The sequence below is a fragment of the Oncorhynchus tshawytscha genome, linkage group LG14 (genome assembly GCF_018296145.1).
Source record: "Oncorhynchus tshawytscha isolate Ot180627B linkage group LG14, Otsh_v2.0, whole genome shotgun sequence".
Taxonomy (NCBI): Eukaryota; Metazoa; Chordata; class Actinopteri; order Salmoniformes; family Salmonidae; genus Oncorhynchus; species Oncorhynchus tshawytscha.
In genome coordinates, this window is record NC_056442.1 from 37005874 (window position 1) to 37150052 (window position 144179).

General features: G+C 43.2%; 5 protein-coding genes and 1 pseudogene across 9 annotated transcripts in view; 1 reads left to right on the forward strand and 5 right to left on the reverse strand.

Moving 5' to 3' along the window:
* The first annotated feature begins 7602 nt into the window (after window positions 1–7602).
* Window positions 7603–20531, forward strand: LOC112267434 (annotated as a pseudogene).
* LOC112267148 (autism susceptibility gene 2 protein homolog) lies at window positions 19161–49662 on the reverse strand. Its single transcript, XM_024445280.2, has 8 exons — window positions 49495–49662; window positions 31738–31904; window positions 31512–31628; window positions 23342–23413; window positions 23150–23221; window positions 22883–23021; window positions 22685–22768; window positions 19161–22548 (listed from the first exon to the last, which is right to left on the reverse strand). Exons 2-8 carry the CDS (start codon window positions 31759–31761, stop codon window positions 21425–21427), a joined length of 1632 nt encoding a protein of 543 aa, XP_024301048.1. The 5' UTR covers window positions 31762–31904; window positions 49495–49662; the 3' UTR covers window positions 19161–21424.
* A 2696-nt stretch (window positions 49663–52358) lies between these two features.
* LOC112267149 (mediator of RNA polymerase II transcription subunit 13-like) lies at window positions 52359–85155 on the reverse strand. 2 transcript variants are annotated; one of them, XM_024445282.2, is made up of 30 exons: window positions 84443–85155; window positions 82836–83070; window positions 81928–82096; window positions 75978–76123; window positions 75513–75710; window positions 75189–75374; window positions 73010–73169; window positions 72800–72910; window positions 67457–68155; window positions 67053–67269; window positions 66658–66688; window positions 66370–66491; window positions 64588–64675; window positions 64265–64473; window positions 61215–61414; window positions 60226–61118; window positions 59900–60067; window positions 58802–59025; window positions 58507–58702; window positions 57928–58306; window positions 57444–57660; window positions 57104–57295; window positions 56608–56831; window positions 56358–56500; window positions 54594–54752; window positions 54275–54460; window positions 53959–54104; window positions 53687–53851; window positions 53382–53482; window positions 52359–53248 (listed from the first exon to the last, which is right to left on the reverse strand). In XM_024445282.2, exons 1-30 carry the CDS (start codon window positions 84506–84508, stop codon window positions 53116–53118), a joined length of 6363 nt encoding a protein of 2120 aa, XP_024301050.2. In that variant the 5' UTR covers window positions 84509–85155; the 3' UTR covers window positions 52359–53115. The 2 variants fall into 2 exon arrangements, with proteins under 2 accessions (XP_024301050.2, XP_024301049.2); XM_024445281.2 differs by having other exon boundaries at window positions 64588–64678.
* Window positions 85156–88557: 3402 nt separating this feature from the next.
* LOC112267151 (ribosomal protein S6 kinase beta-1) lies at window positions 88558–100955 on the reverse strand. The gene is made up of 15 exons (XM_024445283.2): window positions 100735–100955; window positions 99636–99679; window positions 99396–99516; window positions 99187–99255; window positions 98499–98646; window positions 97910–97967; window positions 97563–97663; window positions 96691–96781; window positions 96471–96561; window positions 90812–90919; window positions 90666–90728; window positions 90341–90418; window positions 90141–90248; window positions 89585–89697; window positions 88558–89480 (listed from the first exon to the last, which is right to left on the reverse strand). Exons 1-15 carry the CDS (start codon window positions 100801–100803, stop codon window positions 89225–89227), a joined length of 1518 nt encoding a protein of 505 aa, XP_024301051.1. The 5' UTR covers window positions 100804–100955; the 3' UTR covers window positions 88558–89224.
* An 8059-nt stretch (window positions 100956–109014) lies between these two features.
* On the reverse strand, window positions 109015–132236 carry LOC112267154 (vacuole membrane protein 1). Of its 3 annotated transcripts, none has more exons than XM_024445288.2 (12): window positions 132137–132236; window positions 131449–131532; window positions 130883–131015; window positions 130648–130738; window positions 129062–129172; window positions 119223–119390; window positions 118757–118888; window positions 114331–114411; window positions 112861–112977; window positions 112232–112293; window positions 109970–110072; window positions 109015–109833 (listed from the first exon to the last, which is right to left on the reverse strand). In XM_024445288.2, exons 2-12 carry the CDS (start codon window positions 131522–131524, stop codon window positions 109681–109683), a joined length of 1227 nt encoding a protein of 408 aa, XP_024301056.1. In that variant the 5' UTR covers window positions 131525–131532; window positions 132137–132236; the 3' UTR covers window positions 109015–109680. The 3 variants fall into 3 exon arrangements, with proteins under 3 accessions (XP_024301056.1, XP_024301055.1, XP_024301057.1); XM_024445287.2 differs by having other exon boundaries at window positions 131449–131602; window positions 132137–132229; XM_024445289.2 differs by lacking the exons at window positions 109015–109833; window positions 109970–110072 and adding an exon at window positions 111876–112004 and having other exon boundaries at window positions 131449–131602; window positions 132137–132230.
* Window positions 132237–132966: 730 nt separating this feature from the next.
* The window catches only part of LOC112267153 (zinc finger protein 2), a 13945-nt gene continuing 2732 nt past the window's right edge, over window positions 132967–144179 (reverse strand). For both annotated transcript variants that reach the window (XM_024445285.2, XM_042297453.1), the window contains exons 4-12: window positions 144059–144179; window positions 137876–138232; window positions 137435–137639; window positions 135126–135230; window positions 134927–135022; window positions 134725–134835; window positions 134441–134561; window positions 133992–134294; window positions 132967–133896 (exon numbers count right to left, since the gene is read on the reverse strand). The exon at window positions 144059–144179 is cut by the window's right edge and continues 17 nt beyond it. In XM_024445285.2, coding sequence (XP_024301053.2) covers window positions 133037–133896; window positions 133992–134294; window positions 134441–134561; window positions 134725–134835; window positions 134927–135022; window positions 135126–135230; window positions 137435–137584 — 1746 coding nt within the window. In that variant the 5' untranslated portion in view covers window positions 137585–137639; window positions 137876–138232; window positions 144059–144179 and the 3' untranslated portion in view covers window positions 132967–133036. The remainder of the gene's footprint in view (window positions 133897–133991; window positions 134295–134440; window positions 134562–134724; window positions 134836–134926; window positions 135023–135125; window positions 135231–137434; window positions 137640–137875; window positions 138233–144058) is intronic.

The following is a 144179-nucleotide window of genomic DNA, read 5'->3' on the forward strand; positions in this document are numbered from 1 at the left end:
GTGTGTTGAGGATGTGTATTCTGCTGTCTCTGAAGGCTCAGAAATTGAACCTGAATTATTTGAGGTGGGTGGCAGGTGTGGTGAAGAGCATCATTCAAAGGATTATTCAGGCCCATTGGGAGTTGAGGTGGAGCAACTAAAATGTTTAATTCCCTGTGTGTGTGACGCCGCCCGTTTGGTGCAACACAGACCCAGTGGCAACCATGGTGAAACTGAGAAGACACTGTCTGTCCTTTTGAATTTAGAGTCTTTACCTGATAAAGTCATATTAGAATATGTCAGTTATCCAGTGAGAGCTTTTGTGCCGAACCCACTAAGGTGTTTCAGATGCCAAGCTTATGGTCATGTTGCAGCAGTGTGTTGTAGGGAGGTTCTGAGATGTGAGAAGTGTGCAGGAAGGCATGGGACAAAGGAATGTGTAATATGGAAAAAACAGTGTGCGTCAATTTCGCTGGGGATCAGAAGTGTCCGGTGCGAGAGAGACCGGTTGAGGTTGCCAGGGTCAGAGTAGAACAGAATGTGTCGTATGCTGAGGCAGTGAAGAGAGTAGAGGATGATGTGGGTGGCCAAGGGTGAGTAGTAGGCCTAGGCCAATACAGAGTTATACGAGTTTGTGCATCAGTAAGGTTGGCTTCTTAGAAGCACACAAGATCTCCCTCTTGTAGGATGCGATGATCTTCAGTCCTCTTTTGTCGGCTCAGCAAGGTAGGTTGGTACTCACAGCTCCAGCTAGACCAGAACTTGCTGGTGAGACTCTGCACTTGTCTTCACTGGCTCTTGAAGATATCTGTCAGTATAAATCTCCAGGAGGAGTGGGTGAATCAACCTTTAGGGTAAGTAGCATAGCAGGAGTCAGGATGAATGGGGAGTCTGGATTGGTGAAGACAGGAACGAGAGGTCTGGCGTTGATTACAGCTGTGACCTCAGCCATAGGGATGCACAGGACTTTGTGTGAGAAGTGAAACAACTTGTTTTGTAGCAGCATGGAGTTGAGGATTCTGTGTGCCACCCCAATCATGTGGTCCCAGGCACCTACAATGTGTGAAGAGTTGACTTCCCATGTACAGCCTTGTTCACTGAGGTAGTTCTGGACACCAGGCCTCTGATGTTTCTCCTTTCCGAGTTCCAACTTCTTACAGTCCCCTATGAAGTTTGTTCCACAATCTAATCTTTGCTTTTTTCTGGTCTACAGATGGCAAAGAACTCCTATTGTTCATTTTCCAACAGAGCTTCCACTATGTGACACACTTGTGTAGTGCAGAGCTGATGAGCCTCTTACCCCCAACGATCCACAGGCCTGCTGCTTGGACTGCTGCTCCTGTGAAGTGGCGGCCCTGATGTTTCACCTGTTCATGGTAGTGCCGTACCAGCAGTGTAGATATGTGGGTGTGTCTTGATAGGATGAAGGGACTTTTTCTCACTACTGTCCAGCTGTGCATGTTTCAGACGGCCTCCTATTCTGATGAGACCTTCGTCCAGGATGAGATTCAGCTTTGTGAGTCAACTGCTCTTAAGAAGGTCTCTTTTCTCTTCAAATGCAGTGAACTCCTCAGAGTAGATTTATTTTTGAACTGACCTGATGATGACTTTCTTGGCTTGAGACAGCTCTTCTGGAGTCCGAGTTTGTTGCGCTGATGCCAGCCTATCCATTTGGTCAGTTGGCCCATCGAGTCGGACTTGTGTGAGCGAGCAATGTAGATGAGGAATGAAACAGCTCTCAGTTGTGAATTCCATGTGGAGAAGTGCTCAAAGCGTTCTGATGTAAGTTTTCTGTATCTGGTTTGCGTGATGAGGCTTGTTACCAGGGGCGGAATTCGACATCCAAGCCTGGACTGACCAGCTCGAACACTTGTGTCTTTGGCTGAGCATGATCAGGTTTGTACAGGAATACTGGTCCTGTGAACCATGATGTACTGGTGAGATGGGAAGTGGGAACTGACCTTGAGGTGTGGTCAATGGAATTTTGTTCTGTAGGTACGTAGTACCACTGCTCCGGCCATGTTGATGGTCAGATGTGTTGAACTCTGTTGTGCACATAGAGATAGCATTTAGTCTCATTGTATATGTACCTGAGGATTACTTTGCTGTCACAGTATAAATTGATGGTGTCTGGTTTGAGGTCTATTTCATCTAGCATGAGCTCTGCCATTTCTACTACCAACACTGCTCCACATAGTTTGAGCCGGGGTATAGTAGGATCAGACTGAGGGATTAGCCAGGCTTTCCCTAGAATGAAGCCCACATCTTGGAAGTATCTAAAAACACTCATGTGTTTCTATTTGAGAGGGAGTTTGTGGTGTAGGTGTGTGGGATATGAAGCTGCTTCAGATCCTGTAGTGAGTCCCTCCATGCTTCCCATTCTTTAAGATTTTCTTCAGAGAGTGGTGAATCCCAATCGCAAGTGTCTGAGGAGAGTTCCCTTTATGGTTCCCGGAGCTACCAGGCTGAGAGGGTCGAAGAGGCTATTTACTGTTGACAGGCCTCAGCGACGCGTGAATGCTATGTCATTGACTGATGCTCTGAAGGTAAAGGGGTCCTTGGTTATTTTCCAGCATAATTCAAGACTGTGTTGCATGGGCGTGGTTTCTCCTCCGAGCTCTAGGTCTTTAATGCCCTCGGCATGATCTTCTGGGGGGGAATGCTTCCATCATGGTTGCACTGTTCAATGCGAACTTGCGCAGTCATATGTTTAACACTGCTAGTTATGTTTGTGTTCTCTGTAGCAAGCCGATGGCCTCTGTATCTGTGGGCAGAGACTTGAGCCCATCATCGACATAGAAGACCCTCAACAAATTGTCGGGTGCCTGCCCCATGGTCCTGTTCACCTTCTTGTGTAGCTCGCCTGAGCCTGTATATGGCGACGGCAGTAGATGGGCTTTTGCCGAAGACGTGGAATCTTCATCCTGTACTCGATGATGTCTTTTTGTGACATTGTTTTCTCAGTACCAGAGGAATCTCAGGTAGTTTCTGTTATCTTCTCTCACAATGAAAAAATGTAACATCTGCTGGATGTGTGCTGTTATTGCTACAGGTTCTTTCCTGAAGCGGTTTAGAACTCCCAGGAGGCTGTTGTTTAGGTCTGGGCCTGTGAGCAGCACATTGTTGAGGGAAAAGACTGTACTGCTGTGTACTGCAGTCAAAAACCACCCTGATCTGGCTTGGCTTTTGTGGATGGTAGACTCCAAAGTTTGGCAGGAACCAACACTCATCTCCATCATTCAGTCAGATAGCTAAGTGATCATTTTCCGGTTCGATGTAAGTTCAATACGGATATGTGCATGCAGAATAGAGGCAATAACATGAGGTGGCGCTTTGAGAAAGCTAACTGGAAGATGGGCGGGACAAAAGTTATCAATGGAGGGGTCTGTGAATGAGTGCGCTGAGGCAGTAACTTCTGTAATTATAACAGCTGCAGATGTGATTGTTCCAGTGGGTTCAGGGGGAAGAAGGTGGTGGGTGGTGCCATGGTGGACAGATGAGTGCTCAAAGGTGGTGCAGGAAAGGGATATAACTCCACGGGCACTTAAGAATGGATTGACAGAAACAGAGTATCAAAGAAAGAGAGCAATGGCGAGAAGAACGATTAACAAAAATAAAAGGGAGAAATTGGGGGACGTCTGAATAACTGGATTATGGACTTCCTGTTTGATCGGGTCATACAGTTGAGGGTGTTGTCAGAATAGTCAATGTGGTGTTGTGGAAATTCTTACACAGAGACACTCAAAGTCAATCTTAATATGAATAATTGTTTTTGTCAGCGTGCTAGAGAGGTTCCAACCAACTCAATGCACCTGTGACAAGGTTGAAATAGACAATTAAGCAGTCGGGTTACGTATGTATAGTTGTGAAGCCACCTGCTGTATTATTTGAGTAACTGCATTCCCGTGAGTATCTATATACAGCACTGGAAAAAAATAGGAGACCACTGCAAAATGATCAGTTTCTCTGGTTTTACTATTTATGGGTATGTGTTTGGGTAAAATTAAACATTTCGTTTAATACTATAAACTTCTGACAACATTTCTCCGAAAAAAAAACATTGTCATTTAGAGCATTTATTTGCAGAAAATTAAAACGGGGTCAAAATAACAAAAAATATCCAGTGTTGTCAGAAAATAATCTCAAATAATGCAAAGAAAATAAGTTCATATACATTTATAAACCGAATACTAATCTTTTAACTTAGGAAGAGTTCAGAAATTTTCAATCACAGCTTTCATGCGTCTTAGCATGCTCTCCACCAGTCTTTCACATTGATGTTGGGTGACTTTATGCCACTCCTGGCACACAAATTCAAGCAGATCTGCTTTGTTTCATGGCTTGTGACCATCCATCTTCCTCTTGATCACATTCCAGAGGTTTTCAATCGGGTTCAGGTCTGGAGATTGGGCTGGCTGAAGCATCCACAGATCATCACCGATCCTCCACCAAATTTCACAGTAGGTGCGAGACATGGAGAGGCCTAAAAGCCACAGTGTCTCGCACCCACTGTGAAATTTGGTGGAGGATCGGTGATGATCTGGAGGTGCGTCAGCAAGGCTGGAATCAGGCAGATTTGTCTTTGTGAAAGACGCATGAATCAAGCCACGTACAAGGTTCAATACCTAATCTGTGGTAATGACAGATTGGTATTTCAATGCATTAGTCTAAATTACTATACATTTTGCAGTGTGCAGACTTCCACAATCTACCTGTTACCCCAAATAAAAATGTTTGGATAAGCCTAAATCAATTACGGACATGGTTGAGCCCCCCCCCGGCACTCATCCTTCCTAGCATTAATGGCACATATTCTAAATGTATCGCCACTGTACTTTACAGTCCATTATGTCTTGTCCATTTTCCTACCAGTACACCAGCAGCATGAGAGAGGTTTGGACTGGATCTCTCTCCGTGCTCACTCCACATGGAACCATGTCTCACTACTGAGAGAAAAAGCATGAGAGAAAAGGCAGTTGAAAGTTTCAATTGGATGCTGTGTACAGTTTTCTGGCTTGGACTCAGGTCTCACGATAGAAGTTGTGAAGGACCGTGTTGATTTCCATTTTCGCCATTACTTCAGCCGGTTAGAGGGAGTGAGGATCACACTGTTGTCGACCAAATTCTCTTCTATGCATCTAGATATCATCTGTGGTCACCTTCACCATAACCTTGAGAGAGGACAGACCAGAACAGTAGTTTAGGGCATTTCTAATTTACTATATGACAAATTAGTATTACTACCTGGTTCAGGAAATCCAGACTTCTAAAACAAATGTCAAAGAACACAGTTGAAACAATTTTTTCCCCCCAAAATGTCAAGTTGTATAATGACAGGAGACAGGCGCAGGAACACGAAATAGGGGGGTTTATTTCTCTACACAAAATAGCGTATGTCCTGAGCATGGGGACAAAGCCCAAACAAACACGTCTATAACACAGAGCTGTAACCCAAAAAAAGAGTGAGGTATAAACCTCTAATAAATACACTGGCGAGGCCCGTACTAACAAGTGCACACACAAGCCGATACAACAGAGCACACGTACTCACAAGACCAACGGACATGGAACAATAATCAACAAGGACAATGGGGAACAGAGGGCACATACAGTGGGGAGAACAAGTATTTGATATACTGCCGATTTTGCAGGTTTTCCGAGTTACAAAGCACGTTGAGCTCTGTAATTTTTATCATAGGTACACTTCAACTGTGAGAGACAGAATCTAAAACAAAAATCCATAAAAATCACATTGTATGATTTTTAAGTAATTCATTTGCATTTTATTGCATGACATAAGTATTTGATACATCAGAAAAGCAGAACTTAATATTTGGTACAGAAACCTTTGTTTGCAATTACAAAGATCATACGTTTCCTGTAGTTCTTGACCAGGTTTGCACACACTACAGCAGGGATTTTGGCCCACTCCTCCATACAGACCTTCTCCAGATCCTTCAGGTTTCAGGGCTGTCGCTGGGCAATGCGAACTTTCAGCTCCCTCCAAAGATGTTCTATTGGGTTCAGGTCTGGAGACTGGCTAGGCCACTCCAGGACCTTGAGATGCTTCTTATGGACCCACTCCTTAGTTGCCCTGGCTGTGTGTTTCGGGTCATTGTCATGCTGGAAGACCCAGTTGACTTCTTCGTTAGAAAAAAGGACAGTCTTGATTACCGTTCCCTGAATGACGTCACAGTCAAGAACCGTTTCCCTCTTCCTCTGATCCCAGCGACCCTTGAACAAGTGGGCCGCGGCAACATTTATACAAAACTTTACCTGCGAAGTGCATATAACCTTGTCCGTATACGTGAGGGAGACGAATGGAAGACGGCCTTTAACACCGCATGCTGGCACTACAAATACCTGGTCATGGCCTTACTAACATGTCCGCCGTCTTCCAATCATTTATGAAAGAGGTTTTTCCAGGATATGATCAACTGCTTCCTCATGGTCTACATTGACATTGACATTCCTCAGTTTCGCACTGACACGGACACCTGGCATGGACACCTGATCAGCATGGATGAGCACAAAGTCATCGCCGTCAGTAACTGGCCCAAACGCACCACGGTTAAGAAACCCCAACGTTTCATTGGGTTCTCCAACTACTATCGCCGGTTCATTCGGAACTTCAGTTCTACTGCCGCTCCCGTCACTGCCCTTACCAGCCAAAAGACCCGGACCCTTCAATGGACTGATACCGCCCTGACTGCTTTCAACAACTTGAAACGCCTCTTCGCCTCAGGTCCTGTCCTTCACCAACCTGATCCAACCCTTCCTTTTACCCTGGAGGTGGATGCCTCCGAAGTAAGAGTAGGCGCCATACTCTCTCAGTTGGTGGGAACACCTCCAAAGTCACACCCCTATGCCTTCTTTTCCAGGAAGTTATCCTCTGCTGAGAGGAATTACGATGTGGGGAACAGAACTCCTCGACATCAAGCTGGACCTCTGAGTGGCGCCACTGGTTGGAGGGCGCCCAACAACCCTTTCTCGTCCAAATAGATCATCGTAATCTGGAATATCAGAGGGGCCAAGAGGTTAAACTCCAGACAAGCCCACTGGGCTCTTCACATACTTCCATTTTCATGTTCCTTACATCCCTGGAAAGGAAAACGTAAAAGCTGATGCTCTCTCTTGCCTGTTTGACCTTCCGACCAGTAACTCAGACCCTACACCCATTCTTCCTTCCTCTTGCATTAGGGGACCAGTACAGTGGGAAGTTCACTCTGCCATACAAGAAGCCCTAACCTCAGACCTGGCTCCTCCTGAGACACCAGCTGGGAGGAGTTGCATACCAGCAGCTGTTAGACCCCTAACTGATGCAATGGTGTCACACGTCCTTGGGGTCAGGACATCCGGGCATTACACAAACAACCGAACTTCTAGCCCGTAAATTCTGGTGGTCCTCACTGGCATCCGACGTAAGGGATTACGTACTCTCCTGGCCAGTCTGCGCCCAAACCAAAAGCCCAACCTTTGCCAGTCCCTCACAGACCCTGGGCCCACATAGCTGTTGATTTTGTCACAGACCTTCCTGAATCCTCTGGTAACACCACCATCCTTGCCATAGTAGACCATTTTTCAAAAATGTGTCTGGTTCTGCTTCCTCATTTACCTAACGCCATGGAATTGGCTGAGTGTATGTTCCAGCAGGTGTTCCGGCTGTATGGGATTCCGGAGGATGTCGTCTCTGACCGTGGGCCCCAGTTTGTCTCTCGGGTGTGGCGAGCCTTCTGTGACCAACTAGGGGTCGCCCTCAGCCTCTCCTCCCGGGTACCATCGCCAGACCAACGGACAGACAGAACGCCTGAACCAAGAAATGGGGGAAGTACCTCCGCCAACAATATTCTGCCTCTCCACATAACTGGAGTTGGTATATGGCCTGGGCCGAATACGCCCAGAACTCACTCATGCATTCATCCCTCCGCCTTACTTCATTTCAGTGTGTACTTGGTTACCAACACACACCACCCCCCCTGTTTCCCTCGGAGGTGGAGCCTGATACTGTTCCAGCTGTTGACGACTCTCCCAGGTCACCTGCCTCAGGAAGCCTTTCAAAGGGATAGTCATTGATAAACATTAAGAGAAACATGGTGGGTGACATTCCATCAGTCCTGGAAGAAAGAAAATAAACATGTACTTAGTTTTCACTATCCTTCATTTTAATCAGTCATAAAAATTCTTAATCATTAATCGAGTTTACAGCATCTTGGGCAGGAAGTCTTAATAAACCCATACGTATACAGAATTATACTTCAAACAAATCAGATGATACAGTGTCCTGTGACGCTGAATTGGATACCTAAAGTAAACAATTCACTTGTAATCTTTTAGACCTGTTGCATTGACATACTCTTCTGTACTAGTACTATTCTGTACTAACCCGGCAGTTGAGAGGGGATGGTATCGAGACCCGTAACATAACTCATGCAAAATATAACAGTGAAAAAGTAACAGTGAGAACAAAAACCACAGACAACTAATTTACTGTCAAACTCGCATGGTTTATTTCTAAACACACGGTAAAAGGGGGGGGCAGGAAAAGGGGCTGAGCTGGACCCAAGGAAAGAAACAAATATCAAAAAACACCCCTAAGCTAGACTAGCCTACTTCAATACAGCTAACTAACTAACCAAAAATACAGCGGGTGGTCCGCCCAGTTCTAACTAGGGTATTTAGACAAAGTATTCCTACGGGTAATGTATGCCATTGGGCAACTTGTCTTGGTACCCCCTTTTCCCACCATCAAACAAACAGTCAAACACCATAACCAAAACAATACTCACAGGTGGGGACAAAGTGACATGTAGTTGCAAAAACAAAAGAGCTCAATCCAGAGAGAGAGAGATATAGAGAGAGATATAGAGCAAGATATTGAGAGAGAGAGATATTGAGAGAGATTAAGAGAGACACAGAGAGAATGAAACACAAAGAGATCAAGCTCCAGAGGAAACAACTGAATGGGTTTTTAAACTAAGGGAAAGGGGATGTGATAGGGTAATGGAAAAGGAGCAGGTGTCTTCTGAATAATGACTGATTGGGGAATGATGATTGCCACCTGTGAGGGGAGAAGGAGAGAAAAGAAAAACACATAGGATACACACACACACAGGATACCTGTATCCGTAACAGTTTGGGTGTGCAAATTGTATATTTTTCTATTCATACTTCATCAGATCATCATATTAACTCATTATACTCAATATTATGTTAGTTTAACTATAGTAACCCATTATACATTTGTTACATTACAAATTCCTCCTTTAGACTAGTGTTCTATTCATACAGGGGTGAAAATATTTACACTAGCTCTATTTAACAGAATATTAAGAAATAGCTCTCCATAATGTAATACCATCAAATTTCCCTGATGAGACATGTTATCCTCATATAATCTAGTCATCTTAACCTCAGACATGTAATCCTCGTTACTAACAAGACATGTTATGTATGAGATTTCTGATACCTGATACCTGTTGGACAGACCCCTAGATAACATTACAGATCAGCTCACACAGAACTTGTTGTGGCATTCATTCACCTATTTCACATGTAAGCTAGTCCCCTGACAGCTCTCATTCACTCAATACTTAACTTCTTGGTGACCAGGGGCAGTATTTTCACGTCCGGATGAAATGCATGCCGAAATTCACTTGCCTGCTACTCATCCCCAGAAGATAAGATATGCATATTATTAGTATATTTGGATAGAAAACACTCTGAAGTTTCTAAAACTGTTTGAATCATGTCTGTGAGTATAACAGAACTTATTTAGCAGGCGAAATCCCGAGGACAAACCATTCATATATTTTTTTTTGAGGTCACTCTCTTTTCAATGAGGTTTCATTGGGGATCCAGATTTCTAAGGGACCTTCTTGCAGTTCCTATCGCTTCACTGGATGTCAAAAGTCTTTAGAAATTGGTTGAGGTTATTCCTTTGTGTAATGAAGAAGTACGGCCATCTTGAACGAGGGTCACTTGAAGTGTACTGTTAGATAGAAGCGCATGACCAGAAAGCTAGCTACTGTTTGTTTTCTTCCTGTATTGAACACAGATCATCCCGTCTTCAATGTTATTGATTATTTACGTTAAAAAATACCTAGTTGTATTACAAAAGTAGTTTGAAATGTTTTGGCAAAGTTTACAGGTAACTTTTGAGATATTTTGTAGTCACGTTGCATAAGTTGGAACCGGTGTTTTTCTGGATCAAACGCGCCAAATGAATGGACATTTTGGATATATCGATGGAATTAATCGAACAAAAGGACCATTTGTGATGTTTATGGGACATATTGGAGTGCCAACAAAAGAAGCTCGTCAAAGGTAAGGCATGAATTATATTTTTATTTCTGCATTTTGTGTCGCGCCTGCGGGGTTTAAATATGGTTTCTCTCTTTGTTTATGGAGGTGCTATCCTCAGATAATAGCATTGTTTGCTTTCGCCGAAAAGCCTTTTTGAAATCTGACATGTTGGCTGGATTCACAACAAGTATAGCTTTAATTTGCTATCTTGCATGTGTGATTTATTGAAAGTTTTGATAATTATAGTAATTTATTTGAATTTGGCTCTCTGCATTTTCCCTGGCTTTTGGCCAGGTGGGACGCTAGCACATATCCCAGAGGTTAAAACCTGTCTAGGACACACGTTCCGCTAACGGAACCCTCCCCCAACATTCCGCTGAAAAGGCAGCACGTGAAATTCAAAAATATTTTTTAGAAATATTTAACTTTCACCCATTAACAAGTCAAATACAGCAAATGAAAGATAAACATCTTGTTAATCTACCCATTGTGTCCGATTTTTAAAATGTTTTACAGCGAAAACACAACATATATTTATGTTAGATCACCACCAAATCCAAACAAACACACAGCAATTTTTCCCAACCAAAGATAGTCACAAAAGCAGAATTAGAGATACAATTAATCACTAACCTTTGATAATCTTCATCAGATGACACTCATACATTTATGTTTTGTTCGATAATATGCATATTTATATCCACAAATCTCGGTTTACATTGACGCCATGTTCAGAAATGCCTCCAAAATATCCGGAGTGACTGGCCTCACACTCTAGTACAGTAGGTGGCTGTGTATGCATCTTAAATGTTGGATGCGATCCACCAACCTAATCTTCAAGAAGAAGAAGACAAAGACGGAAGTGGATCAAAACATTGGAGGGAAAATGACAACATAGTAAGTAAGTTCAAATGTGATAATTAGTTAACAATGTTTATTACAGTAATGTTTAGAGAGCATTCCAATTGTATCAGTATTTGTACAACGATAAAGGGCTAGCATTTACTAACTACAGTAACTTAATGTTAACGTTACTCGCTAGCTAACGTTTACGTCTCTTTCCAAGGTTGGAAATCCCAGCTAGCTAGCTAGCTAACGTTATAAAAAATGGCCAGCTAGTTGGCTTTGTACGGCCATGCTAGGTGGCACAGGCACACTGTAACTACATTTGAAGTCGGAAGTTTACAAACCCCTTAGCTAAATACATTTAAACTCAGTTTTTCATCATTCCTGACATTTAATCCAAGTAAAAATGTTATGTTTTAGGTAAGTTAGGATCACCACTTTAAGAATGTGAAATGGCAGAATAATAATAAAGGGAATTATTATTTATTTCAGCTTTTATTTCTTTCATCACATTCCCAGTTGGTCAGAAGTTTACATACACTCAATTAGTATTTGGTAGCATTGCCTTTAAATTGTTTAACTTGGGTCAAATGTTTCAAGTAGCCTTCCACAAGCTTCTCACAATAAGTTGGGTGAATTTTGTCCCTTTCCTCCTGACACAGCTGGTGTAACTGAGTCAGGATTGTAGGCCTCCTTGTTCGCACACACTTTTTCAGTTCTGCCCACACATTTTCTATAGGATTGAGGTCGATAAAGGGCTTGGTGATGGCCACTCCAATACCTTGACTTTGTTGACCTTAATCCATTTTGCCACAACTTTGGAAGTATGCTTGGGGTCATTGTCTATTTGGAAAACTCATTTGCGACCAAGATTTAACTTCCTGACTGATGTCTTGAGATGTTGCTTCAATATATCCACATAATTTTCCTGTCTCGTGATGCCATCTATTTCATGAAGTGCACTAGTCCCTCCTGCAGCAAAGCACCCCCATAACATGATGCTGCCAGTCCTGTGCTTCATTGTTGGAATGGTGTTCTTCGGCTTGCAAGCCTCCCCCTTTTTCCTCCAAACATAACGATGGTCATTACGGCCAAACAGTTCTATTTTTGTTTCATCAGACCAAAAGATATTTCTCCAAAAAGTACGAATTTGTCCCCATGTGCAGTTGCAAACCGTAGTCTGGCTATTTTATGGCGGTTTTGGAGCAGTGGCTTCTTCCTTGCCGAGCAGCCTTTCAGGTTATGTCGATATAGGTCTCGTTTCACTGTGGATATAGATCATTTTGTACCTGTTTCCTCCAGCATTTTCACAAGGTCCTTTGCTGTTGTTCTGGGACTGATTTGCACTTTAAACACCAAAGTACGTTCATCTCTAGGAGACAGAACGCGCCTCCTTCCTGAGCGGTATGGCGGCTGCGTGGTTCCATGGTGTTTATACTTGCGTACTATTGTTTGTACAGATGAACGTGGTACCTTCAGGCGTTTAGAAATTGCTCCCAAGGATGAACCAGTCTCCAATTTTTTTTCTGAGGTCTTGGCTGATTTCTTTTGATTTTCCTATGATGGCAGCCTAGTGGTTAGAGCGTTGGACTAGTAACCGCAAGGTTGCAAGTTCAAATCCCCAAGCTGACAAGGTACAAATCTGTCGTTCTACCCCTGAACAGGCAGTTAACCCACTGTTCCTAGGCTGTCATTGAAAATAAGAATTTGTTCTTAACTGACTTGCCTGGTTAAATAAAGGTTAAAAAAACAGGCACTGAGTTTGAAGGTAGACCTTGAAATGCATCCACAGGTACACCTCCAATTCACTCAAATGATGTCAATTTATTTTTTATTTATTTCACCTTTATTTAACCAGGTAGGCAAGTTGAGAACAAGTTCTCATTTACAACTGTGACCTGGCCAAGATAAAGCAAAGCAGTGCGGCACAAACAACAACAGAGTTGTCAATAACACACTAGGAAAAAGTCTATATACAGTGTGTGCAAATGATGTAGGATAAATAGGCCATAATGGCAAATGAATTACAATTTAGCAATTAAACACAAGTGATAGATGTGCAATCAGATGAATGTGCAAGTAGAGATACTGGGGTGCAAAGGAGCAAAAAAATAATAACAGTATGGGGATGAGGTATTTGGATGGGCTATTTACAGATGGGCTATGTACAGGTGCAATGATCTGTAAGCTGCTCTGACAGCTGGTGCTTAAAGTTAGTGAGGGAGATATGAGTCTCCAGCTTCAGTAATTTTTGAAATTCGTTCCAGTCATTGGCAGCAGAGAACTGGAAGGAAAGGCGGCCAAAGGAGGAATTGGATTTGGGGGTGACCAGTGAAATATACCTGCTGTAACGCGTGCTATAGATGAGTGCTGCTATGGTGACCAGTGAGCTGAGATAAGGCAGGGCTTTACCTAGCAAAGACTTATAGATGACCTGGAGCCAGTGGGTTTGGCGACGAATATGAAGCGCGCGCCATCCAACGAGAGCATACAGGTCGCAGTGGTGGGTAGTAAATGGGGTTTTGGTGACAAAATAGATGGCACTGTGATAGACTGCATCCAATTTGCTGAGTAGAGTGTTGGAGCCTATTTTGTAAATGACATTGCCGAAGTCAAGGATCGGCAGGATAGTCAGTTTTACGAGGGCATGTTTGGCAGCATGAGTGAAGGATGCTTTGTTGAGAAATTGGAAGCCAATTCTAGATTTAATTTTGGATTGGAGATGCTTTATTTGAGTCTGGAGGGAGAGTTTACAGTCTTACCAGACACCTAGATATTTGTAGTTGTCCACATATTCTAAGTCAGAACCGTCCAGAGTATGGATGCTGGAGTGGCGTGCAGGTGCGGGCAGAGATCGGTTGAAGAGCATGCATTTAGTTTTACTTGCATTTAAGAGCAGTTGGAGGCCAGGGAAGGAGAGTTGTATGGCATTGAAGCTTTTCTGGAGATTAATTGACACAGTGTCCAAAGAAGGGCCAGAGGTATACAGAATGGTGTCGTCTGCATAGAGGTGGATCAGAGAATCACCAGCAGCAAGAGCGACATCATTGATGTATACAGAGAAAAGAGTCCGCCCGAGAATTGAACCCTGTGGCACCCCCATAAAGACTGCCAGAGGTCCGGACAACAGGCCCTCCAATTTGACACACTGAACTCTATCTGAGAAGTAGTTGGTGAAGCAGGCGAGGCAGTCATTTAAAAAACCAAGGCTGTTGAGTCTGCGATAAGAATGTGGTGATTGACAGAGTCGAAAGCCTTGGCCAGGTCGATAAATACAGCCGCACAGTATTGCCTCTTATCGATGGTGGTTATGATATCGTTTAGGACCTTGAGTGTGGCTGAGGTGCACCCATGACCAGCTCGGAAACCAGATTGCATAGCGGAGAAGGTACGGTGGGATTCAAAATGGTCGGTGATCTGTTTGTTAACTTGTCTTTCGAAGACCTTAGAAAAGCAGGGTAGGATAGATATAGGTCTGTAGCAGTTTGGGTCTAGGGTGTCTCCCCTTTGAAGAGGGGGATGACCGCAGTAGCTTTCCAATCTTTGGGAATCTCAGATGACACGAAAGAGAGGTTGAACAGGCTAGTAATAGGGGTTGCAACAAGCCCCGCAGCTAATTTTAGAAAGAGAAGGTCCAGATGGTCTAGCCCGGCTGATTTGTAGGGGTCCAGATTTTGGAGCTCTTTTAGAACATCAGCTATCTGGATTTGGGTGAAGGAGAAATGGGGAGGCTTGGGCAAGTTGCTGTGGGGGGTGCAGGGCTGTTGACCAGGGTAGGGGTAGCCAGGTGGAAAGCATGGCCAGCCGTGCTAGAAAAATGCTTTTTGAAATTCTCAATTATCGTTGATTTATCGGTGGTGACAGTGTTTCCTAGCCTCAGTTCGGTGGGCGGCTGGCAGGAGGTGCTCTTACTCTCCATGGACTTTACAGTGTCCTAGAACTTTTTGGAATTTGTGCTACAGGATGCAAATTTCTGTTTGAAAAAGCTAGCCTTTGCTTTCCTAACTGCCTGTGTATATTGGTTCCCAACTTCTCTGAAAAGTTGCATATCACGGGGGCTATTCGATGCTAATGCAGTTCACCAGATGATGTTTTTGTGCTGGTCAAGGGCAGTCAGGTCTGGAGTGAACCAAAGTCTATATCTGTTCCTGGTTCTAATTTTTTTGAATGGGCCATGCTTATTTAAGATGGTGAGGAATGCACACTTTTTAAAGAATACCCAGGCATCCTCTACTGACGGAATGTCAATATCCTTCCAGGACACCCGGGCCAGGTCGAGTTAGAAAGGCCTGCTCGCTGACCACCTCGTTTGACCACAGACCCATTACGAACGCAGGCAATGAGGCAGTGATCGCTGAGATCCTGGTTGAAGACAACAGAAGTGTATTTGGAGGACAGGTTGGTTCGGATGATATCTATGAGGGTGCCTGTGTTTACGGATTTGGGGTTGTACCTGGTGGGTTCATTGATAATTTATGTGAGATTGAGGGCATCAAGCTTAGATTGTAGGATGGCTGGGGTGTTAAGCATGTCACAGTTTAGGTCACCAAACAGCACGAGCTCTGAAGATAGATGGGGGGGCCAATCAGTTCACATATGGTGTCCAGAGCACAGCTGGTGGAAGAGGGTGGTCTATAGCAAGCGGCAACAGTGAGACTTGTTTCTGGTGAAAGGTGGATTTTTAAAAGTAGAAGCTCAAATTGTTTGGGCACAGACCTGGATAGTAAGACAGAACTCTGCAGGCTATCTCTGCAGTAGGTTACAACTCTGCCCCCTTTGGCAGTTCTATCTTGTTGGAAAATGTTATAGTTAGGGATGGTAATTTCAGGGTTTTTGGTGGCCTTCGTAAGCAAGGATTCAGACACGGCTAGGACATACGGTTTGGCAGAGTGTGCTAAAGCAGTGAATACAACAAACTTAGGGAGGAGTTTTATAATGTTAACATGCATGAAACCGGTTACAGAAGTCATCAAAAGAGAGCGCCTGGGGAATAGGAGTGGAGCTAGGCACTTCAGGGCCTGGATTCACCTCTACATCGCCAGAGGAACAGAGGAGTGGGATAAGGGTACTGCTAAAAGCTATGAGAATTGGACGTCTATGACGTCCGGAACAAAGAGTAAAAGGAGCAGGTTTCTGGGGGCGATAAAATAGATTCAAGGTATAGTGTACAGACAAAGGAATGGTAGGATGTGAATACAGTGAAGGTAAACTTAGGCATTGAGTGATGATGAAAGAGATATTGTCTCTAGAAATATAATTGAAACCAGGTGATGTCATCGCATGAGTGGGTGGTGGAACTGAAGGGTTGGATAAGGTATAATGAGCAAGGCTAGAGGCTCTACAGTGAAATAAGCCAATAAACACTAACCAGAACAGCAATGGACAAGGCATATTGACATTAAGGAGAGGCATGCTTAACCGAGTCATCATAAGGGTCCAGTGAGTAGTGAGGTTAGTTGGGGTCACGGCAATTCAGATAGCTAGCCGAGCCATGGGTAGCAACCTAGCAGAAGATGGAGGTCTGTTTTTAGCCACCCTGTGCATTTCCGTCGGTAGATTAGTGGGTTCCGTGTGGTAGAGGGGACCAATCCAATTGTCAAAATAGTTATAGTTATAGTGGCCCAAGAAGATTGTTCAATAGACCTGTTCAGATAGCAGCCGATATGCTCAAGACAGCTAACGATTAGCAGGATGCAGTTCTCAGATGGGCGTTCAGGTTACGTCTCGATGGAGGTTCCAGTTGAATAACTCCCTCGGGCAGATAACATCGGTATTCCAGTCGTGAAGGCCCAGTAGGGCTCCGCATCGGCAGTAAAACGGGTCCGGATAGGTGATTGTAGCCCAGGAGTGGCTGATGGAACTCTTCAGCTGGCTAGCTCCGAGATAATTGGTGTTTGCTACGGAATCGACGTTAGCCACTAGTCACTCGGATAGTTGCTAGTTAGCTGCAAGATCCAGTTGTAAATGTCCAGAGCTTGCGGTATAAATCCGGGGATATGGAGAGAAAATGGGTCCGGTATGCTCTGGTCTGAGTCGCGTTGTAAAAAAACTGCCGATAGCTTTCCGAGCTAAAGGATAGCTGATGACCGTTAGCCGTGGTTAGCTGAATACTAACGTTAGCTAGTGAGCTGGCTAACTCCTGGCTAGCTTCTGTTGTGGATTTCAGATACGAGGTGAATAATACTTTTGGGTAAAAAACAGATCCTTACCACATTTGGTGAGGCGGGTTGCAGGAGAGTGTTTTGAAGTTGAGTTTTTAGAAAAAAATATATAAAACGATATGTGAAGAAAAAAAACAGAAAGATACAAAACATATATACCCGGGACAAGACGAGGACAAAGGACGTCTGGCTACGCCATCTTGGAAACCTTGAAGAAGCTATAAAAATAGAATATAAACGCAATAGAAGCGTTGTTTCTTGTACGATTGTCTCTTGTGTCCTCCATTGACCCCACCATATACATTCCTCATACATGTAACTATTAACTTCTAGTCTAGTAAGTATTTCAAACTAGAACCTAACATTATGTAAATATGATATTTCAATTAGCAACAATTTCTAAAAACCTGTTTATGCTTTTTCATTATGGGGAATTGTGTGTAGATTGATGAGGGGGATAAAAAAAAAACAATTCAATCCATTTTCAAACAAGGCTAATGTAACAAAATTTGGAAAAGGTCAAGGGGTCTGAATACTTTCCTGTGACACTGTATCAGCACAGCCTTTCCTGCTGTAGTGCTGTATTGAATATACTGATGTTTTGTTGGTCTGCTTCAGCTGATACCCTCTTTATATTTCCTCAGGTTGTGATGCATTCTTTAAGATCAAGTACCGTCTGCGGGAGCATCTGTGCAGCCACACTCAGGAGCCCCTGGTGGCCTGCCCCACCTGCGGCTGCATGTTCTCCAGCAACACCAAGTTCTTAGACCACATCCAAAGACAGGCTGAGCCAGAGGGTGAATGGGCTCAGCTCTGCCTGGCCAGAAGTCACTGTTTTACAGCACAGGCAGATATGTTATTGGTTTAGACATGTACATTATATTTTGATTATTGATTTTGATTATATTTTGATTGAATGCCCTCTGATTCTTACAGAATCCCTGGTGTGTGAGCATTTTGACAAAGGCTTTGCCAATGAGAGACTGTTGAGAGACCACGTACGACAGCATGGTGAGTGTGCTGTTTTCCACCACTTCTCTGTTCAGTATTATTCAAATCAAATGATCAAATCAAATTTTATTAGTCACATGCGCTGAATACAACAGTTGGAGACCTTATAGTGAAATGCTTACTTACAGTTTCAGTTACTTAGCTTACTTACAGTTACAGTTCCAACAATACAGTTTCAAAAAATACAGATAAGAGATAAAAGCAAGAAGTCATTATTAAAGAGCAGCAGTAAAAAATAGCAATATATACAGGGGGGTGCCAGTACAGAGTCAATGTGCGGGGGGCTCCGGTTAGTTGAGGTAGTGTGTACATGTAGGTAGAGTTAATTAAAGTGACTGCATAGATGACAACAGAGAGTGGCAGTGGTGAGTGGAGGGGGGGCAATGTGAAGCGTCTGGGTAGCCATTTGACTAGGTGTTCAGGAGTCTTATGGCTTGGGGGTAGAAGCTGTTTAGAAGCCTATTGGACCTAGACTCCGGTACCACTTGCCGTGTGGTAGCAGAGAGAACAGTCTATGACTAGGGTGGCTGGAGTCTTTGACAATTTTTAGGGCCTTCCTCTGACACCGCCTGGTATAGAGGTCCTGGATGGCAGGAAGCTTGGCCCTAGTGATGTACTGGGCCGTTCGCACTATCCTCTGTAGTGCCTTGTGGTCAGAGGCCGAGCAGTTGCAATACCAGGCAGTGATGCAACCAGTCATGATGCTCTCGATGGTGCAGCTGTAGAACCTTTTGAGGATCTGAGGACCCATGCCAAATCTTCAGGGGGAACAGGTTTTGTCGTGCCCTCTTCATGACTGTCTTGGTGTGATGGACCATGTTAGTTTGTTGGTGATGTGGACGCTCTCAACCTGCTCCACTGCAGCCCCATCGATGAGAATGGGGGCGTGCTCTGTACTCTTTTTCCTGTAGTCCACAATCATCTCCTTTTGTCTTGATTTAGCTCATATTTAGCTCATTTTCCATGTCTGGCTTCGACATGTACCTCTATTAGTCAAGCAGATTTATTTTAGTTGTATTGCTATCAATAAGATATTTTGATTAGCTGATGATGGCTGTTGTCTGTGTACAGTTTCTTTCACTGTAAACCTTATGAGTGATCTATCCTGCCTTTCAGTGAACCATATCAAGTGTCCTGTGTGACATGACCTGCACCTCTCTCGCCACTCTGAAGATCCACATCAAGTTCCGCCACTGTGACGAGCGACCCTTTCCCTGTGACTTCTGTGAGAGCAGGTTGTTGTCCCACAGACTCATCAGAGTCCCCACAACTTGCTGACCCTTATGGACTGTACATATTGTGCACATATTATTTTGCTTACACTCTGTTGTTTATGATGTATGTCTCCTAGCTTTAAGAACCAGCACGACCTGTGGAAGCACATGGAGAACCATAATGAGGGGGCGGCCTACCACTGCTCTGTAGAGGGCTGTGACTACTACTACCACATGGCACACACCATGAACCAACACTACAAGAGAGTACACTAGGTACTTCAGACTGGCTGCAGGAGGCGCCAAACAGTCACTCTGTGCTCAATAGAACTACAGAATCAATATCCGTGTCAAAGCTAGACTTTTTAATTTGCAAAAATGTTTTGGGAATTTTGATCAGGTGTGCTCTACTTGACACTTGCATAATTCTCCTCTGTAGGGTGGAATGGTCACGAAATACAAGTGTCATCTCTGTGACAACTTTACACACTCACTCTTCACCTGCGCAAGAAACACCACCTGAAATGGCCCTCTGGACACTCACGCTTCAGGTATGAACAACACTTTATCTTTCCCTTATGTGATGAGTTAACATGAGTTAGTTAGTTTTACCATAAGGAGGTGGTTGTAGATGGCTACCTGAGGCTGAACATGGTGCGTTACGAGACAGTAGAGGTGACTCAGGAGATCATGAAGAACGTGGCTCAGAAGAGGACGCTCCATCAGGGCCCCGGGTCCAGCAGCCGAGCCAAGAGAGCTGCCAACAGGGCAGCCAGGAGTCACGGCTCTCTCCCTTCCTCCTCTTGCTCCACCTCTTCCTCAGAGCTCTCTGCAGGGGAGGAGATGCCAGCCCAGCCCCAGGGGCAGTGACTCACCTGTGTACTGCATCCTGAGTAATGTGTCTGATATGGGGGATGACCCCGACGCCACCCGGGACGGCTCTGACTCCTGCGGGCCCTCAGGTGCTGTGAGGGCCCTGACTGAGTTGGCCAGGGGTCTGGGGATGGATGTGGTGTAATCACACACACTGACCCTCCTTATTCTAGTAGTCCAAGTTAATTCTTAACGCTGCCACCATTGTTGTCTCCAACCTTGATTCTGTAGACTAAAGTAATGATACCAACTTGAATTGTATCTTAATGAATAGGAATATTTCAGCCAATCAATGCAGCCGTTAATATCTAACGCACCATGTCATTAATTTATGAAATGAGCGCTTAGCTTTAAAAAATTAAAAAATCAGATCCAGCATCTTCTCCGTACCAGTGTTGGAGACCACTAATGTGACAGTACTGAATCTCTCTGTTACAGCTGTGCTGAATATATGATGGCTGGGCTTAACCTGGGATGGACTGTTTATTAAAGTTGACTAAACGTTAGTATCTCCGGTTGAGATGTGACAAGATTGTATTATTTTCATAAAGTGTGTTTTTGTTTGTTAGTGTTTTACAGTATGCGCTTTAATACAGTCTGCGCTTTTAGTTCAGCCTCAGAATGTGACCCCATTGACAGCAGTTTTGAAATAACTTTTGTGGTGTCAGGTCATATTTCTGATGTTTTTGAAACTCTTTTCCATTAAGTCATAGATCTTAGATTTTCCTTTATTCTGATTTAATTAATGCTATAGCTTTTTATTTGACCTAGTTCTTTTTCTTTTTACATTTGTTAAGTTTTGTCAGTTATTTGTATTTTTTGTCTTTCTATTTTATGAACTCATATGTTGGATCGCACTTTGTTGTTGAGCAATGTCATTGTTCATCAATTTACAGGTGTTTTTAAGGGATGTAATTCAACATAGTAGTTTGTCTTTTATCTGTGTCATACAGGCAGAATTTGTCTTGAAGCAGTACTGAGTTATAGTTCTAAGGCAAGCAAGCAAGCACACAGAGTAGGGTCTTCTAATTTCTGTCATTACGAGGTAGTTCTGTGGGGAGCACCAGACAAGGGGTGAGAGAAGGGGACCAAAGGCGGCAGTGTGCTTAAAAACCCAGGGGTAAGAGTTCTGTTCGGGAGGCTACTCTGGGTGAGACCCACCCTGGAGATATGTGACCTGGAATAGGTGGAGGTCAGGAGGCTGGGATGGGGGAGATGGTCGCCCATGGTGGCAGAATAGAGGCTGTGCTCGTAGTATTCCTCTCTGCGCAGGTGCAGACGCTCTCTTTCCATGAGGTAAGCCCTCTCCTGCTGCTTCAGGACCAGTGAGGAGTGATGGGGTGGGTGTGGAAAGCTGTGATGAGGGTCTCTATATGAACAGTCTGCTGCCTCCAACATCCTGGCCCCCACCACACCATGCAGAGGATCAGCCCTCATGACCAGCTCTTGACAGGAGGAAGCAGGGAGGTCCATACCCCTGTATTCATCCCACAGTGGGTCTCTTGGGGTGTCCCAGGGAAGTGCATGGTAGGGGATGAGCCCCATATTAGGAGTGCCAACCTGAGTCCGGGCCAGATTACATACACTATTTACTGGGTAGAGCCTTGGAATAATGTTCCCTATGGTCATGTGCTGCATCGACATGGAGGATGGCGTGAGTGTTGTCGTGAGTGGGACCAGGGATGGTTTCTCTGTGGGTTGAGGACCTTCATTGAAATCCTCCTGGTCATCCTCTCTTTGCCACTTAATCTTCTTGACCTTTATGTAGTTCTTACACTCAAGCCTTCTCTTCCTGTCACCTGACTCCCAGCTACAGCTGCCATTGGACCGCTGACCATGTTCCAAGGTTATTGTCTGAGGAACAGACTTGTCTTCAGCAGGTGAACTGTCATGAGTCCCTGCAGCATTGTGGCCTTGGTGTTTCTCCACTATGTACTGTTTCTCCTCCATCTTCTCTCTGGGTAGGTGTAGCTGCTGTCCCCATTCTCTGTCCTGAGGTTCCCTGATTGAATCTCTTCCTGGTTGTTCAGGTTCTGTAGAGCGTTCAGGTTGACATACAGAGGATGGGGGTGTCTTCTGCTGCCTGCTCCACCACTCAGGAGTTCCTCCTTCTTCTCCACTTGGTGCATTTAGATTGTCTTTGTGATAGATCATGGGATAGTCTGTTTTTAAGAGGACGAAGAATAAGCAAGTCAAAGAAATGTGTGAGCTTGAAAACGCAATTCCCTCATTTATGATTATATTGTCTTTAACATAATACTGAACCAACACTGAAGGGAGACTGAAGGTGCTACTCACTGAGTGCTAGGTTTGGTAGTCCACCAAAGGTTGTGACCCTCAGTGATCCCAAACCTCCAAATAAAGGATGTGTACTGTGTGACTCTGGAGCAGGAGAATAATGGAAAAATGCTATGTTGAGTAATTTCTCTCTGTTAGACAGTACAATAGTAAGACGAGTCATATTTTTAAGGTTTAGTCTTTGGTCCCTTTCCTCACCTGGGTTAGAGAGTGGGGTGGAGTACTGAATAAGGTCCCGCTGATGGGGGATGGCTTGAATCTGGTCAGAACCAGGAGGCTGAGTCAGAAATTCCGGTTTGACACCGAAGTTGATTGCATTTGCGTCCACTTGCATCTTCTGCTGAGAAATGGAAGGACGGACAGACAGAAAAATAGCTTCAGTTATAATGTTTGGTTTGGATACAAATAATATTTATTGGGTTTCATACACATTTTAGTTAGTGGATGTTCAACATGTTTTCATACCTTCACTCTCAGCTTATGGTGGTGGATCTGCCATGCAATGCGGACATGCATTGTATTCCACCTTCCTGGTCTCTGAGAGAACAACGAATTCAATAGGTCAGAATAGAAACAGAACTCAAAACACTTTCCAAATGAGAACATTTTGGCAATATATGTAGATATTAAATTGCAAATAATCAAAAGGATACTCACTCTTGGATCCTTCTGGAGCAGCTTGTGTGACCCAGTCCTAGGTCTAGGTGCCATGTCTAGAATGTTTGATGTCTGACAAATACAAGGAAATATAGACTGTTGATTACACACTAGTAACTCATGACACACAGTGGAGGCTCCTCAGAGGAGGAAGGGGAGGATCATCCTCAGTGAATTTCAGAATTAAAATAAAATAAAAAGTGAAACATTAAAAAAGTTATCCCCTTTAGATTTACAAAATATATTCAAGTCACCAAATAATTTATTAAAACACAATGAAGGTCTACAGTAGCCTCAGCAGCACTCTGTAGTGGTGTAGCCGGAGGACAGCCAGCTTCTGTCTTCCTCTGGGTATATTGACTACAATACCAAACCTAGGAGTCTCATGGTTCTCACCCCCTTCCACACACTTACACCACAGGAGGCTGCTGAGGGGAGAACGGCTCGTAATAATGGCTGGAATGGAGCAAATGGAATGGCATCAAACACCTGCAAACCATGTGTTTGATTTATTTGATACCATTCCACTTACTCCGCTCCAGTTATTACCACAAGCCCGTTCTCCCTAATTACGGTGCCATCAACCTGTGACTTACAGTAATTATGACAACTTCCGGAATACGTCCTCCAACCTATCAGAGCTCTTGCAGCATGAACTGACATGTTGTCCACCCAACATGCAACAATTTCTATGATTTTACTGAGCTACAGTTCATATAAGGAAATCAGTCAATTTAAATTAATTAATTAGGCCCTAAACTGTGCATTTCACATGATTGGGCAGCCATGGGCAGGTGGTGGGCGGGGGCATAGGCCCACCCACTTAGGAGCCAGGCCCACCCACTGGGGAGCCAAGCCCAGCCAATCCAGAATTTGTTTTTCCCCACTAAAGGGCTTATTACAGACATAGGTACTCATCATTTTCATCAGTTGTCAGGGTGTCTGGTCTCAAACAATCCTGTAGGTGAAGTAGCTGGATGCGGAGGTCCTGGGCTGGCGTGGTTACACGTGGTCTGTGGTTGGGAGACCAGTTTAAGGTTTTGTTCAATTCCTCTAAAATGACGTTGATGGTGGCTTATGGTAGAGAAATTAACATTAAATTCTCTGGTGGCAGTCATCATGCCAATTGCACATTTTAGAGTGGCCTTTAACTGTCCCCAGCACAAGGTGCAGGGATATTTGACCAAGAAGGAGAGTGATGGAGTGCTGCATCAGATGACCTGGCCTCCAAAATCACCCGACCTAATTTTAAAATGAATCTCTCCAGAAATAAGTCTCTCACTGTTGCCGCCTGTTATCGACCCCCCTCCGCTTCCAGCTGTGCCCTGGACACCATACGTGAATTGATCGCCCCCCATCTAGCTTCAGAGATAGTTCTGTTAGGTGACCTAAACTGGGATATGCTTAACACCCCGGCAGTCCTACAATCTAAGCTAGATGCCCTCAATCTCACACAAATCATCAAGGAACCCACCAGGTACAACCCTAAATCCGTAAACATGGGCACCCTCATAGACATTATCCTGACTAACTTGCCCTCCAAATACACCTCTGCTGTTTTCAATCAGGATCTCAGCGATCACTGCCTCATTGCCTGTATCCGCTATGGGTCCGCGGTCAAACGACCACCCCTCATCACTGTCAAACGCTCCCTAAAACACTTCTGCGAGCAGGCCTTTCTAATCAGCCTAGACTGGGTATCCTGGAAGGATATTGACCTCATCCCGTCAGTCGAGGATGCCTGGTTGTTCTTTAAAACTAATTTCCTCACCATCTTAGATAAGCATGCCCCTTTCAAAAAAACTCTGTGTTGTTGTCTGTATCACACTGCTTTGCTTTATCTTGGCCAGGTCGCAGTTGTAAATGAGAACTTGTTCTCAACTAGCCTACCTGGTTAAATAAATACATAAAAAATGTGAATCCCACTACTGCTCTCTCATTTAGCTATTTGCACCTTACAGATTGTAATTTTTGTAGATGGCTTTTCACAAATCTAAATGTGTATTTGAACCCAATACTGGTTGAATTTAAGAAGTTTAAGCTGCCTATCAAACATTGTTTTTGAAACCAGTAGACAGCGAGTGGAAAATGTGCTCTTGCAACAGCTGCATAGTGCAGATCCCAGCCTATGGAATAAAAGTGGGGCTTTTATTACTCAATCTAATTCATGCTGATTATTATTATTATTATTTTTTAAATCTATAGGCCTGATGGACACATGCTTAAACTCACAAACTTTTGATAGACTTAAAGGCGGAATATGTAGTTGCTGCATCCATTTTTGGACTTATGAATTATATATATACAGTGAAGTCGGAAGTTTACATACACCTTGGCCAAATACATTTAAACTCAGTACTTCACAATTCCTGACATTTTATCCAAGTAAAAATTCCCTGTTTTAGGTCACTTAGGATCACCACTTTACTTTAAGAATGTGAAATGTCAGAATAATAGTAGATAGAATGATTATCTGTCGTGGTAATTTCCTGTATTACTAAATGATCAGAGTTACAAACCACACACCAGTCAGAGTTATACTTAAACTTCATCTTTTAATAACATGAGCTTCACCATAGCCCTGTGACTCTCAGATCAATTCAGTGTCTATAAATGGATTCTCTCAGAGTCCTTACAAAATAATACTTAGTATCTTTTATAGCCAAGATACACCCCTCTCAACTCACATGATGAACCAAAGATCTTAGGAACTTCACAAAGGGCCTTTTACTTGAAAGAGGAGTATCCCATAGCCAGATAGCATTAGCTATAAATTATCGTTCAGTTTGGTCTCTTAGACGAGGTTCTACTTCTCGTTCTTTGTACTTCATAGTACCAAAACATTACCTCATCCAATGGCATATATCAATTGTCAATTCTAGATACTACCATCTCAAATACACCCCCTCCTGGACAAACTCACGGAGGGGAGTGAGCCTCTAGGTCATATACTAGGTCAAGATTCATGCAACATCAGAGGGGTACTACAATGGTTCCAGACACTGCCATACTCCTCCTCCCAATGGGAAAAGGAGGGAGTGACTGGAGTACAGACACGGTGGAGCCCTTCACATGGTTTAGGAATAGTTACAGACACATTCAAATATGAAGACAATCCTGACCTCTCCCCTCTCTGGGCCCCAAGTGACTATCTCACATAAGCATATTATGAAAGTAAATAAAACATCTTATTTATCAATGTTACCTAACTAACTCTGATTCAGCTATGACATATCTCAGCTTTTATTTCTTTCATCACATTCCCAGTGGGTCAGAAGTTTACATAAACTAAACGACTTACCAAAACTATAGTTTGTTAACAAGAAATGTGTGGAGTGGTTGAAAAACGAGTTTTAATGACTCCAACCTAAGTGTATGTAAACTTCCGACTTCAACTGTATATTACACAATACCAGTCTCATCGTCAACATTGAAGAGGCGACTGCAGGATGCTGGCCTTCTAGGCAGAGTTCCTCTGTCCAGTGTCTGTGTTCTTTTGCCCATCTTAATCTTTTCTTTTTATTGGACAGTCTGAGATATGGCTTTTTCTTTGCAACTCTGCCTAGAAGGCCAGCATCCCGGAGTTGCCTCTTCACTGTTGACGTTGAGACTGGTGTTCTGCGGGTGCTATTTTATGAAGCTGCCAGTTGAGGACTTGTGAGGCGTCTGTTTCTCAAACTAGACATGTACTTGTCCTCTTGCTCAATTCTGCACCGAGGCCTCCCACTCATCTTTTTGTTTTGGTTAGTGCCAGTTTGCACTGTTCTGTGAACGGAGTAGTACACAGCGTTGTACGAGATCTTCAGTTTCTTGGCAATTTCTAGCATGGAATAGCCTTCATTTCTCAGAACAAGAATAGACTGACGAGTTTCAGAAGAAAGGTATTTGTTTCTGACCATTTTGAGCCTGAAATTGAAACCACAAATGCTAATGCTCCAGATACTCAACTGGTCTACAGAAGGCCAGTTTTATTGCTTCTTTAATCAGAACTACAGTTTTCAGCTGTGCTAACATAATTGCAAAAGGGTTTTCTAATGATCAATTAGCCTTTTAAAATTATAATCTTGGATTAGCTAACACAACGTGCCATTGGAACATAGGAGTGATGGTTGCTGATAATGGGCCTTTGGTGTCATATGTAAATATTCCATTAAAAATCACCCGTTTCCAGCTACAATAGTTATTTACAACATTAACTATGTTTACACTGTATTTCTGATCATTTTGATGTTATTTTAATGGACAAACATTTTGCTTTTCTTTCAAAAACAAGGAAATTTCTAAGTGACCCCAAACTTTTGAACGGTAGTGTGTATATATATATATATATATATATATATATATATATATAAATATATATCCATTGATTCTTGAAGAATATATAAATGCCTCATGAGCTTAGTTCAACTGTCAAACTCCATGAGAACCCAAAATATGAGCTTGTTTTTCTCTGTATAGCCTCATAACATGGTTAAAACAATCATTTTGATATCATGGATGGTCAGTCCTCTATTAATCTGAGAGTGGTTACATTTCTCCATGTCACCCTGATCTGTTTCACCTGTCTTTGTGCTTGTCTCCACCCCAAACCAGGTGTCTCTCATCTTCCCCCATTATCCCTTGACTATTTATACCTACATTTTCTGTTTGTCTGTTGCCAGTTCGTCTCATCAAGCCTACCAGCTTGTTTTTCCTTACGCCTGTTTTCTCTAGTCCCTGTTTTCTAGTCCTCCCGGTTCTGACCTTTTCTGCCTGCCCTGACCCTGAGCCCGCCTGCCATACCATTCGGCCTGCCCTGACCCCAAGCTGCCTGCCGTCCTGTACCTTTCTGACTCTGGCCTGGTTACGAACCTCTGCCTGTCCTCGACCTACCAATTGCCTACCATCCCATACCTGCCTGACTCAGATTTGGATTACGACTCTTTGCCTGCTTTGAGTTCCCACGAGAATCACCAAGGGCGGTCGACTCACCTCCTCCTGAGCCCAAGCTACTAGGAAGTGCTAGATTGCCTCCGGATGAACATTCACGCAGATTGTCTGTCTGTATTTCGGGACTACAGGACATTATATTTCTACCTGTCCAATAAAAAGACCAGGCGCATCAGTAGGTACGAGGACTCTGAGCAGTACGGGATTTTCCAATCTTCCATTACTCGTACCCCTCTTCATGTCAACCTGTTGTGGGGTGACCAGGGCAAATCTCTTCGGGTGCTCATTGACTCTGGGGCCGACGAGAGCTTTATCGATGCTACCTTGGTGTCGGAGCTCGTTATCTCCACTCAACCCTTCTCCATTCCCATGGACGTCAGAGTGCTGGATGGGCGCTCTATTGGTCGAGTCACCCGCAATACAGTTCCTATCAACCTACGAGTATCAGGAAATCACAGTGAGTGTATGCAGTTCCTGCTCATAGAATCTCCCCATGTACCCGTGGTTTTTGTGTATTCATGGCTCCAGAAGCAGATCCCCTGATCAACGGGGCTACTGGTTCTATCTTTGGTTGGATCCCGTTTTTCCATGTGCATTGTCTTAAGTTGGCACAGCCTGACCCTGGACGTCTTCCTGCAGGCTTGGGAGAAGCCTCAGATCTCCCCGCCATTCCCGCGGAGTACACAGACCTTGACGAGGTCTTCAATAAGGCCTGTTGCTAGAAACAAGCTTTTCGCTGCACCTACAATAGCATCTGCAAATCTGTGTACACGACCAATAAACTTTGATTTGATATATAGCTCCATAGTAAAACTTTGCACTTGTGCTAGTATCAGGCAAGTTGGCTATGTAACTGTTGGGATTTCCTAAATGACTGGGGCTTTTCCTAGAGGGAGGTGGCACATTGTGTAAGTGTAAATGTCACAATGTCTGACATCATTGGGAAGAGATTATCAATTGTAATTCCAATGTCAAGAGTCTGTTTATTTGTCTACACTCTTAGAAAATAAATGGTGCTATCTAGAACCTAAAAGGGTTCTTCAGCTGTCGCCATAGGAGAATCTGTTGAAGAACCCTTTCCACAGAGGGTTCTAAATGAAACCTAAATGGTTCTACCATGAACCAAAACAGTTAAAAATGTATAGGGACTGCCAAATAAACCGTTTGGAACCTTTTTTTATAAGAGTGTATAAATAAACCTATTACACTTCTGCTCCTACCCCACTGCTCTCAGTGAGCGCTTTGCCATCTGCTGCCCAGCAACCGGCGGGTAGTTCCTACTCAGGTACATCTTCACCTGCTTAACTGCTATTCTCCTTATAGAGCCTTTTGATGTGGTCCTGTTATACAAGGTAATATCTTCAGACACAATATAGCAGTAATTATTATAGTTACATGGAATGTGTTTGTTATGTCTGCTCTTCCTCTTCAGAGCCCTGTGTGCTGCATCAAGAGGTGAGTTCAGGCTTCTGGCAGGCCGCCCTCTACCTGTCCACGGAGGTCCACCAACACCAGCACACCTCTACCCTCTTCCAACATCAGCCCCCTGGCATCTCTCCCTCCGCATCGACACTACGACTGTGCCATTGACTGTCTCCTGGGCCCTACACCACATCGGGGGCTTTTTTTCTTCATCTTCTCAAAGTTGGACCTTCGGAACGCCTACAATCTGCTTCGGATACGGGAAGGAGACGAGTAGAAGACAGCCTTTAACTCGGCTAGCGGGCACCATGAGTACTTGGTTATGCCATTTGGACTGACTAACGCTCCCGCTGTGTTCCAGGCCCTGGTCAACTTTGCTAGCTTCTACCACTGCTTCATCCGGGGTTACAGCACCCTGGCTTCCCCCTCTCAGCACTCACCTCTAACAGGGTTCCATTCATGTGGTCTCCAGCAGCTGACCAGGTGTTCTCACATCTCAAACATCGATTCACTACAGCCCCCATCTTAATCCATCCGAACCGTCCTGTCAGTTTATGGTAGAGCCTCGGATGTCAGAGTGGGGGCTGCCCTGTCCCAGTGTTCTGCCCAGGACAAAAAGCTTCACCCCTGAGCTTTTCTCTCCCATCGTCTTACCCCTGCTGAGAGGAACTATGATGTGGGAAATTGAGAACTCCTCGCCATCAAAGATGGCATTGGAGGAGTGAAGGCACTGGTTGGAGGAGGTGGAACACCCACTCTTTGTGTGGACTGACCATAAGAACCTGGAATATCTCTGCACCGCCAAGCGCCTCAACTCTAGGCAGGCTCGTCAGGCCCTATTATTCACCCATTTCACCTTTCCCTGCTCGGCCACTGGTCTCTAGCCCTTCGAGTGTTCCTTGGGATATCAGTCCGCGCTCTTCCCTGAGCAAGAAGTCAGCATACCCTCTGCCAGATGTTCGTCCGCCGCTGTCGCCATACCTGGAAGAGAGCCCGGGCAGAGGGTATGGCTTTCCACTCAGGACCTGCCCCTCCGGGTGGAGTCCCGTAAACTTTCTCCCGTTTCATCGTCCCTTTCCCCATCTAAAAAATCCTTAGCCCCTCTGCTGTTCGTCTTCTGCTGCCCCACACACTCCGCGTACATCCCACTTTTTATGTGTCTGGGATTTAACCTGTCTCACAGCTCTTTGTCTCCTGATTCTCCTGTAATCATATTATTATACGTAGTAGAAAGCGATGGGTAAGAAGAAGCCTACATAACCAACCCATAAAGAACATTTAACATCCATATATGGCCAGCTATGTAAACTTTAACATTGATTTATCCTGCAATAGATATGGTTCAATTGGTAACATACATTTTTGTCTTCTTCTTCTTCTTGGGGAAAGTAATTTCAAAGTAACTGAATGTAATCAGATTACGTTACGGAGTCATCCAAATTTCATGTTACTGATTACAATTTTGGACAGGTAACTATAATGGATTCAAATTAGAAAGTAACCTACCCAACCCTGGCTGTAAACTTTCCTTCTTAGGCTAGGTTGTAGCAACCTCATGATGGGTATAGGGCAAATTCGATCATCATGTAGTTGCCTAAACCTATCGACGTTACATTGAGCCAGGTGAATGTAATATGAATGACAGTCATCCAATATGCTGTAATATAAATAAGGCCATGCTGGTAAAACAATGTGTCATCCCTCATCTTAAACAGCACCAACCACCACTGATTATACCATAATGTGATGATACATAAATACTATGTATTTTTCCTCAGCCCCAACTTCCTAGTCCCATCACTCCCTTTTCCCCTGGTACCTGGGGAGGGCATGTCTTTGGCTGGAAGGCCCCATGGAGGGAGCCGAAGGGTCCTAGGAGGGGGACAACGGTGGCTGCCATAGGGGCCAACCTCAGCATCATATGGGGATGGGGAAGCTGAAGAGTAAAAAACAAATGTGTTCATTAAATTTGTATCTTGGCTTAAACAGGCATCATTGATATAGTTGATATAAAACAGTGATAAAACAGTAGTACTTCTCCATACATTTCTGTCTGGTGTCGCCAGCATTGGTGGAACAGGTGTGGGTAGTATGCCAGGGGGCTGATGTTGGAAGAGGGTAGAGGTGTGCTGGTGTTGGTGGACCTCCGTAGACAGGTAGAGGGCGGCCTGCCAGAAGCCTGAACTCACCTCTTGATGCAGCACACAGGGCTCTGAAGAGGAAGAGCAGACATAACAAACACATTCTATGTAACTGTAATAATTTCTGCTATATTGTGTCTGAAGATATTACCTTATAAAACAGGACCACATCAAAAGGCTCTATAAGGAGAATAGCAGTTAAGCAGGTGAAGATGTACCTGAGTAGGAACTACCCGCCGGTTGCTGGGCAGCAGATGGCAAAGCGCTCACTGAGAGCAGTGGGGTAGGAGCAGAAGTGTAATAGGTTTATTTATACACTCTTATAAAAAAGGGTTCCAAAAGGTTTCTTTGGCAGTCCTTATACATTTTAAATTGTTTTGGTTCATGGTAGAACCATTTAGGTTTCATTTAGAACCCTCTGTGGAAAGGGTTCTTCAACAGATTCTCCTATGGTGACAGCTGAAGAACCCTTTTAGGTTCTAGATAGCACCATTTATTTTCTAAGAGTGTAGACAAATAAACAGACTCATGACATTGTAATTGTAATTCTCTTCCCAATGATGTCAGACATTGTGACATTTACACTTACACAATGTGCCACCTCCCTCTAGGAAAAGCCCCAGTCATTTAGGAAATCCCAACAGTTACATAGCCAACTTGCCTGATACTAGCACAAGTGCAAAGTTTTACTATGGAGCTATATATCAAATCAAAGTTTATTGGTCGTGTACACAGATTTGCAGATGCTATTGTAGGTGCAGCGAAAAGCTTGTTTCTAGCAACAATGCAGAAACATAAGCATTTTGCTGCACCTGCAAATCTGTGTACTCGACCAATAAACTGATTTGATATATAGCTCCATAGTAACATATCAAATCTGTGTACTCGACCAATAAACTGATTTGATATATAGCTCCATAGTAACATATCAAATCTGTGTACTCGACCAATAAACAGATTTGATATATAGCTCCATAGTAACATATCAAATCTGTGTACTCGACCAATAAACTGATTTGATATATAGCTCCATAGTAACATATCAAATCTGTGTACTCGACCAATAAACTGATTTGATATATAGCTCCATAGTAACATATCAAATCTGTGTACTCGACCAATAAACAGATTTGATATATAGCTCCATAGTAACATATCAAATCTGTGTACTCGACCAATAAACTGATTTGATATATAGCTCCATAGTAACATATCAAATCTGTGTACTCGATCAATAAACTGATTTGATATACAGCTCCATAGTAACATATCAAATCATCCAAAGAGAACTTGATGACAGCTTGAAAACCAGGGGCTCTATTCAATCACATCCGCTTGAACCGACATCCGCATAGCAGTTGTTTTGGTTGTATCGGAGGTAGAACTATGCGCTGTCAAATATACCAGTGACTCCTGGTATTGTACCACCTGCTCTTCATTAGCATAGTGGTGAGTATCCCCGCTTGTCACGCGGGAGACGGGTTCAATTCCCCGACCAGGAGGGAGGACTGCTTTCGGGCGGCAGGTAGCAGAGTGGTTAGAGTTGGTCCAGTAACCGAAAGGTTGCTCGATCAAATCCCCGAGCTGACAAGGTAAAAATATGTCCTTCTGCCCCTGAACAAGGCATTTAACCGACTGTTCCTAGATCGTCTTTGTAAATAAGAATGTGTTCTTAACTGGCATGCCTAGTTAAATAAAGGTAATTGTAATATATGGAGCTCTACACTTTTAATGATAGTCCCTGATAACTCCCTTGTGTTTAACAGCCAATCAGTATCACTCGAGGTTGAAGGTCAAGGGGATATGTAAATGAGCTGTCTTGCAGTTTGAAGTGTGCCTATGTAACAGTGTAATTAAGTTGTTCAAATGGGTATGCCATAAAATGGGTATTATGCCACCTCCTGGTAGATTAGTGTGTTTACATTGTCTAATACAATCAGTGATATAAATATGGGATTCTGGGTAATCCACAGCAGATTTATGTAGAATTGCTGTGGGTGAGTTGAAAATTTAGTGGTCCCAGGATATAAATGTATAAAATCCACCTTTTGCATCGTACATTAGCAATTATGTTATTAGTAACTATTGTTCTTGGTTTGGCGTCAAATAAGCCACTTTTATATGTTATTTGCCGAATCTCAGTTTTCCATGTGGGTTTCATGCTACTAGCTAAAGTTCCCTCTTTGAAGTTAGTAGCCCTAGTATTATCGGCATATTCAACAGCGTTTAAGAAATATATTACCTTCAACAGTGTTCTCTTGTGATCAAGCCATCAATATTTTGTGATTATTGGTGTTGTAAAAATATTAGCTAACAAGTTAGCAATTAGCATGTTTGACATTTCAGTGGAAATATTACTACTGTCATCTTTTCAACAAACGGTTTAGCAAAAAAAATATGTCCCGTATTATCTGCATACGGTCCCCAGTTACTGGCCACCTTACTATTTTTTTCAATTACAAGATAGATATCTGTTTAATTTTGTTCAAAAAAGAGACATCAACCTCGAATCTGAGGTGTTTACTAGATAGTTGACTAGTTGGCTAGCCTTCCGGTTAAAAAAAAGAAGACTAGCCTGTCAACTTTTCATTGCATAGCCCAATGCGCCCCCCTAAAGACCTGGTAATATTTTACATCAATAGCAGTCAATATTAATCGTCACCTTATTTCAGTCTCATCTGAAAGTTGTGAATTCTTGGTTATCTTCACGAACCCTGGCTAACAAGTTGAATCAGCAATACAAAATTGGGTTTAATTATTTATTTACTAAATACCTAACTAATCACACAGAATTACATATACACAGAATGAATCATACCTTGATTACAAATTATATCATGAAGGAAAACGTCCCTAGCGGAGGGAACAGATATGACAGCTGGTTACACAAAGAAAAGGGGCTGGGTTTGAGTGAAAGCGTGGGAAGACTGAGGAACAAAGGGAGAAGCGATGTCTCTATCGTAAATACAGTATCTTATGCATTCTAAATTACAGCCCATTTGGAAAAGGAAAATGCAATACATATTTACTCTGAGCTGCGCTTCGGTAGGTTGGTGGGAGATGGAAGGCCGTGTTGCCCAACCGAGTCCTTTGTCTTTGAAGAATGTCTCTGGTGGTAAATTAGTTACGTTGTAGTAACGTCGTTGTTTGGTAGACGGGATACTCTGTCTGTTCTTTCCTAGCCCACACGTTTGTAGCTGCTGTTGCTAACTCAACAGCTAGGAGGTATCACTTCTGTAGTGAATAAGAGTTCAAAGTTCATACCATTCGCAACCAAAGCTCACGCTGAGGTTGGCTTAGTTCTGTAGTTGACATGTTAGTCCTTTTAATGTATGGACCGTCGTCCTCACATCCTCGGAACAGCAGATTACATTTTCGTCAAGGCTTTATACAGTGGAGCGAGAAGGGTGTGTTTGAAACGTTTTATAACCCGTGTCTCTTCACAGGGGCGGGCCACTGATTGAACAGAGCCCTAACCTTATGAAAACCCAAATCTCTCATTTGGAAGCTAAAATTACATTTCATCTCTTCACCAATAATTTTATATTCCAACATTTAAATTGAACAACAATTCCATGTGAATCCGATAACTACTATGTGCAGACTTTCCACTGTAGAGTTTATGTCATCCTTTTATTGATGAGAATATCTCAGATGACAACTGAACTGACATCATATTCATTAAGTACCACTGCATATGTTCAATTGGTCGGATTACCAGAATATAGTTCATTTCCCCCCACCTTCTGATGTTCCCAGAATCTCTGTTAACCAAAGGATTTTCAAATGTCACATCAGTAGGGTAGAGAGAGGAAAAGGGGGGAGAGGTATTTATGACGGTCATAAACCTACCCCCAGGCCAACGTTATGACAATACTAATATATAAACTCAACAAAAAAAGAAATGTCCTCTCACTGTCAACTGCGTTTATTTTCAGCAAACAACTGAGACATAAACTGGACAAGTTCCACAGACATGTGACTAACAGAAATGGAATAATGTGTCCCTGAACAAAGAGGAGGTCAAAATCAGAAATAACAGTCAGTATATGGTTTGGCCACCAGCTGCATTAAGTACTGCAGTGCATCTCCTCCTCATGGACTGCACCAGATTTGCCAGTTCTTGCAGTGAGATGTTTTCCCACTCTTCCACCAAGGCACCTGCAAGTTCCCGGACATTTCTGGGGGGAATGGCCCTAGACATCACCCTCCGATCCAACAGGTCCCAGACGTGTTCAATGAGATTGAGATCCGGGCTCTTCGCTGGCCATGGCAGAACACTGACATTCCTGTAATGCAGCAAATCACACACAGAATGAGCAGTATGGCTGGTGGCATTGTCATGCTGGAGGGTCGTGTCAGGATGAGCCTGCAGGAAGGGGACCACATGAGGGAGGAGGAAGTCTTCCCTGTAACACACAGCTTTGAGATGGCCTGCAATGACAACAAGCTCATACTGATGATGCTGTGACACACTGCCCCAGACCATGACGGACCCTCCACCTGCAAATCGATCCCGCTCCAGAGTACAGGCCTCGGTGTAACGCTCATTCCTTAGACGATTAACGCAAATCCGGCCATCCACCCCTGGTGAGAAAAAAACGTGACTCGTCAGTTCTTGCCAGTTCTTTCTGGTCCAGCGACGGTGGGTTTGTGCCCGTAGGCCACGTTGTTGACGGTGATGTCTGGTGAAGACCTGACTTACAACAGGCCTACAAGCCCTCAGTCCAGCCGTTCTCAGCCTATTGTGGACAGTCTGAGCACTGATGGAGGGATTGTGCGTTCCTGGTGTAACTCAGGCAGTTGTGGTTGCCATCCTGTACCTGTCCCGCAGGTGTGATGTTCGGATGTACCGATCCTGTGTAGGTGTTGTTACACGTAGTCTGCCACTGCGAGGATGATCAATTGTCCGTCCAGTCTCCCTCTAGCGCTGTCTTAGACGTCTCACAGTACAGACATTGCAATTTATTGCCCTGACCACATCTGCAGTCCTCATGCCTCCTTGCAGCATGCCTAAGGCAGGTTCACACAGATGAGCAGGGACCATGGGCATCTTTCCTTTGGTGTTTTTCAGAGTCAGTAGAAAGGCCTCTTTTGAGTCCTACATTTTCATAACTATGACCTTAATTGCCTCTGTCTGTAAGCTGTTCCACGGGTGCATGTTCATTAATTATTCATGATTCATTGAACATGCATGGGAAACAGTGTTTAAACCCTTTACAATGAAAATCTGTGAAGTTATTTGGATTTTTACAAATTATCTTTGAAAGACAGGGTCCTGAAAAAGGAAGTTTCTTTTTTTTGCTGAGTTTATATATATACACTGATCAAAAAAATAAAGGGAACACTAAAATAACACATCCTAGATCTGAATGAATGAAATATTCTTATTAAATACTTTTTTCTTTACATAGTTGAATGTGCTGACAACAAAATCACACAAAAATTATCAATGGAAATCAAATGTATCAACCCATGGAGGTCTGGATTTGGAGTCACACTCAAAATTAAAGTGGAAAACCACATTACAGGCTGATCCAACTTTGATGTAATGTCCTTAAAACAAGTCAAAATGAGGCTCAGTAGTGTGTGTGGCCTCCACGTGCCTGTATGACCTCCCTACAACACCTGGGCATGCTCCTGATGAGGTGGCGGATGGTCTCCTGAGGGATCTCCTCCCAGACCTGGACTAAAGCATCCGCCAACTCTTGGACAGTCTGTGGTGCAACGTGGCGTTGGTGGATGGAGCGAGACATGATGTCCCAGATGTGCTCAATTGGATTCAGGTCTGGGGAACGGGCGGGCCAGTCCATAGCATCAATGCCTTCCTCTTGCAGGAACTGCTGACACACTCCAGCCACATGAGGTCTAGCATTGTCTTGCATTAGGAGGAACCCAGGGACAACCGCACCAGCATATGGTCTCACAAGGGGTCTGAGGATCTCATCTCGGTACCTAATGGCAGTCAGGCTACCTCTGGCGAGCACATGGAGGGCTGTGCGGCCCCCCCCAAGGAAATGCCACCCCACACCATGACTGACCCACCACCAAACCGGTCATGCTGGAGGATGTTGCAGGCAGCAGAACGTTCTCCTCGGCGTCTCCAGACTGTCACGTCTGTCACATGTGCTCAGTGTGAACCTGATTTCATCTGTGAAGAGCACAGGGCGCCAGTGGCGAATTTGCCAATCTTGGTGTTCTCTGGCAAATGCTAAACGTCCTGCACGGTGTTGGGCTGTAAGCACAACCCCCACCTGTGGACGTCGGGCCCTCATACCACCCTCATGGAGTCTGTTTCTGATCATTTGAGCAGGCACGTGCACATTTGTGGCCTGCTGGAGGTCATTTTGCAGGGCTCTGGCATTGCTCCTCCTGTTCCTCCTTGCACAAAGGCGGAAGTAGCGGTCCTGCTGCTGGGTTGTTGCCCTCCTACGGCTTCCTCCACATCTCCTGATGTACTGGCCTGTCTCCTGGTAGTGGCTCTCTGCTCTGGACACTACGCTGACAGACACAATACTTTGAGATCTGGAGACTGGCTAGGCCACTCCAGGACCTTGAAATGCTTCTTACGAAGCCACTCCTTCATTGCCCGGGAGGTGTGTTTGGGATCATTGTCATGCTGAAAGACCCAGCCACGTTTCATCTTCAATGCCCTTGCTGATGGAAGGAGGTTTTCACTCAAAATCTCCCGATACATGGCCCCATTCATTCTTTCCTTTACACGGATCAGTCGTCCTGGTCCCTTTGCAGAAAAACAGCCCCAAAGCATGATGTTTCCATCCCCATGCTTCACAGTAGGTATGGTGTTCTTTGGATGCAACTCAGCATTCTTTGTCCTCCAAACACGACGAGTTTTTACCAAAAAGTTATATTTTGGTTTCATCTGACCATATGACTTTCTTCCAATCTTCTTCTGGATCATCCAAATGCTCTCTAGCAAACTTCAGACGGGCCTGGACATGTACTGGCTTAAGCAGGGGGACACGTCTGGCACTGCAGGATTTGAGTTCCTGGTGGTGTAGTGTGTTACTGATGGTAGGCTTTGTTACTTTGGTCCCAGCTCTCTGCAGGTCATTCACTAGGTCCCCCCATGTGGTTCTGGGATTTTTGCTCATCGTTCTTGTGATCATTTTGACCCCACGGGGTGAGATCTTGCGTGGAGCCCCAGATCGAGGGAGATTATCAGTTGTCTTGTATGTCTTCCATTTCCTAATAATTGCTCCCACAGTTGATTTCTTCAAACCAACCTGCTTATCTATTGCAGATTCAGTCTACAATGCAGGTCTACAATTTTGTCTCTGGTGTCCTTTGACAGCTCTTTGGTCTTGGCCATAGTGGAGTTTGGAGTGTGACTGTTTGAGGTTGTGGACAGGTGTCTTTTATACTGATAACAAGTTCAAACAGGTGCCATTAATACAGGTAACGAGTGGAGGACAGAGGAGCCTCTTAAAGAAGAAGTTACAGGTCTGTGAGAGACATAAATCTTGCTTGTTTGTAGGTGACCAAATACTTATTTTCCACCATAATTTGCAAATAAATTCATTAAAAATCCTACAATGTGATTTTCTGGATTTTTTTCCCTCATTTTGTCTGTCATAGTTGAAGTGTACCAATGATGAAAATTACAGGCCTCTCATCTTTTTAAGTGGGAGAACTTGCACAATTGGTGACTGACTAAATACTTTTTTGCCCCATTGTATGTTGAGCAGGCGTTTCATGACAGGGTATCACGTCTGATGCAGATACAGTTGAGCTTATTTCTCAAGTCAGTTGTTCGAATGGAGCTAGGAGTGTTCATGTTTCCAAGTTTCAAACATGTTCTCAAATGCCATTGAAATGGCAGCAATGGTATGAGAACCAGCACATTCTTGAGCATGAAATATGGCTTTCCTCAGTACAAAATCCTCATTGACCCACTGTGCTGTCAGACTCGTAATGCTCATGAGGCTGATATCGCTGGTCCAATTGTCTGTGGTGAAGCTAATGGCAGTGACACCCATAGCAAGTAGCTCATGGATGTGAGTTTCAACAATGCTGTGTAACTCCGGTAGGGCAACATCTGAAAAATAGCGCCTACTTGGTCGTGAGTACCGGTGCTCGATCAGTCGGCGAAAGCCAACATCATCCACGACGGAGAACGGTTGATTGTCAAGGGCCATGAATTCCATTATCTTGGCATTAATGGATTTCACCTTTGAGTTGTCTCTCTGAAATGTTCTTACTCTTTCAAATGACTGCTCGATCCACACAGCAGACATTGTGGGCTAGGTTAGGAATGCTGTGTTGCACGTGTAGCGCTATATATATTCGTCATTACGTCATGTACCTACCTTATATAGGTATGCACGGTAGCTTTGACATTGGTTTTGCACATCGCCGTTAAACTAGACATCGGGCCGATGCAAAATAAGTTGCATCAGCTCAGGCTAAAGCTATGTCAGCTAGCAATAGCATAGAACAGTTTGTGCATGCTATGGAAAAAAAGGGCCCCCATGTTAAGCAATCACGAGCACAGTCAGAACAAAGACAGGCCGCTCGCTCAACCAGCAGCAGACAAAGACTTGTGGAAAAACACACAAACCAAAGAGGTGCCCTGCATTTAGTGTTGAGTGTAAAAGGTGTGGAAAGAGAAATCACTTTGCAGCTGTGTGTAGGTCAGGGACAGATGTTGCTCTTGTTGAAACAGAGGTTAGGGAAGTGGACATGTTGTTCATAGGTGCAGTGACACAAGCACACGAGATGCTGGCTGGCACACAAACTGCGTATAGGGGGACAGACGGTCAACTTTAAGTTAGACATAGAAGCTGAAGCTAATGTGTTCGCACAAGCAATAGCAGACAAATTGTCCAATCAATTCAAAGTTTTTTAATTTTTTTAATTTTTAATTTTACCTTTATTTAACCAGGTAGGCAAGTTGAGAACAAGTTCTCATTTACAATTGCGACCTGGCCAAGATAAAGCAAAGCAGTTCGACAGATACAACGACACAGAGTTACACATGGAGTAAAACAAACATACAGTCAATAATACAGTGTAAACAAGTCTATATACAATGTGAGCAAATGAGGTGAGAAAGGAGGTAAAGGCAAAAAAGGCCATGGTGGCAAAGTAAATACAATATAGCAAGTAAAACACTGGAATGGTAGTTTTGCAATGGAAGAATGTGCAAAGTAGAAATAAAAATAATGGGGTGCAAAGGAGCAAAATAAATAAAAAAATAAAAATTAAATACAGTTGGGAAAGAGGTATAGTTGTTTGGGCTAAATTATAGGTGGGCTATGTACAGGTGCAGTAATCTGTGAGCTGCTCTGACAGTTGGTGCTTAAAGCTGGTGAGGGAGATAAGTGTTTCCAGTTTCAGAGATTTTTGTAGTTCGTTCCAGTCATTGGCAGCAGAGAACTGGAAGGAGAGGCGGCCAAAGAAAGAATTGGTTTTGGGGGTGACTAGAGAGATATACCTGCTGGAGCGTGTGCTACAGGTGGGAGATGCTATGGTGACCAGCGAGCTGAGATAAGGGGGACTTTACCTAGCAGGGTCTTGTAGATGACATGGAGCCAGTGGGTTTGGCGACGAGTATGAAGCGAGGGCCAGCCAACGAGAGCGTACAGGTCGCAATGGTGGGTAGTATATGGGGCTTTGGTGACAAAACGGATTGCACTGTGATAGACTGCATCCAATTTGTTGAGTAGGGTATTGGAGGCTATTTTGTAAATGACATCGCCAAAGTCGAGGATTGGTAGGATGGTCAGTTTTACAAGGGTATGTTTGGCTGCATGAGTGAAGGATGCTTTGTTGCGAAATAGGAAGCCAATTCTAGATTTAACTTTGGATTGGAGATGTTTGATATGGGTCTGGAAGGAGAGTTTACAGTTAACCAGACACCTAAGTATTTGTAGTTGTCCACGTATTCTAAGTCAGAGCCGTCCAGAGTAGTGATGTTGGACAGGCGGGTAGGTGCAGGTAGCGATCGGTTGAAGAGCATGCATTTAGTTTTACTTGTATTTAAGAGCAATTGGAGGCCACGGAAGGAAGGTGAAAGAGACTGAGACTGTACTCGTAGCCTATGGAGGCACCCGCATCAAGCCAAAGGGCATCATGACATTGCAAGTGCATATGCGGCACAAACAAGCCCATCTACAGTTCTATGTTACAGATGCATCTGACACACCACTGCTAGGCAGAGAGGCATGTGTGCAGCTTGACCATATATGAAAAGTTGCAAGAGTTGCATGCTATGCTCCACCTTGCATCTGTGTTCAAAGGACTATGTGAGTTTCCAGGCCAACACCACATTTACATAGATCCAAAAGTCCCTCCTGTTGTTCATGGATGTAGGAAAATTGCATATGCTGTGCTTGACAGGCTGAAAGAGACATTGGACATTCAAGAGCAGAGGGGTGTGGTCAGCAAAGTAACCAAACCATCAGTGTGGGGTAGCAGCCTATTCCTAACAGAAAATTAAAATGTCTCTCTTAGGGTGTGTCTGGAACAAGGCCATACAGGACCAACACTTCTCCATTCCCACCTCAGAGGATGTGCAATGCAAGAAAATCTTCACTATCATAGATGAGAAGGAGGTGTATTGGCAAATAAAGCTGAATGAGGAATCAGCTGATCTTTGCACATTCAATACCACATGGGGTAGGTACCGGTTTAATCGCTTACCTTTTTTGCATAAAAAGGCATTTCAGCAGATTAACTCCAGAGTTATGGTGACATTGATGGTGTCTATGTAATTGCAGATGACACAATAATTGCAGCAGCCACCAAAGAAGAGCATGGCCACATTCTACAGCAGGTGATGGACAGAGCTATCCGTCTGAATGTGAAGTTAAATGCTGAGAAGATATATTACATGGTAAGTGAAGTACATCATCAGTGCAGACAGGGTTAAAGCAGACATCTCCAAGGTGACAGCAATCACACAGATTCCCCTACCAGAAGACAGAAAACATCTACAGAGGTTACTGGATATGACACGTTTCCTAACCCAGTTTAACCAAGATGAAGCCACGCTCACTGCACCACTCAGAATGCTCCTCAGGAAGGACAGGACATGGCATGGCAGTGGCACCCAGAACTACAAGCAGCACTGGAGAGGCTGAAAAAAGCCATCTCCACTACGGCGCTGCTGAAATTCTTCCAATTCACAGGAAGAAATTGAAATACAAGCGGATGCATCCAAAGATGGAGTTGGAGCTGTTCTGATGCAAAGTTAACAGCCTATAGCCTTTGCATCCAGAGCTCTGTCTGGGGCAAAACCAAATTATGCCCAGATAAAAAAAATAACTCCTGGCAATTGTGTTCGCACTGAAGAGGTTTCACCAGTATGTCTATAGTGTCCCGGTCAGTTCAATCTGACCACAAACCACTTGAGGCTATAACCACCAGGCTTATTGGAAAGGCGCCTGCCTGTCTTCAAAGGATGCTCCTTCAAATACAGAAATATGACATTCACATCGTCTACACCCCAGGTAAAGACATGTTAATAGCAGACACGCTATCCAGGGATGTACCCCAGACTGCCACACATGAAGTGTGACCTCAGTGACAAGAAAGTCATTTATGCAGTCTCCACACATCAGCCACTGGATGGTGCTGTTATGCAACAGCTGAGAGCAGTCACAGATGCAGACAGTGAGATGTAGCTGCTGAGGAACCTACACAGAGAAGGATGGCCACACAAGAAGAAAAGTGCACCATTGAAAGTGGAAACCTGTTGGCACATCAGAGACTCTCTTTACATTGAAGATGTACTGCTCATGGTAAACAAAGGTATTATCATTCCCAAAGACTTTTTAGAACTGAGGTACTTAAGAGGCTCCACATTGCACATCAGGGCAGTCAACGCTTCTTAGCGCATGCCAGAGCTCTCATGTATTGGCCAGGCCTCACTGAAGATGTCCGAATGACGGTTGAATCGTGCACTTCCTGGCAACAAAAAAAAAACGCCCAGCAACCGAAAGGAACCACTCCTACCACACACAGTGGCTGACATTCCATGGCAAAAAATGGCTTTTGATATCTTTGAGTTCCAAGGGCGCACATTCCTTCTGATAGTGGACTACTACTCCAAATATCCAGACGTGCTGTCGGACAAGACATCAGGTACTGTCATAGCAAAGTTTAAAGCTGTGTTTGCTAGACATGGTATTGCAGCTGAACTGATTGCAGATCATGTACCCTTTTCAAGTGCTGAGATGGATCATGTTTGCAAAAGAATGGGGTTTCAAAATCATTCATTCTAGTCCAGGGTTTCCCCAGTCAAAGGGAATGGCTGAGAGGACCATTAAGTCAGTGAAAAACATGCTCACGTCGACAGCACAGACAGGTGTTGACCCTCACACAGCTCTACTGAACCTGAGAAACACACCTGTCACGGGTCTGCAGTACTCTTCTGCTCAGCTACTCATGGGACATGTCCTACGCTCCGACCAACCTACAAGTAAAGGAGCCCTTCAGCCAGAAATGTCCAGCATGGCTTGAAACGCAGATAGCTGCAGCAGAAGACAATCTATGACAAAACAGCATCACCACTTCCTTCGGGAGGGAGAGGGGGGGGTGTAATATTTTTTAACTAGGTAAGTCAGTTAAGAACAAATTGTTATTTACAATGACAGCCTAGGAACATTGGGTTAACTGCCTTGTTCAGGGGCAGAACAACAGATTTTTACCCTGTCAGCTCGGGGATTTGATCTGGCAACCTTTCAGTTACTGGCCCCACGCTCTAACCACTAGGCTACCTGCCACCCCATCATCTTTAATGATAGTCCATAACTCCCTTGTATTTAACAGACAATCAGTATCACTTGAGGTTGAAGGTCAAGGAGATATGTAAATTAGCTGTTTTGCAGTTTGAAGTTTACCTGCGTGAACAGTGTTAATCGTTACCATGCTTCGGATATAAAGCTAAAAGTAACAGTACTTCAGTCTCCATTGTCAAGTTCATTCTACCGTGCCATCTAGAGCACGACAGGCATTATACTTAGGCTGATTAGAAATCCTCATGATTTTGTTTAATGATTTTCAATTTGAGCGTCATTATTTCTATATAGTCTACACTTTCTCGTTCTGAACTTGTAACTTGTTGTGGCTTTGCGACAATGATCAAGAGCAGCTGCTCACCGATTTGACAGCTCCAACACAGTTACACCTCCTGAGTCACGACACCGCTAAAACGTTAGCTATGCAGGTGTCGGCTATTGTCGGTTAATGCTTGATCTGATTGAATCTAGGTCAAGGTGTGTTTCACAGGACAGACTAGTTCCAATGACTACAGTCTAAAAAACACAAATGATGCATGTTATGGGTTACATCATTAGAATAATCCAATTGAGGACTTTGGCTTTACAAATCCATTTAATTCATTTGGGAGGCATTCTTCCCAAGGACGCATGACCGGTAATGCTGTTAGTGAATGCTGATACACTAAACAGTTACATACATCAGGCTAGGTGCTCACCTTTACTGCAAGGTAGAGGACAGACTACTCATGTATTCTACTACATTAAATGTGTACTGTCTTTGGGTATGTGCCAGCGGGCCAGATTACTGTCCACATTAGACAAAAGACAAAAAAGTCCATAGACAAAAGTCCATAGAGAATCACCAGCGCATATAACCTGCAATTAACTCACTTTGCTGAAAACCTCCTGTGAACATAAAAAGCAACAAATCCCCCTTGGATTATGCTTCTTCCCCATGCATGGTGTTTCTATAGTGAAAGAAGCTTTGGGAGTCTCATAATGGACTGTTAGAATCTCTTTAGGGTGATGCCCTCCCTATGGGTTGAATGGAGGACAGATGAGAGAGAACTGATCCCTCTCTCTGCATGGCGTAAATCCCTTGGTGAGAGATGGGGTTTGTATGGGGCAGAGTTGATGCAATACTATGGGGAGGTGGCAGTATCGAGCCTGAGGCAATAGAGAGAGAAAACAGTAGCCTTCCGGGACTACCCCCCCTTGATGACCACTGATGAAAGTCCTTCACTGTTGTGTAGCGTGTTTACACTGAGACAAATCCATGTCCTTGAATGTAGCCCATTACAGGTTGTGAGCCACATTAACCACAAAACAAATTGTGGTTGTTGAATGACAGAATCCAGCTCTGAGACACTGTGTATTGTGTTTACCTTTAATTAACTAGGCAAGTTGGCTAAGAACAAATTCTTATTTAGAATGACGGCCTACCCCGGGCCAAACCCTAACCCGAACAAAGCTGGGCCATTTGTGCAACGCCCTATGGGACTCTCAATCACAGCCAGTTGTGATACACCCTGGAATTGAACCAGGGTCTGTTGTAATGCCTCCAGCACTGAGATGCAGTGCCTTAGACCACTGTGCCACTCAGGAGCTAGTCTACTTGGACAAGACCTTACATGCTGGCTGCTGTTTATGTTCCTTCCCTCAGAGCAGTGGTGGTTTATTTGGACTGGGGTCTTGGGTCAATGATGTATATAAACCCTGGATTGCTGATGCTATGTATTGGCCACTAAGAGGCTTTGAAGCCCCCGGTCGGCCATATTGGCACTCCCCAGTAGGCGTAGTCCTCTATAGGAACGGATGGAATTCACAGTATTTCAATTAAATGTTTAAAGGACAAAATAACATGTATTTAAGTATTTGTTTTATTGTAGTGGGGACAGTAACATTAGTCATCTAGAAAAAATGATACCAAGATGGAGGCACGGGGGCTTCAACACAGTGCCCCCTATCAGTTATCTAGTGTATATATAAATCATTAGGTTAAACCTGTGCTTGGAGCTGTCAGTCCGTGGGGTAGGTATGTCCTCCCTTACTTTACTTCCTGGCTGTTTGTTTGTCATCACAGTGCCGTGGCTGCCTTGACCTCTCTAACCCCTCTGGGCCTGAGAGATCCAATGGTTTGATCCCTCCATTCTCATAAAAACTGTTAAATCTTCTTGGACTGATGAGGAATAGAAAAATGGTATGGTTGAGAGGGATGAGGCAAAAGGTATGGCAATTAAGCCCGGTAACCCAACGGATTGGCCTAACTGATACTGCAAATTAAGAAATCATGTGACTGAACTAAATAGAAAGAAAAATAAACTATACTATGAAACAAAATATAAATTATATAAAGAATGATTGTAAAATGCTTTGGGGCACCTTAAATGAAATTTTTGGAGAAAAAAAGCCAACTCTGCTCCTTCATTTATTGAATCAGATGGCTCATTCATCACAAAGCCCACTGATATTGCAAAGCACTTTAATTACTTTTTCATTGGCAAGATAAGCAAACTTAGGGATGACATGCCAGAAACAAACGTTGACACTACACATTCAAGTATATCGGACCAAATTATAAAAGACAAGAATTGTACTTTTGATTTCCATAAAGTCAGTGTGGAAGAGGTGAAAAAATGATTGTCTCAACAATGACAATGACAAGCCAATCAACAATGACAAGCCACCGGGGTCTGATAATCTGGATGGAAAATTACTGAGGATAATAGCAGACAATATTGCGACTCCTTTTTGCCACATCTGCAATTTAAGCCTACTAGAGAGTGTGTGCCCTCAGGCCTGGAGGGAAGCTAAAGTCATTCCGCTACCCAAGATTAGTAAAGCCTCCTTACCTGGCTCAAATAGCCGACCAATCAGCCTTTTACCAACCCTTAGTAAACTTCTGGAAAGAATTGTGTTTAACCAGATGCAATGCTATTTCACAGTAAACAAATTGACAACAAAATTTCAGCATGCTTATAGGGAAGGACACTCAACAAGCACAGCACTTACACAAATGACTGATGATTGGCTGAGAGAAATTGGTGATAAAATGATTGTGGGGGCTGTCTTGTTAGACTTCAATGCAGATTTTGACATTATCGATCATAGTCTGCTGCTGGAAAAACTTGTGTTATGGCTTTACACCCCCTGCTATAATGTGGATAAAGAGTTACTTGTCTAACAGAACACAAAGGGTGTTCTTTAATGGAAGCCTCTCAAATATAATCCAGTTGGAATCAGGAATTCCCCAGGGTAGCTGTTTAGGCCCCTTGCTTTTTTAAATTTTTACTAACGACATGCCACTGACTTTGAGTAAAGCCAGAGTGTCTATGTATGCAGATGACTCAACACTATACTTGTCAGCTACTACAGCGACTGAAATGACTGCAACACTCAACAAAGAGCTGCAGTTAGTTTCAGAGTGTGTAGCAAGGAATAAGTTATCCCTAAATATTTCTAAAACTAAAGCATTGTATTTGGAACAAAACACTCACTAAACCCTAAACCTCAACTAAATCTTGTAATAAATCATGTGGAAACTGAGCAAGTTGAGATGACCCTAGACTGTAAACTGTCATGGTCAAAACATATCGATGCAGTAGTAGCTAAGATGGGGAGAAGTCTGTCTATAATAAAGAGGTGCTCTGCCTTCTTAACAACACCATCAACAAGGCAGGTCCTACAGGCCGTAGTTTTGTCGCACCTTGACTACTTTTCAGTTGTGACAAAAAAGGACTTTGCAATTGGCTCAGAACAGGGCAGCACGGCTGGCCCTTGGATGTAAACAGAGAGCTAATATTAATAATATGCATGTCAATCTCTTCTAGCTGAAAGTGGAGGAGAGATTGACTTCATCACGACGTTTATTTATGAGAGGTTGAATGCACCGAGCTATCTGTCTAAACTACTGGTACACAGCTCGGACACCCATGCATACCCCACAAGACATGCCACGAGGTCTCTTCACAGTCCCCAAGTCCAGGACAGACTATGGGAGGCACACAGTACTATATAGAGCCATGACTACATGGAACTCTATTCCACATCAAGTAACTGACACAAGCAGTAAATTTGATTAAAAGAAACAGATTAAAAAACACCTTATGGAACAGCGGGGACTGTGAAGCAACACAAACATTGGCACAGGCACACGCACATGCACACACACACACACACACACACACACACACACACACACACACACACACACACACACACAAAAAACATCTGTAAATGTGAAATATGTAAATGTATTGTAATGTTTTTAAAATTATATCAACTGCCTTAATTCTGCTGGACCCTAGGAAGAGTAAGCAGCAGCTAATGGGGATCCATAATAAATACAAATAAAGACAATATTAGCTGGAAGTTAACCACACCTGTTCTCTAAATTTCATCCTTGTCTGCACACAAAAAAGAGACACCAATGAAGGAGATGTATGGGAAAATGGCCAAGAATATGGAACACACGCACATACTCTGAAGAAAAAATACTTAGATACAGTAGCCTACATTGTAAATTAAGGGTAAGTATTTCCATAATATCAATTAGCAGGAAACAGTCCAAGTCCAACTAAGTTGGCAGCCCTCTCTGGGAGCATGTCATAGTAAAGAACTGGTTGAGCTGATAATTCAAACACACTCACACAGTTGTCTTTACTTGCTGACAGATTCCAACATGGTTCTCAGCTCTCTGACTGAAACAGTCTCCAAACATCTTCTCCATTCAAAATAGTGTCAAAGACACAACAACCGATAAAATCAGCTAATAATAAATACATTGTGTAGAAGCTCATACCATATTATGGATGCCAGATCATGTTTATTTGTACCTATGTTACAAATAATTAACAATGAGTAAATCTGGACAAACATGTTGACATTTTCAAAGATCGGTCACACATATACATACCTATCTATTGCTCCATCTGCCAATGCGTGTCAGCCAACCTTAGCAGCAAATCAAAAAGGCAGGCAAGTGGCTTAATCCAAGGAAAACACCCGTATCAGACTTTGGAAGTGATTCAATATCCACCCTCTGCAGCATGAAAGACTCCTTTGCCTCTGAGACAACCTGCTGTGTCTGTCTGTGGGGTCTGTAGTGCCAGGTAACACTCAGCTTATGCAAATACTTCCTCTACCTCGCTCTGTCTCACTCACCCTCCCTCTCTCTTTCTAGCACTCTCTCCTCCTCACCTACTCTCTCTCTATCATGCACACTCAGTCACTTATACAGCCCAATAAATGGTCATTGGGGACACATGAAAATGTTGATTCTCTAACGGGGGATGTGACACAGAACATTTAACCCATTTTATAACCCAAATAATCACAATTACTATGCGTTAGACCAGAAACCTGTGCTGCCCTAGGAATGCCCAACTTAATACCCATTACACATGATACATTATGACTGCTATGTATGAATACTGGCTATAGGGGTTTAAAACATTATGGAAATTATTGGAAGAGGACATACTACATTGCATATACTATGACCTGCCATACAGGTCAATTAAATGGCCAAGCTTAACTTTCCATTTAGAATACAGAGAATTCATTAAGCACTGTCTAATCTTCCACTACTTAAGTGAGTAACCTTTATCTAAATTGCATTAAACCAGCTTAAGGTTTTAGCAGCTCTTTTTGGCATTGGTTGCACTGTGCTGTACACAAATATTAGATTCTGAGCATGTACAGTACAGAGAAGTGACATGAATGGGCTGAACCTCTCTTTTCATTGGTCTGAACACAGTCACCTTACTGTATTTACATCCTTTTTAAAGCTGCTTTATTAGGCTGCCCAACATAGTGGACAGCTGCTTCTCTACTGAATGACAAATACACTATATCAAATTTGTATAGCTTTGTCTTCCTGTTAGTGCTCATTGTACAATTTTATTGTAGGCTTCTAGAAAACAAAGATACACTGTCTTCAGACCTACTGCCCTCGAGTTAATGTCCTCTGGCTCCAGTCATCACTGTTACTTACCAACAGAGGAAAATACCATTAACTATCACTAGTGACTAATGGTAATCTCATTAGGACTCCTAAGCTCCTGATTTGATTTTTCACTTAACGAGCAGCAGGAGTGTGAACAACAGGTGGAATTATAGGTTGTAGTGTAGCCAGAGTTTCTCATTCAGCTGTTATATAGAGTGACATAAGTCAGAGGAATAAATCACTATTAAAATCATCTCACTGTGATGGAGCAGCAGTGAGCAGGAAGAGACTCCAGGGATTTTCCGTTTCACGAAGCTCAAGTAATTTATTAAACCCAACCATACACATCAGGTCCTCAAAGTTAGGGACTGCATACACAGTTGCACTTCTACATTATGGTATCTCTCCGGTCCTGGAGGACTTATGTTGTGTTCAGAAGTGGGAAAATCGTACAACTTGTAAACTGGGAGCAATGAGTGTGCATTCACATGCCTTCAACTCATTGAGAACACCAATTGGCTGATGGCAAACAAGCTGTAGGCTGTACTTTCAGTTTATGGTTATCATGCTTGTAAACAAAAGGAGTTAAAAACATGTTAGATGGCTTTTTCTAAATGTTTTGTTCCCTTTAACTTCAGAAAATGCTGTTAGAGGTAATTTCCTTAGTACTGTATGTGACATCAGCGTTCAGCATGTGGGAGAAGTCGGAGCTCAGATGGTAGACAAGTTTCCCACTAGTAATTAGCAGTTGGAGGGGTGTTCAAGTGGACTTTTCCCAGTCCTATGCTGGTATTTGAGAACACGATTTGAAAAGTCGCCTAAAGCGTGAGAGGAATACTGATGCTGAGGGTTCAGAATGAGGATGACTGGCTACTATTCTGAACTGTGTGGTGAGCTTTCTGGCACCCAGAGCTGCTGAGGCATCACCCAAGTGATGTTCCACAGAGTGGAAGAGAAGTCCAGTGGCTATAAGAATCAGGCTGGTTCCCAGACTTGCCCTCAAGATCAGCAGCAGACTCCATCTACCATCCTCTGACCAGCTCTCTCCAATCAAGCCATGAACTGACCCACTCCATCTTCAGAGGATACAGCTTTTAAAGACTTGGCCTCTATTGGCTGACCTGTCATGATTGCTCATAGCGCTTTGAGATTATATGAAAAGCGATTAACTAGATGTTATGAACACAGAATTATGAGATTCCTGAAGAACATGCTCACAGTCACAGATCAGCTCTCTGATCTCACATCCCTTCAGCGTTGCGTGTTCCCATATTGGCCCAAACTCCAATAAATACACACTTAATTTGTCCATACTGTACGCTGCTTGGTCCCCAGATGATTTCAGTGTGACTGGAATAGTTGTGTTGCACTAGAATTGCCCTCAAATGACAGCTCTGGTACACTGTCCCTAATGCCCACTAACAAATGAGGCAAGTAGCTACCCTTCCAATGGGATCCCATTAGACTGAACATAAGGCGGTTATTGGATGAGGCTTTGGGATGAGCTGTTCTCCTCAGTTAGCCAATTCCACTCTTACCGACCTGCCAAATCCATTTAGCTGGGGTAGGGGTTAAATGGGGGTAACCCTAAACCCGTGGTCCATTAAGGACCCATCTGGACCCTAGCCATGGCCCGGTCAACCCCTAAAACAACATCTCATTAATGTGCCAATCCAACCCTCACCCAGCAGTGAGGATGTGGCTAACAAGGACAGAGGTAACATTTGCATTCTGAGTTAGATTTTAACAAACAAGGGCTAGAACCTTGTACCGGAAGAAATCGCTCCATTCCGCAACACTGCAATGTTTCCATAAGAGACAAAACAATTGAATAGGTAGACGCACTTTATTCCTAAAACAGAAGCTGCACCATCTGTAGCGGCACACATTTATATGTACACACATATACACACAATTCTCTAAATCTGTCATATAAAATATATAATCTGACAACCTGTACCTCATATCCCATTTATCTGAATGCATTGAATTACTGTGCAACAGACTCTGCCACTTTGGCTGAGCTGTAAATCATGTCCACTCAAAAGGAGGGGATATAAATGCCCAGCCTACTTAAATCTGTACATCAGGGCAATACCCTTTGAAAAAATAATACTCTAAAAGTGGCCTACAGCAAATTCACTTGAGCGGGTTTTGGTTTTGTAATTGAGAAAATTACTTTACATTTTAAACCAATTCCTTTTAAAGTGAAATGGCAATACACAACCTTTAGATTTTTTATATATAAAAAGATAAAGAAATACAAATGACATTTAAAAACTTACAATAAATAATATATATATGCAGGCATTTCATTAAGATAAAATTTTATCAGAAGATTGAAATCTAAGATTATTAAAAAGACTATTCTTCTTTATGAAAAGTCCCTTATCATCCAAAATGGACACTTGGCATTTGATTGATAGGCTAGGACACCTCCAGTGCTGCCATGGAGAAGCTGGCTGGCTGGGGGGGAAGATTCCTTATGGCCATGCCCCCAACCTGCAGTGTTGAGGATCCATCCACTTCAGGGAATCCCCTACCATTTGTTTCATGATGAGGTCCATAGATCCCCCTTGATATCCTTGTTCAGAGCATGTTCATGATAAAGTTGTACATCTGGTTGAGCACCACAAAGTGAACAGGCAGACAGGAGCGCCGGTCCTGAGTGGCAGGGTCACACGTCAGCCAGGAGAGGGCGTTGTACTGCTCCAGCACAAACCTTTCAGGGGAAGAGAGCACATCACTAGGTATAACTAAATATACATTCAATTCACCCCTTTTTTCTGCCTATCAAATCAATGTATTGCCCATTTGTTATTTCATATGCCTTCCATTCCATTTGAGCAGTGTACCTGAGCACATCTGAGGTGTGGTTGGAGTCCAGAGGGTGGGAGTGTTTGCTGTGGAGGAGCTCGTCTGATTGGACCGAGGACACGTGGAGGTGCAGGGAGGCCTGGGGAGGGACGACAGAAGGTCAGCTAGAAGAACACCTGAACATCACACCAGTTACATTAGAAAAGGGAACCATTCAAATGACAGGACTCCTGATCAAGTACACATTTAAGTAAAGCATAAATGTGATGCTGAGTTTTAGGACCCGAGAAGAACTTAAGCCTTTACGAGCAGGTTAACTGTCAGAGGAGCGGTAGATGGGTACCTTGAGGAACAGTGGGCACTGGTTCTGTGCCTGGGGGCAGGCTGACCAGAACCAGTCAGGTAGGGGGCCAGCCTTGGCAGTGGAGATGAAGTAGCCCAGAGCCATAGGCTGCTGCAGGATGTTCAGGGCCTCCTCATGGGACTCCATACGGTCTGTGCTTTGGCCCTGGAACACAAAGGGACACCACCAATCCTTATTCGAGCCTCATTTACCAGTCGTCAGGTAAGCATACTCCTGCTGGTAGTGTTGTGGAGGGGCAGAGAGGGGCTTACCTTGCTGCCGTCTCCCCCCTGGTGATAGTGTCCACCCGGGGAGTGAACAGGGGAGGTGGTGGGGGAGTTAGGCAGGATGTTGATGAGGTCAGGGTCCACCATGTCATTATCAAACAGGTCAAAGATGCCCATCCCATCTGAACCATCTATGGAGAGCGATAAACACAAAGAGTCATTCAATACTATATCCCAGTAGTTTAGACAGAGAGCTGCTCTGTCTCCCTGTTTCAAGTAACATTGCCCTGTGTAGAGCCAGACTACAGCCAGAGCCTAGAAATGCATCAACATCTACAGTGTGTGTGTGTGTGTTACTGACCAGGGTTTATGGGGTTGAAGGCGATGTCTAGGTTCTGTTCGGTGGTGCCGTTGTTCACCTGCACCATGGCCGAGGTGGGGAACACCAGGATGTGGGTGCAGGACGTGTCCTGAGGAGTGCTCAGCTGGGACGTCTGCATGTTCAGAGTGGTGCTGCGGCCAAACACTGAGCCTGTCGACACAGAGTCTACACAGCAGAGAGAGGGGTTACCACGATACAGACATCAAAAACATTTCAGGAAACTCAGTGGACTCAGTCGGGGGAAGCAAGGGCGCATTGTGCTGCCATCACTCAAGGTTCAACTTTTGTTAGTTTTTACCTGGCATGATGACAAAGGAGCCTTGAGGCTCCATGGCGACCAGGCAGGCGCTGAGGATGCTGGGTGTGTCTGCGGCAGAGATGCCACACATCCTGCAGGTCTCCTTGAGGCGCTTGCTGAGAGACTGCAGGTTCCTTCTGCTCAGTAGAATACTCCAATCTGGAAAACAGAGGGAGATAGAAGATGTCATCAGGCACAACAATAAATATATTGAACAAAAATCTAAATGCAATACGTGACAATTTCAAAGATTTTACTGAGTCACAGTTCATATGAGGCAATCAGTCATTTGAAATAAATGAATTGGGCCCTAATCTATGGATTTTACATGACTGGGAATACAGATATGAATCTGTTGGTCACAGATACCTTCAAAAAAAGGTAGGGGCGTGGATCAGAAAACCACTTCAATGGCTGTGCGAAGTTGCTGGATATTGGCTGGAACTGGAACATGTACACGTTGATCCATAGCATACCAAACATGCTCAAAGGGTGACATGTCTGGTGATTATGCATGCCAGGGAAGAACAGGGACATTTTCTGCTTCTAGGAATTGTGTACAGATACTTGCGAACATGGGGCCGTACATTATCAAGCTGAACAATGAGGCGATGGTGGCGGATGAATGACACGACAATGGGCCTCAAGATCGTGTCACTGGATATCTGTGCATTGAAATTGCAATCGATAAAATGCAATTGTGTTTGTTGTCCACAACTTATGCCTGCCCATACCATAACCCCACCACGGGGCTCTCTGTTCACAAAGTTGATATCAGCAAACCACTTGCCCACACGACGCAATACACCCCTCCCGTGTGTCATCTGCCAGGTACGGTTGAAACTGAGATTCATCTGTGAAGAGCACACTTCTCAAGCGTGCCAGTGGCCATCGAAGGTGAGCATTTGCCCACTAAAGTTGGTTACAATGCAGTCCGGTCAAGACCCTGGTGAGGACGAAGAGCAATCAGATGAGCTTCCCTGAAATGTTTTCTGAGTTTGTGCAGAAATTCTTTGGTTGTGCAGACCCAGTTTTATCAGCTGTCCGGATGGCTGGTCTCAGGTGATGCCACAGGATGTAGAGATCCTTGGCTGGCGTTGTTACATGTGGTTCCATTCAATTCTCTGGCAACAACTCTGAAGGACATTTCTACAGTCAACATGCCAATTGCAGACTCCCCCAACTTGAGACATCTGTGGCATTGTGTTGTGTGACAAAACTGAACATTTTAGAATGACCTTTTATTGTCCACAGCAGGGGTCTTTTGGATCATCAAGGTATATGCAAGGACTAGCCAAATCTTACCTAATTTGCACACACTGTATATAGACTTTTCTATTGTGTTATTGACTGTACATTTGCTTATCCCATGTGTAACTCTGTGTTGTTTGTGTCGCACTGCTTTGCTTTATCTTGGCTAAGTCACAGTTGTAAATGAGAGCTTGTTCTCAACTGGCCTACCTGGTTAAATAAGAAAAAATATAAAAAAAGTACACCTGTGCCATTACTATGCTGGTTAAATCAGTTCTTGATATGCCACACCTGTCAGGTGGATGGATTATCATGGCAAAGGAGAAATGCTCACTAACAGGGACGTAAACAAATTTGTGCAAAAAAAAAAAAATGGAGAAATAAGCTTTTTGTGCATGCGAAAATTTCAGAGATCTTTTATTTCAGCTCATGAAACATGGGACCAACACTTAACATGTTAGGCTTCAGTGTATATCTCCCCCGTCTGGTGGAGTTTTGACTAGTGTGGCATACCTCGTAACTCTCCGTGGCCCATTCTGCCCAGGCGGCCAATCACCACCCTCCAGGGCAGTGATGTCACCTGCACCAAGCCTAGACACCACTCCCACAGCTTCTGCAGGCCCAGTCGTCTGGCTGAGCCCTTTTTCCTCCGAGCCCTGGACAGAGGACACAACAAACAGTCACGAAAGAGAAAGATACCTGAATTGAATTTGTTTGCATGTCAAGTGTCTACCATTTGGCAGGTTGTGTGTGTGTCACTGACCTGTTAGGCACGTCGATGCTGATGATGCATGTCTCCAGAAGCTCTCCTGATTGGTCAGTACAGGAGGCTAGGAGCCAGCGCTGGTCATGCGACAGGCAGTAGCCCACAAACAGCACATTGTACTTCTGAGAGGCCTCGCCAAACGTCTCCCCTAGTTCTGTCTGCTTGTCCTTGATGGGTGCCAGGATGAACGGTGGTGTGTACAGACGCAGACATTCTGGCCTCTGCACAGGTGTAAAAGTCAAAAGGTCATGGGTCAAACCAATGGTTCCTTATGTTTCACTTAGCAAGCTGTATTTAGTAAGCCATTGTCTTTATTCAACAGAGCAGTGGTCTCTTGGATCATCAAGGTATATGCAAGGACTAGCCAAAGACCCGGATGTTATATTAAACAGACCATTCACATTGTGACAGTTTCTAAAAACCGATCAGCAGTCTAAATCAATCCAAAAATAATATTTGTGAGGTTTTGTGCAGTTTCCTATGTGCGGTTTACCTCTGTGCTCCTCAGTGCCATGTCAATGGCCAGGCCTGGGCCGAAGCCCGTCAGAGCCTTGATGTTGGTGTTGCCGGGGAGGGGCCGTCTGCACTGCGTGAACACTGAGAAGGCCAGGGACTTGAGGTGCTGACCGTACAGATGGCGCTCCTCAATGCGCACAGGCTGCAACAGGTACTGACAGGGAATGATCTGACCAACACAACATATTGTTAGAAACAGCCTTTTTAAACACACCAACCCCCACAGGGGTTTGAGATAACTTGTCTGTAGAGCCAATGTGCTGAACATAAATGTGAATGGTCTGCAGTCTGGCTACATGTGTCAAGTCCTCCATTACCTGCACAGACACAGAGTTTCTGATGTGAGGCGGCAGGAACTGGAGCATCTCCACATAGCAGCGCAGCAGACCCAGTGTCCACACACTGGAGTGGGTGTCCCTCTCCCCGTCCTCGTAGCTGAAGGGGTCCACGATGTAAACCACAATGGACGGCGGGAACGTCACAGCATGGGACTCTCCGTCTGTAGGGACGCCCACCTTGTCTCTCTCCAATGTGCTGTAGAGAGAGCAGCAGTGGCGTCAAAGGTCAAACAGCCAATAATCAACTAGCTTTAAGTATTAAAGACATTTAGCAGGCCAAATGTTATTTTCCAGACAAGTCAGGTGCATAAAAATGGGAGAGATGGGTAAGGTTTTGCAGTCGTAATTCAACCTATTCCAAGTGAGAGTCAATTACAAATTTGGGGCTACAAGTGGTGCTACAGAAAATCATTTAAACTCCGTGTGACTAAACCTGAGGATGCAAGATGGTGGGGTTACATACGTCTCTACGGGCTCGGTGCTGGCCTGGGGCTGGTTGGCAGTGGGGCCATTCTCCCCTGCAGTCTGAGGACACGACTGGGGCCCATTCTGGGAGACGCTGCCCTGCAGGCCTGATGTCCCGTATGGTGTGTAGGAGCTGGGCTTGGCCGACGGCATTCCTACTCCCCCTATCCCTCCCATTGCCTGGGTGCCTGTGGAGGAGGGTGGGGTGCTGTTGGTGTTGGCAGGCTGGGCAGTGCTGCTGCTGGTGGAGCTCTGGGGACCTGAGGAGGGGGTGGTGGAGCTGGGGGACTGGGAGGAGGAGGACTGAGGGGAGGCCACAGTGGGGCAACGCTGGTTTAACAGAGAGCTGTCCAGAGACTGTCCAGCCAGGTATGGAGCTGAGGAGAGTAACAAATAAGTAAAGAAAAAGATGGCCAATGTCAAATATTAAACTCAACTCAGAAAATATCCAATAAATTACATCTGAATATTTGCTTCTTGTACAAGCCACATCAAAAATTATAAACCCAAAAGAGATCCCATCTCTTATTCAGTACAATCTCCTGAAATAGAAGATGGCAATCTAATGAAGACGTACCCAGGTCATGCCGGCACACTTGGGCATACAGTTTGAGTTTGCTGAAGGCTTCGCTGTTTCCGTTGCTGCTGGCCATCTTGAGGAACCAGTCACTGAGAGGCTGCTCTGCCCGGTTCCTGCCCTCTGCTGTACCAACCCGCAATATTCCATCTGCATGAGTCTTACAGATTGGTCTGTGCTGACCCAGTCGACAGGCCTGCAAAGAGGAAAAATATGGGTAAATGTACCATTTAAAAAAACAAAACATTTGTTTTATTAGACTATCGAGGTTGTCTATGTGTGTGTCCCCGCTTACCTCGTACGCGGCCGTAAGGTCCTTGAAGAAGCTCTTAGCCCCACGGAGCAGAGCCTCATTCTCGGGACAGATGACTACATATCCCACGTCCCTGTGGGAGCCGAAGGGGTCCAGCAGCAGCTTTTCCCAGTAAGGCAGGCCGAAGGGCGACAGCACCACAAAGTCATACTCATACCCAACCAGGAAGGTAGGGATGGGGAGGGGCTCTGGAGACTCGTCAGTGCCTAATGGTTCAGAGAGGAGGGACAGTCAGACTCATTGCAGAAGGAGTTGAGGGCGGCAGGTAACCTAGCGGATAGGACCACTGGGCCAGTACCTGAAAAGTTCGCTGTTTGGAATTGACTAGGTGAAAAAAATATATTGATGTGCCCTTGAGCAAGGTACTTAGACCTATTTGCTCCTGTAAGTCGCTCTGGATCAGAGCGTCTGCTAAATTACAGAAACAAAAAAGTTAAAAAAATAAATGTAGGTTGTCACATTAAACACTTGTTTCTGACCCAAAAAATCCTGATAAATCTATATGATCATTACATATTTAGAGCGCATGTGATACCAGGGATGGAAAATGCTTTGTGTAAACTTAACCCAGATATAAAGTATGTCGAAAAGATTATGGACCTATATATTTTTATATAATATTATATTTGAGAACTACAATCACCAAAATAAAAGCTAGACAATAAGGGTGAACTAAATGTAAATTTGATTTGATTTGATTTGAAATGTAGTAGTATGGATTCTGTCATTATGTTTAAGCAAAAGAACACAGCATTAACAAAGTCAAAATTCATGGATTGCAGGAAATTATATTTCAAACAGCAAAGTTGTCAACTCCATGACAAAATGTAAAATTGAAGGAAATTTGATTAAACTGCAAGATTCTCTCAGCTCCACGGTATAACGTGGAGTAGAATAGCACAAAATGTGCCATTTTTTTCCTTCCAGTTCTCAGCTCCGTGGAGACATTTATAGAATTGCAAGAATTCTATTCAATTCAGCCACACCAACAGGCCACCACCTAAGCCTGTTTTTGATCCAGAAAAAACCCTGGATCTTTATGTATTATTATTGCTTGATTTTTAAAGTCCTTGTGTTTACCGTAGGATCCCCTGCCGGCCATCTTGTGAAACTGCTGCCAGGTGAGAGGTCCCTGAACTCCCCAGGACCGTATGCTCCTCTTCTTCTGGATGGCATCTTGGAGTACAGGCTGGAGGGAGAGCAGCACCCGCAGCACGTCCTGAGAGAACAGCCTGCTCACTTCTGCAGCTGGAGGGGGAGACGAGGGTGGGAAGGCTCAGAATCATACATCTAACCAAGAAGACTGGGTTTTTACATAAGAGGAGTAGGAAGAGAGAGGAAAATAAGTAAAGAGTAGGAGGGGAAACAAGTTTGTGCATTATCAAAGAGTGAAGGAGCAGACTCACCTTTGCGTTTAGGCCAGTTGTGTAGACACGTGCTCTTAACCAGCACCTCGTCCACCTTTCCTCCTGACATGTTGTCCATGAACTGCCGGCCATGCTCCAGAGCCATGTAGCAGTCGTTATAGCAGTCCCTCTCCTCTACCCGTAGAGAAGAGTGAGAGGGGCCGGAGGACAACGCCTTGGAGTACTCCACCCCAGCCATGCGGGAGAATGGGTTGGTGCACTGGTCCTGCAGCAACAGGATGAGCTCGTCTGGGGGCCTCTCGGTGGGGTTGCCGGCCCTGTGAAGGGAGGCAGCGCGCAGCTCCTGGAAACGCCTCTCAGAGTCCCGGCCGGCGTCCGAGCCACGCCCCACCACGTCCAGCTCATCCTCCAGGAAGAGACCGGCCGAGCTGCCGTAGCGACGGTTGACCACGGCACTGAAACCACAGGTGCAGGGGTACTGGGCCTCGCCGTTGTCGTTAAGATACACGCCCACATCAGCGCCACGGATGTTCATGTTGCACACGCACACGCAGCAGCTGTCAAAGTTACAGTCCTTGAAGAGGTTCATGACGGACTCAGAGAGGATGAGGGTGACGTAGAGGCTGTGGGCCTCAGGGATGGAGGGCACAGTGGCTGGCTCCACTGAGCTGAGAGGTCGGCAAGTAGAAGGGGTGGAGGCAGGCGAGTAGAGGTCAGAGTTGTCGTATTTGAGCGATCCCTGGACACTGGCAGGCCCTCTTGGGGTGCGTGGGGTACGGGGAGTGCGAGGGGTGGGGGCGGAGAAGCGGGGTGTGGCCGGGGAGGGCAGGATGCCCGTGCCGCTGTTGCTGGGTGGGGCACTGTTGGACATGAAGGGAGTGTGGGTCTGTGGTGTGTAGCTCTGGTAGTCTGGCTCCACACTGGGGATGTTACTGAAATAAGGAGACAACAGCACACACATTAAAACCCCTGACACATGTGGGTATATGAGACTTACATAACTCAAGAGGACCAGTCTGATTGGTTACCCGTCTTTGGTGAGGAGGCCCATGGTTGGCACAGGGGGTATGAGCTCCAGTTTGCCCATGTTCCAGCTGGGTGTGTAAACACAGTCCTCTGGCAGCTTGATGGGCATCATACACTGACTGGGCAGCATCTTCAGCGGAGCAAACATGGAGCAGCCCGTGAATGCCTTGCACGCCTCTGACTTATAAACAAACGAGAAGTCCTGGAGGTATAATGTGGGAAGAGAATGAAAATAAGCCACTAACACTTCAGCAAGTCTAAGCTAAGAAAAAGTATTGAAGCAGACACCAGCATGAATAGTGTGTCAGTCTTATCCCCCACCCCCCCTAAAAAAAAACAATCTTGCACTTGTATTTTCCTACAAGCACCGGCTTGGATAACCTAGGAGGAAAAAATGTACTTAACTGCAAGTCATTCTGGATAAGAGTACCTGCTAAATGACTAAAATGTAGAACTTCCACGCTAGGCTGAAGTGTTCAAAGGCCAATTAAAGGCCCGGTGCAGTTAAAAATGAGATTTTACTGTGCTTAAAGAAATATTTCCACACAAGGTTAAAATAATACTGTGAAAATGATAATGTAAGAGCTGTTTGAAAAGACCACCTGGAAATTCTGCCCGTTTTGGTGGGATGAAGTTTTGGCATGCCTGGCGACATCAAGTTAAAAGACCAAAAACAAAGAGCATTTCAAACCTCTGCTAATAAAGGCTATTTTTCAGGTTACATATCCCTCCCATTATGCTCATCCAATTAGGCCCCACACTCCGACCACTCCCAGACAGTACTAAGAAAATTCTTGCTTGAGAAATTGCTCTTTGCTTAGAAGCCATGAAGTGCTTTGAAAGGCTGGTCATGGCTCACATCAACACCATTATCCCAGGAACATTAGACCCACTCCAATTTGCATATCGCCCTAACAGATTCACAGATGATGCAATCTCTATTGCACTCCACACTGCCCTTTCCCACCTGGACAAAAGGAACACCTATGTGAGAATGCTATTCATTGACTACAACTCAGCGTTCAACACCATAGTGCCCTCAAAGCTCATCAATAAGCTAAGGACCCTGGGACTAAACACCTCCCTCTGCAACTGGATCCAATACTTCCTGACGGGCCACCCCCGGGTGGTAAGGGTAGGCAACAACATATCTGCCACGCTGATCCTCAACACAGGGGGCCCTCAAGGGTGCGTGCTCAGTCCCCTCCCTGTTCTCCCATGACTGCATGGCCAGGCACGACTCCAACACCATCATTAACACCATTTAGCAGGGGTGCGTCACCTGAGTGGGTTGATTCACTGATGTGGTCATCCTGTCTGGGTTGGCACCCCCCCTTGGGTTGTGCCATGGCAGAGATCTTTGTGGGCTATACTCAGCCTTGTCTCAGGATGGTAAGTTGGTGGTTGAAGATATCCCTCTAGTGGTGTGGGGGCTGTGCTTTGGCAAAGTGGGTGGGGTTATATCCTTCCTGTTTGGCCCTGTCCGGGGGTGTCCTCAGATGGGGCCACAGTGTCTCCTGACCCCTCCTGTCTCAGCCTCCAGTATTTATGCTGCAGAAGTTTGTGTCGGGGGGCTAGGGTCAGTTTGTTATATCTGGAGTACTTCTCCTGTCCTATTCGGTGTGCTGTGTGAATTCTCTAATTCTCTCCTTCTCTCTCTCAGAGGACCTGAGCCCTAGGACCATGCCCCAGGACTACCTGACATGATGACTCCTTGCTGTCCCCAGTCCACCTGGCCGTGCTGCTGCTCCAGTTTCAACTGTTCTGCCTTATTATTATTCGACCATGCTGGTCATTTATGAACATTTGAACATCTTGGCCATGTTCTGTTAAAATCTCCACCCGGCACAGCCAGAAGAGGACTGGCCACCCCACATAGCCTGGTTCCTCTCTAGGTTTCTTCCTAGGTTTTGGCCTTTCTAGGGAGTTTTTCCTAGCCACCGTGCTTCTACACCTGCATTGCTTGCTGTTTGGGGTTTTAGGCTGGGTTTCTGTACAGCACTTTGAGATATCAGCTCATGTACGAAGGGCTATATAAATAAATTTGATTAAGTTTGCCGATGACAACAGTGGTAGGCCTGATCACCGACAATGATGAGACAGCCTATAGGGAGGTCAGAGACCAGACCGTGTAGTGCAAGGACAACAACCTCTCCCTCAACGTGATCAAGACAAAAGGAGATGATTGGGGACTACAGGAAAAGGAGGACCAAGCACGCCCCCATTCTCATCGACAGGGCTGTAGTGGAGCAGGTTGAGAGCTTCAAGTTCTCAACTTGTTCTCACATCAACAAACTAACATGGTCCAAGCACACTAAGACAGTCGTGAAGAGGGCATGACAAAACCTATTCCCCCTCATGAGACTGAAAAGATTTGGCATGGGTCCTCAGATCCTCAAAAGGTTCTACAGCTGCACCATCGAGAGCATCCTGACTGGTTGCATCACTGCCTGGTATGGCAACTGCTCAGCTTCTGACAGCAAGGCACTACAGAGGATAGTGCGTACGGCCCAGTACACCACTGGGGACAAGCTTCTGCCATCCAGGACCTCTATACCAAGCAGTGTCAGAGGAAGGACCTAAAAATTGTCAAAGACTCCAGCCACCTTAGCCATAGACGGTTCTCTCTGCTACCGCACAGCAAGCAGTCCCGGAACACCAAGTCTAGGTCCAAGGATCTTCTAAACAGCTTCTATCCCCAAGCCATAAGACCCCTGAACATCTAATCAAATGGATACCAAGACTATATGCATTGCTCCCCCCTCTTCTACACTGCAGCTACTCTGTTGTTATCTATGCCAGTCACTTTAATAACTCTACATATTACCTCGACACTGGTGCCCCCGCACATTGGCCTTGTACCAGTACACTGTATATAGCCCCGCATTTCACTGTAATGTCTATAGCTGTTGTATTCGGCACACGTGACAAATAAAATTTGATGAGATTTTTTACCATTTCAATTGAAAACAATAACAGTAAGGTACTTAATTTTCACCCAGAAATTATTTGATATCGAGATGAAAATGGCTGCATTGGGCCTTTAAGTTACCTTGATCTCAGAGGGCTTGGGGCTACAGAAGCCTTCCTCCACCTCCATCTTGTAGTGGCTGCTAAACTGGCTCCCATCCAGCAGAGTGAGGCCCACCCCGGCCTCCAGGCCACCGTAGTCCTTGCCCCCAGTGTTCATGGGGGAGTAGCCCATGATGTGCTGCTCCAGGGAGGGAGGGGTGGGGAACATCTTGTGCAGGTCAGCTGAGCCTGGGGACAGGAAGGTGAACGGGGGAATCACCCTATTGTTTGGTAAATTAATGTAGGATACAGTGATGACCTAAAGAGGAACTTTAGGGAAGGAATTGGAGAAAGGGAACATACTTATGCAGGACAGAGGGTCCAGATTTGATGTTTTGTGTTCCTTACTGCCAAACTTGTCTCCATGAACTCCTGCTCTCCTGGATCCAGGCTGCTGGGGACAGAACATTTAGAATGCTTTAAAAGGCTTTGATCAAAACATGTAGAGAATTTTTAAGACTTTACACAATGTCCTGTTAGCAAAGTATCAACGAGAGATATGGAAACAGACAAAAGGATATGTAACCCAAAAAATGTCCCCCCCAATGTAGATGAGAACTACAGTGCCTTCAGTAAGTATTCATACACCTCTTAATTTATTCCACATTGTTGTTACAGCCCAAATTCAAAACTGGAGTAAAAAAATATTTCCCACCCATCTACACACAATTTCCCATGACAAAGTGAACAAATGTTTTGAGAAATATTTTTCATTTCATTCATTTAAATAAGTATTCACACCCCAGTCAATACTTTGTAGAAGCACCTTTGGCGGCATTTACAGCTTTGAGTCGTCATGGGTATGCTTGAGTATCCGCTTTGCACATCTGGATTTGGGGATTTTCTCCCATTCTTCCTTGCAGATTTTCTCAAGCTCTGTTAAGTTAGATTGGGAGCAGCAGTGGACAGCAATCTTCAAGTCATTCCACAGATTGTCAATGAGATTCAAGTCTGGGCTTTGGCTGGGCAACTCAAGGATTTTCACATTCTTGTTCTGAAGCCAATCCAGCCTTGCTTTGGCCGTATGCTTGGAGTCGTTGTCCCGTTGGAAGGTAAATCTTTGCCACAGTCTAAGGTTGTTTGCACAATAAAGCAGGTTCTTATCAAGTATTTACCTGTATTTGGCTCCATTCATTCCCCCCCTCTATTCTTAGTCTTCCAGTCCCTGCCGCTGAAAAGCTTCCCCATAACATGATGCTGACACCACCATGCTTAACAGTAGGGATGGTGTTAGATGTGTGATGAGCTGTGCTTGGTTTTCTCCAGACATTGCGCTTTGCATTCAGGCAAAATAGTAAATGTTTTGCTTCATCGGACCACATTATATTTTGCCTTATGCTCAGTCTTTCACATGCCTTTTTTCATGCATTGTGCTGTCATGTGCCTTTTTCCTCAGGAGAGGCTTCTGTCTGGCCACTCTTCTATAAAGCCTAGATTGCTGAAAGGCTGTATAGACTGTAGAGACCGATGTCCTTCTGGCAGGTTCTCCCATCTCAGCCAAGGAACTCCGTAGTTCTGTCAGAGTGTTCATTGGGTTCTTGGTCACCTCCCTGACCAAGGTACTTCTTGCCGGGTTGCTCAGTTTGGTCAGACAGCCAGCTCTAGCCAGAGTCTGGGTAGTTCCAATTTTGAAAACTCTAGAAATGATTTTATACCCTTGCCTAATCACAATTCTGTCTCTACGACATCTACCGACAGTTGATTAAACTTAATTGTGTAGTATCAGTTCTTACATGCACGGTCAACTGTGGGACCTTATATAGACAGGTGTGTTTCTTTCTAAAAATCAACTGAATTGGCCATAGGTGGACTCCAATCAAGTTGTGGTAACATCAAGGATGATCAAAGGAAATTTGATGCGCCTGAGCTCAATTTGGACTGTCATAGCAAAGGAGTCCATTTAATTTTCAATAAATTTGCTAAAATCTCTAAAAACATGTTTTAATTTTGTCAGTATGGGGTAGTGTGTATAGATGGGCGAGAATTTGTATTGAATCTATTTTGAATTCAGGCTATAGCACAACAAAATGTGGATTAAGTCAAAGGGTATGAATACTTTCTAGAGGCAATGTATACTCTACTGACCGCTAGCTCGTCTTCGTCTGAGTTGAAGAGGTTGTCCAGGTCGTTGATGGACACAGCCAGGTCTGTCTCATGGATAAGGCTGGTGGAGGGTACAGGCTTTCCACCAGCTGCACCCTGACCATCTGCACACACACACACACACACACACACACACACACACAGAAAGACAAACAACAAAGGAAGTCCCCTCAGTAACCACTCTGGATGACCATTTTATTGACATTCCAATCTTTTATAGTTTTACAGGAGTGATTAAAACAAAGTCTTCAACAAGAAGGAAATGCTCACCATCTGCTGAGGTTCCACTGCCATCGTCACCCTAAGAGAAACAAACACCAGCATAAAACGTGTTATTCTCTTGGCATCTGCTACATCAGTGGTTCCCAACCAGGGGTACTAAGACCACTGGGGGTACTTGAAAAGACTTATGAGACCATAAGCTTACTGGTAAAATGCACGAGGGAGTAGTTCAAGGGGTATTATGGGCAAAGCAAAATTCAGTTGGTGGTACAGTAAGCAAAAAAAGGTTGGGAACCACTGTGCTACAGCATCCCATAAGCAAAGGCGTAATATACACGTCAGTCAACTGAACTAACAAATCCAACCACATTAGGTAAGATTAGGAAAAGTGTATAGGGATAACTATGGAATTAATTATTAGAAACTCATGTTTGATTACTCACCTTGTGTCTCTTGCTGGTCTCTCTATCCGAGCCAGGTTTGTCCTTCTTGTCAGTGAAAGTGAACTCCTCGTCTCCTTCCACGAAGGCGTAGGGGTCTGGCTCCTCCTCCTGATCCTCGTCAGCCATGGCAGCCACCAGGTGGCTGTTCCTCCTCTGGGTGTAGGTCCTCACCAGGTCTTCAGACACCTTCAGAGGCCTGCCAGAGCCAGACATCAATCTGAGAGGAGACAATGTTACATAGATGATCAGTAATCATGTGAAAGGAGGGGAAACTGCATATATAATGCTCCAAGTGGATGTACACAGAGAGAGAGAAACCAAATATCTATCATAGCCACTCATCACCTTGGTGCTTATAGTAAGGTTTATCATTAAATGTTGAAAGAGAGGGGTAGTGTACTCACTCTGTGACAGAGACAATGTTCTCCTGCCCTCCTCCTTCCCCAGAGTCATCCTGTAGTTTGTCCACAGGCAACAGTGGTGTGAAGAAGTCGGAGGTCTTCTTCCGTGGCAGGTTGAAGTATTTCCAGGGGTTGTGGGCTGAGTCTTCGTTGGGGTTGATGGCTGATCCCACATAGACAGTGGGTTCCAGGGAATCAGGGTAGGCAGGTGGGAAAGGCAGAGGCAGGGGCTCCAGGTGGGGCTCGTCAGGCGAGGTCTTTTGGGGAAGCAGGCAGGGCTCGGAGGAGGGGGGGTAGAAGTGTTGGTGGATGGGCGTGGAGGAGCTCTTCATGGCCCCAGGGTCTTCCTCCCCGCGCTCGCAGGGGTGGGGGCTGAGAGGAGGGGGCTGGGGGGAGCCGGCCAGGTCTTGGAGGGACCTGTGGGTGTGCAACATGGGGGCTTTGGAAGGGGCCGTGTCCACGTGGTGCAGGCTGGGGTAGGGGCCCTCATCCTGGGTTCTCATACACAGCCTCTGGGGCTCCATGGCCTGCTCCTCAAACACATAGCTGCGGTGGTGGAAGGGTGTCTGTGGCCTCTTCTGCTGCTTATCCCCCTTCTCCAGCTTCTCGCCCAGCTTGTGTTTGGGCAGAGGCTGTGAGGGCTGGCCCACCGACGGTGGGTTTCCTGAGGTGCTGCCTGATCGTTGCTTCTGGTTTTTATGCCTGGGGTAAAGAGAGAAATTATTTAAATAGCAATTTACTGAATGTTCATTTCCAAGGTGTCTGTGATTAAAACAGATCCCCTAAAGCATGCATCCCCAAACTGGGGATGTGATTATTCTTTTTTTTTTTTACATTTTCAGACAGTCCATTTATATTTTACAACAGGGCTATACACAAGGTTTTTTCCCCCTCGCTTGAGTAGCCTCGTTTCACTGACAAAAACTAAATGAAACCATCTAGTGTTCAGCGAAATAACACCAATGTCAAATACAGGTAGCCTAGTCAAATAATTAACATCCAAACACATTAAACATTACTCTCTCGTGGGAATTGGTCCGTATGTAGCCAAATGTAGCTGCTGCTCATTCAGTTTGCTCGAAAATGGATGAATGGTAAAAAAAAAGACCAGCAGTACTACACCTGCACCTGTCGACCACACAAGTTGTTCTGATTCCATAGAGACACATACCAGCTCTACTGGTAGTACTGCTACTACCAGCAGTACTACACCTGCACCTGTCGACGACAAGTTGTTCTGCTTCCACAAGCACATCCAATGCTAGCATTAGTAATTCTACATTTGTTGTTAACCCAGCTAGCATAGACACTGACAGTTGTGAATCTGATGCAGCCGAAGAGCTACTGCCCCCTTACCCGGGAAAGCACCTTACAGACAGGGACGATGGACCATCGAAAAGGTGCAAAGACGATGATAACTACATCGATTTGGGGTTCACTTATATTGGGAGCAGTACCTTTCCTCAGTGTGTTATAGGTGCAAAGGTACTCTCACAACTCGATGAAACCTTCACTCTTGCGCAGACATTTAGAAACAAAAACATGCTAATTTAAAAAATAAGCCACGGGAGTTAGAGAATTAAGATGACTTTCAAGTAGTAAGACACGTAGAAAAGCAACAGATACCATTAATAAGGAGCTAGAAGCGTCTTATATGGTGAGCTACCGAGTGGCTAGGACAGGCAAACCCTATACTATTGTGGAGGACTTTATTCTTCCTGCTGCCGCAGATATGGCTGGGGAAAAGGCCCCAAAAAACTATACTAACAATGCCTTCAAACACTGTTTCACGATGCATCAGCATCATGGCAGGAGATGTTTTGAAACAATTACTGCTGCGCATACAAGCCAGTGAATTGTGTGTGTTACAGCTGGATGAGCCAACAAACGTGGCAGGCCTGGCACAGCTCCTGGTATATGGCGTTTATGGGGGGTCAATTAAGGAAGACCTCTATTGCAAACCACTGGGAAAAAAAAATAAGTACTGGAGAGCTTTGTGACATCAAATGGACTTTGGTGGTCAAGATGAGTTGGTATCTGTACTGATGGCGCAAAAGCCATGACAGGGAGACATAGTGGAGTGGTAACGTGCGTGTAAGCAGTTGCTCCTGACACCACTTGTGTACACTACAGCATCCACCGAGAGGCTCTTGCTGCCAAAGGAACGCCTGACAGCTTGAGATATGTTTTGGACACTACAGTGAAAATTGAGGCTATGATTAAGAAGTTGGAGCTCTTCTCTGTCTGCATTAACAAGGACAACAGACAGGTCTTTCCATCATTGTATGATTTGTGCAAATGAACTCAAGCTTACGGACAATGTCAAATGTGATATACAGTGGCTTGCAAAAATATTCACCCCCCTTGGCATTTTTCCTATTTTGTTGCCTTACAAACTGGAATTAAAATGGATTTGTTGGTGGTTTGTATCATTTGATTTTCACAACATGCCTACCACTTTGAAGATGCAATTTATTTATTTTTAAATTGTGAAACAAGAAATAAGACAAAAAAACAGAACTTGAGCATGCATAACTATTCACCCCCCCAAAGTCAATCATTTGTAGAGCCACCTTTGCAGCAATTACAGCCGCAAGTCTCTTGGGGTGCGTGTCTATAAGCTTGGCAAATCTAGCCACTGGGATTTTTTTCCCATTCTTCAAGGCAAAACTGCTGCAGCTCCTTCAAGTTGGATGGGTTTCGCTGGTGTACAGCAATGTTTAAGTCATACCACAGATTCTCAATTGGATTGAGGTCTGAGCTTTGACTGGGCCATTCCAAGACATTTAATGTTTCCCCTTAAACCACCCGAGTGTTGCTTTAGCAGTATGCTTAGGGTTATTTTCCTGCTGGAAGATGAACCTCTGTCTTCCAGAGATTTGAGACTGGGACAAACAGTTTTCCTTAAAGAATTTCCCTGTATTTAGCGCCATCCATCATTCCTTCAAATTTGACTAGTTTCCCCATCCCCACAGCATGCTGCTGCCACCACCATGCTTCACTGTGGGGATGGTGTTTTCCTTGATGGCCAAAAAGCTCAATTTTAGTCTCATCTGACCAGAGTACCTTCTTCCATATGTTTGTGAGTCTCCCACAAGCCTTTGGCAAACACCAAAAAGTGTTTGCTTATTTTGACTTTAAGCAATGGCTTTTTCTGGCCACTCTTCCGTAAAGCCCAGCTCTGTGGATTGTACGGCTTAAAGTGGTCCTATGGATAGATACTCCAAACTCCGCTGTGGAGCTTTGCAGGTCCTTCATGGTTATCTTTCATCTCTTTGTTGCACCTCTGATTAATGCCCTCCTTGCCTGGTCCGTGAGTTTTGGTGGGCAGCCCTCTCTTGGCATGTTTGTTGTGGTGTCATATTCTTTCCATATTTTAATAATGGATTTAATGGTGCTCCGTGGGATGTTCAAAGTTTATTCTGATATTTTTTTATAACCCAACCCTGATCTGTACTTCTTCACAACTTTGTCCCTGCCCTGTTTGTAGAGCTCCTTGGTCTTCATAGTGCCGCTTGCTTAGCGGTGTTGCAGACTGAGGCCTTTCAGAACAGGTGTATTTTTACTGAGATCATGTGACAGATCATGTGACATTTAAATAAAGTCCACCTGTGTGCAATCTAACTAATTATGTGACTTCTGAAGGTAATTGGTTGCACCAGATTTGATTTATGGTCTTCATAGCAAAGGGAGTGAATACATATGCATGCACCACTTTTTCGTGTTTTAGATTTTTTTTATTTCACTTCAACTATTTTGCGTCTGTCCATTACATGAAATCCAAATAAAAATCATTGTTTATTACAGGTTGTAATGCAACAAAATTGGAAAAACACCAAGGGGGATTCATACTTTTGCAAGGTACTGTAGCGAAGCACCTGACAACAAGTGGTTCTGTGAAAAATTAATTTAAAAATCAGAAGCCACTTCCAGATTTCTGCAAACAAAGTAACTTGCCTTGGCAAAACGCGCTGTTAAGACACTGATTCCCTCTGCAACCATGTACCTATGTGAGAGTGGATTCTCAGCCCTCACTAGCATGACAACTAAATACAGACACAGACTGTGTGTGGAAAATTATTTAAGACAGACACTCTCTAATACAACCCAACATTGCAAAGGTATGTGCATCCTTTCAAGCACACCCTTCTCATCAACCTGTGTTGAGTTATTCACAATTTTCAATGAACAAATAAAGTTTTATATGTAAGATGACTAAATAAAGAGCAAAATTATATTTAAAATATTATTTGTGCCCTGGTACTAATAAGAGCTCTTTGTCACTTCCCACAAGCCGGGTTGTAAAAACTCACCCGTTCTTATGTTTAATAAATGTATCGTATAGTGTGTGTGTGGCAGGCTTACAATGATGACAACAACAACAAAAAACATTTGAGAATGCGCTGACCCTGGTGCTAGAGGGGGTACGCAGCTGGAGGTTGAATGTTTGAAGGGGTACCGGACTATAAAACATTTGGGAACCACTGCCCTAAAGGACTCTGGTGAGTTATGGGGGGAAATTATCAGCCTAAAACACATGTAAAATATGGCCCACAGGCCAGATCTGGCCCATGACAATTCTCTCCAGCTTTCACAATGATTTGGGTTGTCAATTCATTTTGGCCCGCTTCCATAGCGCACACGACGTGCTGCACTACAAGTCCCAGCAAGCACTGCCAACTTGTTGAGCGCCAAAGGCAGTGCATTGCCACACACACCTCCTCCCAGACTCAGGAGCCAGCCAGACATCTTCGTGTCAAAAAGCTATTAGATTAAGGATTCACACAGAGTATAAATTACTACTAAAGGACACACACGCAAGTATAAATTAGTTAACATTTGAGTCATCTACTTTATGAAATTACAGCCCAATGTGCTTGCACATCAACTCAACATCAATTGCGCGGTCCCGTTTTTAGCACGTAGCGGAGGAAAGTACACAGGAAGTCCTCCTAGGCTACTAAAATGTTGCAGTCTGGCTTCGGTTTTTAAACTTGACCATGAATAACCCACCAAAAAAAAAACTCAAATATGTTTTACAAGGGTCGCAGCATATTAGCCAATGCACATCTGCAAGCATAGGATGGACAAATATTATTTATCTTGTTTCATGTTAAATTGCTATATACAGCACCCCATGGTCAATATTTACATTTTTAAAGGCGCATATTTTTCCAATAAAACAAATGCCAGTGTGGGTTGAAGTTGTATGCACGTTATATTCTAAAAACAAACATACTGGCCTGGCCTGTAAATTATTTTGATTCAATATGGCCCGTGTGGTGATTGAGTTAGACAATCCTGGCCTACAACAACCCCCACCGTTATAAACATGATCCACAGTACCTTGAGCAGTTGCAGTGTGCCCTATGCGAGAACTCCACAAAATCCCACACTCCTGTGTTGTCCCCCTCCTCCTCCTCACAGGTACCATTGGTCAATGTAGCAAACTTCCTCCTGACAAAGAACCAGACAAACAGAGCTCAGCAGACAGACTCCTTCAATAGACCAGTAGTATACGAATCAGTAGGGTGATTTGACTTGTAGTGTACGTACTTGTTCTGGGCCTGGTTGGTAGTGCACTCCTGCCACACGCTCTCCACCACCTGGGCAGCCAGCCTGCGGGGGATCTTGCTGCCGTGGATACCGCTGCTGTTGGAGCTGAAACCATCCACTGTCGAGCAGAGCTTCAACCACCTCTGTGCTGCCTGAGAATCTACATGGGAAAAGAAAGTAACACTTACGTGATAATGCCCGAGAAGCCGGTGTTTGGAAGATATATATAGGCACAGGTGTTAGTCCCGCGAAGAAGTCGAGGGCCGGCAAACCGTGACATTATAGTCACCAAACACTGGCTTCGAGGACATTATCACTTATACAACGGGTTAACATATTTAAATAATGATTGACATATTTTCATTCATAAACATTCTGGGGCCTCCCGAGTGTGGCAGCGGTCTAAGGCACTGATCAGTGCTCAAGGCGTCACTACAGATCCGAGTTCAATCAAGGGCTGTGTCGCAGCCAGCCGCAACCAGGAGACAGCGTTGTCCAGGTTAGGGGGGGGTTGGCCTCCATGCCCACTGGCTTCGGGTCGCCAGCTGTGCGGTGTTTCCTCCGACACAAATGGTGCGGCTGGCTTCCAGGTTAAGCAAGCAGTGTGTCAAGAAGCAGTGCAGCTTGGCTGGCTCACGTTTTTTGGAGGACGCATGGCTCTCAAACTTCGCCTCTCTCGAGTCCACACGGGAGTTGCAACAACCGGATATGACTAACTACCAATTGGATATAACGAAATTGGGGATAAAAAGGGGGGAGCTAGCAAAAAAAACCTACTTTGTTTTGATGTATTTAGTCATACTATTTCATCTTTCCACAAGATGTAGTCCTGACACAAATCTAGGGTTGCTACCCAAGCCGGCTAGTCATTCGTTCTATCAGTTCGGTTGCCAGAGACATAACCCAGTCGTTAAGTCTTTTTGTTCTAAATCTAAGGACACGACTCGGGCGTTCGTTCTAAATGTTCCGTTGCCATTGTAACAGTATAGCTTCCGCCCCTCTCTTCGCCCCAACCTGGGCTCGAACCAGGAACCCTCCGCACACATCAACTGGCCCCCACAAAGCATCGTTTCCCATCGCTCCACAAAAACAGCAGCCCTTGCAGAGCAAGGGGAACAACTACTTCAAGGTCTCAGAGCGAGTGACGTTACCGATTGAAACACTATTAGCACGCACCCCTCTAACTAGCTAGCCATTTCACATCGGTTACACCATGATGGCTGACAACGTTCTTATCCCTTACTTGCTAGCCAGCCAACTTCAACTAACAGTCACGTCAAACAGTTTTTTGGGGGAATACATTCATAACAATGAGCTAATGATGCGCGATTTCACCTGGCATTGGCTCTCTCGCCATGCCACTGTTGAGAAGAGATAGCCACATAAACAGCGAACACAATCACTTCAAACTGGAGCAGGAATGACAGCAAACTAGCTGCATTATGTATTTTCCGATTGACATTTCTTTGTGTGGGTGTGTAAATATAACACATATACATAAACACACAAAAATATTGCCGATTCATGATTTTGACTGACTGAGAAAAGCTGCCAATCTGTCTGTCTAGTCCCAACTCCAGAAACGCTCATTACTATGGGGACAGCAGGAGATCAAATTTCAATATTGAAACAATGCAAATGTCAGAGATAGACAGCAAGGTTAATACAAATCTCCGCAGTTGAAAACCAAATGTTAGTCGAAAAGAAATGGGAGATAATGTCTAGATGGTTTTTAGTGTAGATCTGGTATATAAATTGTCTGGCTGGGCTGATGAGACTGGATTGCACAGTCAGATGGTACAGAGTAAATAGGCATTTCAATGTCAGATTTAGACAGCGGTAACTTGTGGAATAGACATTGGCTGAAATGCGGTTTTATTAACCAAATCAGCATCCAGGATTAGGCCTACCCGTAGTATAAATTAATATAATACACAGTATTAATGTACACTACTTACTTGTCAAAATAATCAGTAAGCCATTGTGCTTCTACATCTGCTTTGCTTGCTCTTGGGGGTTTTAGGTAGAGTATCTGTATAAGCACTTTGTGACAAGTGTTGAATTGATTGAACTTGAATGCATCAATGTTCAATAATTCAAAAGATGGACACTGAACCCAGACAGCTACACTTGCAGAGTTTGTGGTCCTAATAGACTAATTAGTAAATGGTAAGGCTACCTGTTTGGGCCTCCTCCGGTGATGTGGGAGGGGTAAGGGTGACAGAGGACATGGCAGGGTCTCTGTGGGCCCCCAGGCCCTCACACAGGACGGGTGAGGGGTTGGCTGATCCCTGTGGGGCCAGTGCAGGGAGGTCTGACTGGGGCACCAGTACTAGACAAGCAGGGTACACCATCCTAACTCCAGCTGGAACAGATCAGCATTACACATTTAGTCAGTGAGTCTCCATCAGAAAAACACACACAACTGCAATACCACATACTAACCATTAGAATAACATCCACACTGGACAACACACAACTGTAGCAACAACCCCCATCTTACCAACAAGGACCTCCACGGCTGCTAGTGAGTCGTCCTCCCAGTCTGCATCCTCCATCTTGTCCTCGGGGCGGTTCTTGGAGCTGGGGCTGATGGGATAGAACTGCCTCCACTCCTCAATAAGTTTCTGGGTGGGGTGGTCAGACATCTTGAAGGACTGGCCCGTGACCGTCCCGTTCAGACCGTATGGACTCAAGATGACTGTGGAAGGGAGAGAGGGGACAGGAAGTGTGAGGTCAGCACAGGTCAGAATAGAGTCTTGACTAGAGGTAAATTAATTATGACAGCAGGGAGCAAGACTATGCTTTAATTATAAACACTACTGCATTGCCTTTGATATAAAAAAGAAAAACCTATGGACATTCTAGTATCTAACCAATGGCAGGTAGATCAACGGTTGTCTCAATGGGATATGGCTGGGTGACCAGGATATAGCTGAGTGACCAGGCCGTGCCTGGTTAGACCCACCTTGCAGGGGGCTGGCATTTTGTTGTGCCAGGCTCAGATGTTCTTCACCTAGCCTCTGGACAGGCTGGTGCTGGGCAATCTCCACGCTGGTGCACACGTTACTGTCCCCGTGCAGGAAAAAGGTGAACGCACACGACAAGTGCTCACTGCAGAGGGGATGGAAAAACAGTTATTCTCAGATCAAGCTGGAAATACACTGCTCAAAAAAATAAAGGGAACACTAAAATAACATCCTAGATCTGAATGAATGAAATATTCCTATTAAATACTTTTTTCTTTACATAGTTGAATGTGCTGACTACAAAATCACACAAAAATGATCAATGGAAATCAAATTTATCAACCCATGGAGGTCTGGATTTGGAGTCACACTCAAAATTAAAGTGGAAAACCACACTACAGGCTGATCCAACTTTGATGTAATGTCCTTAAAACAAGTCAAAATGAGGCTCAGTAGTGTGTGTGGCCTCCACGTGCCTGTATGACCTCCCTACAACGCCTGGGCATGCTCCTGATGAGGTGGCCGATGGTCTCCTGAGGGATCTCCTCCCAGACCTGGACTAAAGCATCCGCCAACTCCTGGACAGTCTGTGGTGCAACGTGGCGTTGGTGGATGGAGCGAGACATGATGTCCCAGATGTGCTCAATTGGATTCAGGTCTGGGGAACGGGCGGGCCAGTCCATAGCATCAATGCCTTCCTCTTGCAGGAACTGCTGACACACTCCAGCCACATGAGGTCTAGCATTGTCTTGCATTAGGAGGAACCCAGGGCCAACCGCACCAGCATATGGTCTCACAAGGGGTCTGAGGATCTCATCTCAGTACCTAATGGCAGTCAGGCTACCTCTGGCGAGCACATGGAGGGCTGTGCGGCCCCCCAAAGAAATGCCACCCCACACCATGACTGACCTACCGCCAAACCGGTCATGCTGGAGGATGTTGCAGGCAGCAGAACGTTCTCCACTGAGTTTCCAGACTCTGTCACGTGCTCAGTGTGAACCTACTTTCATCTGTGAAGAGCACAGGGCGCCAGTGGTGAATTTGCCACTCTTGGTGTTCTCTGGCAAATGCCAAACGTCCTGCACGGTGTTGGGCTGTAAGCACAACTCACCACCTGTGGACGTCGGGCCCTCATACCACCCTCATGGAGTCTGTTTCTGACCGTTTGAGCAGACACATGGACATTTGTGGCCTGCTGGAGGTAATTTTGCAGGGCTCTGGCAGTGCTCCTCCTTGCACAAAGGCGGAAGTAGCGGTCCTGCTGCTGGGTTGTTCCCCTCCTACGGCCTCCTCCACGTCTCCTGATGTACTGGCCTGTCTCCTGGTAGCGCCTCCATGCTCTAGACACTACACTGACAGACACAACAAACCTTCTTGCCACAGCTCGCATTGATGTGCCATCCTGGATGAGTTGCACTACCTGAGCCACTTGTGTGGGTTGTAGACTCCGTCTCATGCTACCACTAGAGTGAAAGCACCGCCAGCATTCAAAAGTGACCAAAACATCAGCCAGGAAGCATAGGAACTGAGAAGTGGTCTGTGGTCAACACCTGCAGAACCACGCCTTTATTGGGGGTGCCTTGCTAATTGCCTATAATTTCCACCTGTCCAACAGCATGTGGAATTTATTGTTAATCAGTGTTGCTTCCTAAGTGGACAGTTTGATTTCACAGAAGTGTGATTGACTTGGAGTTACATTGTGTTATTTAAGTGTTCCCTTTATTTTTTTGAGCAGTGTATAATGGTTGGTACGATATTCCTTAGAGAAGCAATCAGAGTGAAACATCAAAAGATTCAATGTCTTATGAGATACAGAAAAATAACAGAAAGCTATATTATTTATTGTCAATTGGATTAACTGGTACCAGGACAAATGACAGGTTTCATAAATGCAAAAGAATGTGCAATTAAACAGAGTTGAACAGGGAGGTGACAGGATACTACAGCCAAATGAAAACTACAGTCCTTCTCCCTGAGGCTCACCCATGTTATACGTGCACTGAACAGCTAACAGTAAACGTAGTGATTAAAAACCCAAACTATTCCCATTTGTTTTTCCTCAATGGAAAATGAGCTTAGGTGGTGGGTGTGGCAGGGGGTATGACAATGGACGTGGTCGGCGCTGAAATTCTCTACACAATTTCCTGCAATTCTACCATTTTCTCCATGGAGCGATGATCATTTTTTGAAGTTTAAAAGCTAATTTCGTGCTATACTACATATTCTGCAATGGAGCGAAGAGAAAATGTTATAGTTTAAAAGCTAATTTACTGCAGTTATATGCATTTTGCTATGGCTAATGCGGTGTTCTTATGCTCAAAACAAAATCAATACTGTTAAATTCATTGTTTTTGGAATGATCAATTCTCCCTGACTGACAAGCTTTTATTTTGGTGATTGTAGTACTCAAAGCTTATTATGAAAATATATATACAGCGCTTTGTAAAGTATTCTGACCCTTGAAGGTCCCCAAGAACACAGTGGCCTCCATTCTTAAGTGGAAGATGTTTAGAACCACCAAGACTCTTCGAAGAGCTGGCCGGGGGAGCAATCGGGGGAGAAGGGCGTTGGTGGGGGAGGTAACCAACAACCGATGTTCACTCTGACAGAGCTCCAGAGTCCCTCTGTGGAGATGGGAGAAACTTCCAGAAAGACAATCATCTCTGTAGCACTCCACCGATACGGCCTTTATGGTAGAGTGGTCAGGCGGAAGCCACTCCTCAGAAAAAGGCACATGACAGCCAACCTGGAGTTTGCCACATGGCACCTAAAGACTCTCAGGCCATGAGAAACAAGATGATCTGGTCTGATGAAACCAAGACTGACCTATTTGGCCTGAATGCCAAGCGTCAAGTCTGGAGGAAACCTGGCACCTTCCCTATGGTGAAGCATGGCGGCAGCATCATGTTTTTCAGCGGCAGGGACTGGGATACTACTCAGGATCAAATGAAAGATGAACAGACCCAAGTTCAGAGAGAACCTTAATGTAAACCTGCTCCAGAGCGCTCAGGACTTCAGACTGGGGTGAAGATTCACCTTCCAACAGGACAACAACCCTGAGCACATAGCCAAGACAACGCAGGAGTGGCTTCGGGACAAGTCTCTGAATGTCCTTGAGTGGCCCTGCCAGAGCCCGGACTTGAACCCAATCTAACATCTCTGGAGAGACCTGAAAATAGCTGTGCAGCGACGCTTCCCATCCAACCTGACAGAGCTTGAGAGGATCTGCAGAGAAGAATGGGAGAAACTCCCCAAATACAGGTGTGCCAAGCTTATAGTGTCATACCCAAGAAGATTCTAGGCTGTAATTGCTGCCAACGGTGCTTCAACAAAGTACTGAGTAAAGGGTCTGAATACAGGTTTTTAATTTGTCATTATGGGGTAGTGTGTAGATTGAAGAGGAATTGCTTTTATTTAATCAATTTTAGAATAAGGCTGTACCCAAACAACATGTGGAACAAGTCAAGGGGTCTGAATACTTTCCCAAGGCACTGTAGGTCTATTATCTTTTCTACATACCTTCTCTCTGGTTTTAGTCACTTTAGTATACACAACGTGGTTTTCATCCCAAAATGTAATTAATCTACTTTGGATTTAGGCAGCCGTCAAGGATTACAACGGCAGAAACCTTTCCAGTCAAGTCATTAAACAAACCTTGATTTGCTGTAAGGTTGAATCAAAGATGGGAATGTTGGCACCGGACAGGGTTACCATTTTCAAACAAATCTTTACAATCAAAACTTTTACAGTCTGTCACAGATAGCAGCTACATTACTTTGCTGAAAGGATAATAGTCTCAACATACCAGAAATACACCAGTCACATATAAATTGAAGACTATGACAGGCTATTGGTCTGTTCCTAGAGCAACAGGACCATGTCTGCACCACAGAAAAAGCTGATTGTCCATGAATGGGTCAGAGGATGGGTGTGAGGGTTGAGAGAAAAGGAGAGCAGGGAAGGGAGTGAGGACCGGAGTGGCAACAACATTCCTCACATATTTGTTGTGCACTTCTATGTCATTAAAATATACCTCCAGGTGCCAATGCCTGCTTACTGTGAGGAAAGTTATCAGTGAGGCCTGAGCCCTGGCCTTCAACCAGCATGGACAAGACAGAAGATTATTTTAGTTTCAGTTAAAAGTGCTCCTCCAAAACACCAACATTCCTTAAATAGGCCTTGTTAAAAATAGACTATTATGAAATTGAAATGTTAAACAACAAGGCTTTATTTCCTCACGAGTGCTGCACAGCCAAGCGGCTAAACATACCAAAACAGTTCCTGTTGACATGGTTGGTGTAAAACCACAGTGCAGACTCAGCATGTTCCAAAGACAGCCCTGTTTACCAGACAGAGAGTACAGGCGACAGTGAGACCGCTGGATCTCACTCACACCCCCACCCACTCTCATTTTCACCAAGTCCAAGCAGGCACTGCTCTGCTTCAACACCCACTTGTAGATGTCTTCATCCAGAACATTGGAGGCCAAGGGCCAAATCTCAAACACTTCACACCCGTAAACACATCGTGACACCTTAACCCCCCAGTGAACATGCATTGCGTATGAGGTGTCGGCTCTGAAATTAACAGAGCAAAACGGAAATGCTTAAAACAGCAGAACTGCTTGAATTACTAGGGCAGGCAAAACAGACAGGGCTCAAATTAGCTCCTCAGGACACTCCAGGATTCCCCCAGGCCCCATTCAAGTGCAGGGGGAAGCCAAAACTGTGATGATGTCATTCCCCTTAAAGAACCATTCGGGCACACGTTTTCCTCTAGGCAAGACGAAGTCTATGCCCCTTCATCTGTGATTGGTCAAGAGTAGCGATTCTTCAATAAATTATGTTGCCATTCAAGGAGAGACTACTCATTTTTATGCACATTTTTACATTGACAAATACTGCACCAAACATCTTTGATGTAAAACTGGGCGACTAAAATTATCTCTGCAAAAACGTCAATGACGGATTTATTGAGTTCTTAGATTAATTCTGACAATTTTGAGGAGGTGTATACTGGCTACATTGTCTCAAAATGGACAAACAGTACATACTATTGACGTTTTTTTCTAGATTTTGAAGAGAAGATATTTTAAGGGAGTATGCGAGCACACTTGTTCGGTTGGCCTAGCCGAACTGAAGCATGCTCACGCATAACAGGGCAATAATTAATACAGTATGCATGTCTACTCTCAGCAGCAGAACAAAAACAATCTGCTGCTTGTTCAGCCTGAGACAGGCATAGACTCCCTAATCTTTCCAAATTAACTTAATGGTAGTGTTGTAGTTTTTTTGGAAATCGATCAAATAATCTGTGCAGGCTGACTCACGTGAACAAGTATACATTCACCTGTACTGACAAATACTCTACGGACAACAGGAACAGGAAACTCTAGATATCCAAGTAATCCAGCCGGGCTATTAACAGAAAAGAATACTGAAGCAGACATGAACTATACACATGCTACCTTTGAAGAGCCAAGTGTCCTAGGTGGATTTCAATGAATCCATCTATACAATTTACCTCAGGGTTTCTTTCAAGAATAAACCATAAGGGACAAAAGTGTCAGATAGGGAGTAAATGACAAAGTGTCTACATTTCTATGGCCGGTGTTAGAAAGCATACGCCCGAACATCAAGTAAGAGGAAAACTATCACACTAAGAAACGGCTGAATTTCACAAGACACCAATGCATGTCATGAACAACTTTGATTGGCATCCACTCAATTTACTGTAGGCCTACATTTGTATCCAACCAATTTACTTTTCTTGACAGACATTTTAATTCAGTGCAATGCATTTCTAAAATCAATAAGGAAGTACACTGATCAGGATGACTCGTTGACCTGCTGTATACACTTACTAGAAACAGTCAACAGAGCACTCTGCAATACTGATGAAGATATCAATGCACTGGTTACAGAAGGGGATAATTATGGGGACTCTTACCTCTTATTGACGGGCTTCTCATCCTTCTCGTAGGGCTTGACAAACCACTTGCCAATACGGACAAAGCTGCGGTTCATGAGGCAACGCTCCAAAAGGTTATGGACAGCTTTGAACAGGAGTGTACGGCACTCATAGGACAAGCCACTCTCCCACTCGCCGTCCTCCTCACCTGAGCCAGGAAGAGAGAAAAGACAGTTAGATACCCGCTGAATGCTCCATCAACATCACAACTGTAAACAAGAACTCAATAATTGGCTGTGTTACTTTTTGCCATGGGTTCAAACACTTCAGAAAAAAGATAGGATGGGAATTTTTGACCATCTGCCAATGTTTACAATAAAACGTAACACATTATGCAACCATGTAAATAATATGTTAAAGGGAACTCCACTCAAAAACAGAAGTCAAGCGGTCTCGCCTTCAAGATATTTGACATTCAAGAACCAAAGTGTTACAACCCACATCATCATGAAGATAATTTTGTTGTTGTTTTGCTTTGTCAGTGGCAAGGCCTTTAAGATCTAGCCACCAGGCAACCCCTTAGCTCCCTACAGGGTAAAGCTAACTACTTTAACAGGAGCTGCGACCCCAATGAAAAAGCTGATGGGAGATAGAATTTAAGCGTTCATATGACTGGTATCGTGATGTGCAAGCCCATTCCCAACAGGCAGAACTCAAAACTGTAGACCCAACATGTAAACTACTTGCATATTTTGGTAATGAAAGATGCTTTCAGTCATTGAAGTGTGTCAGGCTGTGGACTACTGTGGGTCCTCAACTGAGCAGTGTCTCTCCCCATTTGCATGACACTTGCAGCCCCTCTCCCAAGTGTCAACTGAGAGTTCATCCTAACTCCAATGCTATGTGAGCAACAAGCAACCCTTCCTGTGGCAGAGGCTAGCCCTTACTTGACAGCTCGTGGTGAATGAGCTCTGCGAAGCTGGGGTCATCCCCCCACCAGAAGAGCCAGAGCTCGCGGCGACCCGGGGTGTGGTGCCTTCGCCACACGCTTAGCACATCGGCCGCCAGGCACCGGCTGAAGCTGCACAGGATGGGGTCCTCCTCTGTCACAGGGAACAGGATGGGCGAGGAAGTGGGCCCCTGCCACACAAAACGCCGCCATTTTATCCCAGTCAGGTCAGCCTGGGGGACAGGGTGAGAAAAAAAGAGCTGAGACAGAGGCCCAATCCCAAATAAACACTACACCCTGTGCACTTGTAGAGATTTGAGAAGACTTGACAGGTGCAAAGAATATGGTACTAGCTCCAGGCTAGGTGGAAGTTTCACCATATTGCTTATACCAACCAAATCCTTTCAGATTTCCAAAAGTGCATAGGGTCCATTTGGGATTAGCCCAGAGAGGGGCTGCAAGCCCGCTGAATGCAAAGCAGTGCTGTAGTAGCCTGACAACTGCACTATCCAATAAGTGTGAAGAACCTCCAAATACAAAATGTAAAGGAATGCACCTGTTCCTTCTGTGCAACCTAACCTTCCAACTCATTAGTCTTCAGAGTTCAAAGGGTGGGAAATCCCTTTCTATCAAAGTATTTAGTGCCAATGGATATGTCCTAGAATTTCTTTGAATGCTATGCAACACATTTGCCAGAGAAATAATATAGTACCAATTCAAAATATGACAAGATATTTATTTTATCCTAGTTTCAATAAAATATACAGTTTCAGAATCACTAAAACTATTTGTTGTTTTTGTCACACTACTTTGCTTTATCTTGGCCAGGCTGCAGTTGTAAATGAGAACTTGTTCTCAACTGGCCTACCTGGTTAAATAATGGTGAAATAAAAAATAACTAGTAGACTATAGTTGATATTATGTACACTTATCTGGGTACCCTGCTCAAAGTTCTATCCATAAGGGAGTAGTACCACATAATACTACAATGAGGACGTGTAAAACTCAGTTGAATCGTGAGTTGTAGTTTACAGCATTGGCAATAGGAATGCTCACTGAAGAAAACAATACTGTAGACAATCATAGGCTGACTCATGATATTGTTGGCCTAAAAAAGTTAGCCATAACTAGCTAGCTACCTAGCCAAGCATCAAGTTGTAAACAAACAAGGAACACTATGACTAGTTGCTAACTAGTTGGATATATCCAATTGCAGTCAAATACATAGCCAATGGTGCTGATGACGAATAATAAACAAATCTCACAATGACAGACATCACAAAACAAACTGAACCTAGCAAGCCAGTTAGCCAACATTAGCTAGCTAGTGAGCGACATGATTATAGGTAACTAAGTATTTTTGTTGTTTTTTAATCTGGGAACTTCAGTTGCTATAAACTAACATATCAACCAATATTAATGTTAGCTAGCTAACGTTCGCGCACTTGCAAAATTGCATTAGCCAGCAATCTAGAACAGGCCTTGACGCCTCCAGTCAGCTGTAGTCAAGCGGTTTAGCTTGCTGACTGGCTAGCCAAAATGGCTTTCTGGCCTCAGTTTGAGCTAGCTAACGTTAGCATGCTAACAGCGAGTTTAATCACTTACCAGGCAAAATAGGTTGGAGTGGCAGTCCTCCAAACTGGCCCCGTTTGGTACAAAACATGAACTCATCCTCACAAAGTGGTTGAACAATCCATCGTCTCAGTTACAAAGAGCAGCAATATTCAGCTAAATTTTAAGCTATTTAATCTGGATAGAGTATTTAGTCAAATACCCCATAAAACTAAGATGCTAACTGGCTAGTTATTTATACAACCGGTTGATGATGGCTAGCCACTACGCTAGCTAAACAATATCACTGTCTTGATAGCCAGCTAACACAACTAGTTAGCTTTCTACGCTAACAAATTCATCAACCCCACTTCGAGTCCGTTTTCTTACTTTACTACACAATGCATTTAATAAAATATATACACGAACCATACCACAACCTCACCATAAAGTGATCTATTAGTAATCTTAAACAATTTCAGAGCAAAGAAACTCTCCCCTTCTTCCGAGTTTCGCTAGCTAACATAGCCAACTCAGACTAAATAAAACAGTTAGCTAACACCACCCTTCTATTCCACATAGTCGCCGGAATCCGATAAAACTATAAAAACTTTCACTCAAATACTGAAATCATGATGTAAATGTCCAGTAAGGTTAAGCATTTGCGTTCACTAATTCTCGGGTCCGGCAGGTTTCCATTTGAATTCATGGATTGAATTCTTTAATGGCGGCCAGGAGGACAACTCTGCCTCCCAACTCCCATTGGCCAATGTGTGGTAACGGGGAAAAAAGGGGGGGGAAACTATAACTGATGGCTCGTCGCTGAGTTTACTGATCAAACCAGTGAGATATTTGTATCATGCAAATCTCAGCCTATAATGATCAGCACGCATTCAGGCTCCAGTCAGCTATAATCTAAAACAACTGCATTGTATTATTAGCTGCCATTATAGCAAGCCTTTTGGAGTTTTCCCTGGCAATTAAAAATATATATATATATATATATATATATATATATATATATATATTTGATGAAACATTTCTAGGTATACCCTTGTACTGAATACCTAGAAGGGATAGATATATAGATAAAATATAAATCTGTTTTTATAAATAACACCTACTACTATCAATAACATACAGTGGCTATTTCTATATCAATTTTGTGTGCATCCTAGATATGGGTGCTGCTCCCAACTAGAATATATGGGAAATATATGGGAAGGTGAGATAAGGTATACCTGGGAGAATGTGATGAGAATGCTGACCTTGAGTTTGTCTGTCCAACAGGGAAACTCTAATGCTCTGTGCTTAATGGAAATAGTAAAAACATAACCTCTCATCCTGGCCCAAGCCAGTCCTGAGGCTGCACCTGAACATCGCAGGTAACCCTCCTCAAGACACATAGGTCTTAAGTCATTTATCAGATGCTCTTATCTAGTGGTGTAAAGTACTTAAGTCAAAATACTTTAAAGTGCTACTTAAGTAGTTTGTTGGGGTATCTGTACTTTACGATTTATATTTTGACAACTTTTACTTCACTACATTCCTACAGAAAATATTGTACTTTTTACTCCGTACATTTTCACTGACAAACCAAAGTACTCGTTACATTTTGAATGCTTAGCAGGACAGGGAAATTGTGAAATTGACACACTTATCAAGAGAACACGTGGTCATCGCTACTGCCTATGGTCTGGTGGACTCACGAAACACAAAGGCATCTTTTGTAAATAATGTCTGAGTGTTGGAGTGTGACCCTGTCTATCCGTAACATTTCTAGGTATACCTGCTTTGCTTAATTTAAGGAATTTTAAATGATTTATACTTTTAACACTTAAGTATATTTGAGCAATTACATTTACTTTTGATATCTAAGTATATGTGAGCAATTACATTTACTTTTGATATCTAAGTATATGTGAGCAATTACATTTACTTTTGATACTTAAGTATATTTAAAACCAAATAAGTACTATTTTAAAGTACTATTTTACTGGGTGACTTTCACTTTTACTTGAGTAACTTTCTGTTAGGGTATCTATAATTTTACTCAAGTATGACAATTGGGTACTTTTTCCACTACTGCTCTTATCCAGAGCGACTTACCGCTGCAATTAGGGTTGCTCAAGGGCACAGACAATAGTTTTTCACCTAGTCGGCATGGGAATTCAAATACCAACCAGAACATCAATACATCCACTTTTCATCGAATAAAATCTTCAATACGTTTGAAAAAGCAAAAGATTAAATTTATTAATTTCACAAAATATAATATGGTTCATTATGAGTCTCAAATAAAAAGTGTCTGTATCACTGTTTTTATCTGGCAAAATCCAAACAAGTGCACCTCGTCATGCAGTACCACTTATCACCGTGTGGCAGTAGCACCAGTAAGATACATGTATTTTTACAGAAATTGGCAGCAGCCACCCCTCCAGGCTCTCAGACTGGCTACTGCTGGTTTAGAGGGGATAGTAGCATAGAAGACATCCTCTTCCACAGTGAAGATGATGTCAAATAATTCATACATGAGGTTGTTGACACTGGCAAATATTATTCAAGGAGAGCTGGTACAACAGGCTGGAATGCCGAGTTACTTGAACTGGACATATTTACTTTATGCCAAGGTTGACCACGCAGCACAATATAATCTAGGCAGTATACAAACCAGATGAGGTTTAACACTTTTTAAAGTCTACACTACCGGTCAAAAGTTTTAGAACACCTACTCATTAAAGTTAATAGCCCTGAAGATAGCCCTATTTGGTAAAATACCAAGTCCATATTATGGCAAGAACAGCTCAAATAAGCAAAGAGAAATGACAGTCCATCATCATTACTTTGAGACATGGTCAGTCAATATGGAACATTTCAAGAACTGAAAGTTTCTTCAAGTGCAGTCTCAAAAACCATAAAGCGCTATGATGAAACTGACTCTCATGTGGACCGCCACAGGAAAGGAAGACAGAGTTACCTCTGCTCCAGAGGATAAGTTCATTAGAGTTACCAGCCTCAGAAATGGCAGCCTAAATAAATGCTTCACAGAGTTCAAGTAACAGACGTCTCAACATCAACTGTTCAGAGGAAACTGTGAATCAGGCCTTCATGGTCAAATTGCTGCAAAGAAACCACTACTAAAGGACACCAATAACAAGAAGAGACTTACTTGGGCCAAGAAACACAAGCAATAGACATTAAACTGGTGGAAATTTGTCCTTTGGTCTGGAGTCCAAACTTGAGATTTTTGGTTCCAACCGCAGTGTCTTTGTGAGACAGGTGTGGGTGAACACATGACCTCTGCATGTGTATTTCCCACCGTAAAGCATGGAGGAGGTGGTGTTATAGTGTGGGGGTGCTTTGTTGGTGACACTGTCGATGATTTATTTAGAATTCAAGGCTCTGGTAGCCACAATTAACCAGCATGGCTAACAGAGCATTCGGCAGCAATTTCACCATCCCTTCTGGTTTGGGCTTAGTGGGAAGATAATTTGTTTTTCAACAGGACAATGACCCAACACACCTCCAGGCTGTGTAAGGGCTATTTTACCAAGTAGTGATGGAGTGCTTGCTCAGATGATGTGGCCTCCACAATCACCCCACCTCAACCAAATTGAGATGGTTTGGGATGTGCCTGACCACAGAGTGAAGGAAAAGCAGCCAACAAGTGCTCAGCACATGTGGGAATTCCTTCAAGACTGTTGGAAAAGCATTCCAGGTGAAGCTGGTTAAGAGAATGCCAATAGTGTGCAAAGCTATCAATGTAAAGGGTGGCTACTTTAAAGAATCTAAAATAGTTTGATTTGTTTAACACTTTCTTGGTTACTACATGATTCCATATGTGTTATTTCATTATTTTGATGTCTTCACTATTATTCTACAAAGTAGAAAATAGTACAAATAAAGAATAACCTTGAATGAGTAGGTCCTAAAACTTTTGACCGGTAGTGTAGGTCATAGTCCTTGGACTTTGTCACAGTAATTCTAGTCCCACTAAGCAAATGGTACCTTCCCAACAATTAAAAATACACTATGACAGAGTTATTCATTTTAGTGTGGTGCATATTGTTTAATATTATAGAGGATATGCATGTACTCATTTAGTTCTTACCCAACAACATTCTATCAGTAAAATAATACAAATGTAATAACCAAAAGTCCACATTCAGTTAGTAATTCAAAATGTAAAAAGTAAACATGTATTTTTATTGAGGCCCTCATGAATTGATATAGCACAGTAGATGCATCCCTTTTGTAAAATACTTAAGACATAAAGCTATATTCAGAAACTCAGCTTATTGATACCCCTCCCAATCATATATGTTTTCAATTAACAATCATTTGTATGATTTCATCCTGAGCCAGGAAGCAACCTTCATGAAATACTGTCAAATCTCTCACGTGTTCAGTGGAAGCAATTCATTCCTCATCAGCAGTTAATCATCTAACATGAAGGACTTTGGATGATGTTTTATATACAGCACGTTACTGTGAATTGTGATGGGTCACATTTGATACGTTTTATCTCATTCCTTTTTTTTTGTGGTAGGATGGAGTAATAAAAAAAAAAGTTAAATATCCATAGTGATGCCCCGTCCCGCTGGTCCAGTCCTGTTAGGGGTCAGGCTGCAGAGGTCAAGGGGACCTGAGGGAGTGGCCGAGTCTGCCGAGCTCAGCTGCAGCACACTGGAGGTTACAGCCTTGGGGATACTTCAGGTAGTGATGGTGTGTGTGTAGAAGTGAAATTTAGAGTTTCATCGTCTCTAGTGTCCTTATCTTAAAAAATAAAGAATTATTATCAACAAAGAAAAAAAATCCTCTAAGATGAGCTGCTGGTCATAGGTTCATGCGTAAATGCTCGGGCCTCTTGGCCATGACGGGGTAGGCCTGTTGTTTGAACTGGGACAGGTTGGACCCAGTAGGCTGGCGGATGGGTAGGGGGGCTGAGGCCTCAGAGCTGGCCTGCACATCCATCTGTTCTGGGGTTGACACATACATGACCTGCTCCTGTGGCGACTGGAGACATAGAGAGGATCCGCCGGGCATCAATGGGCCCCGGGGCCACACGTCACCGGCAGAGAACTTGAGAGGGCTGAAAAGGAATAAGGGACATACCCTGACTATGTGGTGATGTGGCATACTCAATGTTGTACAAGATATGTAGGAACAGCTGAAGAGGCTGAAATGACAGAATACCTGACTGGTGTTCTTGGGCTCCCCAAAAACCGTCGGGGTGAGCGGATTTTTGGCTCGAACGAGAACTTTTCCTTTACATTTTCCAGTACTGATGGAGCAACATACGTAAAGCCCTGCAGGAGCAATGACAGAGGGGTTACTGTCACCAGTACTGCAAACCAAGGTATAAGGAGAAATTAAGGTGAATTCTGTCATAACATGATTTTGTCTTATGAGCAAAATTAATACAAACACATGTACTACGCGATAAGACAGGTTCCGAATTTATGTGAAACATCACAGCACAGCTGAAAAATATATGGCTTATGGAAATCATAAGAGGGCGGTTTACGGGGAATAGGTAGGATGGAGAGTAGCCGAGGGGTGGGTTTAAATGCTCATGTTCTATAATAGTTAGTACTTATACATTATGTTTTCAGTCATATCTAGATGTAATGTATATCAAATGACCTTATTCTTGCTATGTAAAAAAAAAAGTGTAATGTGTATGTTACAAAATAAATATCTGTAAAAAATAAAAACATGTCATTTCTAACAAGATATGTAGCAGTCTTACCAGAAAGGCTTGGTTGGCGCTTTCACTAAGCGTAGAGTCGTCTGGGCTGTCTACTGGTGTCTGGCTGGTGAACTTGGAGTCAAACTGGCTCACATCTTCAGCAGATTGCTATGGATACAAGAGAATAGGTATGTTACAGAGTCTAATGCCTTTGAGAGCTGGAAAGGTTGCTTAAAACAAACAGAAGCTCTTCTGCTTACCAGGAAAGGCTTGAATGGAGCCTCCACTTTCCTGGCCAGGAGCTCTTCCCAGTTAATGTGTCGGAAGAAGGGATGAGCCTAAGGGAAGATTAGCAAACAAAATATTATAACAATAGCATTTTAATTTCAATACTTCCCAGTCCCCTATCACTTTTGAACACTTCTATTTAGGGTAATCTTTTGTTGTATTGTGATCAGAGGCTAGAGACAAAGTGTTGCTTGCCAGAATGGGGTAGAATCTCAAACTCAAGGTTGAGGTTACATTTGTCTTGGTAGCATCAAGTGACTCCATCCAAAAATGTTCCACTCCTTCTCTTGTTCTCACCTGCACCTCTGTAGCATCTCCAGCCCCTGCTCCAAGTCTTGATGAGGCATTTCTCTTCAGAAGCTGAAAAACAAGAACAAGTATAAATACATATGCGATAACCAAAATTAAAATAAAATGGTCAAATATGTTAAACAAATAGTCACCCTTTTCAGGAGATCTCTGGCTTCTTGTGTGAGGTAGGGTGGGAGGTTCAGCTTGCATTTTAAGATTTTGTCAATGGTCTTCTTCCTGTTTTCACCAGTGAAGGGTGGCTGCATTTGAAAAATAAAATAACCTTGGGTCAATACTAGGGATGTGGCAGTCACGAAATTCTGTCAGCCGGTGATTGTCAAGCAAATAACTGTTGGTATCACACAGTAATTGACCATTAACATATTTAGCATCTCCAGGCTTCCACACAAGCCACTGATGCAGACCGTTGGAACATCTACATTTTAAAGTCTAATAATTCCATGTAATACCTTCACAAAAAAATACATTTTAGACAGGTCTAAAGAAACATGACATGAAGAAAATGTCTATTTCAGAAAAGAACAGCATACTCTGAGTGTTTCTTACGTTGACAAGATGGAGCCGGAGAACAAGGCTGACATTTTACATATTCCTAACCAATTGTGTTTTTTTTAAATAGATTCTTTGCATCGTTTAAATGATGTTTGTACACAATGTTTCTGCTACCATCTCTTATGACCGAAAAACCTTCTGGATATCAGAACTGCGATTACTCACCACGGACTGGCACAATGATTTTTTTTTCCTTTAACAAGTCCGACGTGAATGACATATTGCTTTCCTGGGAACAGGCCCGCTTTCAAGGAGCGGGACTCTAACTCAGAAGCTTAGGGGGGAAAAAATCCTTCTATGCCCCAACAAACAAACAGGCAAAGCGTCAATACAGGACTAAGATCTAATCGTATTACGCCGGCTCTGACACTCGTCGGATGTGGCAGGGCTTGCCAACCATCAGACTACAAAGGGAAGCACAGCCGAGAGCTTCCTAGTGACACTAGCCTACCAAACAAGCTAAATTACTTCTTTGCTTGCTTCGAGGCAAATAACACTGAAACATGCATGAGAGCACCAGCTGTTCAGGAAGACTGATCACGCTCTCCGCAGCTCATGTGAGTAAGACTTTTAAACAGGTCAACAACAGAGATGCTTGTTCTAGGTCCCAAGAAACAAAGAGATCTTCTGTTGAATCTGACAATTAATCTTAATGGTTGTACAGTCGTCTCAAATAAAACTGAAGAACCCTGATCCCTGATCTCTCTTTTGACGAACATATCAAGACTGTTTCAAGGACAGCTTTTTTCCATCGTTGTAACATTGCAAAAATCAGAAACTTTGTTAAAAAATTATGCAGAAAATGTAATCCATGCTTTTGTTACTTCTAGGTTAGACTACTGCAATGCTCTACTTTCCGGCTACCCGGATAAAGCACTAAATAAACTTCAGTTAGTGTTAAATACGGCTGCAAGAATCCTGACTAGAACCAAAACATTCGATCATATTACTCCAGTGCTAGCCTCCCTACACTGGCTTCCTGTCAAGGCAAGGGCTGATTTCAAGGTTTTACTGCTAACCTACAAAGCATTACATGGGCTTGCTACTACCTATCTTATTGATTTGGTCCTGCCTACATACCTACACGTACGCTACGGTCAAGAGATGCAGGCATCCTAATTGTCCCTAGTATTTCTAAGCAAACAGCTGGAGGCAGGGCTTTCTCCTATAGAGCTCAATTTTTATGGAATGGTCTGCCTACCCATGTGAGAGATGCAAACTCGGTCTCAACCTTTAAGTCTTTACTAAAGACTCATCTCTTCAATGGGTCATATGATTGAGTTTAGTCTGGACCAGGAGTGTGAAGGTGAACGGAAAGGCTCTGGAGCAACGGACCGCCCTTGCTGTCTCAGCCTGGCCGGTTCCCCTCTCTCCACTGGGATTCTCTGCCTCTAACCCTATTACAGGGGCTGAGTCACTGGCTTACTGGTGCTCTTTCATGCCGACCTTAGGAGTGGTGTGTCACTTGAGTGGGTTGAGTCACTGACGTGATCTTCCTGTATGGGTTGGCACCCCCCCTCTGGTTGTGCCGTGGCGGAGATCTTTGTGGGCTATACTCTGCCTTGTCTCAGGATGGTATGTTGGTGGTTGAAGATATCCCTCTAGTAGTGTGGGGGCTGTGCTTTGGCAAAGTGGGTGGGATTATATCCTTCCTGTTTGGCCCTGTCCGGGGGATGTCATCGGATGGGGCCACAGTATCTCCTGACCCCTCCTGTCTCAGCCTCCAGTATTTATGCTGCAGTAGTTTGTGTCGGGGGGGCAAGGGCCAGTTTGTTATATCTGGAGTACTTCTCCAGTCTTATCCGGTGTCCTGTGTGAATTTAAGTATGCGCCCTCTAATTCTCTCTTTTTTTCTCTCTCTCGGAGGACCTGAGCCCTAGGACCATGCCTCAGGACTACCTAGCATGATGACGCCTTGCTGTCCCCAGTCCACCTGGCCGTGCTGCAGCTCCAGTTTCAACTGTTCTGCCTTCGGCTATGGAACCTTGACCGGTTCACCGGACGTGCTACCTGTCCCAGACCTGCTGTTTTTAACCCTCTAGATAATAATGATAATCCTAATGATCGGCTATGAAAATCCAACTGACATTTACTCCTGAGGTGCTGACTTGCTGCACCCTCGACAACTACTGTGATTATTATTATTTGACCATGCTGGTCATTTATGAACATTTGAATATCTTGGCCATGTTCTGTCATAATCTCCACCCAGCACAGCCAGAAGAGGACTGGCCACCCCTCATAGCCTGGTTCCTTTCTAGGTTTCGGCCTTTCTAGGGAGTTTTTCCTAGCCACCGTGCTTTTACACCTGCATTGCTTGCTGTTTGGGGTTTTAGGCTGGGTTTCTGTACAGCACTTTGAGATATCAGCTGATGTAAGAAGGGCTATATAAATACATTTGATTTTGATGATTTGATATGTCTGGTGCAAAACCAACACCTCTCATCACCCGAGAACATTTTGGTGGCATCATCATGCTGTGAGGATGTTTTTCCATCAGCAGGTACTGGGAAACTGGTCAGAATTGAAGGAATGAAGGATGGCACTAAATACAGGGAAATCTGTTTCAGTCTTCCAGAGATTTGAGACTGGGACAGAGGTTCACCTTCCAACAGGACAATGACCCTAAGCATACTGCTAAAGCAACACTTGAGTGGTTTAAAGGGAAACATTTAAATGTCATGGAATGTCCTAGCCAAAGCCCAGAGTTCAATCCAATTGAGAATCTGTGGTATGACTTAAACATTGCTGTACACCAGCGGAACCCATCCAAATTGACGGAGCAGGAGCAGTTTTGCCCCGAAGAATGGGCAAAAATCACAGTGGCTAGATGTGCCAAGCTTATAGAGACATACCCCAAGGAGACTTGCAGCTGTAATTGCTGCAAAGGTGGCTCTACAAAGTATTGACTTTGGGGGGGTGAATAGTTATGCACGCTCAAGTTCAGTTTTTGTGTCTTATTTCTTGTTTGTTTCACAATAAAAAAATAATTTTGCATCTTCAAAGTGGTAGGCATGTTGTGTAAATCAAATGATACACCCCCCCCACAAAAAGAAAGTATTTTAATTCCAGGTTGTAAGGCAACAAAATAGGAAAAATGCCAACGGGGGTGAATACTTTTGCAGGCCACTGTAGATGTACATATTACCTCAACTATCCGTTGCCCCTGCACATTGTACCGTACACCCCTGAATATAGTCTCGCTTTTGTTATTTTACTGCTGCTCTTTAAATTACTTGTTACTTTTATTTCTTATATATATATATATTTTTTTACTGCATTGTTGGTTAGGGGCTCGTAAGTAAGCATTTCACTGTAAGGTCTACTCCTGTTGTTTTCAGTGCATGTGACAAAAAAAATTGATTTGATGTTAGGTCCTGATGTGGCTATGGGCTACACTAGTTCATTCAGTAAACAAGATTTGCTTAGAATTCTGTGGCATTATTTTATAGTATGAACAATACGGAATGAAATAAATATTTTATCCAAAAGATTTGCACATGCAGCTATTCTGTGTAGAGCGGTTAACAAATAAATAGGTACTCCTATATGCTTAATTTAGAGTTATTAATGTAACTTTAGTTCTACAAACATTGGGCTATAAGTTTTGATTTTTAATATATTGTAAGGCTGCATGATGAGACTAGTAATGATGATTTTTTTAAAGTAACTTGAAAGGCATGAGCTCAGCTTTGTTTTTTTTGCGCAGACTGTACAATAGTCTCTCATTCACAATTTGACAAGCATTTGATAATGACTCGAATTTCCCGGCGGCATCCCCCTTTTGGCTTTAATGCACCCCAAAAAAAAAACATGCCTTTTGCGGCCCGGAGTGCTGCCTTATTCCATTCTACTTTAGTGCTGCGCAATCCGAAGGGCCTCTCACTCACATGCCTCTCCATCACGTGATTGAGTCTTTCTCACAGGCTACAAGTGAAGACAGACACCAGGGACGCAACTACATGTGTCCTCATCCAATTCAGAGGTGTATATTGAAGACAATGGAAGAACTTTCCACATTTACTTTGTCAGCTAACAAGATGAGTAGGCCTAACAAACAGCAAAAGCACTAGCCTATGTCAATCTATTATCCCCCATAGTACAAAAATGTACCTAAGCTATTGGTCAACTTGACCTTCTGCGCGAGAAAGAAATATTCCAAACATAGTCTGAGACAGTTGTGGGATGGGATAGATCCCATATTTATACAACCACTAGCATCAAAAAAAAACTTTTTTTCACAATGTGACTGACAAACAGAACGTTTAGCTTAAAATATTGATAATCTATTTCTTCACATTATAAGCGCAGCAATGCGCACATGGCAGTAGGCTATAAGCGCGAATGTTCCATTAGCGGGAAAACACCCTTATCAAAAAGTGACTGCAAATGCAATTATACATGTAATGCCTTTATTAAAAAGGAGCATTTATATGGTGAAAATTATCTTCCCCAAACTTGAAACTCAGGTGCTGCTTATGTATGCCAGTTAGGCTCTAAACACCTTGTAAAATAGATTAATGTGCTTCATTTTAAGAAGTTATTTGGCCACTTCAGTTGTGATACACACCGTATCAAAACATACAGGCCTTTAGGGTAGGCTACATGAGGTATGCGACTATGATTAGAAAAAGCTGCAAAAAAAATAACATATGCTAATATTATCACCCATCAAACTATTCTGATTTCATCTCGTCTTTACATATTCTAATAGTATGTGTGACATTTGTTTTGATTTAGAATGGACCATTATCATGCACCTGTCTCAAAACTTGGGCAGCGGGAAAAAATATATCTATGCACTTAAATAGCCAGGTAGGCTATACTCCTGTGGTAAAGATAAACAATGTACTTAATTTTAGGAAAGTTGATAAATAAATATAGTAGACCTAGCCTATAGAAAGCTGATGGGATCCTCCTATTTTGATAAGAGGCCATCACTCTGTTTCCTCACACAATCAGAGTGATTAGAGGGATAATAGTGTGCTGAGTACCAGGCAGTTAGCAAGTTTGGTAAGCTACTAATGACCATCAGCAGCATCAGAGAGCTTGGAGAAGCCTAATTAACGTGACTAAACGGTCACGTGGAATTTGACTGCCTTCATGACTTGGGACCGCCATTGTGGCAGTAATACGGTCACTGCAACACCCCTAGTCAACACCGATTGACTGTAACAGAAGTTGTTGTATTACTACGTCATTATAAACAGAAGTCTATGAAATAAGTTGTGCACTAACCGCTCCAGTCAGCATGTCGTACATAAGCGCTCCAAGACTCCACCAGTCCACTGCTCTGTTGTGTCCACTTCTCATCAGGATCTCTGGAGCCCTGACACAACAACAGTTTTTTTTAACACATCTTTTCATGATAGACTGAGGCAGTAAATAGATAAAAAATAGCAGCTTTCAACAGATTTACATGAACAACAGGGTGTGTATTTTACAAAGTGTGACTTACATGTACTCTATGGTGCCACAGAAAGTATGGGTGACTGTGCCGCCGTGAATGGACTCTTTACACAGCCCAAAGTCAGTCAGTTTCACATGGCCTGGAAAAACACACAATACAGAAACACTACAGCCAATTTCACTTTGAGGTGGACATGCAGAACATTTTCTAAATTACATTTCCTGCGGAATAAATTAAATGTTAGTCACATGCGTTGAATATAACAGGTGTAGACCTTACAGTGAAATGCTTTCTTACGAGCCCCTAATCAACAGTGCAGTTTAAAAAAAATACAGATAAGAATGAGAGATAAAAGTAACAAGTAATTAAAGAGATGCAGTAAAAAAAATAAGTGTAATAGTGATATGGGGAACATTTTTTAGTTACATATCCATTATATTTTGGACAATATTATACAAATATTTGACTCCTATTATCAATGCATTTTTGTTTGCTACGGTAGGTAGCATTAGCTAGCGCTAGTCAGCAGTACCTGCGCCAAAACTTTGTTTCATCCTATAGCTTGTTTTCCATCTTTTTAAATAGTGAGCCAACAAGTTTTCAGCACTGATTTCCATGACTGATCAAAACTTGCTTTCTCACATTCCCTCGTCTCTCAGCAGCAGACTTACGGTGAGCAATATTTTTGGAACATCAAATCGCAATACATATACAATTGTGAAAATCGCAATAAATATAGTATCAGCAGCTAAGTATTGTGATAATATCGTCTCATTAGGTCCATGGCAATTCCCAGCTCTAATGTCTAATATGAAGTGCATATACATGCACAAATGTGGATGCATTTACAGCTAATGTAGCATCAAACATTGTCTGCAGTGCACATGATTGCAACTCAGGACATCTTTGCCCAGCATTACCTTGGTTGTTAAGCATGATGTTTTCAGGCTTCAGGTCTCTATAGATGATGCCTTTCTGGTGCAGATGGCCCAGAGCCATGGAAATTTCTGCCAGGTAAAAGCTGCAGATAAGAAACCACATTTACATTGTACATATACACACACACTGATTTTTACTAAATTATTTTCTGTGCCAGACACAGCCAACACCTTGTAACCTAATCTTAAGTTTACTGCTTTTGTAAATAGTATTTTCCCTTTCACCAACTAACATACTGGTGTAGGTTATTCCAAATATGTGTCTTAATACAGTGGATGTAAGAAAACAGACTGGTATGACAACATTGCCTTTTGTCATCTCAACTCACCAGGCGGTGTCTTCCATAAAAATCCCCTCTCTTTCCAGTTGCATAAACAGCTCTCCACCTGAAAAGTACAACAAAATTCAAACTGAAACAGACATAAAAATAATAATAATAATAATAGTGTTGCACAAAATAGTTGTGGGGAGACTACACCAAATTAACTCTTTCACCCATTTAATTTTGAATTCTGACTGACTGACTTCCACATACCATAATGTGCATTCTTCTCTAACTCTAGAGCAGACAGGAAGGGATGTAGGACAGGATGTAGGCACTATTACATACATTAGGGTTAGATGCAATGAGCAGAGGAGGCCCATTAAGTGTTCATGTAAATCATGCAAAGGCCAACGTCCTGTGTGAAACAACAAATTCAGATGATTTGAATCATATTTTTTGTGAAACCATCCCTTGGTCTCAGAATAAGAGAAACCATCTGCATGACTGGGACTGCTAATGTGTAAAGAGATTCAGTCGGACTGCCCAGCTACTCTTGAGCAACAGGAAGAGTGTGAAAAGAATGGATGTTTGTTTATCTTTGGGTGAATAGGTCGTTTGATGTAACTGCCTGCGTGACTCCTGATTTACTGACCGCTGAGGTACTCCAGGATGAGGTACAGCTTGCCCCCCGTCTGGAAGGCGTAGATGAGATCCACGATGAAAGGATGCTTCACTTCCTCCAGAATGTTCCTCTCTGCCTTGGTGTGGGCCGTGTCCTTAGCATTGCGTACAATCATAGCCTGCAAGGCCCCAAAACATTTATGACCATTAGTCATGCTAATACCGCTAGTCTGCATTCAAAAAGCCACATGATAAAATACACTTCATTATCAGTTCTAGAAATGCCACCACTTTCAAGAATGTGCTAACATTTAATTCAGCGTTGCTTAGAACATTTCTGTTCGAAATTAAGCAATTGGCTTTTCAGGGAATTTTTGCAGCATAGCTTAGGGGACAAATCTTGATGAAGTGGTACGTGACTGCATCTCTCATTAAAGTACATTTCACTGATCAAGCAAAAGCACAATCTATTGTGCAACATCTAATGGACTGAAACAGCTTCTGAAATGCCAAGACTGCAGCAGTGAAGATGGCAAACTACCAAAAACACCAACAGGCTTCAAGGAAAGCCAATATTTGCACAGAAGCAACATAAAACAATGTTTATTTGTCATATTTACTAAGTTTGAGACAAAATTGAGAGACTTGATGAATATGCCTGCTGCCAATTATGAACTAATTGTAAATAAATGTGTCTTTGAATATTATTTTTTAGGTACCTTCTTTAAAACCTTCATGGCAAATATCTTCCCCGATGCTGCTCCAGCAACTTTTCGAACTTGAAAAACCTAAAAAAAAGAAGGGAAGAACCAGTTCAACACAATGGGCCAGGCCAAATAATGACAAGTTTGAAATGGAATTTTAATAAAACCTCATAAAAGCCAATGAAAACACATTTTAAATGGCTCTCAGGGGAACAGCACCGTACCTTTCCATAACCACCCTTTCCCAGCACCCGCAGCAGCTCAAAACACTCCGGCCTGATGTTCTCTTTTCCTTGGTTGACGTTGTCCTCAGATATCTCAATCTTTTCACAGTCGTCCATATTGCTGGGGAAAGAAGTAATGTAACTATATGCTCACTGACCGAAGCACGGTACAATTACTGTGACAACTCAACATAATTATTCATCTACCAGGCATCCACAATGCTGAGGGTGAACACTTACAATTCAAAGCCGCTGCACTGGTCCATGAAATCGTTGATCTGAGCCTATGACAGAAAATGTAAATTAGAACATTGTAAAATCACTGCAGAGCCATATAACAGCAGTAGCACTTAATTAGATTCAACAGGAATGTTGATTATATTATTTTTAAAAGTTACATCTTAGACGCAAGGATATCATCTGAAATCAAAGCAATGTTAGCTAAAACATTAACTCAACATAGACCAACATGCGAGAGTATACCATCAGGTGAAAGAAGGTTAAATTCAAATCTGTTTTGTTCACATTTCAGAACCCTGGATAGAGGATCTTGAGCTGTAGACTGCTTTTTTTGTATCTCGACACCTTTGGAATTGACCCCAAACTTACATTTATTTTGTTATGTTTACAAATCTTTATGGAGATAAACATTTTACACCCAAAAAAACATGTAACGTGATATTTAGTGTAGCCCAAAATCATTGCCAATGGGCACTGAACATAAGATGTTCAATAGAGTACGAAATGTTTATGTTAAAATTGTAATTCTTGGTAGCTAACTGTCAGAGCATGAATAGAGTTCTTAATACCATGTAAACTGTAAACATGGCCCTATACAGCCAATTTACTAGCTAGCTATCACAAATAGTTCACAGGTAGGTCTATTAGAACGGCGAATGTCCACTATAACCCATCATTAAATCTTGTCCAAATTGGGATTTGCACGTGTCCACATAAGGACCTCCAGTCCATATTGTTCCAAACTGCAGAAGTACCAAAATAAACTGTTGCACGACAGCAACCAAAAAGCACGCTTGCCTTTGCTGCACATTGTCTAGCAAGCTTGAAAATATAATATTCAATATTCGTATAAAGTATGCAAATATATGAATTGTATAACTACTATCTCCCAACAGCTGAGAACAAGTGACAGCTCATGAGTGTTAACTGGCTGATCTGTGGCTAGCTAATGTTAGAAGGCTAGCTTGGAGCGTTGTCAAAATTGGGCCTAAAGCATTGGCAACAAACCAAGACGTCGGGCCTATAGCTAGGTAGCATGGCTATCAGCAATTACATCGAACACTCGTGCAACAATACCCGACAGAATCGAGAAAATTACCTCCTCGAGCTCATCTTCGGAGACATTTTCCTCCGGCTGATCCAAATCGATGTCGAATACACCCGCCATCAATGCTTTCGTTCAGGTTCAGTCGGTGAGAATAGCTCGCGCTCATCCGCCTCATGGACAAACACACATCGCCGCCGCCATAACCGGCTACTAAACAGAGCATGCGCACCACACAACCAACCAAGTGAAGCGCCGATATGACAACACAGTGTTTTCATTTCTTTGCGTGGAGATACTGTGTCCATGGACCACGTCATGAGGAGGTGGTGGTGGACAACGTGAGGAGAGAGGTGGTTGTATTTTAAGACGGTTAAATGCTCTACTAACAAAAAAGCTGTTAGAATTGTAAGTATATGCATGTCCCTTAAGGTCCTTGTGTAAATGTAATGTGAGATTGTACCCCCTAGCTCGATTGTCTATTGTTTGTAATCTATGTATGCTTGTGTTCCCTCATGTGCTTTATGTATTGATTTGTTGTTAATAAAAAATAAAAAAATTTAAAAAGTGAGGAGAGAGGTGGAGCGCTATGACCATATGACAGGAATCATGACATGATCAGTGTGGCAGGGGGCACAGGGTCAAGGGTGGGCACATACGCCTCTCGGTGTCTCCGGGAAGACTACCCAAATTCCTTCATCCTCAACCACCTGACATGGCCTATGGCACTGGAAAGGCAAGAGGCTTGCTTCAGCAACTGGAAAACATCACAAATCTGGCAGATAAAGGCCTACAATTTATGTTTTACAAACAGACATATTTCCTATGTTCTAAGAAAGTAATATTTCAAAGCATTTTATTTGTACATTTTAGTTGTTTAGCAGACATTCTTATCCAGAGCGACTTACAATTACTGCATTCCTCTTAAGATAGCTAGGTTACAAAGGATTGACACGGTTACAATAATATAATTTCTGAAGCCAGAAACAACATCATCATCAGTACTCTTTGGATGACCAGTTTTCACTAACTGCTGTTTTGTCCAGAACTACACCTCTGTGCTCACGCTGTCACACCTCTGATGCCATCCTCATTCACAAAAATGACACAGTGCACAATATCTTTACCCAGGTCATGAACATCAACACATATCATTCAGTGACTTCAACAAAGTAATCGCCCACCAGCTAGGGAGTGTTCTGCAGTCTGCACTCACTGGTGACTTCCACAGTGTCTACAATAGAAACTCCATAGGTGAGCACTGAGCATCAACACTACTGCAACAAATAAACCAGTGTGTCAAAGTCTTGAAGTTGCATATCACACACTGTGCACTGTGTTTCCATTTGAACTGATGAGTGGCCTGGTGTGTCACCCAGAGTACAAGCTGCTCATCTTCTGCAACATTCCCCAGGTGTCCAGCTCCTCCATGGCTTACAGCGTGTTCACCTGGCCAGGCCTGCTCCAACACCAACATCAGATGCTTACAGCGTTTTGCATGTTACTGTTTAATAAAAACAAAATGAAAAATAAAAATGTCTGTGTAGCCATAGTGCATTTGTCAGAAATGAGTGCTGTACTAGTTTTGAACACCATGGGGAAGCATTGGCTAACTATGAAATTCATAAGTGTGAAATCTCAAAACAATTGACGTCCCCGTGCAGCTCAATATGGGCCTATTTACAGTACCAGTCAAAAGTTTGGACACATCTACTCATTCAAGGGTTGTTCTTTATTTTTACTATTTTCTACATTGTAGAATAGTGAATACATTAAAACTACAATATAACACATGGAATCATGTAGTAACCAAAAAAGGGTTAAACAAATCAAAATATTTTATATTTAAGATTCTTCAAAGTAGCCACCCTTTGCCTTGATGACAAGGCATCAAGGCATTCTCTCAACCAGCAAGGCACACATTCTCTCAACCAGCTTCATGAGGTAGTCACCTGGAATCCAATATACGGAAGTGCTTTGTTAAAAGTTACAGTGGCTTATGAAAGTATTCACCCCGTTTGCATTTTTCCTATTTTGTTGCCTTACAACCTGGAATTAAAATAGATTTTTTGTGGGTTTGTATCATTTGATTTACACAACATGCCTACTACCACTTTGAAGATGCAAAATATGATTTATTGTGAAACAAACAAGAAATAATATGAAAAAAACTGAACTTGAGCATGCAAAACTATTCACCCCCCCAAAGTCAATACTTTGTAGAGCCACCTTTGCAGCAATTACAGCTGCAAGTCTGCAATTTCAGTGTGTCAAATTGGAGGGCCTGTTGTCCAGACCTCTGGCAGTCTCTATGGGGGTGCCACAGGGTTCAATTCTCGGGCCGAATCTTTTCTCTGTACACATCAATGATGTCGCTCTTGCTGCTGGTGATTCTCTGATCCACCTCTACGCAGACAACACCATTCTGTATACCTCTGGCCCTTCTTTGGACACTGTGTTAACTAACCTCCAGACGAGCTTAAATGCCATACAACCCTCCTTCCGTGGCATCCAACTGCTCTTAAATGCAAGTAAAACTAAATGCATGCTCAACAACAGATCGCTGCCCGCACCTGCACGCCCGACTAGCATCACTATTCTGGACGGTTCTGACTTAGAATATGAGGACAACTACAAATACCTAGGTGTCTGGTTAGACTGTAAACTCTCCTTCCAGACACACATTAAGCAGCTCCCATTCAAAATTAAATCAAGAATCGGCTTCCGATTTCGCAAAAAAAGCCTCCTTCACTCGTGCTGCCTAACATACCCTTGTAAAACTGACTATCCTACCGATCCTTGACTTCAGCGATGTCATTTACAAAATAGCCTCCGACACTCTACTCAGCAAATTTAATGCAGTCTACAACAGTGCTATCCGTTTTGTCACCAAAGCCCCATATACTACCTACCACTGCGACCTGTAGGCTCTCGTTGGCTGGCCCTCGCTACATACTCGTTGCCAAACCCACTGGCTCCAGGTCATCTAAAAGTCTTTGCTAGGTAAAGCCCCGTCTTATCTCAGCTCACTGGTCACCATAGCAACACCCACTCGTAACACACGCTCCAGTAGGTATATTTCACTGGTCATCCCCAAAGCCAACACCTCATTTGGCCACCTTTCCTTCCAGTTCTCTGCTGCCAATGACTGGAACGAATTGCAAAAATCACTGAAGCTGGAGACCCATATCCGCCTCTCTAACTTTAAGCATCAGCTGTCAGAGCAGCTTACCTATCACTGTACTTGTACACAGCCCATCTGTAAATAGCACACCCAACTACCTCATCCCCATATTATTATTATTTTTTTGCTCCTTTGCACACCAGTATCTCTACTTGCACATCATCATCTGCACATCTATCGCTCCAGTGTTAATGCTAAATTGTAATTATTTCACCTCTATGGCCTATTTATTGCCTTACCTCTCTAATCTTACTACATTTGCACACATGGTACATCGATTTTTTGTTTGTGTTATTGACTGTATGTTTATTTATCCCACGTGTAACTCTGTATTGTTGTTTTTGTCGCACTGCTTTGCTTCATCTTGGCCAGGTCATAGTTGTAAATGACAACTTGTTCTCAACTGGCCTACCTGGTTAAATAAAGGTGAAATACATTTTTTTTTAAATAACTAGTAGCCTATAGTTGATATTATGTACACTTATCTGGGTACCCTGCTTAAAGTTCTATCCATAAGGGAGTAGTACCACATAATACTACAATGAGGACGTGTAAAACTCAGTAGAATCGTGAGTTGTAGTTTACAGCATTGGCAATAGGAATGCTCACTGAAGAAAACAATACTGTAGACATAATCATAGGCTGACTCATGATATTGTTGGCCTAAAAAGTTAGCCATAACTAGCTAGCTACCTAGCCAAGCATCAAGTTGTAAACAAACAAGGTACACTATGACTAGTTGCTAACTAGTTGGATATATGCAATTGCCGTCAAATACATAGCTGATATAATAGAAATTCATATGTTTAAGGTAATGGTAAGATATAAATAATTTAGTCTATCTTAAAGGTAATGTTATTAAGATAATGACTAAAAGTATTCTATCCTGTCACTGTATAATGGAGTGAAATGTATTTGAATCATAAGACTAGAATTCTTATGATTGTGTGTGCATAGGACAAGTTAAGACTTACCATTTAGAAGTTAGAAGTATAGGCGAGACAGTGTGTGCCTAAGGAAATACCGAGAACAATTCAACTGTGTTTGACCCGACCTGGCTAGAACTCTGAGAAACATATGATAGGACAGGGAGTACTTCTCAAGGTTTCTCTAATCTCGGGGGAATGGAACTGTCGGCTGGGTAGTGATACACAGTGGTGAGAACTCTGGAGAAGGATACAACTCACCAACTGTTCGTGTGTATGTATGTGCGTAGGATATCTACTGTTTGTGTGGAAGTATGTGCGTAAGCAAGGAGCAAGGTATAAAATGGATGTCTTCAGAACGTTCTCGTGAATAAACTGTACTAACCTTTTGCATAAGCTGAGTCTTTGCCTAATTATTATTAAACCCATGGTTTTACAAACCTTGGGGATTGGTCAAAGCTATTGATTGTTAGTTATTATCATTGGGGTTGAACATTCTCGTGACAATAGCTAATGGTGCTGAGGTGAAGAATAATTAAAAAAAATCTCACAATGACAGACATCACTACAAAACAAACTGAACCTAGCAAGCCAGTTAGCCAACATTAGCTGCCACCATGGTGTTCTCAGGGTGATGAGAGGTGTTGGGTTTGCGCCAGACATAGCGTTTTCCTTGATGGCCAAAAAGCTCATTTTTAGTCTCATCTGACCAGAGTACCTTCTTCCATATGTTTGGGGAGTCTCCCACATGCCTTTTGGCAAACAGCAAATGTGTTTGTTTATTTTTTCCTTTAAGCAATGGATTCTTTTTTGGCCCCTCTTCCATAAAGTCCAGTTCTGTGGATTGTACGGCTTAAAGTGGTCCTATGGATAGATACTCCAAACTCCGCTGTGGAGCTTTGCAGCTCTTTCAGGGTTATCTTTGGTGTCTTTGTTGCTTCCCTGATTAATGTCCTTATTGCCTGGTCCATGAGTTTTGGTGGGTGGCCCTCTCTTGGCAGGTTTGCTGTGGTGCCATTTTCTTTCCATTTTTTAATAATGGATTTAATGGTGCTCCGTGGGATGTTCAAAGTTTATTCTGATATTTTTTTATAACCCAACCCTGATCTGAACTTTTCCACAACTTTGTCCCTGACTTGTTTGGAGAGCTCCTTGGTCTTCATGGTGGCGCTTGCTTGGTGGTGTTGAAGACTCTGGGAAGTCCACCTGTGTGTAATCTAACTAATGTTGTGACTTCTGAAGGTAATTGGTTGCACCAGATTTGATTTAGGGGCTTCTTAGCAAAGGGGGTGAACACATATGATATGCATGCACCACTTTTCAATTTTTTTTTTGTGTGACTATTTTGTGTATGTCTATTACATGAAATCCAAAAAATCAATTTAAATTACAGGTTGTAATGTAACAAAATAGGAACAACGGCAGGGGGATGAATACTTTTGCAAGGCACTGTAATTTGTGGAATTTCTTTCCTTCATGCATTTGAGCCAATCACTTGTGTTGTGACAAGGTAGGGGTGGTGTACAGAAGATAGCTCTATTTGGGTTAGGGCTATCTGCGTGAATCAAGCCTTCATGGTCAAATTGCTGCAAAGAAACCACTACTAAAGGACACCAATAAGTAGAAGATACATTTTTTGGGCCAAGAAACACAAGCAATGGACATTAGATCGGTGTAAATCTGTGCTTTGGTCTTATGAGTGCTAATTTGAGATTTATGGGTCCACCTGCCGTATCTTTGTGAGACGCAGAGTAGGTGAACGGATGATCTCCGCATGTGTGGTTCCCACTGTGATGCATAGAGGAGGTGTAATGGTGCTTTGCTGCTGACACTGTCAGTGATTTATATAGAATTCAAGGCACACTTAACCATCATGGCTACCACAGCATTCTGCAGCAGTAAGCCATTCCATCTGATTTGCGCCTAGTGGGACTATCATTTGTTTTTCAACAGGACAATGACCCAAAGCACACCTCCAGGCTGTGTAAGGGCTATTTGACCAAGGAGAGTGATGGTGCTGCATCAGATAACCTGGCCTCCACAATCACCCGACCTCAACCCAGTTGAGTTGGTTTGGGATGAGTTGGATCGCAGACTGAATGAAAAGCAGCCAACAAGTGCTCAGCATATGTGGGAACTCCTTCAAGAGTGTTGGAAAAGCATTCCAGGTGAAGCTGGTTGAGAGAATGCCAAGAGTTTGCAAAGCTGTCAATGCAAATGGTGGCTACTTTGAAGAATTTCAAATATAAAATATATTTTCATTTGTTTTACACTTTTGGTTACTACATGGTTCCATGTATTATTTCATAGTTTTGATGTCTTCACTATTATTCTACAATGTAGAAAATAGTAAAAATAAAAACCCTTGAATGAGTAGGTGTCCATACTTTTGACTGGTACTGTATATTGACTGTTTTTGGTGTGTGTAGCCATGTTTGTACAATATAGTTAGTATAAGCCAGCTTCTCCATCGTGTTCACTGTTCCATGTCCAGATATTCGTGTTAATGCTCTGAGGATTGTCATTTTTCAGGCATCGACTGGCAGGTGCGAGCCCACTCTCTCCAGCCTGAAGGGGTAGAGAGGACCAGGAGTCACAGACAACCTGGCTTCAAGACCTCCCCCACCTGCTCACACTGCAGGGGAAGGATGTGAACAGAGCAGAGATATGTAATGGTCTCTTACCTAGCTATCTAACTATTATGGGACAAAAGACATTAATAGATACTGGTTGATTCATTCTAGAATCCAACACTCCTTTCGAATGTTTTTATATCTATAGGTGGATTTTAGGATCCGACCCTATATACCCCCTCGCTTTCAGCATGTGGAAAAACCCAGTCCCCTTTAACCCTTTAACAAGTATACGTCTCCTACACTGGTCAGCAACAGCCAGGCTCTGCTGAGGCCTCTGGACCACATGGGGTGGATAGATTAGAATATGTTTGATCCAGGTAAGGTTAGGTAAGGCATGCATGCTCACTTATGCTGTTGGAAAACATCAAAATGAGTCATTGTCAATCATTGCAAAAAGATTGGTAATGGCATTTTACTGTTCTAAACTGCCTCATTCCCAGGCTATTGGGTTTCCACATATTGATATGGTGTCTCTGCTTCCACAGGGCTTACATTCATCTGTACACTAAGTTTGGGATCTCGGAGGAAGATTTCCTGAACAGGTAATCTCTAGCGACAGTCAACTTTGGGCAAGTAAGATACTGTTTGGGATTCAATCCAACCGCAGATTTGGGACAATGCACTTTAAAGGTAATTTCCGATAGTCATCATATGCAGCGTTTACTGCAAATGTGTTTTCTGAACATTGCCTATAAAACATGCATTGCAGACAAAGCGCAATCATATTGTATTCCTGCCTAAGCCAATTGACTTGCAGAGGTGATACTATATTGGCATGTTAAGAACAGGAGATTGGAACAAGTAGAGTACATGTGTGTAATGGTCAAAGGAGTCATGTTGAATGAATATGTACATTTGAGGGGTATAAAAACAACATTTTATATGAACAAGGCGATTTATTGAAGACAGCATGATTTTTCAGATAAGACAACTGATTCCCTACAAATGCACACAGCCATGACGCCCTACAAATGTCTGTTGGAAAGTTGTTTGGTAGCTAACGGACCAAATCAAACATACCAAAATTAACACATGCTTGAAAGTTTGACTCTGGTCAAAAGACGGCACTCTTCAGATGATTAATACCCAGAACTTCAGACAGCTTACAGACCGTTGTCGCCATGTGATTCAAACAGTCAACACCAGTCTGATAAGCTATCTGACAGGATGGGAGATGGAGTACAACACCTGCAACAACCAGGACCAAGCTTCAGGAAACTCATTGCCACAGGACAATAAGCATTGCTTTCTTTAAAACATTAAGCCATGATATATATATAGTTTCCAATTACAACATACCAACTACATATTTTCCATAAGATTTTTTAAAATACATTTTCACAAATTTCAAAAAGCATCCAGATTGCTATTGGAAAATCTTGACACTTACCTTTTGGATGTTAGTTCAGAGATTCAAGCATTTTTTCCTGTCCTGGTGGTCTGATTGCCTAAGCATCATTAATTCAACAGTAGAAGATGCTTTATACAATAACATGGGGCAAGCTTACAAGAATGGGAGCAATTGTTTACATAGTTAGACCTACAAAGAGTAAAATAGATGGAAAAACTCAGACATGGAAACAAGAAAAATGATTTAGGCATTTTATATATTCTGATCAAAGACTCAGTAAATGTACAGAATAAAAATAACACCAAGTTAGCCGAGTGTAATGTAAGTTCTGTTTTGGTTCAAGTTAGTTTGTCCAGATCATTCTAAATGCATGTGCATACATACCGCCCAAAAAATATTTCCAGGATGTGCAAACTATCAATAACATGTTGAGACAACTTGATATTGCTATTTCCAATTGCAAACTTGAATTTCAAACAAATCCAAGAAACGCGAATGACAGATGGCCTATTTCTGATCAACAGGACAAAAACACAAGAAAAATGTAACCCTGAAAAGATCCTTAGCATCATATCAGCATAGAGTCCATCTATACAGTGAAAAATGTACAAATCAAGTCGTGATTAAGAACTGTGTTCAATGGAAGTAGGACCCTCCACCTTGCATAAGGCATCGCAGCTGGTATAGCTGCCATCCAACTGCTGCTTCACTGCTCATATCCTATCATTATATTATTAAAATCACACAAGTTACACAAATGGAGGGGAAACTACAAAACCATAAGAGGGACAAACAAACAGCACATACATCCGTAAGCAAACACAGAAGTGTCAGTTCAGCCTCTTAAGAATGGAAGAGGGCGAGGTTAGTTTGTGATCAGAGCTGAGGGACTCAAGAGTCTCGTCACTTGGTTTTCTCCTCAGAGTGTCGCTGCTGCTGACTCCGTTGTCGTCGCTTGGCGTAGCTCTGAGCCATGGAGTTGATGATAGAGAAGATAAAATAACAGACCATGACCAGAACCACCTTCTCAAAGACCCACGACAGCCAGTTCTCACTCTGCAGAGACATGCATACAGAGGAATATTACTCTATGGACACTAACACATTAAAATTTGTATAATCTTGCCAATAAATAAAATCACATTCTTTGTCTCAACATAGAAAGGACGGGTGATGGTAGTAGTGCTCTTACCGCCGGGGTGTCTTCTCCGGTGTGGTGGTGGAGTTTACTCCTCTGCGCCTCCAGGTACTCACTGAAGTGCTTCTGTATGGAGGGACCTACCCTCGGCAGAGACCTGACACAGTGGCAGGGCAAGGACATCCACAGGCAGGGGAGATGCGAGGAGGGGAAGAGAGAGGCAAAGACAAAGACATGATTATATCCCAGAGTACTTACCATACCAGCAGTATCCCTTCACATGGTAAAATAATTAGGCTGTGGAGAGGGAACCCTTGGGCCGTAGAACCAGGGTTTAAAGAGAACAGTCCATTGCTCAGGATGTTGAGAGTTCCATTTCCTATGCATTTCTAGTTAGGCCTCTAGCTGGGAGTTCACACTGCAAGTGTAGTTGCTGGGAGCACGCAGCAGAATGAAGTGAGGCAGTCCTCCCCACCGTTCTTATTTATCCCAGAGGTTCCTATAGGAAACCAGTCCGAGCCCAATAACCAGGAAGTGACTCAATATGCTGTCATCACAGCCTTATAGGTGGAAACAGAACAAACTAGGCGTGTTCATCAATATGACTGTCCATATATGGGAGATAGCGCAAAGGATTAGATCACTGTGGGTCACGCAGTTCATAGGTGCTCTTAAGATTATAGTTAGAGAATGCAGACAATTTGATTGGAAGAGAACCCTCAGACCATGAGGTACTATAACTTGTACCTTAATAAATCCACAATCATTTGTAGTTGACTGCACTATACCAACAATAATTGGTATAGTCTAATCAATGTATCACAACCATATTTAAAAAGAATATAAATATGGATACAATCAGAGTTTAGTTTTAATTCAGGTGTTAATATAAACTTCCACATTTAAAACTTAACTAAACCGTTTCAAGACTATTTACTATCAGGAGTAGAAAAGTTACAGTTAACTGTAATCGCTGATCTTAAGAAAGGGATATGGCAAGCCCATTCCCAGGCTAACTGACTGACAAACTGCTGCAATTACAAAAAGTCCCAATTCAGCATTCAAGCACCAGTGTAACCTCATAGCGAGTCAGACCAGTCAATTGCAATGGTAGCAAGCAAGGGTTCTTTCTCATGCAACTAATTTTAACTGTGAATAAGACGGCACTATAAACTGATAGGGCGGCTCACAATTGGCCCAGCATCGTCCGGGTTAGGGGTGGGTTTGGCCGGGGTAGGCAGTCATTGTAAATAAGAATTCGGTCGACTTGCCCAGTTAAATAAAATCATTAGTTGTGAGTACGATTTTAAATTAGATTTGTTAATGATGAAAAAAATTGTGAGAAGAAAAAGCCAAGGAAGTTGTTAGATGTGTAATATGGAAGTGATTTATTGTTCTTAAATAAACCCTGCAGTTATTTTGTTTCCCTGCTGCTGTCGAGAAGATTCTGGTGCAGTCAAAGCTAAACTGCTGTGAGTCAGAACAGAAGACATTCCATCTGAGAAGACCCCACAAGGCTGGCTGACCACCTATGTGGGGGATTAGTTTCTGTGTAAGGGAAATACCCTTAATGGAGGGGGCAAAACACACACACACACACACACATCTGACTTTGAGGTTATGCTTTTGATGCCATTTGTTCAGAATGAGAATGATCAAACCATCAGCAAAACTGGTTTCAAACGTATAATCCTAAATTCATACAACCGCTGCACATATACAGTATCAGTCAAATGTTTGGACACCTACTCACTCCAGGGTTTTTCTATATATAGATGTTTTTTTAATTTTCTACGTTGTCGAATAATAGTGAAGACATCAACTATGAAATAACACATGGAATCATGTAGTAACCCAAAGTGTTAAACAAATCAAAATATATTTTATATTTGAGATTCTTCAAAGTAGCCACCCTTTGCCTTGATGACAGCTTTGCAAACTCTTAGCATTCTCTCAACCAGCTACACCTGGAATGCTTTTCCAACAGTCTTGAAGTACTTCCCACACGGAGCACTTGTTGGCTGCTTTTCCTTCTCTCTGTGGTCCAACTCATCCCAACATGCATATCACATACACTTTGACATGTAGGCTTTAAAAAAAAAAGTAGATTAAAAACAGATTAGAATATTATTCCAACTTTGGCCTCTGATCCAATTCTGATCCGAGTAATTGTTTGATATTGTGATTATTACGTAACAAAAAGGACAAACAAAAAGTGTGGAGCCCTGCCCCCATTAAAGCACAGAGGAAGGATGCTAACCGGGCAAAGCACCTCTCTTCATCTATATGCATACATTAACAAAGACACATACTCACCCGATCAGAGACACCATCTGTTCCACTATGTGCTTGCTGAATGTTATGATAACAAACAGTTTCTGTGGGGAGACAAATTAATCAACTGGGTGATTAGTGATCAGTCCTAGACAGACACAGTGAAAACCTGAGTCATCATCTGCACCGAGGTGGGGGATATATCCTATGTCTGCTTTGAACACGGTGACACATGCCGTCCCAGCCAAGTCTGGACAGTAAAAGACCCTTGAGGTCTGAGGAGAAAAAACAAAGCATCCCCCGGACCCTGGTCCTCCTCAACCCTGGAGGGCTTTGTCAGAACTGGTGAGATCACTGGCTGGTACCACAGATGGATTGGTCTGGTTAGACTGCTCAGCTGTCACCACCACAACTCAGAGACACAGTCAGTCTCGCACCGTCTGGGAGTAGATTAGTCACCGTGGCAGACTCAACAATACAGCCGAAAACTAAGGGTTTCATCTGGTTTACAAAAAGCAATGGTTCTCATTAAAGTGCTCTCCATACTCATTTAATCTAGAATGGTCTTCAATAGCAGCACTAAAAGTACTTCAAAAACACAGAATTACAGCCAACAGAAAATATTCAGACAATGTCCATGTGTAATTGTTAAGTACAACTAAAATATTTACTTGTATGTGCATCTTGATGATGGCTTTCCCAATAAGAGTCGCTCCAAAGAAGGTCCAAAATGGTACCAGGAAGTGGCCACATGTTATACCAGCAAGGTCAAACAGAGGATTAGGGATCTGAAAGACAGGTCTTAACATGTCAAAATATATCCTGTAATAGAGTGCATTTGAATTCTACCTTCATTGTCACAACTTCATTGTAACAAACATGCACTACATGGCCAAAAGTATGTGGACCCCTGCTCGTCAAACATATCATTCCAAAATCATGGGCATTAATATAGAGTTGGTCCCCCCTTTGCTGCTATAACTGCCTCCACTCTTCTGGGATGGCTTCCCGCTAGATGTTAAAATATTTCTGCGGGGATTTGCTTCCATTCACACAAGAGCATTAGTGAGGTCGGGCACTGATGTTGGGCGATTAGACCTGGCTCACAGTCAGTGTTCCAATTCATCCCAAAAGTGTTTGATAGGGTGAGATCCACACCGATCGACAAACATTTTCTGAATGGAACTTGCTTTGTGCATGGTGGCATTCTCATGCTGAAACAGGAAAGGGCCTTCCCCAAACTGTTGCCACTTGTTGGAAGCACAGAATCGTCTAGAATCTCATTGTATGGTGTAACGTTAAGACTTCCCTTCACTGGGACTAAGGGGCCTAGCCTGAACCATGAAAAACAGCCAGAGCCCATTATTCCTCCTCCAAACTTTACAGTTGGCACTATGCATTGGTGCAAGTAGCGTTCCCCTGGCATCCGCCAAACCCAGATTCGTCCGTCGGAACTGCCAGATGGAGAAGCGTGATTCATCACTCCAGAAAGCGTTTTCACTACTCCAGAATCCATAGGCAGCGAGCTTTACACCACTCAAGCCGATGCTTGGCGTTGCGCATAGTGATCTTAGGCTTGTGTTCGGCCATGGAAACCAAATTCATGTATCTCCCGATGAACAGTTATTGCTGCGGACGTTGCTTCCAGAGGCAGTTTAGAATACAGTAGTGAGTGTTGCAACCGAGGACAGGCAATTGTTACAAGCTACGCACTTCAGCAGTCCCGTTCTGTGGCCTACCACTTCACGGCTGAGTTGTTGTTGCTCCTGACGTTTCCACTTCACAATACCAGCACTTACAGTTGATTGGGGTAGCTCTAGCATGGCAGAAATTTGATGAACTGACTCGTTGGAAAAGTGGCATCAAATGACGGTGCCACGTTTAAAGTCACAGCTCTTCAGTACGGGCCATTATACTGCTAATGTTTGTCAATGGAGATTGCATGGTTGTGTGTGATGTACACCTGTTAGCAACGGTGTGGCTGAAATAGCTGAATCCACTAATTGGAAGGGATGTCCACATACTTTCAGACATGAGTGTACAATATTCAGTGATGCGCTTTAATAAAGGCATAAACTTTAAAACAGTATAAGAGTGCAAGTCAAGTCAAAAGGTTGCCTGCGATGTAGTTTTGGATTTACCGAGGCACAGGCTAGAATCCCAAAGAATCCCACTTTCTGCACCATGTTCTGAACTCCCAGTTTTGCTCGAGTAACAAAATCCTGAAAACATAATTCAGTTTACATTCAAATATAAATGTATGCTTCACACATTAAACAACTTCTACAATAATATCAATGATACAGTATAACCAAAATAAAAAGCAAAAGTCTTGATGTAATTCTGAAAAAGGAGTTACTTGATAAAGAATTCATGTGGTATAGCAAATGCTATCAGACGGGCTATTATCTTTTCCTTTGATCAATTTTAGCAGCTCTGGTAAAAATCCAAGGCAAGAGTTGTTGGCAGAGAGCTATTGAACTCATTTGATCTGATTGATACACACTACAAAGGGGGGTGAAATATTGTGGTTTCATGTTGAGGGTGAAAAAAAAACATTGTTATGTTACAACCTTATTCTAAAATTTAGTAAATTGTTTTCATCCCCTCAATCTACACACAATACCCCATAATGACGAAGCAAAAACAGGTTTAGATTTGCAAATGTATATATTTTAAAAAAAATCAAATTTACATAACTATTCAGACCCTTCACTCAGTACTTTGTTGAAGCACCTTTGACAACGATAACATCCTCAACTCTTCTTGGGTATGACTCTACAAGCTTGGCACACCTTTATTTGGAGAGTTTCTTCCATTCTTCTATGCAGATCCTCTCAAGCTCTGTCAGGTTGGATGGGGAGCATTGCTGCACAGCTATTTTCAGGTCTCTACAGAAATACCTTATTTACATAATAATTCAGACCCTTTGCCATGACTCGAAATTGAGCTCAGGTGCATCCTGTTTCCATTGATCATCCTTGAGATGTTTCTAACAACTTGATTGGAGTCCACCTATGGTAAATTCAATTTGTTGGACATGATTTGGAGAGGCACACAACTGTCTATATAAAGGTCTCACAGTTGACAGTGCATGTCAGAGCAAAAACCATGCCATGAGGGGAGAGGAATTGTCCGTAGCGCTCAGAGACATGATTGTCAAGGCACAGATCCAAACAATGTCTGCAGAATTGAAGGTTCCCAAGAACACAGAGGCCTCCATCATTCTTAAATGGAAGAGGTTTGGAACCACCAAGACTCTTCCTAGATCTGAGAAAGGTTCTTGGTCACCTCCCTGACCAAGGCCTGATTGTCACTGACAGAGCCCTAGAGTTCCTCTGTGCAGATGGGAGAACCTTCCAGAAGGACAACCATCTCTGCAGCACTCCACCAAATCAGGCCTTCATGGTAGAGTGGCCAGATGGAAGCCGCTCCTCAGTAAAAGGCACATGACAGCCCGCTTGGTGTGTGCCAAAAAGGCACCTAAAAGACCCTCAGACCATGAGAAACAAGATTCTCTAGTTTGATGAAACCAAGACTGAACTCTGTTGGCTGAATCCCAAGTGTCACGTCTGGTGAAACCTGGCACCATCCCTATGGTGAAGCATGGTGGTGGCAGCATCATGCTGTGGGTATGTTTTTCAGAGACTAGTCAGGATCGAGGGAAAGATGAACCGAGAAAAGTACAGAGATCCCTGCTCCAGAGTGCTCAGGACCTCAGACTGGGGCGAAGGTTACCTTCCAACAGGACAATGACCCTAAGCACACAGCCAAGACAATGCAGGAGTGTCTTCGGGCCAAGTCTCTGAATGTCCTTTTGGCCCAGCCAGAGCCCGGACTTGGGCAGCGACGCTCCCCATCCAACCTGACAGAACTTGAGGATCTGCATAGAAGAATGGGAGAAACTCCCCAAATACAGGTGTGCCAAGCTTGTAGTGTCATACCCAAGAAGACTCGATGCTGTAAATCGGTAATAGGTACACTTCAACTATGACAGACAAAATGAGAAAAAAAAAAATCCAGAAAAATCACATTGTAGGATTTTTAATGAATTTATTTGCAAATTATGGTGGAAAATAAGTATTTGGTCAATAACAAAAGTTTCTCAATACTTTGTTATATACCCTTTGTTGGCAATGACAGAGGTCAAACGTTTTCTGTAAGTCTTCACAAGTTCACACACACTGTTGCTGGTATTTTGGCCCATTCCTCCATGCAGATCTCCTCTAGAGCAGTGATGTTTTGGGGCTGTTGCTGGGCAACACGGACTTTCAACTCCCTCCAAAGATTTTCTATGGGGTTGAGATCTGGAGACTGGCTAGGCCACTCCAGGAACTTGAAATGCTTCTTACGAAGCCACTCCTTCGTTGCCTGGGCGGTGTGTTTGGGATCATTGTCATGCTGAAAGACCCAGCCACGTTTCATCTTCAATGCCCTTGTTGATGGAAGGAGGTTTTCACTCAAAATCTCATGATACATGGCCCCATTCATTCTTTCCTTTACACAGATCAGTCGTCCTGGTCCCTTTGCAGAAAAACAGCCCCAAAGCATGATGTTTCCACCCCCATGCGTCACAGTAGGTATGGTGTTCTTTGGATGCAACTCAGCATTCTTTGTCCTCCAAACATGACGAGTTGACTTTTTACCAAAAAGTTCTATTTTGGTTTCATCTGACCATATGACATTCTCCCAATCTTCTTCTGGATCATCCAAATGCTCTCTAGCAAACTTCAGACGGGCCTGGACATGTACTGGCTTAAGCAGGGGGACACGTCTGGCATTGCAGGATTTGAGTCCCTGGCAGCGTAGTGTGTTACTGATGGTAGGCTTTGTTACTTTGGTCCCAGTTCTCTGCAGGTCATTCACTAGGTCCCCCCGTGTGGTTCTGGGATTTTTGCTCACTGTTCTTGTGATCATTTTGACCCCACGGGGTAAGATCTTGCGTGGAGCCCCAGATTGAGGGAGAATATCAGTGGTCTTGTATGTCTTCCATTTCCTAATAATTGCTCCCACAATTGATTTCTCCAAACCAAGCTGCTTACCTATTGCAGATTCAGTCTTCCCAGCCTGGTGCAGGTCTACACTTTTGTTTCTGGTGTCCTTTGACAGCTCTTTGATCTTGGCCATAGTGGAGTTTGGAGTGTGACTGTTTGAGGTTGTGGACATGTGTCTTTTATATTGATAACAAGTTCAAACAGGTGCCATTAATACAGGTAGCGAGTGGAGGACAGAGGAGCCTCTTAAAGAAGATGTTACAGGTCTGTGAGAGCCAGAAATCTTGCTTGTTTGTAGGTGACCAAATACTTATTTTCCACCATAATTTGCAAATAAATTCATTAAAAATCCTTCGTGATTTTCTAGATTTTGTCTGTCATAGTTGAAGTGTACCTATGATGAACATTACAGGCCTCTCTCATATTTTTAAGTGGGAGAACTTGCACAATTGGTGGCTGACTAAATACTTTTTTGCCCCACTATGTAAATATGATGTGTTTTTATTTTTTATTATTTGTAATGACTGTCCTGTGAGGATCACAATGGGTCAGAGCAGCTTGACAATGGCTGACAATAACCAAACCCTCTCGCACCCGTAAGGGGGTGACAGCTAAATGAAGTCCGAGTGGGCTCTCTTGCTCTTTAGTATCAACCAAAGGAATGTCTGTTCAGAAACTTTTGCCTGCCCAAAACTCTAACATCCAGAAAGTGAACAACGGAACACTATTTCTAACTTAACGATGTGGGAAATGGTCAGTGGGAAACTATGGAAAACGAATGTAATATTGCTTTCCATTTTGTGATGTAATTAAAAACTGGATGGACCAAATAATTTAACTTTTTTTAGGAAATCGACGATAATTGTGCCTTTTTCTCCCCCCCACCCTCTCCATTATGTTGTAACAAGCCATCATATCTTTCAGCCCACTAGGGAGCTTTGTCTCATAAGTGTGTGTATTCTGTGCTATTATATAGTTAGATAATAAAATGATTCAACCAATGTGTAGTACTGAATAATGCGTAAAGCTGTGTTTTTTGCAGAGCCAAGGTCACGATCGTTTAGAATGAATATTTGATAAGAGGTCATGATTAATAAGATGACTGTTTATCGATGTTATAGTTAAAGACCGTTACAGTTTAATTCGGGAGATGGTAATGCTAAACAACTTGTTCCATGATGCCCCAAATCCTAATGAGTTAATTTGTTACATGATTAGGGGCAGTCATGGTGTCAGTAGCCTGTTCACATTGCCTGTCCCTCAAATGAAAGGAACATGAAAAGAAATGCCTCTGGGATGATTACAGGGGAGCTTGTTTCACCGTGACTCACTCCACTAGCAATGACCTTACTGGAAATGGTGGGAGGGGCATTCAGAGAAGTCATGTGATAACTGGAGACCAATCACAGGCCAGAGAGAAGTCAGTAGATAGTGATGGACAGTTAAGTAGAGTCAAACCCAAAAATCAAAAGACTGAATGAGAGTATTTCGGACTCCACAGGATTTAGATGGAATGGGGCATTCAAGGAGCAGGCTACTACACTCAGAGGGGAAAACAGAGTCCCCCACTCACCTGAGCAGTCTCTGCCTGCCCCAGCATCTCCTCAAACTCCTCATAGTCTTCGTCATCTGGGTCTGCTCCAGATAGCCTGGCCGCTCGAGCCATGAAGTAGGGCGGCAACTCCCCAATGGCTGTGCCTGCACCCTGGAGAGACAGTCACACACTGGGTTAGCTTAGCACTGATTCATACCAGAGTCAGGCATAGCTCTATGGTGGATGTCATAGTTGAGGAGACGTGATGTCAACCTATTTTGAGCACTAAAGATGCCCTTATTGTTCTAAACCCAAAAGGACTGGTTTCCCCAAGGAACAGATTAAGTCCTGGACAATGTCAAAATAAAAAAACTCTTTAATGGACATTATCCATTAAGTGTGTGTTTTTTGTTGTCCAGGACAAGGCTTAATCTATGTCCAGGAAACCGCCACATAGAGTTCACTAGAACCTAGACTTCAGTTGAATAAAGACATGTTTCCTCACCCACATACAGGCCTCCAGCCGGACCTTTGAGATGATGGACCAGAGTGAGATGCTGCCCTCCATTCTTCCTGCCTCTGGGCAGATGATCTGGTCTGGGTAGGGGGGCTCGGGGAAGTCTGTAGAACCACACTCGTACGCAGCCAGGGTGACTGATGCTATGTGTGGACCCTGAGAGCCAGAGGATGGATGGGCATTCCTTAATTCAACTGAACATGGACAGTTGAGACACACTAGAGCTGGGATGATAAACCGAAAATTACAGACATCGCCTTCTTACCGAAGCATTTTGCTTACATTGGTAATTCTGTGATTTTGCTACACAACGTTCATATAGATTGTTTTAGAACAATTATTTGGTCAACAGTAATAGCCTACGTATTGTTGGTCCCTGCCGGCTGCCGACTCACTCCCTCTCCCCACTGTGCGCACGGAGGAGGGAGCGATGTATTCTGAGAAGCACAAGAAAACAGTGCATTTGGAAAGTATTCAGACCACTTGACAATATCCACATTGTTACGTTACAGCCTTGATCTGAAATTGATTAAATTGTTTTTACCCCCTCAATCTACACACAATACCTCATGACAAAGCAAAATGTAAAATGCAAAATGTAAAATGCAAAATTGCAAATGTAAAAATAAATAAAACAAATATCACATTTACATAAGTATTCAAACCCTTTACTCAGTACTTTGTTGAAGCACATTTGGCAGCGATTACAGCCTCAAGTCTTCTTGGGTATGACGCTACAAGCTTGGCACACCTTTAATTTGGGGAGTTTCTCCCATTCTTCTCTGCAGATCCTCTCAAGTTCTGTCAGGTTACTGCACAGCTATTTTCAGGTCTCTCCAGAGATGTTCGATCGGGTTCAAGTCCGGGCTGTGGCTGGGCTACTCAAAGACATTCGAGACTTGTCCCGAAGCCACTCCTGCATTGTCTTTGCTGTGTGCTTAGGGTCATTGTGCTGTTGGAAGGTGAAACTTCACCCCAGTCTGAGGTCCTGAGCAGGTTTTCATCAAGGATCTCTGTACTTTGCTCTGTTCATCTTTCCCTTGATCCTGAAAAGTCTCCCAGTCCCTGCCACTGAAAAACATCACAGCATGCTGCCACCACCATGCTCACTGTAGGGATGGTGCCAGGTTTCCTCCAGACATGACGCTTGGCATTCAGGCCAAAGAGTTCAATCTTGGTTTCATCAGACCAGAGAAGCTCGTTTCTCATGGTCTGAGTACTTTAAGTGCCTTTTAGCAAAACTTCAAGCAGGCTGTCATGTGGCATTGACTGAGTGGCTTCCGTCTGGCCACTACCATAAAGGCCTGATTTGGTGGAGTGCTGCAGAGATGGTTGTCCTTCCATCTCCACAGAAGAACTCGAGCTCTGTCAGAGGGACATTTGGATTTTTGGTCACCTCCCTAACCAAGACTCTACTCCCCTGATTTCATAGGTTATCTGGGCATCCAGCTTCAGTTAGAGTCTTGGTGGTTCCAAACTTCTTCCATTTAAGAATGATGGAGGCCACTGTGTTCTTGGGGACCTTCAATGCTGCAGACATTTTTTGGATCTGTGCCTTGACAATCCTGTCTCGGAGCTCTAGGGACAATTCTTTCGAGCTCATGGCTTGGTTCTTGCTCTGACATGCAGTGTCTAATGTGGGACCTTATATAGGACAGACCTTCCCGAAATCATGTCCAATCAATTGAATTTACCACAGTGGACTCCAATCAAGATATAAAAACATCAAGGATGATCAACGGAAACGGGATGCACTGGCGCTCAACTTCGAGTCTCATAGCTAAGGGTCTAAATGCTTATCACATTTACATAGTTTATTTTATTCATAAAATTTTGCTAATTTTAAAATAACCAGTTTTCACTTTGTCATTATGGGGTAGTGTGTGTGTAGATTGATGAGGAAATGTTTTTATTAAATCCATTTTAGAATAAGGCTGTAACATAAAATGTGGAAAAAGGGAAAGGGTCTGAATACTTTCCAAATGCAATGTATGACCGTTGCTCAAAATATTGCGGAGTTCAATGCAACTGTGGTTCAACACTGAACAAAAATATTAGCGCAAAAAGTGAAGTGTTGGTCCCATGTTTCATGAGCTGAAATAAAAAGATCCCAAAATGTTACTTACGCACAAAAATATATATAAATATTTGACTCAAATTTGTTTACATCCCTATTAGTGAGCATTTCTCCTTTGCCAAAATAATCCACACACCTCACAGGTATGGCATATCAAGAAGCTGATTAAAACAGCATGATCATTCATCATGTTGAGGGAGCATGCAACTGGCATGCTGACTACAGGATTGTCAACCAGAGCTGTTGCCAGATAGAGAAATTACCATTAAATTACCTTAAGCTGCCTCCAACCATAGTTTCAGAGAATTTACCAGTACGTCCAACCGAACTTACAACCACAGACCATGTGTATGGTGCTGTGTGGGCGAGCAGTTTGCTGTTGTCAATGTTGTGAACAGAGTGCCCCGTGGTGATGGGGTTATGGTACAGGCAGGCATAAGCTACACAAAATGAATACAATTGTATTTTATTGATGGCAATTTAAATGCACAGAGATACCATGATGAGATCCTGAGGCCTATTGTCGTGCCATTCATCTGCCACCATCACCTCATGTTTCAGCATGATAATGCACAGCATGTCACAAGGATCTGTACACAAATCCTGGAAGCTGGAAATGTCCCAGTTCTTCCATGGCCTGCATACTACAGACATGTCACCGATTGAGCATGTTTGGGATGCTCTGGATCAACAGCACGTTCCAGTTACCGCCCATATCCAGCAACTTCGCACAGCCATTGAAGAGTGGGCCAACGTTCCACAATCAACAGTCTGATCCACTGTGACGGAGATGTCGTGCTGCATAAGGCAAATGGTGGTAAACTAAATATTGACTGGTTTTCTGATCCACTCCCCTACCTTTGTTTTTAAAAAGTTATCTGTAACCAACAGCTGCATATCTGTACTCCCAGTCATGTGAAATCCATAGATTAGGGCCTAAATTATTTTCAATTGACTGATTTCCTAATGTGAACCAACTCAGTAACATTTGAAATTGTTGCATGTTGCGTTTATATTTTTGTTCAGTATAGTTATTGAAAGGAAAGGAGAGTCACAACATTCTTTACATATGTCAACGTATTTCTCGCCTCTTAATATTGAGTTCACGGCACCACTTTACAACCAGAGTAGGCTGTAGTTAGTATAGTTTTGATGTGCCCGCGGAGCAGTGCACTCCATTTGCCTACATCAAGTAGCTTAGGCCTAGCGCTGGAAAGTTTTTGTAGGACATTGATTAATTTATCAGAAAATGTAGGCTAATCAGTATACATGGCTATATAGTGTTACGCACGCCTCTTGGAGGGAACGCAACACCCAACTCCCCGTGGAGTGAAAGATGTATGTGACTGCAGGTGCGGTTAAGGGTGACAGAGGCAGAATATATTACCGTTTACAGGGAATTTATTTCTTTCACACAGTAATTTGGGGAAAAGGGGCTGGACGGAACCAAAGCAACAACAAAAAAATTAGAGCCCCCTCTCCTACCTTACTAGCACCAACTTACCTAACTAGAACCAAGCCATTTCCTGAAATACACACAAACCCACAACACAGAAACTGGGGAAGGTAACTCTAGCTACAATATATTTAGAGTTCGCAATCTAGCGAAGTGCTTTGAGGTCCCATTTCCTCAGGTGATAAATAGGCTATAGATTATAGGCCAATATGCACAAAGATGTTGGCAAGTACTCTGAAGAGCCAAAAATACATCTGATGATTCCAGATCCTATTTTGACAGGTTGCACATCAAAATATAAAATCATGCATTTGCTGGATGTGCTCGATGAAATAGCCTCCTTTTTTAAAAATCATAGGCTACCTCAGTTATCTTATCTGGCACTGGAAAAAAATTCTAGAGCCGTGATGCTAATGTAAAGTAACTGTCCATAAAATAAAATCCTAACATTTATTGCAATATGACTTTTGGTACATGTCGCCCAGGTCTAGCACCACCCCCAAAAATAATTGTCATTATCACAAAAAAGAATCACAATATGGATTTGTCCATATTGCCCAGCTCTCTCTCTCACACACACACACACACGAAAGCCCGGCATGCAGCTCCATTAATCAAGAGCCCAGGCTTAGCCACCTGGCTTCATTAACAGTGAGGGCAGTCAGGGCACCTGAAACCACAGTACAGGAGGTCTATTATGCCTCCTGTTGAGATACCACAGTGACAGGAGATAGAAGACAATTAGAATCACTTGTCTTAATCACAGTTTAATGCTTCATTTCACCACAGCAAGATGGATGTCAAACAAACAAACCACAGTGAGGAAGGAGCGTGACTCAACCACAGTCACACTGTTCACTTTCACTCATCAGAAACTAGGGCTGTGGCGGTCATGAAATTGTCAGCCGGTAATTGTCATGCAAACAACTGCCGGTCTCAAGGTAATTGAGTGTTAATTAACATCTCTGGGCATCCACACATAGACAAGCCACTTATGTAGACCTTTGGAACATTACATTTAAAAAATGTCTAGTAAATCCAATATAGCCAACACCATCACAATAAATCCATTGTTAATTTTAGGCATGTCTAAAGAAACATTGTGACATGTAGCCCATTTCAGAAGAACATATTCTGAGTCATCCTTATGTTTGGCCCTGATCTGTGGGCTTAACTAGTTCCTTTAGCAGATAATATTTGCGGAATTATTTTGAAGTAAGAAGAATACAATGGAACATAGCTGAATAAAATAGAAAGGATATTTTCCCCAAACGAATTCCGAGGGAGTGTGGACATGTGGCTATTCTGTATTGAGTGGTTAAAAAAGTGATCATTTGAAATAGGTCCTCCTATATGCTTAATGTAGAGTTATCCATGCAACTGTAGCTGTGTTACAAACCTTAGGCTCCATGTTTTGATTTAATACATTATAAAGGCCCCGTTTACATCGTGGCACATTTCATTACGGTAGGTAGTCTGGTGGTTAGAGCGTTGGACTAGTAAATGAAAGGTTGCAAGATCGAATCCCCGAGCAGACAAGGTAAAAATCTATCATTCTGCCCCTGAACAAGGCAGTTAACCCACTGTTCCTAGTCCGTTATTGAAAATAAAATCTGTTCTTAACTGGCTTGCCAAGTTAAATAAAGGTAAAATAAAAATAAATACAATCACTCCATCTTCACAGTCTTGCCCCGCTACTGAACAGACAAGTGAAGTTCTTGTAACGCAAGATGGAGAAGAGCCAGTTTAGTCGGTGCAGCAATCTATTACCGGGTCCGATACACCTTTGCCTCCAGAACAGCTTGAACTCTTTGGGGCATACTACAGGGTGTCGTAAACGTTCTACAGGGATGTTAGTCCATGCTGACATTATGGCATCACGCACATGCTGCTGATTGGACAGCCATGCTATGAACAAAGATGTTCTAGAACAAAGATGTTCTATTGGGTTGAGGTCTGGTGACTGCACAGACCACAAGTAAACTGAACTCACTGTCATGTTCCATGCAATGTTTTTCCACTCAATTGTCTAGTTGTGTTGATTGCGTGCCCACTGGAGCCGCTTCTCGTTTTTAGCTGATAGCCATCTTTCAGCTTGCCCATTCAATCACACCCCCCCCCCCTCAATCTACACACAAAGCAAAAAAGTTGACATTTTTGCAAATTAATAAATAAAATCGAAACTCAAATTTACGTAAGTATTCAGACCCTTCACTCAGTACTTTAAGTACCTCTGACAGCGATTACAGCCTCGGGTATTCTTTGGTATGACGTTACAATCATGGCAATCCTGTATTTGGAGAGTTTCTCCCATTCTTCTTTGCAGATCCTCTCAAGCTGGAGCAGGTTTTCATCAAGTATCTCTCTGTACTTTGCTCCGTTCACCTTTCCCTCGATCCTGACTAGTCTCCCAGTCCCTGCCTCTGAAAAACATCACACAGCATGATGCTGCCACCACAATGCTTCACCATAAGAATGGTGCCACGTTTCTCCAGACGTGAGACTTGGCATTCAGGCCAAAGACTTCAATCTCAGTTTCATCACACCAGCTAATCTTGTTTCTCATGGTCAGAGTCCTTTAGGTGCCCTTTGGCAAACTCCAAGCGGGCTTTCGCCGAAAACGTGGATGTCGATTAAGGCAGCCCCCCGCACCGCTCTGATTGAGGGGTTGGGTTAAATGCGGAAGACACTTCAGTTGTACAACTGACTAGGTATCCCCCTTTCATGTGCCTTTTACTGACGAGTGGTTTCCATCTGGACACTACCATGAAGGCCTGATTTGGTGGAGTGCTGCAGAGATGGTTGTCCTTCTGGAAGGTTCTCCCATCTCCACAGAGGAACCCTAGAGCTCTGTCAGAGTGACCATCGGGTTCTTGGTCACATCCCAGACCAAGGCCCTTCTCCCCCGATTGCTCAGCTCAAGGAAGAGTCTTGGTGGTTCCAAACCTCTTCAATTTAAGAATGATGGAGGCCTCTGTGTTCTTGGGGATCTTCAATACTGCAGAAATGTTTTGGTACCCTTCCCCAGATCTGTGCCTCGACACAATCCTGTCTCGGAACACTACAGACAATTCCTTCGACCTGATGGCATGGTTTTTGCTCTGACATGCACTGTCAACTGTGAGACCTTATATAGACAGGTGTGTGCTTTCCAAATCATGTCCAATCAATTGAATGTACCACAGGTGGACTCCAATCAAGTTGTGCAAACATCAAGGATGATCAATGGAAACAGGATGCATCCGAGCTCAATTTTGAGTCTGATAACAAAGGGTTTGAATACATATGTAAAGAAGGTATCTTTATTTTTAATACATTTTCAAATATTTCTAAAACCTGTTTTTACCTTGTCATTATGGGGTATTTTATGTAGATGGATAAAACATTTTTTTTTTTTTTAAGTTATCAATTTTAGAATTAGGGTCTAACATAAAATGTGGGAAAAGCCAAGGGGTCTGAATACACTGTACATACACAATCTATGTCTCAATTGTCAAAAGGCTTAAAAATCCTTCTTTAACCAGCCTCCTACCCTTCATCTACACTGTTTGAGGTGGATTTAACAAGTGACATCAATAAGGGATCATAGCTTTCACTTGGGCAGTCTCATGGAAAGAGCAGGTGTTCGTAATGTTTTGTACACTCTGTGCATGTGTGAAATGTATATATTCTTTTGAATAGGCCCCCCTAAAAAAAAAAGCAGCCTGCACTTGAATAGCGAACGGAGGAAGCGCTTCCCTCAGTTCCGTTTATAATATGCCAGGTAAGCTACACCAGTTAAGAGGTTTAATGTGATTACATTTGAGTTGAGCAATAAATATAGTAGCACGAGAAAGCTGGGATCCTCTTAAATATTGGCCAGTCAAAACTCTGTTTTCAAACTCGATTGTGCAATGACTGCAATGATAAGTACATGTTTCACAACTCTGTAGGCTAAAGGCTATGCTTAGACATTTGGCCACTAGTTGTGATACAAACCTTATCAAAACATATAGGCCTATGGACTAGGATACATGATGCATGGGACTATGATTTGCCTTACACTCCACATGCCGGGCATCATTCACAAGTGATAATCAATATTCTCACCCATTACACTGTCAATTTAATCTGGTCTACATGTATACTAAACAATGTCTGAAATGAGTTGATTGAGAATGGGTCATTATCAAGCACCTGTCGGAACAAACGCAGAAAAATAAAAACATGTCATCCATATGCACTTGAATAGCAAATGGAGGACACTTTCAGGCGTTTCATTTTCATATCAGCCATGTAGACTACTCCGGTTGTAAAGCGAAGCAATGTGCTTAATATTAGGAAAGTTGAGAAATAAAGTCAGCCTAGTCTAGAGAAAGCTGATTGGATCCTCTTTTTAAATGGAGACCATCAAAACACTGCGTGAGAAAACAATTGCATAGCCTATAGAAATGTTGCACAACATGGGCTTACAGGAACACATTTAATTCCATGCATCACCCAGCTATGAGGAGCTGGTTCTCGCTGCCCAACAGGTGATCATATTCCCCTCAAACTGAATGCCAGGGCTCTCATGAAGTGTTTGATTTGATTGCATTTGCAGCAATGTCAGAGTGATTCAAAAATAAAATAGCCCAGCACATCATCGGAGCCAAGCCATCTGACATCCAGGACCTCTATACCATGCGGTGTCAGAGGAAGGCCCTAAAAATTGTGAGACTCAAGACACCCCAGTCAGATGGTTCTCTGCTACCAAACAGCACCGGAGAGCCAAGTCTAGGTCCATGAGCTAAATAGCTTCCACCCCCAAACCATAAGACTCCCGAACAGCTAATCAAATGGCTACCCAGACTTTCGTGCCCAGTTTATCAAAAGTTATCTGGACTTAGTCCAAATATAAAAACTGGGCCCCAGAGGTGAATGGCAGTTCTATTTGGACCAGATCTATGGAGAACTGAACACACTGAAAGAATGAGATAGGATGTATGAGGCCACCCACTGGACAAACTGTGGATATGTATTCATTTTCTGGCAGTGGTGAATCAAATTATGGAAATAGCCTGTGCACAAAATGTGTCCCTCTAGGTCAGAGGACAAGCACAAGCCTGTAAACCAATTCACCGCAACTACGATTTTTTTGTTGGTCTATCGTGCTAGTTATGGAACAACAAGCAGAGCTAACAGGCTCACAAAAACATCCAAAGTCACATACTGTACCAGCGTTCTCAGAAAAAAAGTAAATACTGTTGGACTACAGGAAAAAGAGGACCGAGCACGCCTCCATTCTCATCGACGGGGCTGTAGTGGAGCAGGTTGAGAGCTTTCAAGTTCCTTGGTGTCCACATCAACAACAAACTAGAATGGTCCTAGCACACCAAGACAGTCGTGAAGAGGGCACAACAAAGCCTATGGCCCCTCAGGAAACTAAAAAGATTTGGCATGGGTCCTGAGATCCTCAAAAGGGCCTACAGCTACAACATCGAGAGCATGGTTGCATTACTGCCTGGTACGGCAATTGCGCAGCCTCTGACCGCAAGGCACTACAGAGGGTAGTGCGTATGGCCCAGTACATCACTGGGGCTGAGCTGCCTGCCATCCAGGACCTCTATACCAGGCGGTGTCAGAGGAAGGCCCTAAAAATTGCCAAAGACCCCAGCCATAGACTTCTCTCTACTACTGCATGGCAAGCAGTACCAGAATGCCAAGTGTAGGACAAAAAGCCTTCAGCAGTTTTTACCCCCAAGCCATAAGACTCCTGAACATGTACTCAAATGCCTACCCAGACAATTTGCATTGTGTGCCCCCCCCTTTTTTACACGCTGCTGCTACTCTCCGTTTATCATATATGCATAGTCACTTTAACTATACATTCATGTACATACGTCCTCAATTGGGCCGACCAACCAGTGCTCCAGCACATTGGCCAACCGGGCTATCTGCATTGTGTCCCACCCACCAACTCCTCTTTTACTGCTACTCTGTTCATCATATATGCATAGTCACTTTAACCATATCTACATACTACCTCAATCAGCCTGACTAACCCGTGTCTGTATGTAGCCCGTCTTTTTACGATTGTTTTATTTCTTTACCTACCCATTGTTTACCTAATACCTTTTTTGCACTATTGGTTAGAGCCTGTAAGTAAGCATTTCACTGTAAGGTCTACACCTGTTGTATTCAGCGCACGTGACAAATAAACTTAATTGATTTACCGAGATAGAGCAGGCTTTTCCAATGTCTGAGTGAGATAAGTTAGCTTACATTTTTGATGTCACAGCTGACAGGCAAGGGAAGGGTGGTTCTCTTACTTACCAGGTATAGTAGGAAGGTATGCAGGCCAGTCCCAAGGCCTACTGAGGACAAGATGCCCAAACCTACCCAGTAGGCACACCACAGGAACCTCTTCTCCAGGTACTGCACATACTGCAGATGAGAACAGACAGGAGGGGGGGAGAGAGTAGAGAGAGCTTTAGGCTTTTGCATGGACAAAGAGCAATAACACAACTTCACAAGACATTTATCCTAAGGAGAAAACATTGGAGACCTACAGTTGAAGTCAGAAGTTTACATACACCTTAGCCAAATACATTTAAACTCGGGTTTTCACAATTCCTGACATTTAATCCTAGTAAAAAGTCCTTGTCTCAGCTCAGATAGGATCACCACTATTTTAAGAACGTAAAATGTCAGAATAATAGTAGAGAGAATGATTTATTTCAGCTTTTATTTCTTTCATCACATTCCCAGTGGGTCAGAAGTATACATACACTTAATGAATATTTGGTAGCATTGCCTTTAAAATGGTTTAACTTGGGTCAAACGTTGCAGGTAGCCTTCCACAAGCTTCCCACAATAAGTTGGGTGGATTTTGGCCCATTCCTCCTGACAGAGCTGGTGTAACTGAGTCAGGCTTGTAGACCTTGCTCACACACACTTTTCAGCTCTGCCCACAAAATTTTCTATAGGATTGAGGTCAGGGCTTTGTGATGGCCACTCCAATACCTTGACTTTGTTGTCCTTAAGCCATTTTGCCACAACATTGGAAGTATGCTTGGGGTCCATATCCATTTGGAAGACCCATTTGCGACCAAGCTTTAACTTCCTGACTGATGTCTTGAGATGTTGCTTCAATATATCCACATAATTTTCCTTCCTCATGAAGCCATCTATTTTGTGAAGTGCACCAGTCCCTCATGCAGCAATTCACCCCTACAACATGATGCTGCCACCCCCGTGCTTCACAGTTGGGATGGTGTTCTTCGGCTTGCAAGCCTCACCCTTTTTCCTCCAAACATAACGATGGTCATTATGACCAAACAGTTCTATTTTTGTTTCATTAGACCAGAGGACAATTCTCCAAAAAGTACAATCTTTGTCCCCATGTGCAGTTGCAAACCATAGTCTGGCTATTTTATGGCGGTTTTGGAGCAGTGGCTTCTGCTGAGCGGCCTTTCAGGTTATGTTGATATAGGACTCATTTTACTGTGGATATAGATACTTTTGTACCCGTTTTCTCCCGTATCTTCACAAGGTCCTTTGCTGTTCTTCTGTGATTGATTTGCACTTTTTGCACCAAAGTACGTGGAGTGGATGAAAAACGGGTTTTGATGACTCCAACCTAAGTATGTAAACTTCCGACTTCAACTATGCCAAGGATAGTAATGGAAAATTAGGAAATGTGAACAATTTACACAATAATAACACAATAATAACACATTGGTCAAGATACATCCAAAGTACTGGCCTGAGCATCAAGTAAAAATATATCGCACAACACATCTCCTCAGGTGACCTTTCCTCCAGGAATGCAGTGCATCTGAATAAACAGTTACTCATCTTTAACCATCCCCAAATAAATAAATTACAGAGGAGATGAGTTTGTTTATCTCCTTCCTTACCTTCTGGTGTGCTCCCTCAGTGGAGTAGGCAAGGGAGAAGAGTGAACACAACACCAGGAACAAGAACACTGTCCCCCTTCGTCGCCATAACCTGCAGAGGGGAAGAAGTGGAACAGTTTGATACATCTACCAAATGGCTAGACTGGTAGAGTGTTACTTTAAACGCAACAGAACTGAGACAGCTTTCAACTAATCAGTTGGTTTCTAGTTTTACTGTCAAGTAGTGGTGGATTACTTTAATGTCCACTCCTTTAGTGTAATGAAGGTTTCCAGGAGGAAGTAGTGTAGTGTGATGATAGGCCGCCTCCACAGCACCAGAGCGAGACGCTCCTCCCTATCTTTCTGCCTCCTCTCACTGACCACAGAGTCTGTAGATACAGGAGCACACACGTGAGGTCAGATTAATCTATAAAAAGTAGCCTAGTATCAAAAAATGCCATAGCAATATCCCCTTAATTTGATAGACATAGGCTAGCATAAGCCTTTGATAAAGTAATGTCACTTTGTCTAGGCCTAAGTAGGAACATAACACTAGCAAATGGTGGAGTTCACTAGTCTAGACCTTTGAATCAAGTATAATTATTTTGTTTTTTCTAAACTATGGAATTAATAAGTACACAACTGTTTGGGAACCATTCTGGCAATACTGTAACGTTGTAAGAAGAATTCCCAAGATAACAATTTGTGCATTGCTGCATACCTTTAGCAACACAACCCTTCTCCTTCCTTGGTAAAATTGTTAATCCATTTTCCATAAACACAGGCTAATGCTGGTTCACTTGGAGAAGTTTCACAACCAACCTGCAAAATATCCATTCGGTTTGTCTTTGGTTCCTCGCTTCTGTGGTTGTTCACAGCTTGCCTCATTCGTCGCCATCTCATTCACTTTGAATCGACCAGAAAACACAAACACATGACCAGCAAATATGTTGTATTGGGTTTTGGCCTACATCAACTGTAGGAAGAGCATTAGTTAGTTATTACTTGTCACTGACTGACAATTAGTGGCAACATCTCCCACGCGCTAACGTTAGTTAACTAACCTGCATGCATGCTAACAAAACAGCTGATAGCAAGTAACCTTTATTCACGACTCCAACTCCATTGGATTACATTGACCGGCTGTGTAAACCACCTTGGGTTCTCGTTAACTAACTAGCAAGTAAAGTGTGTAATAGCTAGCTAGCGGGCGTGAGTTAATAAAAACTGGTTTACTACAATTGTTCAATGTTTATAACTATGAATTATAAACTACAGTAACCTATAGCATGTTCACGTAGCTAGTTAACAAGGTGACGTTAGCTAGGTAGTAGCGACACTGGGAAATATAGGCTACAACCATTGAAATATGTTTGGATTAAGCTACTTCGGTTGTTGTCTTGAGACGTAAAATACTATAATGTCAAAACGTTTCACAGTCGAAAATGTTACATACTATAAACAAATATTAATGTGTTAGTCACACAAATTGAATGAAACAAGCTCATACCCCAGAGCGTCTTCTTCCTGAAGCCTTGGCTATCACTTCCGGGCAAAACATTTCCTTTCAAGTAAAGGTCCTCTTTACATTATTATATATTCATCAATATTGAATTGGTTTCTGCATATTCATAAGTGATAATTGCATTAGTTACTTAAAAAAAAAAGTTGTGCCCTTGAACGTAGAGTTGAATCTAGCCTTTGATCATGACTAAGCTCCATTACACATAAGAGTAATTTCGTTAAACCGACCGAGGCTCGGTCTTAACATTAACTTGCGTCGCTAGCGGTACGGGTTTGGAAGCACAAGACCTAATCTTTCATGTCAGCGATAAATAGTTTTCAAAAAACTAAAGGTTAAATTGATACACAGCTGTATATGGTTGGGGTTCCCACACGGCCATGTCTCCATGTTACATTTCGTGTTTATGATAGACATTGGTACCACCTGTGCTAATTAGCCATCTAGCATGCACTATAGACCTGTGTGTAACAAAAGGCCGTTTGCATTTGTGAAATTATTTTGATATGAAAGTAAAGGGCTTTATGTTTCTAGGACCGTATCGCAATTGAGACTCGATCCACGTTTGGATGGAGTATTTGGCTGCCAGAACCATTCTACCTCTGCAAATAACATATTTGGACCTTAAGGATTAAGGGTAGACTCCTTATTAATAGTTAATCTTGGGCTAGTTTCAATCTAGAGGCATGGACTCACCATATTAACAGTATAGTGTGATTATGGGCAGGATATTGATAAACCCCTCACATTGTTCACAGGTTGTAGGTTGTTCAAAACAAAATGCACAGGATATCGTTAATCACAAAACTTGTTCAGTATTTAATGAAATTGTATATATTTTATTGAATTAAAGTCAATTCTATTAGACTGCTCCTGCAGAATCCCATCCTAAAATCTATGACTTTTAAGATGTGTATTCAGATTTCCCCTTACAGAAAATCTCTTCCCACACTTGTAGCACTGGTGAGGTTTTTCGCCAGTGTGAGTAAGCATGTGTCTTTTAAGGCCTCTTGCTGTAGTAAAACGTTTTGTGCACAGGGTGCAGGGGTATGGACGCTCTCCTGTGTGAGATCGCATATGAAGTGTTAGATGGCATGATGCTTTGAAGCCCTTTCCACAATGTTTACAGGTGTAGGGACATTCTCCTGTGTGTGATCGTGTATGCAACCTCAGTTCTCCTGAGCTAAGGAATGCCTTACCACAGATGCTACATAAATAGTTTTTCTCTCCTGCATGCATCCGCATGTGTCTTGCTAGATGTTGGACAGATGTTTTCCCACAAATAGTGCAACAGTAGGGATGCTCCCCAGTGTGTGTGCGCACATGCCATTTGAGTGAACCTGCACACATGAATTTTCGGTCACAGTGAGAGCATTTGAATGGTCTTTCCCCTGTGTGAACTCGCTGATGTTTTTTCAGACCACACCTGGAAGAAAATCTTTTCTCGCACTGGTTACAATGGAATGGCAATGTGTGAATTCCTATATGTACTTTCAGGGTTTTGGAGCATTTGAAAACTTTACCACAATGAGTGCATTTGTGAGTCTTGATAATTGATGCATAGGGGATTCTTTTAGTGCTGCTTGAGGGAAAGGGGTGATCAGTCCCAGATTCCTTAGAACATAAAAGCTTCCGGTCCTCTCCTCGATGCCTAATCCTGATGTGCTGGTGGAGTTTTGCAATTTTAATGTGATTGAATGGGCATAGGGAGCAGGCAAGGATGCGGGATGACATTTCATCATTAAATCCTGCAATGACAAGATCAGGAATTTAGATTGTATAATAGATGTTATCAATAATTTGATGACATGAGATCAGTGTTTAAATTCCTGAATACCCTTACCGTTATTGGGCACTGGGATACACAGAGCAGACGTCTCTGCCGTTGAAATGCCCATCTGCTCCTGTTGCTCCAAATCCTGCCTTATATAACTTATTTCATTGCAATCTTCATCTTCCCAGTACTCTTCACTCCGTCTCTCTTCCATTTCCTCCTCCTCTCTGTCCCCATTAGGTTGTCCTTCTCGCTTTTCTCCATCTCTCGTTTTGTCAGAGCTGGGCTGCTCAGAGCCAATGACAACTCTTATTGTTGGAGGGAGGGACAGTGTGGATAGGATGGTATCTGCAGTGTAATAAGAGAAATAACCTACGAAAGATGGCACACGTTACTCTTGCTCTATTTTTCAGCAGCGTTTTCCTTTCTCTTACCATTACAGCTAAGATGATTGTCACTGACACCTGCATTATCAAGTTCAAATGACAGGAGTTTGGTTTGACTGGATGGAGACTTACCCTTTTTCAGGTTTCCATGATGCTGATGGTGCTGCAGAAGTGTCTTCAGCTCTTCAGTGTCAAATATGGCATGTCCACATTCCTCCAAGACAGAGGGGCCTGCACCAAGCCATGCTGCCGTCTGAGGAGCAGGGGAATATAGTGTTAAAATACAGTATGCCAGACAACTGATATTTTATACACAGAGTATATTCCATTCAGTTGTACTCCAGCCATCTTTGCAAGCTTAAAACCTAGTGTAGACTAAAAGGATCAAACTTATACTGTGATGCTTTATTCTGTACCTGTGTGAAGTCTGGTACAGGTAGCAGCTCCTCCAGTCTGGAGAGGAACTCCCACACCAGTTCCCGCAGTGCTGTGTCATACCGAGGGCCGTAATGTACTGGGAACACCACCTGAAAAATAGATAATTTATGACAAAGTCCTGTGCCAATGCTGATACAAGCAATAGTCACCTGCAAGTCACAAAACAGAAAGATCTTTTACCTGAAAGAAGTGCTCCCTCTCAGAAGGGTCTTCCAGCAGGGTTTGGACCAATTCCACAAAATTAGACTCTGTAGCCTTCAACTCATCACCATTACTCTGTCAGTAAGCATAAACAAACGACATCAGACATGAACTCAACATGTGGGCTGAAAACCCCCCGATATTTTTCTAAATATGCTGCCAAAATAAGTTAACTTACCTCTTTGTGTACAGAGAATTCTGTCAAAGAATGGATTTTATCCAGGTGAGGCTGGATGGTCACGAGGTCAGCTGTGCATTCATTACGACATAACTCTAGAACCAGCTGGAAAAGAGGTAGAAGTGAGGTAGCACCAGGGGAAAACATACTACAGTAGTAGCCAAAAGTTTTGAGAATGACACATTCATTTCCACAAAGTTTGCTGATTCAGTGTCTTGATATTTGTCAGATGTTACGATGGAATACTGAAGTATAATTACAAGCATTTCATAAGTGTCAAAGGCTTTTATTGACAATTACATGAAGTTGATGCAGAGTCAATACTTGCAGTGTTGACCCTTCTTTTTCAAGACCTCTGCAATCTGCCCTGGCATGCTGTCAATTAACTTCTGGGTCACATCCTGACTGATGGCAGCCCATTCTTGCATAATCAATGCTTGGAGTTTGTCAGAATTTGTGGGTTTTTGTTTGTCTACCAGCCTCTTGAGGATTGACCACAAGTTCTTAATGGGATTAAGGTCTGGGGAGTTTCCTGGCCATGGACCCAAAATATTGATGTTTTGTTCCCCAGCCACTTAGTTATCACTTTTGCCTTATGGCAAGGTGCTCCATCATGCTGGAAAAGGCATTGTTCGTCACCAAACTGTTCCTGGATGGGTAGGAGAAGTTGCTCTCAGAGGATGTGTTGGTACCATTCTTTATTCATGGCTGTGTTCTTAGGCAAAATTGTGAGTGAGCCCACTCCCAAATTGCCATCATACAAACTGAGGCAGCAGACTTCGAAAATTAATATTTGTGTCATTCTCAAAACTTTTGCCACGACTGTACACTGAACAAAAATATAAACGTAAAGTTTGGTCCCATTTTGCATGAGCTGAAATAAAAGATCCCAGAAATGTTCCATATGCACAAACAGCTTGTTTCTCTCAAATGTTGTGCACCAATTTGTTACATCCCTGTTAGTGAGCATTTCTCCCAAAATAACCCCTCCACCTGACAGGTGTGGCATATCAAGAAGCGGATTAAACAGCATGATCGTTACACAGGGGCACCTTGTGCTGGGGACAATAAAATGCACCATTTTGTCACACAACACAATGCCACAGATGTCTCAAGTTGAGGGAGGGTGCAATTGGCATGCGGACTGTGCTGGTCATTTTAGAGACAGCTACCCGGACAGCTGATAAATGTGTTTGCACAACCAAAGAAATTCTGCACAAACTGTCAGAAACTGTCTCAGGGAAGCTCATCTGCTTCCTCACTAGTCTTCACGTGACTGCAGATCGTCGTCGTATCCGACTTCAGTGGGCAAATGCTCACCTTCAATGGCCACTGGCATGCTGGAGAAGTGTGCCCTTCACAGATGAATCCCAGTTTCTACTATACCGGGCAGATGGCAGACAGTGTGTATGGCGTTCTGTGGGTGAGTTGTTTACTGATGTCAATGTTGTGAACAGAGTGCCCCATGGTGTTATGGTATGGGCAGGCATAAGCTACGGACGACGAACACAATTGTATTTTATCGATGGAAATTTGAATGCACTGAGATACTGTGACAAGATCCTGAGGCCCATTGTCATGCCATTTATCTGCCACCATCACCTCGTGTTTCAGCATAATAATGCCCGGCCCCGTGCTGCAAGGATCTGAACACAATTCCTGGAAGCTGAAAATGTCCCAGTTCTTCCATGGCCTGCATACTACAGACATGTCACCAATTGAGCATGTTTGGGATGCCCTGGATCAACATGTAAGACAGCGTGTTCCAATTCCTGCCAATGGCTGTGCGAAGTTGCTGGATATTGGCGGGAACTGGAACACGCTGTTGATCCAGAGCATCCCAAACATGCTCAATGGGTGACATGTCTGGTGAGTATGCAGGCCATGGAAGAACAGCAACATTTTCAGCTTCCAGGAATTGTGTACAGATCCTTGCGACATGCTGTGCATTATCATGCTGAAACATGAGGTTGCTGGATATTGAAGAGGAGTGGGCCAACGTTCCACAATCAACAGCCTGATCCATTCTGCGAAGGAGATGTGACGTGCTGAATGAGGCAAATGGTGGTCACACCAGATACTGACTGGTTTTCTGATTCACGCCCCTACCTTTTTTTAAAGGTACCTGTGACCAACAAATGCATATCTGTATTCTTAGTCATGTGAAATCCATAGATTAGGGCTTAATTTATTTCAATTGACTGATTTCCTTATATGAAAATCTTAAATTGTTGCATGTTGCGTTTATATTTGTGACTAGTTGCTGCCCATAGTTTTATCGGAATCCTCTGCATTTGCACCACTCTCACCGTTGCTCTCAGACCCAGGAGGAGTTGGGTCCTCTGCCTGGAACTCAGCAGCTCTGGAACCACCTCTGTCACCAAAGTCACAAACTCCTCCAGTTTCCCAAAATGCTTTACAGTATGCTGCTGAGCCACTTGCCACAAGAATGCTGACATCAGGCGTAATGGTGGAGCAAGGAGACGTAGGGGGAGGAGAGAGTTAAACGGGAACCTACAGTGGGAAACACAAACAAGAATATGTATTACATAATAATATCCTAGGACAGTTTAAACCAAAAGTATTGTATAGGTTTGATCTAAAAAGGCCTTTAGCTAGGGTTTGGGATACTAGCCAGCTTCAGTAAACATCTATGAAGCCAGGGACCATTTTAAAAGCACTCACACAAACAACATAGGTAGTAACAAGTTAACATTTTGAGAATGTATAGTATATACAACTTAATTTACCAGAGTCTTCTGCCTCGGGCAAGGACTTAAGCTGAGTCGACTCCAAAAGCATTGAAGTTATTGTTCGCTGACTGAGGACAGCATCCATGATGGCAAACCATCTTGTTCCACGAACATTGGAACTATTTTTGCTAGTGTCATTCTTGATTTTTTTGTATTCCTGTTTCAGCTTTTTTATTTTCTCCCTGCACTGCTTAGATGTCTTCGTAGATCCGAGGGCAGCAAGCTCGGAACTAAGTTTGGTGAAGACTCTCTTGTTTCTCACTGTGGAGAGAAGCTGCTCCTGAACACTCCCATCTGCCCAGAGTGTTAACAACGCATGGACCTCCTCAGGTGACCAGCTGGCTCGAGATTCATCTGTGAATGCACCAGATCTGTTAAAAGCACTTAAAACTGGCAAACAATGTTACCTAGCAAGTTTAAACAGTTTTCCAAAAATGTGTACTATACTGAGCAAAAATAAAAACATTCAACAATTTCAGTGAGTTACACGTCATATGAGGAAATCAGTCAATTTAAATAAATTCATTAGGCCCTAATCTATGTACAGTTGAAGTCGGACGTTTACATACACTTAGGTTGGAGTCATTAAAACTCATTTTTCAACCACTCCAAAAATGTCTTAAACTATAGTTTTGGCAAGTCAGTAAGGACATCTACTTTGTGCATGACAAGTATTTTTCCAACAATTGTTTAGACAGATTATTTCACTTATAATTCACTATAATCACAATTCCAGTGGGTCAGAAGTTTACATACAGTGCCTTGCGAAAGTATTCGCCCCCCTTGAACTTTGCGACGTTTTGCCACATTTCAGGCTTCAAACATAAAGATATAAAACTGTATTTTTTTGTGAAGAATCAACAACAAGTGGGACACCATTTATTGGATATTTCAAACTTTTTAACAAATCAAAAACTGAAAAAATTGGGCGTGCAAAATTATTCAGCCCCTTTACTTTCAGTGCAGCAAACTCTCTCCAGAAGTTCAGTGAGGATCTCTGAATGATCCAATGTTGACCTAAATGACTAATGATGATAAATACAATCCACCTGTGTGTAATCAAGTCTCCGTATAAATGCACCTGCACTGTGATAGTCTCAGAGGTCCGTTAAAAGCGCAGAGAGCATCATGAAGAACAAGGAACACACCAGGCAGGTCCGAGATACTGTTGTGAAGAAGTTTAAAGCCGGATTTGGATACAAAAAGATTTCCCAAGCTTTAAACATCCCAAGGAGCACTGTGCAAGCGATAATATTGAAATGGAAGGAGTATCAGACCACTGCAAATCTACCAAGACCTGGCCGTCCCTCTAAACCTTCAGCTCATACAAGGAGAAGACTGATCAGTGATGCAGCCAAGAGGCCCATGATCACTCTGGATGAACTGCAGAGATCTACAGCTGAGGTGGGAGACTCTGTCCATAGGACAACAATCAGTCGTATATTGCACAAATCTGGCCTTTATGGAAGAGTGGCAAGAAGAAAGCCATTTCTTAAAGATATCCATAAAAAGTGTTGTTTAAAGTTTGCCACAGTCCACCTGGGAGACACACCAAACATGTGGAAGAAGGTGCTCTGGTCAGATGAAACCAAAATTGAACTTTTTGGCAACAATGCAAAACGTTATGTTTGGCGTAAAAGCAACACAGCTCATCACCCTGAACTCACCATCCCCACTGTCAAACATGGTGGTGGCAGCATCATGGTTTGGGCCTGCTTTTCTTCAGCAGGGACAGGGAAGATGGTTAAAATTGATGGGAAGATGGATGGAGCCAAATACAGGACCATTCTGGAAGAAAACCTGATGGAGTCTGCAAAAGACATGAGACTGGGACGGAGATTTGTCTTCCAACAAGACAATGATCCAAAACATAAAGCAAAATCTACAATGGAATGGTTCAAAAATAAATATATCCAGGTGTTAGAATGGCCAAGTCAAAGTCCAGACCTGAATCCAATCGAGAATCTGTGGAAAGAACTGAAAACTGCTGTTCACAAATGCTCTCCATTCAACCTCACTGAGCTCGAGCTGTTTTGCAAGGAGGAATGGGAAAAAATCTCTCGATGTGCAAAACTGATAGACATACCCCAAGCGACTTACAACTGTAATCGCAGCAAAAGGTGGCGCTACAAAGTATTAACTTAAGGGGGCTGAATAATTTTGCACGCCCAATTTTTCAGTTTTTGATTTGTTAAAAAAGTTTGAAATATCCAATAAATGTCGTTCCACTTCATGATTGTGTCCCACTTGTTGTTGATTCTTCACAAAAAAATACAGTTTTATATCTTTATGTTTGAAGCCTGAAATGTGGCAAAACGTCGCAAAGTTCAAGGGGGCCGAATACTTTCGCAAGGCACTGTACACTAAGTTGACTGTGCCTTTAAACAGCTTGGAAAATTCCAGAAAATTATGTCATGGCTTTGGGCTAATTGACAGAATTTGAGTCAATTGGAGGTGTACCTGTGGATGTATTTCAAGGCCTACCTTCAAACTCAGTGCCTCTTTGCTTGACATCATGGGAAAATCAAAAGAAATCAGACAAGACCCCAGAAAATAAGTTGTAGATCTCCACAAGTCTAGTTCATCCTAAGGAGCAATTTACAAAACGCCTGAAGGTACCACATTCATCTGTACAAAAAAATTGTACATGAGTAGAAATAGCATGGAACCACGCAGCGGTCATACCGCTCAGGAAGGAAAGGCATTCTGTCTCCTAAAGATGAACCTACTTTGGTGAGAAAAGTGCAAATCAATCCCAGAACAACAGCAAAGGACCTTGTGGAGATGCTGCAGGATACAGGTACAAAAGTATCTATATCCACAGTAAAAATGAGTCCTATGTCGACATAACCTGAAAGGCAGCTCGGCAAAGAAGAAGCCACTGCTCCAAAACCGCCATAAAAAAAAAAGTCAGACTACGGTTTGCAACTGCACATGGGGACAAATATCGTACTTTTTGGAGAAATGTCCTCTGGTCTGACGAAAAACAAAAATAGAACTGTTTGGCCATAATGACAATCTTTATGTTTGGAGAAAAAGGGGGTGGCTTGCAAGCCAAAGAATACCATCCCAACTGTGAAGCACGGGAGTGCTTTGCTGCAGGAGGGACTGGTGCACTTCAAAATAGATGGCATCATGAGACAGGAAAATTGTGGATATATTGAAGCAATATCTCAAGATGTCAGGAAGTTAAAGCTTGGTCGCAAATGGGTCTTCCAAATAGACACCAAGCATACTTCCAAAGTTGTGGAAAAATGGCTTAAGGACAACAAAGTCAAAGTATTGGAGTGGCCATCAAAGCCCTGACCTCAATCCCATAGAAGATTTGCGGGCAGACCTGAAAAAGCGTGTGTGAGCAAGGAGTCCTACAAATCTGACTCAGTTACACCAGCTGTGTCAGGAGAAATGGGCCAACATTCACCCAACTTATTGTGGGAAGCTTGTGGAAGGCTATCTGAAATGTAATTGGGTTTGTTGTCCGCCAGCATGGGACACTCTGTTCACAACATTGACATCAGCAAACCGCTCACCCACACGGCGCCATACACATGGGCTGCGGTTGTGAGGCCGGTTGGATGTACTGCCAAATTCTCTAAAGCTACGTTGGAGACGGCTTATGGTAGAAAAATTAACATTAAATCCACCCATATAGACAATGAGGTGAAGGCGGCGCAACACCGCCTCTTCAATCTCAGGAGGCTGAAGAAGTTCCCTCAAACTTTTATAGATGCACAATTGAGCCTGTCTGGCTGTATCACCGCATGGCGTTGTATGGCATGGCAACTGCACCGCCTGCAACCGCAGAGCTCTCCAGAGGGTGGTACGGTCTGCCCACCGCATCACCGGGGGCAAACTACCTGCCCTCCAGAACACCTATAGCACCCGATGTCACAGGAAGGCCAAAAAGATTGTCATGGACATCAACCACCCGAGCCACGGCCTGTTCACCCCACTATCACCCAGAAAGCCAGGTAAGTACAGGTGCATCAAAGCTGGGACTGAGACAGAAGCTGTTTTTCAATCTCAAGGCCATCACTGTTAAATAGCCATCACTAGCCAGCTACCACCGGGTTACTCAACACTGCACTTTAGAGGCTGCTGCCCTATATACATAAAATCACTGGTCACTTTAGTAATGTTTACATACTGTATTCTATTGCACTGTATTTTAGTCAATGCCACTCTGACATTGCGCAATCTAATATTTACAGTACCAGTCAAAAGTTTAAGCATACATACATACTCATTCCAGGATTTCATTATTTTTACATTGTAGAATAATAGTGAAGACATCAAAACTATGAAATAACACATATGGAATCATGTAGTAACCAAAGAAGTGTTAAACAAATCCAAATATATATTTTTTTAGATTCTTCAAAGTAGCCACCCTTTGACAGCTTTGCACACACTTGGCATTCTTTCAACCAGCTTCATGAGCTAGTCACCTGGAATGCATTTTAATTAACAGGTGTGCCTTAAGTTAATTTGTGGAATTTATTTACTTAATCAGTTTGAGCCAATCAGTGGTGTTGTGACAAGATAGGGGTGGTATACAGAAGACAGCCCTATTTGGTAAAATACCAAGTCCATATTATGGCAAGAGCAGCTCAAATAAGCAAAGAGAAATGACAGTCCATTGCTTTAAGTCTGTCGATCTGGAGAATTATAACAACTTTGAAAGTTTCTTCAAGTGCAGTCGCAAAAACCATCAAGCGCTATGATGAAACTGGCTCTCATGAGGACCGCCACAGAAATGGAATACCCAGAGTTACCTCTGCTGCAGAGGACACGTTCATTCAATTTACCCGCCTCAGAAATTGCAGCCCAAATAAGTTCAAATAACAGACATCTTAACATCAACTGTTCAGAGGAGACTGCATGAATTAGGCCTTCATGGTCAAATTGCTGCAAAGAAACCCCTACTGAAGGACACCAATAAGAAGAAAACACTTGCTTGGGCCAAGAAACACGAGCAATGGGCAATGGAAATCTGTCCTTTGGTCTGATGAGTTCAAATTTGAGATTTTTAGTTCCAACCGCCGTGTCTTTGTGAGACGCAGAGTAGGTGAACGGATGATCTCCGCATGTGTGGTTCCCACTGTGATGCATAGAGGAGGTGTGATGGTGCTTTGCTTGTGACACTGAATTATTTATAGTTCAAAGCACACTTATCCAGCATGGCTACCACAGCATTCTGCAGCGATATGCCATCCCATCTGATTTGGGCTTAGTGGGACTATCATTTGTTTTTTAACAGGACAATGACCCATCTGCTGCTTCAGATGACTTGGCCTCCACAATCACTCGACCTCAACCCAATTGAGATGGTTTGGGATGAGTTGGACCACAGAGTTAAGGAAAAGTAGCCAACAAGTGTTCAGCATATGTGGGAACTCCTTCAAGACTGTTGGAAAAGCATTCCATGTGAAGCTGGTTTAGAGAATTCCAAGAGTGCACAAAGCTGTCATCAAGGCAAAGGGTGGGAACTTAGAATCTCATACATTTTGATTTGTTTAACACTTGGTTTCTACATGATTCCATAACTGTTATTTCATAGTTTGTCTTCACTATTAGTCTACAATGTAGAAAATAGTAAAAATATAGAAATACCATTGAATGAGTAGGTGTGTCCAAACTTTTGACTGGTACTGTATGTTTCTTAATTCCATCCTTTTACTTGTGTGTATTGTTGAGAATTGTTAGATACTACTGCACTGTTGGAGCTAGCAACACAAGCATTTCGCTACACCTGCAATAACATTTGCTTAATATGTGTGTGTGACAAATAACATTTTATTTGAAAACTGCACATTTTAGAGTGGCCATTGTCCCCAGCACAAAACTGTGCATTGGATTGTCCCCAGCACAAGGTGCACCTGTGTAACGACCATTCTGTTTAATCAGCTTATTGATATGCCACACCTGTTAGGTGTGTGGAAAATCTTGGCAAACAAGTTTGTTGATCAAATTTGAGAAAAATAAGCTTTTTGTGCATTTGGAAAAAATTACTAGGATCTATTATTTCAGCTCATGAAACATGGGACCAGCACTTTACATGTTTTGTTTATGTTTTTGTTGTTTGTTTCTCATTGACTATTTTACTGTCTGGTCCCTCAGATCGTTAGCAGACATTGAGTCTGTAAAAAAGGTTCAGAAAGACATGACTAGATGACTTACCATAATATTCTGTTTCTAGAGGGGAATCAGTCGACTCCAACAGCACAGTAGGTGAATTTATCTTAGTAGCTGAGGTTCCAAGTCGGTGACCAATGAAACTATGGACCTCGCCAGGTGTCCA

Coding starts and splice junctions, on each gene's coding strand:
- LOC112267149 (XM_024445281.2), bottom strand. CDS start 84,508: ATGAGTTCATGTTTTGTACCAAACGGGGCCAGTTTGGAGGACTGCCAC. Junction 82,097..82,835: donor CATTCACCACGAGCTGTCAA/GTAAGGGCTAGC, acceptor TTCCTGGCTCAG/GTGAGGAGGACGGCGAGTGG. Junction 67,270..67,456: donor AACATTGTCTCTGTCACAGA/GTGAGTACACTA, acceptor GTCTCCTCTCAG/ATTGATGTCTGGCTCTGGCA.
- LOC112267154 (XM_024445288.2), bottom strand. CDS start 131,524: ATGGCGACGAATGAGGCAAGCTGTGAACAACCACAGAAGCGAGGAACC. Junction 130,739..130,882: donor CTAAAGGAGTGGACATTAAA/GTAATCCACCAC, acceptor TCCCCTCTGCAG/GTTATGGCGACGAAGGGGGA. Junction 129,173..130,647: donor CTGAGGGAGCACACCAGAAG/GTAAGGAAGGAG, acceptor TCTCATCTGCAG/TATGTGCAGTACCTGGAGAA.
- LOC112267151 (XM_024445283.2), bottom strand. CDS start 100,803: ATGGCGGGTGTATTCGACATCGATTTGGATCAGCCGGAGGAAAATGTC. Junction 99,256..99,395: donor GAAAGGGTGGTTATGGAAAG/GTACGGTGCTGT, acceptor TCTTTTTTTTAG/GTTTTTCAAGTTCGAAAAGT. Junction 89,698..90,140: donor GCGCCAACCAAGCCTTTCTG/GTAAGACTGCTA, acceptor TTGCTCCTGCAG/GGCTTTACGTATGTTGCTCC.
- LOC112267148 (XM_024445280.2), bottom strand. CDS start 31,761: ATGCTGGCGACACCAGACAGAAAT. Junction 31,629..31,737: donor TGGCGACACCAGACAGAAAT/GTATGGAGAAGT, acceptor TTTACTCTTCAG/CTTCCCCATCCCCATATGAT. Junction 23,414..31,511: donor CAAAGACATGCCCTCCCCAG/GTACCAGGGGAA, acceptor TGTATTTGTCAG/ACATCAAACATTCTAGACAT.